This window comes from Lepidochelys kempii, chromosome 18, assembly GCF_965140285.1.
Source record: "Lepidochelys kempii isolate rLepKem1 chromosome 18, rLepKem1.hap1, whole genome shotgun sequence".
In the NCBI taxonomy this organism is placed as follows: Eukaryota; Metazoa; Chordata; order Testudines; family Cheloniidae; genus Lepidochelys; species Lepidochelys kempii.
Window position 1 is genome coordinate 5228583 of NC_136397.1, and position 144179 is coordinate 5372761.

Sequence of the window (144179 nt, forward strand, 5' to 3'; positions counted from 1 at the left end):
CTGCTGGCAGACTGTGCCCCCTTCTGCTCCCAGCGGGGAGATGGATAAGTGGAGCCATGATTCAGCGACACGGAATAATGACTGGGACAGAGACAGTGGCTGGGCAGGAACCGAGGCCATGCAAGCAACTGGGAAGGAGGATGGCAGGAAATCCTCATCCACACAATGGCCTGTTTCAGCGCTGGGGTATATACGATGAAGTGAGCTGTAGCTCACGAAAGCTTATGCTCAAATAAATTGGTTAGTCTCTAAGGTGCCACAAGTACTCCTTTTCTTTTTGCGAATACAGACTAACACGGCTGCTACTCTGAAACCTATAGTTAGTAGTACCCTAGCTCGTTCTGGGGACATCACTGCTTAATTTATCAGTTTGTTCCCAAACCTCTTCTACTGACACTTCAATCTGGGCCAGAACTTCCGATTTATTGCTCAGAAACAATAGATCTGATGTGGGTGTGTCCCCAACATCCTCTGCAGCGGAGACTGAAGTACTTGCTCCCTCTTTAATGCCAGCCCCAGTAAACAACACTCCTTAGTTCATAGATGGGTGCGTGTGACGGTTTATTGGGAACTGGCTACACAGCAGAGGGTCAATAGTTAATTACCCTCTCTGAGACTACAAAGACGATAGATAGACAGACAGATAGATAAATGGATCTATGTTGTATATAAAAGATAGCTAGATCTGTGTATATGGAGACAGTTCAAATAAAGAGTGCTATCTACAGGCTCGTATGACTGCAGACATGCCAAGTCTGATGAATTGCTTGTGAGAGTCACGATTTTTAGGTAAAGTTAGGCCTGTCTCATGGTAGAACTCTCAAAATGTTGGGATTTTTTTTCCAGACATGGCAAATTCTTAAAATGTGTTTCCAGTCAAACAGGGGTTACCCCACCCTAAACAAAGGAATGTGGTTTCTCCATAGGGCAGTGACTTCCAGAGACAATGAGAATTCATTTACATGTCAGATAAACAAAGCTATCAGGCTAACAAGTGGGGAGAGAGGCAGCATAGCTACACCCCAGCAGGGAAGAAAAACTTCATCGGAGAGGTAAAGAGGTGAGGGAAGGCCAAACCTTAAATAAGCAGTGGAATCAACTGATTGCATACAGTAATACTGTACCATGTAACATAAACAGTGAGTTATATGGGCCCATGGTGCTCGTGCTCCACCAATATTCAGGAATGTGGGCCCAGCTCCACCAATGTTTGGGCTTATATTTAATCAGAGCTGTCCTGTCCATAGGACAGACCGGGACAACTGCCCTGGGCCCCACGCTTCAGGGGGACACGGGGCCAGGGCAACCTGAGGGGTTAGTGGGGGGTCTGGCGCCGGCAGCAGCGAGCTACCCAGCCCCAGCCTGCCCCGCTCTGCTCCGCCGAACCCTGCCCTGCTTCTTCCCACCCCTGCTCGGCCCCCACCCCACCCCCACTCCACCCCCTTCCCCCAGTCCCCTCCCTGCCTCTTCCTGACCCTGCTCCACCCCCATTCCACCCCTTTCCCCAAGCCCCTGCCTGTCTCTTTTTGGCTTCCACCCCCTCCCCCAAGTGACACTGGGAGCCGGCGGGGTGGGATGGGGCTGGGTCTCTCACTGCTGCTGACGCCAGTGGGGCTGAAATGAGGAGGGTGAAGGCTGATGGGGTGGGGGGCTGTATTGATGGTGGGTTGTGAGCAGATGGGGCTGTGCTGGGAGGGTGAACTGAGGACGGTGGGAGTCGATGGGGTGGTGATGATGGGGGCTGGGGGACTGAACTGAGGGGCAGCTGAATTGAGGGGGGTTGGGTGGGGAGAGATGGGGACCTTGGGGGACAGGGTTAATTGCTGGGAAGGAGAGGACCACATATGGGGGTGAGAGTCCCTGCAGCAGGGGGCAAAATCACCTTACCCAGTACATGTGGGAGAGTGGGCAGCACCAAATGTAACTTGCCCACTCCAGGAGATGGGCAGGGGAAGTCCAAATATCAAACGACTGACCGAAAAAACACACTATGAACTTTTCACATGTTGTGAGTTTAGGGCCAGTCACATGATGGCTGGGGGAGGGGTCCGACTCCTGATTGTTGATCTCTTGAAGCTGGCAATCCTGTGACTGTGTAGCATTGTTCATAGATGTGTAGGTTCAATAAACTTGCTGTGTGTTGTAAGTGCAACTCTTAGCAATCTAGGGAGTGGGTTTTAAGTGCTGTCCTGGTCAGATGAACAACCCGCTCACTGGCCCATCCGGAGGGGTCCAATGCTCTGATCCCTTTCTACCCCTCCTTTGTCTGTCTCCCTCTGCATTCCCCAGTCCCATGCGTGCACAGGGGCTGGTGGTGCCTGAAGTATCAGCCCCGTGAGCCGGTGGGAGAAGTTGTTCCAGGGGCTGTGATTACCCAGGATAACACACACACCAGTCCAGGGCACACGGGGCAGGCCAGCCCAGAGGCACTAACACAGGCTGCTTACACAGCTGGGGGTGGGCAGTGGCGTGTATTCAGGGAATGCCCCTTTCACTGAGCGGTGAACTCAGCAGGCCAGGCAGAAACACTTTCCTTTCCTTTCAATGGGCTCCTGTGAGAGACGGACTCTTTCCAGGTCCCTGCCCAGAGAGACCCCAGAATAAATATCCCAGCGGCGTGGAACAGCTGCTGAGACACTGGCGGAGTGAGGAAGAGTTGCCAGGAGCCGGGCACTGGCTCACACGCGCCAGCCCCACACACAGGCCATTCACACAGATCCACACTGTTGACAGAGCCAAAAATAACTCAAGCAGCTCCATTGAAAAACCCTCCCTCGCTGAAAGGGGGAGCTTCCCTGAGGACAATATCAATATTGATAAACGCTGTGACTTCCGTGACCCAGTGATTTATACGGGAACTAGGCTGTCAGGCTAATTCCTGCAGCCTCCGCCCGGTAGCTATTAATAACCTCAGTCAGGCTTGCTGCCTCCAGGGGAGGTCTGCTGGGCATTGGTGGGGAATAGGGTTCTGCAAAGACTGACGCTCGGGTGTGGGGGCAGGAAGGGAGGGAGGGGAGTCACAAGCAAGCTGTGATTCTATACTGGGAAGGCAGGCAGGAGCTGCAGTCACACACTGGCCTCCTCAGCTTGCAGATGTCTTGCCCACTGGTCTCTGGGCACAGGCTGGAAAGAAGGCAGGACGAGGACGATGCCTGACTAATCTAATTGCCTTCTACGACGAGATAATTGGCTCTGTGGATGAGGGGAAAGCAGTGGACGTGTTGTTCCTTGACTTTAGCAAAGCTTTTGACACAGTCTCTCACAGTATTCTTGCCAGCAAGTTAAAGAAGTATGGCCTGGATGAATAGACTATAAGGTGGATAGAAAGCTGGCTAGATTGTCAGGCTCAACGGGTACTGATCAATGGCTCCATGTCTAGCTGGCAGCCGGTATCAAGTGAAGTGTCCCAAGGGTTGGTCCTCGGGCTGGTTTTGTTCAATATCTTCATTAATGATCTGGAGGATGGCGTGGATTGCACCCTCAGCAAGTTTGCAGATGACACTAAATTGGGAGGAGAGATAGATACGCTGGAGGGGAGGGATAGGATACAGAGGGCCCTAGACAGATTAGAGGATTGGGCCTAAAGAAATCTGATGAGGTTCAACAAGGACAAGTGCAGAGTCCTGCACTTGGGACGGAAGAATCCCATGCACCGCTACAGACTAGGGACCGAATGGCTCGACAGCAGTTCTGCAGAAAAGGACCTAGGGGTTACAGTGGACAAGAAGCTGGATGTGAATCAACAGTGTGCCCTTGTTGCCAAGAAGGCCAATGGCATTTTGGGATGTATAAGTAGGGGCATTGCCAGCAGATCGAGGAACGTGATCATTCCCCTCTATTCGACATTGGTGGGGCCTCAGCTGGAGTACTGTGTCCAGTTTTGGGCCCTACACTACAAGAAGGATGTGGAAAAATTGGAAAACGTCCAGCAGGGGGCAACAAAAATGATTAGGGGACTGGAACACATGACTTACGAGGAGAGGCTAAGGGAACTGGGATTGTTTAGTCTGCAGAAGAGAAGAATGAAGGGGGATTTGATAGCTGCTTTCAACTACCTGAAAGGGGGTTCCAAAGAGGATGGATCTAGACTGTTCTCAGTGGGAGCAGATAACAGAACGAGGAGTAATGGTCTCAAGTTGCAGTAGGGGAGGTTTAGGTTGGATATTAGGAAAAAACTTTTTCACTAGGAGGGTGGTGAAGCACTGGAATGTGTTACCTAGGGAGGTAGTGGAATCTTCTTCCTTAGCAGTTTTTAAGGTCAGGCTTGACAAAGCCCTGGCTGGGGTGATTTCGTTGGGGAATTGGTCCTGCTTTGAGCAGGGGGTTGGACTAGTTGACCTCCTGAGGTCCCTTCCAACGCTGAGATTCTATGATTCTATGATTGCTGGGTGCTCTGCCTCCTGTTCTGCTGGACCCAGCCTGCAAGATGGAGGTGTTGAGTGTGCTCCACTCCCATTGGGACTGGGCACTGTGCCGGGCCAGGAGGGCAGCTCCTCACATCCTCAGGTCTCCCTCCCACTCCTGAACTGTCTTCGAAGAAACTCACATCACAAACATGCGCACCATCCACAGCCAAGAACCTTGCTCTGTGTGGTGTTATTTCACAGAATTCTGGAGCCTTTGTGGGTACATTCTCGGAGCAATTGAACAGCCCATGGGACCTTTTCTGCACAGGGAGCTGTCTGTTGCTCAGCCCTGGTCGCTGAGTGTGGTTAGTTATTTGTCAGCTGGATCCTTGGCCCACCCTCTGGCTGCTCTGCACCAACAGGGCGGCTGGAACATCCCCAGCACAGAAAGGGTCAGGGCGGGGTGGGAGGTGACTGGGATAAAGACAGTTGCCCAGGTGTTCCTGACTGGTTGAGCAGCCTCTAGGGCAGTGTTCCCTGTACTTTTCACTATCCCTGTCTGCCCCCCTACCCCGGAGGCAGAAGCGTGATCGTGGCTTGGGGCGGGGGGGGAGTGGCTCCGACATGAGTAAGGCGGGGGAGGCTGGGGCCAGAGCTGTGGCTGGGTTGGGAGCCAGGGTGGGTGCGGGTCTGAGGCCAGGATGGGGGCTGGGGCAGGAGCGGAGCTGCAGTCAGGGGCCGAGGCTGGGCGCGGGTCTGAGGCCAGGATGGGGGCTGGGCCAGGAGCAGAGCTGCGGTCAGGGGCCGAGGCTGGGCGCGGGTCTGAGGCCAGGATGGGGGCTGGGCCAGGAGCGGAGCTGTGGTTAGGGGCTGAGGCTGGGGGGGTGCTGGGGCCGGGAGCAAAGCTACAGCCAGGCTGCGGTTGGGGCCAGCATCCATGGCCATAGTCAGGGGTCAGGGTCGAAGCAGTGCTGGGGACAGAGCAGGGATGGGTGGCGCTCCCTCTCCGCCCCTCATGGGGGCTGGCCTGGGCCCCCCCAGGCTCCACCGCATGTTCCTCCATGCCCCTATAGGAGGGCATGCCCCACAGTTTGGGGACCACTGCTCTAGTGGACTGTTCCTGACAATGTAATTTAGTTACACTTGAGGCCGGAATGGCCCTTGGCCAGGATTGGGAAAGAACAGCTAAGCCAGACTCAAGGATCTGGCCCCAAGGAAGCAAATGTTGGCTGTGACTATTCACTATTTTTAATGTGAAATTTCTCACCCAAGTCACATGATCTTGCTTCTACTCCCTCATTGGATGACTGAGGCATTTAAATGCTGAGTGGCGATAGCGAAGAACGCACGCATCATCAGTTAGACTCAAACACATGGATCTCTTGGGATCAGTGACAAATTTCATGCACACCCCCAGTATGAACAACAAACAACATGAGCCAGCAAGTACCGGGGAGAGAGCTTGCTATGTGGGCAGTCACAAAGCATGCTTCCTATTCACTGACTAGCTCTAGTTATACCCACACAGCAGTGCCTGCAGGGTGAGCTCTAAAGAGGTGACTTGGCTCAAGCCTTTGGCCTCTTGAGAGCTGGGATCCATGTAGCAACCTGCATGGAACTTGGAGGGAGGAGCACAGGTTGCAGGAGGGCAGAGTTTGGTGGAGGCCCCACGAAGTCAGCCTGTGTGCATGTGGCTGGAATGCTAGCTGCAGTTGCAGCATCTCTGTCAACAATTCTCTTAATAAAGAGCAAATTTAGTTTTAAAAACATGGAATTGTCTCATGTTATTACCCATCACATAGTACATGAAACATGGAAGCAGTAGCCAGTCAAGTCAGTAGTGTAGTCAAGGGTAAACTTTTTATTTGGGGAGTTAGGACTTTAGGTTAAGTTAATTTACCCATTTCTTTTTTTTTTTTTTTTTTACCTCTACAATCCTGAATCTAGTGAGACCCACAGCCAGGAAGAGAGCAGGATTAACAGGCAAAAAAGCAGCAGCTAGAAACAGAACAAACAGGCAGTAAGGATGACCCAGACCACCAGGAACAGACAAAAAAGCCCTGCCCAAGCATGGAAGCAAGAACTGTGTCTGGCTACAGAGCTGACAATGGGGGATAGAGATAAGAAAATGAAGATAATTTTCTTTTACTATCCATTGAGAGAAAAGGACAAGAAATGAGTGAGACGCAGTTGCCAGGAATAATGCCCCAAACCTGGAACAGCTAATAAACGTGTCTGATGAGAACTGTGACCCCAGAAACAATGAGATTGTAGAGACAGTCTGGTTTCTTCCCCGCCCAACCCAAGAAGCAGGTATTCTACCAGAAAAGAAGGACATACTTCAAGGAGATGGACAGCTGGAGGCCAAGCTGAAGTTAGAAACAGACCCCAGGTGCAGCCCAGGAGATGAGTGACACACAAATTCTACATTACATTAAAGAGATGAGAGCTCTGGCAACCACATGTAGCTTTGGAGACACTGAAGATTCTTTAGTAAGAGGCTCATTTGTGGGACCCAAGATTCCAGCTTACAAGTGAGATTGTTGAGAGAAACAGTTCTAACCCTAAAGAAATGCCTCCAAACGGCAACAGTCGCTGAACTGTCAAAAAAAAAAAAAAACCCAATGAGGAGTCACTACCCATCGGTCACTACAAAAAGTAATTTTCCCTCTGCTGATACTCACACCTTCTTGTCAACTGTTGGAAATGGGCCATCCTGATTGCATTGGCCTCATTAGCACTACAAAAGTAATTTTCCCTCCCTTGGTATTCACCCCTTCTTGTCAACTGTTGAGAATAGGCCACTTCCACCTTAACTGGATTGGCTTGTTAGCACTGACCCCCCCACTTGGTAAGGTAACTCCCTTCTTTTCATGTGCTATGATATATTCTGCTTACTGTATTTTTCACTCCATGCATCTGATTAAGTAGGTTTTAGCCTACGAAAACTTATGCCCAAATAAATATGTTAGTCTCTAGGGTGCCACAAGGACTCTTTGTTGTTTTTGCTGATACAGACTAACATGGGTACCACTCTGAAACCTGGCCAAGGAAAGAGCAAACCAATGACAACCATTGATGCCTACAAGTACACAGGGTACAACTAAAAAAACCCAGGTGGCAGGATAGAGACAGATTGACCGAGAATGCGGGCTTCATGGTCCAAGGTATGTACTGTGGGAAGTGACAGGAAAGATCGAAAAAAATGCCCAGCCTATGTGTGAGGGACGTGGGTAACAGAACCACTTTACGTCCCATTGCCATGACTACCTGGAAAGAAAAAAGGAGCAGAACATGCTGTGACTGAGGATGTAGAGACTTGCACTGAGGAGGAGGATATCTGCAGCTCCAAAGACTCTCTGTGTACACACACTGCAGACGAAGGCTGCCAGCCATTCAACTGCTGGTTTTGCAACTCTGTTATTAGATCAATTGCAGCTGCACTGTGGAACCAGCTCCAACGTAATCCCAGCAACACGGATAAGCAACAATGTTAGACTGGAGAAATGTGACCACATGCTGGTGATGTACAATAAAACCATTCTGAGGCCACTGGACAAATACAGAATATCGAAAAGAAATCCATGAAAAAAGAGATGTAATCACTTGGAGTTTAGAGCAGCTGACACACGGGAGAACCAACAACTGCTGAGTAGCTGCAGTGCAAGTCATAGATTTGATCACAGCTCAACACCAGAATATCCTCAACAAGAGAGAAGAGGGAGAAGAGTCACCGTGGGCCTAATCCAGCATTCTGCCAGAATAGAAGGACATACTGCAAAGAGATGGACACCTGGAGGCCAAGCTGAAGTTAGAAACAGACCCCCACATACAGCCCAGGAGACGAGTGACACACACAGTTCAATTAGCCCTGACGGAGCTGCTGAAGGAACTGGCAAGCGTGACATTGCAGGAGAAGGAGATGTCTCAGAAGAGGCAATGCAGGACTCAGAGACGTTAAGGACAGAAGGAACCATCATGATCATGCCAAGCTGCAGCAACTCTGAAACTGTTGCTGGGAGAGGAATATTAGGCTGAATGTAGACAAGCTGAAGCTGAGAAAGACCGTGGTCCCTTGCATTGGATATCTGTTGACTTCACAGGGACTCCAGCCAGATCCTGAGGCACAGAAAGGGGATATGCTCAGGCAAGAGCTCCTGGCTGGGCTCTTTGGAACAGAATGATGCCATTGGCTCTCTCTGGGCACCAGCTTGACGTGCATTCTGAACACAAGCCATTAGAAAACAGCATGAAGAAGTTGCTACTTTGGTGCACCCAGCAGCTACAACACATCCTTGCAGCTCTGGTGCAATGAGAGGAGGATAAGGCACAGCCCTGGAAAGTCACTGCTGGTGGCAGATACCCGGAGCAGGCCAGGCCTTCCTGAGTCCAACACAGAGGGCTCTGCAGGACCAGAGATAGAGTCAATCAACATCCTGCAATACCACTGCATCTCTGCTAGGAAGCTCCAGGAATCCAGCCAAGCCCCACACAGGATAGGGTGCCATGGACAGTGGACAATTCACACTGCAGGGCCAGCCAGATCACAAGAAGCAAGTGCTCCAGGAGGTTCCCCCTACTGCCAGGGGAGGGATGAAGTGTGTGCGCAAGATGGGGTTTTGTTTCAAGGGGACTGAGCAGTAAGGTGACTAGAAACGGATACATGCCTCACACCTGGGGACAGAGCCTGCCTGAGACCAGCCAGGGAGCATATCTACTGGCCAGACATGACAGCCCAATTGAGAGTGTATATGGAAGAGAGCGAGGGGTGCCAAGAGTGTAGGGATAGACAGAAAACTTTACAGCCCCATGAAATTCCAGCCTGATCTGGGAAAAGATCAGAACAGATCTATTCACTTTTAGTGTCAGGAACTATCTGGTCCCAATGCATCACTGCTCCAGCTTCCAAGTGGTGGACTATCTGGAGGACACTTAGGCAAGATCTGTGATCAGGAAACTGAAGGCACATTTTGCTGGCATACCTGACACACTCTGCTCAGATAATGGACGCAGTATATAGCAGCAGAATTCAATGATTCGATGGCACATGGGGATCTGAGGAAGTTGTCCCTGGGGAACTCACAAAGCAACAGGAAGTCAGAATCAGCAGTAGAGACAGCCAAGAAACCGATGGCAAAGTAGACAGGAAGAGATCCCTACCCAGCAATGTTGGACCATCAACAGTAGCCCAGCACAGGGACTGATGGACTTGAGAACCAAGACTCTGCTTCCCAGGAGGGGTAATCTACTGCAGCCCAGGTGAGGAACAACAGACAGCATACAGAAGGAGCTAAGAGAAGACCAGCTACTGCCTGCTACAACAAAGGAGGGAAGGACCTGAGGCCACTCTGCACAGGTAAGCAAGTCGGGTTCCAATCACCAAATAGTCACACAAAGCAATGGCAAAAAGCAACAGCCCCAGCTGCAGTGGGACACAGCTCAGAAGTGGTAGCGACAGACTCAGGACAGCAATGGAGATGAAACCAAATACAACTGTGGAATAGCGGCAGACAGCCGGCACTCCCGGACAGACGGGGCGATGGTCAGGACCAGAAGGACTTAGAAAGAGCTTCAGCATCAGCTGGCCCAATGTAGGACAGTCAAAGACACCAGGTATATGAGCAACACAAAGGGCCAACAGAACACCACCCAATAGAATGAAGGCAGCGACTGGGTGGAAGCAAGTCCCTCTCCACACAGCGATAACACAAACAAGAAGTGGGAGACGGGTTCGAAGTCAAGCACACTTAAAGGATTATAAGGCCTAACAGGACCCACTTGACGGGCAGCACAGGCCATGTCCCTAGGGTGGGCCTTAAACTAGTAACCTCTGGCCTGTCCTCCAGCAAATCAGCAAATGCTGGCACTGCATGGAACTTGGAGAGAGGAGCACAGATTGCAGAAGGGAATGTTTAGAGGAGGCACCTGGAAGTTGGTCTGTGTGCACATGGCTGGAATGTGAGCTGCAGTTGTAGCATCTCTGTAAATAGTTTTCTTAATAAAGAGCCAGTGGGGTTTTAGAAATGTGGCATCTTCACATATTATTACATAGCACATGGTACATGGAACAATCCAAACCAGTTAAGTTCACAAATGAAAATAAAGGTAATGGTCCCAGATCCCTTCGTATGAATGGTTTCAGAGTAGCAGCTGTGTTAGTCTGTATTCGCAAAAAGATAAATTGGTTAGTCTCTAAGGTGCCACAAGTACTCCTTTTCTGTCTTCTTATGAATATTTGTCCATCCCACAAACTACCTCATAGCTTAGCACTGATTGAAACCTTTGCTCAGCAGAATGCCAGCGCTGGACTAAATGGGCTGCTGTGGACCAAGACTGAGACCCGTAAGCACAGCTTGAGAGAGCGGTGGCAGGCAAGGGCAGAGCCAGGGATGCTGCAGGTTGGGTTTAAGGGGCATTGGCCAGATTTGAGAGTACAGGGAGGCAGAACTAGAGAAAAACAAGTGGTGATGCAGAATTATTACGCATAAGGCAAGCTGCCAAAGCAGGGGTAATATGGGCTAGAGCTGAGGTCCGTGATGCAATGTTCTCAACCCTCTGTTCTTAGGAATCACGCTTTGATTGTTTTGATCCTAAATCAGATCGCTGGGGCTGGAGATGAAAATGTCACAGACCTGGAAAGGGAGTCTGCTTCTAGTCCATTAGCAGAGGTGTGAGTGACTAAATCTGGATTTTGGTACATGGAGAAGCATGGAACATGCACTTTACTTGGCAACCCAGAGTGTCTCTTTGGATCCATTTGGAGGGCTTGTTCCTGGTGTTCCACTCCATTAGTAGTTGTGTTATGCCAGCGCATGTAAATAATTATTCTGGCACTGCTTCCCCAATGGAGTGTTGTGTGAGGATCTTTCTGCGCTGTTGCAGAACTGACCCTAGAGCAGCCTTCACTGCTCCTCTGCTTCAAGCGGAGTCTGTTCTCAGCGCTGCTGATGTACTAATTCCCCAGGGCTACTGGCTTTGCTGCCCCGTGGGAACTACACTGAGACAGATTGCTGGGTGTTCTCAGAAAAAGCACATTTCCAAGAGACCAAGCATGGGGCCTTTTCAGATCTGACCCCCAAGAAACTGATAGTGGGAAAAAAAATCTGAATCTCATGAAACTCCTCTTTTTTGTCTGAGAAATGGAGACACTTTAAAAACAAACAAACCAGTGTCACTGAGTTGAGATTTTCTTTGCAGGGATTCGCGTAAGAATGAATGCTCATGTCTGCGCCATAAACCCTTGGAAACAGAGAGGTTTACAGTGGAAAGCTGAACCATCAAAAGGCTGAATGTCCCCCAGAATATGGGGCTGCATAACCTGCGTGGTATAAATGAAACAGACCTCTCACAAAGTCATAGAAATACCCAATTTGTTCAAACTCCAACAGTGCCCTCCAGCGTTGCAAATGGGGTATTACAACCTAGTGATGGAAATTATGTGTGCGGGATGAGCTAGCTGGACCCAGCAGTCACCCAGATCCTCACTTAGCGTATGTATATGCTTTGAGCTGGGGGCACGACTCCCAACTGGAGGAGACATACCCTCGCTAGCTGAGGTCAAGCTACTGCACTAAAAATAGCAGTGCATCCACAGTGAAGCTAGGGGCTAACCGCCCCAAGTACAGACCTAGTGTGTTGAACAGAATCGTACTCAGGTGACTAGCCCTCCCATTTCTTGCTCTGAAACAGCGACACTATTTTCAGCACACTAGCTCGATCAGAGCTAGCTCGGGCATCTACTGAGATGTGAGCTTCTGTGTAGACAAATCCTTAGCGTGATGATCTGACAGAATGTTGCAGTGACCAAAGCCTCTGCTGGGTGAAATGTATATCCGTGCCAGCAGAGCAGTAGTCAAAACAGGAATGCTCTAAAGGCATGAATGTAGAAAGCTTGACACAACAGGGCCAGCTCCAGTCATTCACACATCCTGCGTCTGCCCCGCTAAAATCTTGAGATTGGCTTAATGTCATGAGAGTTCAACAAATCATGCATTTGAGGGGTTTTTTATTTTCCTTCTGGTTTCTGAGTCTTCAAGGTGTACTTGTGTCTTACCTGAAACCATAAGGGTACAAGGAAAGCTCAAATTCCCATACCACCATGTGAGTCCAGGAGCTGGGGCTTCAAGAAGATAAGCTTTCTGTGCTTATCAACACCTAGGAGATTATCTGAACCTGTAGGACCTGGATAATGGGGCAGGAATGATACAAGATCAGCTATGCCCCCCATGCCTGGCCGGACTCCAACAAAACAGGGGCAGGGGGCTAGGACGAGAGCAGGCTCAGATCCCCAGACCTACTTTCTGAGTCGCCCTGTGGCCTGTGTACATGCTAAGCTCTGCAGGCAAAGCCTGCCAGGGCCAGCAAGAAGGTGGGTAGGGTGTCAGTGGGGAAGGGCATTGCCTGCATCTGGATCTTGGGGGAGGAGGGAGATCCTGAGAGAATGGGGCGGGGATGGAGAAGGGGAGTCCCGGGGGAATGGGATAGATCATGAAGTGGTGGGGGGACAGGTAGTTCCCGAGGAAGGGTGGAGATGCTGAGCTCTCATGTCTGGCTGCACCAGGCCCCGTGGAGGGTGAGGGGGTGCGTCATGGGGAGGGCCCCTGCTGTGGTGAACAAGAGCCAATGGGTCACAGCAGGGAGCTGGGTCCAGCCCTGCAGGACAGGAGCCGCCACCAGAGGGTGATTGTGGGGCAGGCTCAGTGCCCCTAGGAATGTTTCACCAGCTGCCTGTGCCCAGCAGCGAGTGAAAAGTGTCCTGGTTAGAGTCGGGTAAGAGCTTGGGGCAAAGGGTCTGGTTTCAGCACAACCAGTTCAGACCAATCTCTGGGCCTGCTCCTGCTCCCAGGGACAGCAGCAGAATCAGGCTGGGGCAAGTGGTTTCCAGCTTGTCTATTTTGTGTGGTACAATAGTGACACCTAGTGGTCAATCTGCAAATACATCCTTATAAATGGCTACGCTGAAAACTGGTCCCATTTCCTTAGCTGGGTGGCCTGAAAGCTCCCAGCATGGAGCAGCAGGTGGGTCTCTGGCATTGCCAAACCTGCAAGTTCTAAACTCCTGTGACAGGTCCAAAGGCTCAAGAGAGTGACCTACACAACAGATGTATTTAAAATGTCGCGGCCCCTTGTGGGTCCATCTTCTGATGGTCTAACTCTCTGACCTAAGCCCCCACCCTTGTGCGTGTGTGTGTTTTCCCAGTGGATACACAGACTGAAATGCATGCACCATGCCCCTCTTCCCCCTGGTGGTGAGTGGGGGACCTCTTCCTCCTCCCTCAGCATCCTTCTAGGCACTGCAGGTTCCCTCAAAGCAGTGTCCCCTATCTTGCCTGGATATGTTCCCATCTGCTTCTTCCAACCACCATCCCCTGAACCCCTCCCCATGGGCCATTGCCCCTGGTGTTCACGGGAACTACCTTCGGCCCCCTATGCACAGTCCAGCAGTTGTAGGGGGCAAAGCGCATCTGGGCTGGCAGAGAGCTACTCCTCTAAAGTCTGGAGAAGCAGAGAGATTTAGGAATGATGGAGCTGGGAGACTGGATCTGGGAGCAGGGTGAGACTAAGACTTCCTGACCAAGGAGACTGGGAATAGACTGAGAAATCTGAGGAGTGGAAACTGGGACTGGCTAGGTGAGGAAAATGAGACTGGAACAAGGAACTAGAGTGGGGAAGAGTCAGGACTGGGGCAGGGACAGGTTGGAGCTAGTGCATGGGGTCCTGCTGACAAAACAGCCTGTGATCATGTAATTAAATACGGTATCATAATGCAGATATGCAAGGGGGCAGAATTAGGATCACACAGGCAACCTTAATTCTGGCATTTCCTAACTTTTCAGTGCTTGACTTTGCAACCTTAGTAATGTTCTTTTAACATTGTTTTATGCAAGAACATAAGAATGGCCATAATGACTTCCAGTGGTTCTCAAAATAATTTGATTGGGCCCCCTTTTTTGTGTCTGTAGTCATTTATGCCCCCACCCCCAAGTACCTACACTGCCGCCCAGCTCTGAAGGCAGAGCGTAGAGCAGCGACTGCTGGCTGGGCGCCCAGCTCTGAAGGCAGAGCGGAGAGCAGCGACTGCTGGCTGGGCGCCCAGCTCTGAAGGCAGAGCGGAGAGCAGCGACTGCTGGCTGGGCGCCCAGCTCTGAAGGCAGAGCGGAGAGCAGCGACTGCTGGCTGGGCGCCCAGCTCTGAAGGCAGAGCGGAGAGCAGCGACTGCTGGCTGGGCGCCCAGCTCTGAAGGCAGAGCGGAGAGCAGCGACTGCTGGCTGGGCGCCCAGCTCTGAAGGCAGCGCTGTGCCAACAGCAGTGCAGAAGTAAGGGTGGCAATGTGAAAAGTGATATTTGAGATGGCAGTGCTGCAATCCAAACCTCTTGTGGCAAAGATGGTGGCAGGGTGTTGGAAAGGAGGGGACTACGCTCAAAAGAAAGAAGATTAAATAAGGGGAAGTTCAGTAGAGAAATTTGTGCCAGCAGCACAGGATAAGTGTCTGTAAATAGATTTGGCATGAGCTGATGAGAGTGGAGAGAAGGCCAGCCAAAATAGATTTGTGGATGGTGCAGATGGATAAACTGTATGTGAAAGAAAGCATAGAGTCAAATATAGTAAACATCTTAAATGAATCACATGGTACTATAGAATCCGTATGGATAGAAATTCCACGCTTGACTAATAAGAGTCTAGCAGTAGGAATATGCTACCAACCACCTGACCAGGATGGTGACAATGACTGTGAAATGCTTAGGGAGATTAGAGAGGCTACAAAAAACTGAAAACCCAATAATAATAGGGGATCTCAACTATCCCCATATTGACCGGGACCATGTCACCTCAGGACGGGATGCATGGATAAAATTTCTAGAAACAATTAATAACTGCTTCTTGGAACAGCTAGTCCTGGAACCCACAACAGGAAAGGCAATTCTTGATTTAGTCCTAAGTGGCGCACAGGATCTGGTCCAAGAGGGGAATAGAGCTGAACTGCTCAGTAATAGCAACCAAAATGTAGTTAAATATTACATCCTTCTGGGGGGGAATACCAAAGAAACCAACCCAAGAAGCATTTAACTTAAAAAAAGGAACTATACAAAAATGAGGAGGCTAGTTCAATGGAAATTGAAAGGAACAGTCACAGAAGTGCAATGCCTGCAAGCTGCACGGAAACTATTTAAAATCCATAATAGAGGCTCAAATTAAATGCATACCCCGCCCCCCACAAAACAGTAAGAGGACCAAAAAGAAAAAATGCCACCATGGCTAAACCGCAGAGTAATAGAGGCTGTTAGAAACAAAAAGGCAAACTTTAAAAACTGGAAATCAGATCCTACTGTGGAATATAAACTCTGGCAAGTCAAGTGTAAAAGGATAATTAGTCAGGTCAAAAAAGAAGTTGAAGAGCACCAACTAGCAAAAGACACAAAAACTAACAGCATTTAAAAAAAAATACATCAGAAGCAAGAAGCTGCCTAACAATCAGCGGGGCCACTGGATGATTGAGGTGCTAAAGGAGCACTCAGGGAAAACAAGGCCATTACAGAGAAGCTAAATGAATTCTTTGCATCCGTTTTCACTGCAGAGGATGTGAGGAAGATTCCCATATCTAAGCCATTCTTTTTAGGTGACAAATCTGAGGAATTGTCCCAGATTGAGGTGTCAATAGAGGAGGTTTTGGAAAAATGGATAAATTAAACAGTAATAAAGCACCAGGACTTATTCACCCAAGAGCTCTGAAGGAACTCATATATGAAATTACAGAAATACTAACTGTGGTACATATACAGAGGCTGATTTAAGCGATAGGTTTAGATGGCTAACGGTAGCTAATGTGACACCAATTTTTAAAAAAGACTCCAGATGCGATCATGGTAATTACAAGCCAGGAACACATGCCTGGCTGTTACTTGTTGGGGTCACTATGTCTCAAACTCATTTTGAACCTGTTACATCCAAAAGGGGCTTCTGGGTATGAGACAAGAGATACACCTGTGTGACCACAACCAGAGCACGTCAGAGATGGCTCGACAAAGCCAAATCATTCCATGGAGATGGTCTGATTAAGTTTGAGGGGAAGACCGTCTCCTGCCCTATAGCTGGCTGGTCTGGGCCCAGGGTGGGGATGGAGGAGAACCAGGTACGTCCCTGCTCTGCTTGACTGTGAGTGACCTGGGATGAAAAACTCTGATCTGAATCAGGCAGAGCGAGGGACCAGGGTACCAAATGTATAGGCATGACACAGCAGGTTGTGCTAGCGGGGGCGTGGCACTATATGTGAAAGAAAGTATAGAGTCAAATATAGTAAAAATCTTAAATGAATCAAACTGCACCATAGAATATGGATGGAAATTCCATGTCTGAATAATAAGAGTATAGCAGTAGGAATATACTACTGACCACCTGGCCAGGATGGTGATTGTGAAAGGCTTAGGGAGATTACAGAGGCTACAAAAACAGAAAATCCATAATAATGGGGGATTTCAACTGTCCCCATATTGATACAGAGATAAAACTTCTAGACACCATTAATGACTGCTTCTTGGAGCAACTAGTCCTGGAACCCACAAGGGGAGAGGCAATTCTTGATTTAGTCCTAAGTGCTGCACAGGATCTGGTCTAAGAGGTGAATATAGCTGAAGTGCTCAGTAATAGTGACCATAATGTAATTAAATTTTACATACTTGTAGGGGGAAAAATACCAAAGACACTCACCACACTATCATTTATCTTCGAAAAGGGGAACTACACACAAATGAGGAGGCTAGTTAAACAGAAATTAAAAGGAACAGTCACAAGAGTGAAATGCCTGCAAGCAAGTTCTGGTTGCCACATTTCAGAAAAAGAGACCTTTTCTTTGGTGCTGATGATGAGACCTGCTTCTGCGCCTCGTTGTAGAGACACCTGCCCCAGAATGAGAGGAAACAGCACTTTCCGAGCCCGAGGACAATCTGCAGCCCAAGAAGGGCCTTAGTACCGAACAGGGGCCACTAACAGGGATTTTCGAGAGGGAGTTGGAAGGGGGGTGGGAAGGGGGAAAGGTACACTTGCCATTCTTTAAAACCTTTAAACTATACTATAATCAAAACTTCTTGATTTAAACAAAAACCCTATCATTAACCTAGGTAACGGTAGGAGAAAATGCAGGCAGAAGCCCAGCGGCAGAGTGGGGGATATCCTGTTTATTGCGTTCAGTGTAGCATGTATAATTACCTGCCCTGTGGATGGGTGGTGTATCTGTGCATTCGGTGCAAGGAGCTCCTGGCCCTCAGAGACTGTGTATGGGCTTTGGAGGCCAGGGTGGCAGAACTGGAGGAGCTAAAGGAGGCAGAGAGGTATGTTGATAAGACTTTATGGGACACTGTAGATTTGTCCCACCTCTGGTCAGACAGCCCCTGCGCTGTTAAGGAGGATGAAAGGCCCAGAGAAGGAGAGCAGTCAACGGGAATAGAGGGAAACCTTCCCAAAGTTGGCACCCTCCTTCCAGATGATGCTGGGGTATCCTCTTGCACTGAGGTTACCTCTCCGGGACAGGGAACTCCAGTCATTAGAAAAAGACAGGTGTTAGTAATGGGAGATTTGATCATTAGAAACATAGATAGCTGGGTTTGTGATGACTGGGAGAACCGTATGGTGACTTACCTGCCTGGTGCAAAGGTTGCGGATCTCTCAAGGAATCTAGATAGACTTATGCGTAGTGCTGGGGAGGAGCCGCCAGTGGTCCTGGTACATGTAGGTACCAGTGACGTAGGGAAGGGTAGGAGAGACGTCCTGGAAGCCAAATTTAGGCTACTAGGAAAGAGACTGAAATCCAGGACCTCTATGGTGGCATTCTCAGAAATGCTTCCAGTTTCAGGTGCAGGGCCATGTGGGCAGGCAGAGCTTCAGAGTCTCAACGTGTGGATGAGATGATGGTATAGGGAGGAGGGGTTTAGATTTATTAGGAACTGGGGAAACTTTGGGGATGGGGGAGCCTGTACAGGAAGGATGGGCTCCACCTAAACTGAAGTGGATCCAGGCTGCTGGCACTTAACATTAAAAAAGTTGCAGAGCAGTTTTTAAACTAAGAGATGGGGGAAGCCGATTGCTGCAGAGGCGCACATGGATCAGACAGAGACGTCTCTTAGAGGAGAGTCTAGTGAGAGAGATTCTCTAGAGTTTAGTCAGGAGGAGAGGATGGAAGAGGCTAAAGTATGGGCCAGATCAGATGAGAAATATTCACATAAAAAAGAATCTGACACATCAGAAAAGGGAAGACAAATAAACGGTGATAAGTTTTTGAAGTGCTTGTACACAAATGATAGAAGTCTAAATAATAAGAGGGGTGAACTGAAGTGCCTTGTGTTAAAGGAGGATATTGACATAATAGGCATCACAGAAACCTGGTGGAGTGAGGACAATCAATAGGGCACAATCATTCCAGGGTATAAAATATATCGGAAGGACAGAACAGTCGTTTTAGTGGCACTATATGTGAAAGAAAATGTAGAATCGAATGAAGTAAAAATCTTAAATGAATCCACATGTTCCATAGAATCTCTATGGATAGTAATTCCATGCTCTAATAAGAATCTAACAGTAGGGATCTATTATCGACCATCTGACCAGGACGGTGATAGTGACAATGAAATGCTAAGGGAGATTAGAGAGGTCATCAAAATAAAAAACTCAATAACAGTGAAAAGAAAAGGAGTACTTGTGGCACCTTACAGACTAACAAATTTATTTGAGCATAAGCTTTCGTGAGCTACCGATGAAGTGAGCTGTAGCTCACGAAAGCTTATGCTCAAATAATTTTGTTAGTCTCTAAGGTCCACAAGGACTCCTTTTCTTTTTGCGGATACAGACTAACACGGCTGCTACTCTGAAACCTGTCAATAATAGTGGGGGATTTCAATTATCCCCATATTGGTTGGGTACATGTCACCTCAGGACGAAATGCAGAGACAAAATTTTTCGATACTTTAAATGATTGCTTCTTGGAGCAGCTGGTTCAGGAACCCCCAAGGGGAGAGGCAACTCTCGATCTAGTCCTGAGCGGAGCGCAGGACCTGGTCCAAGAGGTAACTATAATGGGATCGCTTGGAAATAGTGACCAAAATATAATAACATTTAATATTCCTGTGGTGGGAAGAACACCTCAGCAGCCCAACACTGTGGCATTTAATTTCAGAAAGGGGAACTATGCAAAAATGAGGAGGTTAGTTAAACAGAAGTTAAAAGATACAGTGACTAGAGTGAAATCCCTGCAAGCTGCATGGACACTTTTCAAAGACACCATAATAGAGGCCCAACTTAAATGTATACCCCAAATTAAAAAACATAGTAAAAGAACTAAAAAAGAGCCACTGTGGCTTAACAACCATGTAAAAGAAGCAGTGAGAGATAAAAAGACATCTTTTAAAAAGTGGAAGTCAAATCCTAGTGAGGTAAATAGAAAGGAGCATAAACACTGTCAAATTAAGTGTAAAAATGTAATAAGAAAAGCCAAAAAGGAGTTTGAAGAACAGCTACCCAAAAACTCAAAAGGTAATACCAAAATGTGTTTTAAGTACATCAGAAGCAGGAAGCCTGCTGAACAACCAGTGGGGTCCCTGGACGATCGAGATACAAAAGGAGCACCTAAAGACGACAAAGTCATTGAGGAGAAACTAAATTAATTCTTTGCTTCAGTCTTCACAGCTGAGGATGTTAGGGAGATTCCCAAACCTGAGCCATCCTTTGTAGGTGACAAATCTGAGGAATTGTCACAGATTGATGTGTCATTAGAGGAGGTTTTGGAATTAATTGAGAAACTTAACAGTAGCAAGTCACCGGGACCAGATGGCATTCACCCAAGAGTTCTGAAAGAACTCAAATGTGAAATTGCGGAACTATTAACTATGATTTGTAACCTGTCCTTTAAATCAGCTTCTGTACCCAATGACTGGAAGATAGCTAATGTAACGCCAATATTTAAGAAGGGCTCTAGAGGTGATCCTGGCAATTACAGACCTGTAAGTCTAACGTCAGTATCGAGCAAATTAATTGAAACAATAGTAAAGAATAAAATTGTCAGACACACAGAAGAACATAAATTGTTGCGCAAAAGTCAACATGGTTTCTGTAAAGGGAAATCATGTCTTACTAATCTATTGGAGTTCTTTGAAAGGGTCAACAAACATGTGGACAAGGGGGATCCAGTGGACATAGTGTACTTAGATTTCCAGAAAGCCTTAGATAAGGTCCCTTACCAAAGGCTCTTACATAAATTAAGTTGTCATGGGATAAGAGGGAAGATCCTTTCATGGATTGAGAACTGGTTAAAAGACAGGGAACAAAGGGTAGGAATAAATGGTAAATTTTCAGAATGGAGAGGGGTAACTAGTGGTGTTCCCCAAGGGTCTGTCCTAGGACCAATCCTAGTCAACTTATTCATAAATGATCTGGAGAAAGGGGTAAACTGTGAGGTGGCAAAGTTTGCAGATGATACTAAACTGCTCAAGATAGTTAAGACCAAAGCAGACTGTGAAGAACTTCAAAAAGATCTCACAAAACTAAGTGATTGGGCAACAAAATGGCAAATGAAATTTAATGTGGATAAATGTAAAGTAATGCACATTGGAAAAAATAACCCCAACTATACATACAGTATGATGGGGGCTAATTTAGCTACAACTAATCAGGAAAGAGATCTTGGCATCATCGTGGATAGTTGTCTGAAGACATCCACACAGTGTTCAGCGGCAGTCAAAAAAGTGAATAGGATGTTAGGAATCATTAAAAAAGGGATAGAGAATAAGATGGAGAATATCTTCTTGCCCTTATATAAATCCATGGTACGCCCACATCTTGAATACTGCGTACAGATGTGGTCTCCTCATCTCAAAAAGGATATATTGGCATTAGAAAAGGTTCAGAGAAGGGCAACTAAAATGATTAGGGGTTTGGAATGGGTCCCATATGAGGAGAGATTAAAGAGAATAGGACTTTTCAGCTTGGAAAAGAGGAGACTAAGGGGGGATATGATAGAGGTCTATAAAATCATGAGTGGTGTGGAGAAAGTGAATAAGGAAAAGTTAAAAGAAAAGGAGTACTTGTGGCACCTTAGAGACTAACCAATTTATTTGAGCATGAGCTTTCGTGAGCTACAGCTCACTTCATCGGATGCATACCGTGGAAACTGCAGCAGACTTTATATATACACAGACATCATAATCAAAAAGGCTGACAAAGGAGGTGCTGTTGTCATCATGAATAGGTCGGAATATGAACAAGAGGCTGCTCGGCAGCTCTCCAACACGAGTTTCTACAAGCCATTACTCTATGATCCCACTGAGAGTTACCAAAAGCAACTACAGCATTTGCTCAAGAAACTTCCTGAAAAAGCACAAGATCAAATCCGCACAGACACACCCCTGGAACCCCGACCTGGGATATTCTATCTACTACCCAAGATCCATAAACCTGGAAATCCTGGGCGCCCCATCATCTCAGGCATTGGCACCCTGACAGCAGGATTGTCTGGCTATGTAGACTCCCTCCTCAGGCCCTACGCTACCAGCACTCCCAGCTACCTTCGAGACACCACTGACTTCCTAAGGAAACTTCAATCCATCGGTGATCTTACTGATAACACCATCCTGGCCACTATGGATGTAGAAGCCCTCTACACCAACATTCCACACAAAGATGGACTACAAGCCGTCAAGAACACTATCCCCGATAATGTCACGGCTAACCTGGTGGCTGAACTTTGTGACTTTGTCCTTACCCATAACTATTTCACATTTGGGGACAATGTATACCTTCAGATCAGCGGCACTGCTATGGGTACCCGCATGGCCCCACAGTATGCCAACATTTTTATGGCTGATTTAGAACAACGCTTCCTCAGCTCTCGTCCCCTAAAGCCCCTACTCTACTTGCGCTATATTGATGACATCTTCATCATCTGGACCCATGGAAAAGAAGCCCTTGAGGAATTCCACCATGATTTCAACAATTTCCATCCCACCACCAACCTCAGCCTGGTCCAGTCCACACAAGAGATCCACTTCCTGGACACTACAGTGCTAATAAACAATGGTCACATAAACACCACCCTATACCGGAAACCTACTGACCGCTATTCCTACCTGCATGCCTCCAGCTTTCACCCTGACCACACCACACGATCCATCGTCTACAGCCAAGCTCTGCGATACAACCGCATTTGCTCCAACCCCTCAGACAGAGACAAACACCTACAAGATCTCTGTCAAGCTTTCTTACAACTACAATACCCACCTGCAGAAGTAAAGAAACAGATTGATAGAGCCAGAAGAGTTCCCAGAAGTTACCTACTACAGGACAGGCCTAACAAAGAAAATAACAGAATGCCACTAGCCGTCACCTTCAGCCCCCAACTAAAACCCCTCCAACGCATTATTAAGGATCTACAACCTATCCTAAAGGATGACCCAACACTCTCACAAATCTTGGGAGACAGGCCAGTCCTTGCCTACAGACAGCCCCGCAACCTGAAGCAAATACTCACCAACAACCACATACCACACAACAGAACCACTAACCCAGGAATTTATCCTTGCAACAAAGCCCGTTGCCAATTGTGCCCACATATCTATTCAGGGGACACCATCACAGGGCCTAATAACATCAGCCACACTATCAGAGGCTCGTTCACCTGCACATCCACCAATGTGATATATGCCATCATGTGCCAGCAATGCCCCTCTGCCATTTACATTGGTCAAACTGGACAGTCTCTACGTAAAAGAATAAATGGACACAAATCAGATGTCAAGAGTTATAACATTCATAAACCAGTCGGAGAACACTTCAATCTCTCTGGTCACGCAATCACAGACATGAAGGTCGCTATCTTAAAACAAAAAAACTTTAAATCCAGACTCCAGCGAGAAACTGCTGAATTGGAATTCATTTGCAAATTGGATACTATTAATTTAGGCTTAAATAGAGACTGGGAGTGGCTAAGTCATTATGCAAGGTAGCCTGTTTCCTCTTGTTTTTTCCTACCCCACCCCCAGATGTTCTGGTTTAACTTGGATTTAAACTTGGAGAGTGGTCAGTTTGGATGAGCTATTACCAGCAGGAGAGTGAGTTTGTGTGTGTATGGGGGTGGGGGGGATGTGAGAAAACCTGGATTTGTGCAGGAAATGGCCCAACTTGATTATCATGCACATTGTGTAAAGAGTTGTCACTTTGGATGGGATATCACCATCAGGAGAGTGAATTTGTGTGGGGGGGTGGAGGGTGAGAAAACCTGGATTTGTGCTGGAAATGGCCCACCTGATGATCACTTTAGATAAGCTATTACCAGCAGGACAGTGGGGTGGGAGGAGGTATTGTTTCATATTCTCTGTGTATATATAAAGTCTGCTGCAGTTTCCACGGTATGCATCCGATGAAGTGAGCTGTAGCTCACGAAAGCTCATGCTCAAATAAATTGGTTAGTCTCTAAGGTGCCACAAGTACTCCTTTTCTTTTTGCGAATACAGACTAACACGGCTGTTACTCTGAAACAAGGAAAAGTTATTTACTGGTTCCCATAATATAAGAAGTAGGGGCCACCAAATGAAATTAATGGGTAGCAGGTTTAAAACAAATAAAAGGAAGGTCTTCTTCACATGGTGCACAGTCAACCTGTGGAACTCCTGGCCTGAGGAGTTTGTGAAGGCTAGGACTATAACAGGGTTTAAAAGAGAACTAGATAAATTCATGGAGGTTAAGTCCATAAATGACTATTAGCCAGGATGGGTAAGGAATGGTGTCCCTAGCCTGTTTGTCAGAGGGTGGAGATGGATGGCAGGAAAGAGATCTGTATCATAGAATATCAGGGGTGGAAGGGACCTCTTGATCTCTGTTAGGTTCACTCTGTCTGGGGCACCTGGCATTGGCCACTGTCAGTAGACAGGATACTGGGCTGGATGGACCTTTGGTCTGACCCATTATGGCCGTTCTTATGGCACTATAGAATATTTTGATTAAAAGACTAGAATGATATAAAGTCAACATTGCATACATTAAATGGATTAAAAACTGGTTAAATGACAGGTCTCAAAATGTAATTGTAAATGGGGAATCGTCACTAAGCAGATGTGTTTCTAGTGGGATCCTGCAGCAATCAGTTCTTGGCCCTACACTGTTTAACTGTATTTGCACTGTATTTTTATCAATGACCTGGAAATAAATATAAAATCATCACTGATAAAGTTTGCAGGTGACACATAGATTGGAGGAGTGGTACATAATGAAGAGGACAGGTCACTGATACAGAGCAATATGTATCATTTGATAAGATGGACTCAGGAAAACAATTTGTGTTTTAATACAACCAAATGTAAGGTCATACATCTAGAAACAAAGAATGTAGGCCATGCTCACAGGATAGGGACTCAAGGGTCACGATGGAGCTCCCAGTGTGACATGGAGGCCAAAGGGGCTCATGTGATCCTTGGATGTATTTGGCACTGGTGCAACTGCTGCTGGAATTCTGTGACCAGTTCTGGTTGACAAATTGGAGAGGATTCAGAGAAGAGCCACAAGAATGATTAAAAAACTGAAAAACATGCCTTATAGGGAAAGACTCAAGGATCTTAATCTAGTTATCTTATCAAAGAGAAGGTTAAGGGGTGACTTGACCACAGTCTATAAGTATCTACAGGGGGAACAGAAATTTGATGATAAAGGGCTCTTTAATCTAGCAGAGAAAGTTACACAATGAACTAATGGCTGGAAGTTGGAATTAGTCAAATTCAGACTAGAAATAAGGTATGCACTTTTAATGGCCAGGGTAACTAATCATGGGAAGAATTTACCAAGGGTTGTGGTGGATTCTCTATCACTGGCAATTTAAGATTGGATGTTTTTCTAAAAGATCTGCTCTGGTTTGATCCCAGCTATGCGACTTGAAGCAGGAATTAATTCAGGGAAGTTCCGTGGCCTGTGCTATGCAGGAGGTCCAACCAGACAATCAAAATAGTCCCTTCTGGCCTTAAAATTTATGAATTCTCATTCAAAGCCAACAGCCTGAGAGATTTCCCAACATCCTGGCCAGACTCCCTCACAGGGTCTTGCTTCCCACTCAGGCTGTCAAGAGAGCAGGTCATTTGGTGAGATGGGGGTGGGGGAGTGAGATCCAGGGTATAGCTCAGCTCCAGCAGTGGTAGTAGGGTAGACAGCATCATCCATTGGGAAGAGAGTGGAGAAATTGTAGGGAGATAAGGCTGCACCCAAGGCCAGATCATGACCTACATGAGGTGGGGATGGCATGACCCATTGGGAGGAACGTGAGGGATGCTGAGGCTCCATTCCTGTCCTGAGTGATCCGTTCAGATGCACATAAGATGGTGAAAGAGGCCAGAGGGTGCATTGGGAAGTTGGAATGGTACAAAGGAGGGAGGTTAAGCACTGGAATGGGTTACCTAGTGAGGTGGTGGAATCTCCATCTGTCAGGGTTCCCTCCCCACTCTGAACTCTAGGGTACAGATGTGGGGACCCGGATGAAAGACCCCCTAAGCCTACTTCTACCAGCTTAGGTTAAAAACTTCCCCAAGGCACAAATTATTCCTTGTCCTTGGACAATATCGCTGCCACCACCAAGTGAGTTAGACAAAGATTTAGGAAAAGGACCACTTGGAGTTCCTGTTTCCCCAAAATATCCCCCCAAGCCCCTTCACCCCCTTTCCTGGGGAGGCTTGAGAGTAAACAAGGTGAACACAGACCAGACCCTTGAGTTTTTAGGACACTAAAACCCCAATCAGATTCTTAAAAACAGAACTTTATTATAAAGAAAAAAAAAGTAAAAGAAGCACCTCTGTAAAATCAGGATGGAAGGTAATTTTACAGGGTAATAAGATTTAAAACACAGAAGATTCCCTTCTAGGCAAAACTTTAAAGTTACAAAAAAGAGGGCTAAATCTTCTTCTTAGCATAGGAAAAATTCACAAACTAAAATAAAAGATATTCGAACACATTTCCTTGCTATTACTTACTATTTCTGTAATTTTAGATGTATCATTCAGTAGGAGCTGGATTAGTTGCTTGGTCTCTCTCTTTGTCTTGGAGAGAACAACAAAGAGAGCACAAACAAAAACCTTCCCCCCCCCAGATTTGAAAGTATCTTCTTTCCCCATTGGTCCTTCTGGTCAGGTGCCAAGTAGCTTAATGGAACTGATTAATCCTTTACAGGTAAAGGAGGGATTTTATGCTACCCTTAGCTGTATGTTTATGACACCATCGTTAGAGGTTTTTAAGGTCTAGCTTGACAAAGCCCTGACTGGGATGATTTAGTTGGGGTTGATCCTGCTTTGAGCAGGAGGTTGGACTAGATGACCTCCTGAGGTCTCTTCCAACCCTAATCGTCTATGATTCTATGAAAGTGGCAGAGCCCTTCATACAGAGGGCCGTACAGAGACACTAGAGGTTGCATTGCTCAGCTGCATCTGAGGAACCAGCAGAGCCCTTGGGAAGAAGGGAGTCGGATGTTTGGGTGTGTAGGTTGAGGGACTTCATCAGAAAGCAGGAGTGTTTAAAACAGGTAGGGATGAGGGGAAGTTCATGGAGATGCCCAGGTAATGCAGGGCATGTGTGAGGCAGGAGATGTAAAAAGATGACATGTACAACCCCCAGAGGTAGTTTGGTGAGGGCATATGGGATGTTCCAGGTAGTGACAGCGTACTTGGCCTGTCAAGTGGTGTCCTCATGAGCCTAAACTGCAGGAATGAGGGGGTTTGAATTGCTTCCATAGTGTGGGGATGGATGTGGAAGAGCAGAGATGTAATTATAAATCATGTATACAGCATCAGAAATACACATGGTGCTTTACAGGACACAGGCACCTACAGGCTAAGAGCAGGCAAACAAACATTCAATAAAAAGGAGTACTTGTGGCACCTTAGAGACTAACAAATTTATTTGAGCATAAGCTTTCGTGAGCTACAGCTCACTTCATCGGATGAAGTAGCTCACTGTAGCTCATTACATCTCTGCTCTTCCACATCCATCCCCACACTATGGAAGCAATTAGTTCTTTTACTGAGCCATGGGGTTTACAGGTGGTCTCCATTCTCTCTCTGGGTGCACGTCACTATAGAGAATCACACCAGTATGAAGTGTGAGTAAAATGCTACCATTTCATGCTGCCTACTAGACAATATGTTTGATTGAAGTGTTTGGGAAATTTCACTTGAGACAAGAAGGCGGGTGCATAAACATTATTTTTTGCTTGAATGTCAGACTTCATATGAACTTGGGCTACACAGTGAAAAAACTAGGAAGTACAAGACACATATCTCTGGGGTAGAAATCTGGAACTAGAGAACTTGCTGGCATTGCTCTGCAGTTTAATTCTTGAGTATCTAGCGATAGCACTCAATACTGTATACTTGCGGGCAAATTACATGTGAGAGGCTGGGTGTGGGTGGAACCTGGAGGGGTGGCTGTTCACCAGCAAAGCACTATAAAAGGTGTCTCAGGCTGGAGAGCTGACAGGACACAGCTGTTTTGTACCCTGGGGAATGTCACAACCCTACCTACTTTTTTTTTATTCTATAAACATGAAGGTCTAATCTTCAACTGCAAACAAAAACTAATTTCTAGAAAGTTAAAGGGAAGTGATGAAAACATCAAGGTCTTTGTCACGCCTATTACTCCTCGCAGACAACAGTAAGCATAAGCTTTAGTTTTATTTTGGAAGTGTAGATTTAGTGCTGGTGAAAAATATTAACCTATTTGACTTTCCATGGGCTTAATTTGGCCCTTGAGCATATGACTTAATTTACAGTTTTTAAATCTGACTGTTATATGCAATGTTGTAGCTGTGTTGTTCCCAGAATATTAGAGAGACAAACTCCTTTATCCCAGATGGCCTGTCACCAGTGTGTGAACACAATCCCAAACCACTTCCACTTGGGCTAACCTAGTAACAGCAGGAGGCTGTCAGTCCATGGGCAGGTGGACTAACCCCTGGGGAAAATCTGACCCACACTTTGCCAGTGGGTTACACACATGTTGCTGGACCATAGCTCCAGCCTAAGCCATAGGCCTGGGCCCCGCGCCCCAGCTCCCGGAGTCAGGCGATCACACAAGAGTCCCAGCGCTCATTCACTGGACAGGAAGGGTCCAGTCCTCCCGACTGCAGGAACTCACTGAAAACGCGAACCAAGCAACACAGCTGCGAGCCAGGCTCGAGCCTGCAGCCGCCCAGGCCCCGCGCCCCGGGCTAGCAGCCCCGCCCAGGCCCCGCGCCCCGGGCTAGCAGCCCCGCCCCGCCCAGGCCCCGCGCCCCGGGCTAGCAGCCCCGCCCCGCCCAGGCCTCGGGGACAGGCCAACCCTCCACCCCACCTGCCCAGGCCCAACCCCGGGGGGTTTCTCGTGTACTCCCCTCGTCACGTGATATGGGAGCCTACTGGACATGCATCACGTGACCGGACCAGCCGCCAGACCCGCTCTCGCCACGTGACATAGGCGGCCGTGCGGGGGCGGGGGGGGGGGGGTAAGCTGTGGCTTCAAGATGGCGGCGCGCAGGCCGGGGCCCGGCACCGCCGGGGGGAGCCTGTTGTTGAAGCTTTATTGTTCCTGCTGCTGCCGCGCCGCTCCCAATAAAGGTAACCATGGAAACGGCCGGGCCGGGCAGTAACAGCCACAGGGAGCCGGGCGGGGCCTCAGGGGAACGGGGCATTCCCGCCGCCTTTCTGCCCGGCCGCGGCCTGAGGGCTCCACCCCACGAGCCGAGGGACCCCCCCACGCCCCTGCTCCTCGAGCCGCGGTGGGGGCGGGCTTGTCCCTTATCACCCTCCCGCGCCCCGCGTGCCGGCTGAGGAGAGCCCCGGCGGGTGTGGGGCCCTCTGGCAGACGATGTCCTGCTGCAGTGAGAGCGAGCCGGGCCTTGCCTTGGAGGGGCCGCAGTGCTCGGGGGCCTCTTTCCCCGCTCGCTCCTCCCCGCCCGCGCAGCGGCGTCCCCGGGGCCAGGCCGTGGCCCTCCGCCGTGAGGCGGGGCGCGCCGGAGGCTCGGCTTCCAACCCAGACGCCGTTCCATGCCCGGAGGCGCTTTTGCGCTGCCCCGGTGCGCTCTGGGCCTTGGTGCCGGGTCTGGACCGCCCAGGCCTCTGGGGGACTCTGTTGAGAAGGTCCCTAGCGATTTTTCACATTTTAACTGAGAAAAATGGGATGGACATAATTAGCAAGGATCAGATTTTGTCATGGTTGTTTCTAGTAAAAGTCAGGGACAGATCCCGGAAGCCATGACCTGTCTGTGACTTTTGCTGCTGTGGCTCCCTGGTTCCCCCACCACCGTGGTGGCTGGGAGCTGTGGGGTTCCCGCTCTGCCCATGGCAGCTGGAGCTGTAGGGTGACCATATTTCCCCAAGAGAAAATGGGACACCCCAACCGCTCCCCCTCTGCGAGCCTGTCACCGTCCCTGGAACCCTGAGGAGGCCCCCTCAGGAATCTGTCACATGTCCCAGGAACTTTGCAGGGGCCCCCTGTTGCTGCTTGTCACTCCCTGCCGGGGCCCCACTGGCTGTCAGTCCCAGAGTCCTGCAATCCCTGGGGCTGGAGCAGAGAATGTCAGGGAGGTCTCTGGAAGTCAGGGATTCAGTGACTTCCATGACCTCTGTGACATAAACATAGCCTTAATAATTAGGGACATTCCCAGATCTCTTACTCTGGGCCCACGGCCCTGTCTGCTCTTCTAAAATGTTGAAAACCAGATTGTTGTATTTGTCTCATCTGACAACATGAACTGGCTTAAAAATTGCTGCACTGGTTGCTGGGCTTATAAAAATATTTTAAAACTACTTAGTGGGGTAGGAATTAAAATCCCAGTTGCTGTATGTGTGGAGTTCTTCCAAGGATTTCACAATTGTGCTCCAATTCTTAGAATGCTGTTAGGGTTCAGAATTATGCTGTACACTTTATTATGATGATCTCCTCATTCTTGAACATATATAAGGCACACTTAAGAAAGCTGAAAAGCCTGTCCTGCGCAGTCAGGTGTGCCCAACTAATGAGTGTTACTCAGATTCTTTCTTTGCAAGGTGGGGAGAGAGGTCACTTTATTTAGGTTGTTAAATACAATGTTTATTTAAGCAAATAAATTAGAATGTAAATTTATGAAGAAAAAAACTAAATATCTTCTTTAGTTACTTTTCAAGTATAATTTAATTCATGATCAAGGACCCAACTTATACTTGCATTAGGATGATGTATTTTATTTTTAAAATGTTATAGATATTTTCTCCTTTCTTTATGCATTTCTTTCATAGATTCCCACCCTTGGGTTTCAGAGTAACAGCCGTGTTAGTCTGTATTCACAAAAAGAAAAGGAGTACTTGTGGCACCTTAGAGACTAACCAGTTTATTTGAGCATGAGCTTTCGTGAGCTACAGCTCACTTCATCGGATGCATACCGTGGAAACTGCAGCAGACATTATATACACACAGAGATCATGAAACAATACCTCCTCCCACCCCACTGTCCTGCTGGTAATAGCTTATCTAAAGTGATCATCAAGTTGGGCCATTTCCAGCACAAATCCAGGTTCTCTCACCCTCCGTTCCCCCCCCGCCCAAACTCACTCTCCTGCTGGTAATAGCCCATCCAAAGTGACCACTCTCTTCACAATGTGTATGATAATCAAGGTGGGCCATTTCCAGCACACATCCAGGTTCTCCGTGAGGGGGTGAGAGAACCTGGATGTGTGCTGGAAATGGCCCACCTTGATTATCATACACATTGTGAAGAGAGTGGTCACTTTGGATGGGCTATTACCAGCAGGAGAGTGAGTTGGGGAGGACGGAGGGTGAGAGAACCTGGATTTGTGCTGGAAATGGCCCAACTTGATATCACTTTAAATAAGCTATTACCAGCAGGACAGTGGGGTGGGAGGAGGTATTGTTTCATGATCTCTGTGTGTATATAATGTCTTCTGCAGTTTCCACGGTATGCATCCGATGAAGTGAGCTGTAGCTCACGAAAGCTCATGCTCAAATAAATTGGTTAGTCTCTAAGGTGCCACAAGTACTCCTTTTCTTTTCACCCTTGGGTTGTACATATCCCTCCCCATATAAGCTTGTGATCTGGAAAGCAGTAGCCAGTAGCGACTGCATTTATGCCTTCATATCTCTGGTGTTACAAAAATAAAAAATGAGGGTTTATAAAGAGCCATGGTCCTTAACCATCTCCCAGTTCTTTTTGCGTACCATAAAATCAGAACCCTTGCTAATCCCAATAATCTCTGCTTTGTTAGCCATCTTTAGTGCTGTTTTAGCTAGTGGGAGGAAGGAATGGGCTTACGTTTAAGGCACTAGACTGGGATGCCACAGGCTTCATGTGTGACTTTGGGGATGTCACATGGGGCAGATTTTGTGGGGAAAAAAAAAAAGTTCAGCATCCAAAAGCTTCCATTTGGACAATCAGATAAATGGCCAGATTTTCAGAAAGAGTTAATTTCCCATTTGGGCACTGTTCTCAAAGGGAGCTGATGAATATGAAGTATTTTTGGAAATTTGGCCCTTAATTGCTGTGTGCTTCAGCTTCCTATTTGTAAAATGGAAATAGTAGTATTTCCAACTACAGAGGGGAATTGTGAGGATACATTCATTAATGACTGTGATGGTGGCCTTATCAGTACCTAAAGAGAGAGATTTTAGGGTATAAAATCTTAGAAAATGTCTCCATGGCCAATGCAGAGAAGACAACCAGCTGTGAATCCTCTGAGGCCAAGATGCTTCTCTTGGGGATAAGTACTCCTGGGGGAATTCTGCAACAAAAAATTAAAAATTCTGCTCACAATATTTCAAAATTCCGCATATTTTTTTGTCAAAATAACACAATATAATCACACCACTTTCAATTATTTTGGTCATTTATTTCAAAATACCTGTCAGCAAGTATGTCTGTAACGATACAGACAACAACAAAGATTCAGGAAATGTTTTCTGACAAATAGATTCCTTACTAGACATATTAATACAGAACTCTCAGTAATAATTCATTTAAACTACAATACAGAATCGTATTTCCCGCACTCCTCAGAAGCAGTGTAAAGGCTTGGGGGAGTCAGGGGTAACAGAGGAGATGAGGGAGATGGAAGTAAATTGCTGGGAAGGAGCCTGAATGTGAACTTGGAGGGTTGCTGGGTATAGGTGGGAAAAGTATGGAACAGGTTTTTTGGGGGGTGGGGAGGGATTGTTAGGGAGTTCTGCCATGCGGACCCTGGGTGATCCCTAGCTTCTCTCATTCAGTCAAGAACATCTGCCCCCTGTCCAAATGTGTCCCTCCACCCCCTGTCCAAATGTGTCCCTGCACCCTCACTCAGACACCCACTTCCCCATCCCCATGTGGTCCTGCACCCCTCCCCCTGACCCTGTGTGGCTCTATACCCCTTCCCCCCATCACCATGTGTCTCTGTGCCCCCACCCAGACACTCCCCTGTCCCTATGTGTCCCTGTACCCCTCCTCCTGTTCCCATGTATCTCTGTGCCTCCACTCAGCCACCCCCATCCCTACATAGCTCTGCACCTTCCTCCCCACTGTGGACCTGTGCCTCCACTCCCATTCAGCTCCTGCCCCAGTCTTTCTTCCCCCACTAGCCCTTATGAGCCCCTGTCTGATCCCTCTCCCCCCCCCCCCCGCAGCCTAAGCTGTCTGTCTCCCCATAGCCCCTGTCTCCTGACGTGGCCTGACAGGCGCTGCAAAGAAGGCAGGTTCTTTCTCTTCCCTAGCTGGCCTGGAGCTGCTGCTTTGTTCTATCACCACAGCGCCCTCTGGTGGGTAAAAGGCAGAACTGAAGCAACATTTTGGGAGAAGCTTTTTTCTGCACAATAAATTAAAAATATGCATGTCTCAATAATTATGCACACGCACAGTAGCACAGAATTCCCCCAGGAGTAGATAAGGGAGTCTCACGTACTGATCCATCTGGTCCCATCCCACTTCTCTTCTATTAGCTGGACATGCTGGTTGTTGTGAAGTTGCTTATGAGAGCAGAGCAGCTGGTATTGCTTTTATAGAGCAGTACTGAGGGATTTGTTTTGGAATAGAATAATTCTATGGACTTTACAAACAAATTTGAGGAAAATAGGCACCATTTTGGGCTGACCATTCTTATACCATGTCCTTCCAAAAGGTTTTCCTTTAGAAGACTTTCAGTGAGGATCATTATGGACTGCTTCATGCCCTGTCTGATATCCGTCTCTGTCAAGGCTAATTCCCCACTCTGGCACTTGGAGTACAGAAGGTAGGGGGGCCTGCAAGGATTCTAAAAATTAATACTGGCCACTCCAGGCTTGTATTAAACTCCCAAGGTTACAGCTTTTCTCTGACCTTGGATTGGTAGATGCTGCCACCACCCAAGTGCAGAACCCCTTTGAGAACCAAGGAAGGCGCACTCGAGAATTCCTTCCAGTGGGGTACCCTAAAGCCCTTTCACACATACACCCCCCTCCAGGAAAGAGCTGAGAAAGAAAGAAAGAAAAAAGGAAATCAGCTGTTGCCACCAGCTAATTAAACAATGTGTACACAAACCTCTTAAGACACAAAAATCCAATTCTGTTCTTAAAAAAGGTAAATTTTATTAATAAGAAAGAAAATACAGCTGGAAACTTAAGTTACTGCTAGATTTTAAAAGAGCAACTACAAGAATTAAGCACCAAGAATCGCTTTTCTTGAGGTCCAGCTTAAAGGTTATAGGCAAAACAAAAACACTTGGGGTTAGCACAGAGTTGTCCACAAGCCATAACGAAATAAATAGGATAAACCAAATTGCGTCTTCCTAGACATTTCCTGACCTACTTACATATCTGGGGTTTTAAATGAGTAGTTTCTAGGTATGATACTGATGATTTTTTCATACCTGGCCCAAGCTTCTTATAGCATAGCTGTTGCCCTGTCTTTCTCTCCCCGGGGGAACAACAACAGACGGACAAAAGGGGAGTTTTTTTTCAATTTTAAAAAGTTCTAGTCTTCCCATTGGCTCTTTTGGCCAGGTGCCCACTCACTTCCTTTTACCTATCCATAGCAGTGAGACTTTTTAACCCTTTACAGGTAGAGCAATTAGAAAACAGCTACTAAGAGCGATTTTATAGCTACTAGCTGGCTGGGTGCCCATAAAAGAGAGCTACTCCCACCCCCTTTCATTTATCACAGTCTCACTGGAAGAGTATGTTCTGTGCTTTATTGAAAGCAGACTGGCACAAAGGAGCTGGTCAAAACAGTGTAAACACCACAGTGAATTACAGTGTGGAATCTATATGTGTGACGTAAACATGAACAGAAATTGAAATCTGCAACTGGCATCATGTATGTATTGCAGGTGTTACTGAAAACCTGTATAATCTCAGTATTTCTCTCAGCATTTTTGGGCACAATGAGGCATGCTAGGAACAGAGTTTCAAAGCAGACTTTCTTTCAGAGTAGCAGTCGTGTTAGTCTGTATCCGCAAAAAGAAAAGGAGTACTTGTGGCACCTTAAAGACTAACAAATTTATTTGAACATAAGCTTTCGTGAGCGACAGCTCCGATGAACTGAGCTGTAGCTCACGAAAGCTTATGCTCAAATAAATTTGTTAGTCTCTAAGGTGCCACAAGTACTCCTTTTCTTAAAGCAGACTTTGACTTTGTTTTTTGTTTTTTAGATTTCGACCGGACTTCCATGATTGTAATTTTGTACTTTGATTAGGGCTACAGTGTTCCAAGTAGGATAGATGGCAACCCTTGCTTCAAAGGATAATGGAAAACTCACTGTGAAGAGCTGGGACATACCAATTTGTTTTTCAATCTATTTTATTTCCATTCAAAGCATCAGTGCAGACAGATAGCCTAGGAAAACAAGCAATGCTTTGGCTGTATTCTGCCACGTTTAGAGATTGAGGAAGACTGAATATAGTCAAAGTGTTGCTTGTTTTCCTCTATCTGTCTGCACTGATGCTTTGAACTGAAATAAAAATAGATTGAAAAACAAATTGGTATGCTCTGGCTCATCATACTGAGTTTTGCATTATCCTCTGGGAGCATTGCCTGCTCCTGCACTTTGGATCACCCAAGAGGAAGGTAATGACCCCTCAGTTTCTTTCAACTCTTCAAAAGACTGTCACTTTTGGTGGGAGAGGAAAGATAATCCATTCATGTATGTGATGTTCTGGCTTTCCAATAACCCTTTTTCTAAGGTCATCATCTTGATAACAAGAAGACAGGAAACTGGTAACATGCACACAAAAAAGTATTTAAATTCTGAGTTAAGACAGTCACTCTGTCCTTAACTCTCACATTTACACAGCATTTGATATGGAGCCTCGCTCACTTTTCAGAGACTGCTGCAATGGCCAAGGGACAGCACAGTGAAAGAATGTGACGGAACGAACGTCGGCTTTATGTTCACTTGTGTTTATTGGTTTAGATGAGAACCTTTAAAAACATGATTTGAGCAGGTGCAACATGGGCATTGACAAGGCAAGCTCACCTCTCACGGAGAGCAGTCATCTTAGGAGAGAGAAGGACGTTTGCCCCAATGACCAATTCAGGGCTTAGCTACTGTAAGCAGAGTGCAAACAAGGGGCCCAACTAGTGACGACCGTGATAGGATATTTCATGATGCGGGCTTTAGACTCATCAGCTGTCAGACCGAAGTGACTTTTATTTATAGCTGGCAGGCTGGATTATTCTCTTTGCTGATCAGTAAACCTTCATTTTATGTACTTTGCATGCTTTGTAATTTCCTATAAGCTTGAATATAAAATATTTTCCCGTAATGTTCTTACACTCAGAGTGTTTAACAGCATTCCCTTGTTTAGCCCCTTATTAGGCAATATTATCTTCTTTTGCACATTGCTTTTATCACCAGTGTCTGCATTGTCCAGGTCTGGCAATAGCATTTGTTAGCAAAGTTCTGTCAGCGGGGGGAGCCCACAACTGTGAATCTGTAGATTGTTAGTCACTTTGGTTCTAATAATCTTTAAACACAATGTTTAAAGCAGGTTTTGGTATTTTTATCGGTATCAGCAGAGGTGTTGGTCAGAACTTTATATATGTTAGTTATGGCAGTGCCAAGGATATGAGATCTTCATGAGTACAATGGCACTGGCCCTCTGACAATCCCTGATGTTAACAGCTTTCTAATGGCATGAGAGCACTAGGTACTCCTGAGGGAATTCTGTGCCAAAAAATTAAAAATTCTGTGCACAATATTTTAAAATTATGCAAAATTCTGCAGATTTTATTGGTCAGTAAATGAACATGGAGGCTCCAGCAGTGGGGAGCACAGGCCATTGGCTGCATGGAGGTGGGAGATAACCCTGTAGTTCCCCCTCTCCACTCCAGAAGGATGGGGACTTGGCAATGAGGCCGTACCTGACCCTGACACAGCACAAGGTCCTGCCCATTCACGCCAGGTGTACCAGGTATGGGCAGGCAGGCTTAGCCCAGCAGGATCCAAATGTAGAGGGACGTAGTGGGGGGGATCCAGGTGTAGGGTGAGAGGGTTCTGTGTGGAGAAATCTGGGTGTGGAAGGCTTGGCGACAGGTCCAGGGGGGATCTGGATGCACAGGGGCTTGGTGAGAGGTTCCAGATGCAGGGGCAATGGGACTCTGCCAGGGGGTCTAGGTGAAGGTGGTTGGGGCTCAGCAGGAGGGGTTCAGGGTTTGGGGGGCTCTAGGTGTAGGGGTTCAGTGTAGGGAGGGGGTCCAGGTACTGGGGGAGTGGGGCTTGGTGGGGTGGGGAAGTTCTATATGCTTGTGTTATACAGAATGTCAGACTGGATGATTGCATTTGTCCCTTTTGGCCTTGGAATCTGTGAAAATGGTCCTCAGTTCCCCTCCAAGGCAGCAAGCTCCCTGGATGAGAAGGCATGAAATGGCCTGCTTTTCCTCATATGGTTCTTCCTCTCTTGATCCATGAAGAAAGATTATAATTGGGGGGCTAACTCAGTTCAGCAAGTGTCTTGGCCTTCTCTCCAGGAGACTCCCTCGCACAGCCCCTTCTTTTGTTTAGATTGCCATGGAGTAGCATTGAAAATGAACAGAGGCAGCTTTCTGATCAGAAGAGGAACAATGTTCAGATGGCTCCCATGCCCCAGAGGAACCAACAACTGCACAGCTAAGCTGTGCTGTACAGAGGGTTTGAAATCCCTAAAGAAGTGAGCTCTCAAATCCTTGAGCTTGGCTCAGAAGTGGCCTCAGCGATTCAGGCTGAAAAAACAATAAAATTGCCTTTTCCTTTCAAGCAGGGATGGCAAGAGGCACAAAGAGAACATGCTGTCAGTGCTTAGTAGATAAATAACAAGTAATAATGATGACCTGAAAATATTCCCTGTACAGCCCAGGCAGTAAGCCAGCTTTCCCAAAAGTCATCCATAAAGTGTCTAGAAGCTGAAACCAGACAAATTCAAATTAGGATGAAGACACACATTTTAACAGTGAGTGTAATAAACCATTGGAAAAAACTACCTAAGGAAGAGGTAGATTCTCCATCTCTTGATGTCCTTAAGTCAAAACTAGACACCTTTCTTGAAGATATGCTTTATCCAAACATAAGTTATTGGGCTCAATCCAGAGGTAGCTGAGTGAAATTTAATGGCCTGTGATATACAGGTCAGACTAGATGATATAATGGTCCCCTTTGGCCTTAAACGTTATGAATAAAAGATATGTAATCTGCCCAGGGAGCTTATGCATCTTGGACAACAGTCCTGAGGTTGAACATAGCAGTCACCTTTAGTGTAAAGAAAATGTCCATTCTCTTTGGGATCTCAGTGGCTCTTTAGGACTCTGCAAGTGGATGACTGCAAAAGGGGCTATGACTTAGTGGCTCAGAAGCACTGGCAGCCATGGTCTATGACCCTCTGCTTCAATGTTGTCTGTCTTGGAGAAGGGGCAGGGGCCTCTGAGGCTGGTCTTGGATTTCTTGTATAATGTCTTGACCCTGCAACCTTATCTTCACTACTCCTGACCATTAGCATGGTGGGAAGAAGACTCTGGCTTCAGCCTTGGCACTGTGACGTTGAAGCAAACAGGTGGAGGAGACTGACACTTTGGAAAAGATTTTGAGGATGGGGCTGAGTAGAGAACTCTTCTTCCAGGACATAGATGCTCCCTATTCTCCTTTCACAGGGAATATCCCTTCTTTTATTCCACACCAATCATGATCAAATCCCATTTCAGATACTAGAGATTCTTCAGCTCTAGGCAAGCAGCAGCTGGGGAAATGCTGCTGATACATTGAATCTGGGAAGAAAAATGCGCCTCCTTCTCCTCTCACATATGCCAGTGTAATTCCACTGGTGTGAGTTGTTACTCCTGATTTACAGTATTGTGGGAGGATAATTGAGCACATATGTTTAGTAAACCTGAGCCTAGGTAGCCGATCTGGCACTTCCCACGCAATGGAGAAGAGTTACAGACAACCAGTGGTAATAGTGACACACCTAAGCCATGTCTACCTTTGATCCAGGGAACCAGAAGGTTGAGCTGTTCAGTGTTCAGATTTATACATATTCAGGGAAAGGAGCCTCTATGCTGTACTCTGGGCATTCCTTGACGCATTTTGAAAATGCATTTATTTCCCCGGCCCTCCTGCATCTTGAGTAGCTCAAAAGCTTGTCTCTCTCACCAACCGAAGTTGGTCCAACAAAAGATATTACCTCCCCTACCCTGTCTCTCTACTATCCTGGGAGCAACACAGCTACAACAGAACTGCAGACAACTCTGTCAGTGAGTCATGCTGAACCCTAAAATGTCTGAGTCAATGTGAAGCGATGGAAACCACTACAAGCATGGTTGAGAGCTCTCCAATCATCACTACGATTCGGCGTCTGTTCTCATATGTACTGGTATTCTGAGGCACATGACATTATGAATTGCACCCGTTTGACAGAATGGGCGTTCATCACCAGGCAACTGAAGACATCGGTGTGGGGTCCACAATGGGAGTTAGGTGCCTAGAAAATCACAGGAACAACACTGCAATCCACAAAGCCTGAGTTCTCACTACAAAGAATGGGGAGAGCTGGGCGCTTAATAATGTGATCCACAAAAGCCAGCACACTAGGCAGGGAGCCACGTAAGCTAGCCAGTGGAAGATGATGAGCAGAGGAGTGTGTCCTAAGCCCTTCCCCAAGTCTGGGCTACAGAGATGTGCCTATTTCTGAGAGCAATATACAAATGGGAGCTCCTCTGCTGGAGTCAGGTGGCTTAGGCACCTAATGGGTTTCTTGTGGGAATGAGTTAGGTGCCTGACTTGCTCCACAGAAAACAGGGTGGGAGTGTAGCTGCTGCCCACCATATAACTTTTAGCCTAGTGATTAGAACACTTACCTGAGATATGGGAGATCCATGCTCAATTTCTCCTCTGCCAGAGGAGAAGAAAGGATTTGAATAGGGGACTTCCACCTCTCAGGAGTGTGTGTTAACCACTGAGATATAGGATATTCTGATATGGGGCTCCCTTGGTGCCTCCTGTTGAAGCTGCTCCACTGTGTATCAATAATTAAAGAATCATTGGGCCAAAAAGTAAGAGAGATATTGACTTTATAGTCAAATGGTAGGGCACTCACCTTGGAGGTGGGAGATCCAGGGTCTAATCCCTCTGCTTCAATAATGTTTTAATTATTTCTCCAAAATGGAATGCTTCTCTTCCCCAGTATGTGGATCGCTCTGGGGTTTAGGCAGGAAATAGGCATCTGGATGCCTACAATGAGGCAGTAGTGCACATGCTCACAGGCAGAAACATAGGCATCTAGGGAGCTTTTACAGTGGAAATTTAGGTGCTGAGACAGTTTAGGTGCCTGCAGTTGTTCAGTGGGAGTTTTGTGGACCACAGTGAAGCCTAAAATTGAGATTTGGGTGCTAAAGTACCTTTGTGAATCTGGGCCATAGTTTATATCTTTACAGTGTCAAAGATGCTGCACAACAGGCCTCCCACTTGCATTTCTTATCAAGGAGGCAGTAGCTAACACTAGACTCCTCACACCTTAATAATTCTGTGACTTCTGAGCCCCTTTACACTGTTGGTAAGTATTTCATAGGTGTGCTTTTCAGGAGTGAAATTCACCTGTGTGGAGTGGCCCAGCAAAAGTCATGTATGCCTTCAGGCTTGCTTGAGCTCCCAAGACAAGATTTAATGGGACTCGGGTGGTGCATAGGTTTTGTGTGGGCCCTCTGCATGTGGCTAACTTCACCCTATGAGAAGATCCCTGCAAGATGTCGTGTGTAATGTTCAGATGGTGGGCATAACCAGTTTTCACTAGAACTCTCTTCTCTGCACTTGTGCTATTTCTCTGCCAAATTTAAACTCTGAGCAGTTATGAGTTAAAAGCAGATTTAAAAAAGAAGTCACAAGACTGTTTTTATGTTGGGGAAAAATGTGATTTTGTTTGTATTGTCTGTTCATTCTCCCCATTCTTAAATATACCTTAATTATGGTGGCCATTCCTTAGAAAATTAATGAAAATTTTAAACAAAAACAGGAAGGTTTTTTAGCTGTTTCTTTACACCTTGCTATTGGCTGAGTAAAGTGCTAACAAGGTATTTTGTTTTATCTGTAGCTGGTTCGCATTAAAGCAGTGTTGCATCTGAAGGAGGAAGAGGCCAGTAGACCACTGGAGCAATGGAGCTTCCCAATTACAGCAGGCAGTTTCTACAGCAGCTTTACACGCTCTGCAAAGAGCAGCAGTTCTGTGACTGCACCATCTTCATTGGGACTGTGCACTTCAGAGCACACAAGCTTGTGCTGGCTGCTGCCAGTCTGCTCTTTAAGTCCTTGCTGGATAGCACAGACACCATCTCCATTGATGCTTCTGTGGTGGCTCCTGATGAGTTTGCTCTTCTGCTAGAAATGGTGTATACCGGCAAGCTACCACTTGGCAAACATAACTTTACCAAAGTTATCTCTGTGGCTGACAGTCTGCAGATGTTTGATGTGGCTGTTAGTTGCAAAAACCTTCTCAGTGACCTCATCAACTGCTCCACTCAGAATCAGGTAGTGAGGGACAGCTCCATTCAGACAGTAGATTCATCCAGAAATAATATTGACGCTAATGAGCTACCCCAGACTGAAAACCCTCCTGCTGAAGATGCTACAGATGCTCAGCTTCCTGAAAAGGCTTCAACTTCTGTTGGCTCTGAAGAACCTGAAATGGAGACAGTCACTTCCACCACAGCACAAGAAATTACTGTGACTCACGCCTTGGGCCATGAGGAGATTCTGGAGGAGGAAACCCCAATGGATTCAAAATCCCGCAACGAGGATTCAAATGCCCATGCTGACCACCATTCCCCTTCCAGGCAGGACAGCTGTGAGGAAGGGGAGGTTACTGAGCCCGTGAAGAAGAAAGGAAAAATTGGTGATCCAGGTGAGCAGTTGGGACTCCAGTCACAACCCTGTCTTTCAGCAATTTGCAACTGAGCTCCTTAATTGGTTCCTTGTGTCTGGGTGGGTGGGTGGGGTTAGTTTGGCATGTGTTCCCCTGCTAATGCCTAACTCTGAAACAAGGGTCCCCTTCTAAGAATTCAGTGGATGCCCTCTTCTCCTTTGAACCCAAACAGATCCCTTCTTGCCTTGGGCGTTACAAAGTCTGCTTCCTGATGTACTGTTGTTATTTCACCTGAGCTGCTGTGAGCAAAGCCTGTTCTGCCTATATGTGGACTTCTGCATCTGACATACAGTAGAATCCATTTTTGGTGCAGAGGAAGGGAGGTGGGTAAGGCAATCTGCAGAGCAATAGGTGACCACATAAGTCTGCTAATAGTACTTTTAGCCTTTAAACTTCTGTTCACCATGGGAGGAAATAAAGGTTGCATTTTAAGTAAATGGTTCTAACTAGTGTTAAACACTTTCTCCCCTGCAGGCTGGATGACCTGTAAAAGGAATCTGTGAGTCAGTTTTTCCCTATTATATCAGAGGTGATATAAACCCTGTGTAAAGTGCTAGTTATAAACTGATGACTGTCCATCGTCTTATACTTTCCATGAATCCTTTCAATAAATGAGTAACTCGGCTCACTTCTTACATGCAGAAGCAGAGAGCAAAACCTGTAAACTGGATTTCCTGCTTCAGTATGAAGGTGTTTTCTCAGAGGCCTTTTCTGATACCAAGACCGTGCTGAAGAGACTGGATGAGTGCAGGGGAATTGAAGGGTCTCAGAGAGAGGTAGGTGGTTTGCCGGACAAGCAAGAGGCTTTTCCCCTTCCCTCACCCTTTTAATGGTCTCTGTGTAGGAAATCCCTTCCTGAAGTTTGCCAGAAATTCTAGTAAGTCAGGTGTATGTGTCTGTGTTCCTGAAAATTTTTGACCGCTGGTAGGCATCAGCCATAAGCTTTTGATTCCAAGATCCTCTCTCAGTAAAGTATGCTTGTTCTTCAGATGGACAACACAAAGCAACAGATCTACAAAACCAAACAGCAGGGAGATTGGAGTGGGCCTTTTGGAAACAGATTCTTGTGTCATGTTGCTTGAAGGACAACGCCCTTGAGAGAACGATGCCTGTGAGAGAAGCATGTGTGAAAGCAAGCTTGCTGGGGCATGTAATCCAGAGATTTAAATTTATGCCTGAAGGCACTTTCGTTTGTACCAGCTCTGGCCCCCGGAAGGGGCGGGGTTAAGGGGGTCAGAGCCAGCCCCAGCCCACCCTGTGAGGTAGGTCCCCCCCCCCCCCGGGTAGCAGCAGCAGCCCGGGGCTCTGGGGGCTATTTAAAGGGCCCGGGGCTCCCCTCTTCTACCGCCCTGGTCCCTTAAATAGCCGCCGGAGCCCTGGGGAAGCGGCGGGGCTTCAAAGGCTATTTAAAGGACCGGGACGGTAGAAGCAGGGGAGCCGCGGGCCCTTTAAATAGCCCATGGAGCCCTGGGGTAGGGGGGGCTCCAGGGGCTATTTAAAGGGTCGGGGCTCCAGCTGCCTCTGCCGCCCCGGTCCTTTAAATAGCCACTGGAGCCCTGGAGTAGCGGCAGCGGGGCTCTAGCAGCTATTTAAAGGGCCCGGGCGGTAGAAGCAGGGGAACCCCAGGCCCTTTAAATAGGTGCCGGAGCCCTGCAGCCGCTACCCCAGGGCTCCAGCAGCGGGGCCCTGGAGGCAATTTAAAGGGCCTGGGGCTCCAGCCACTACTGGGAGCCCCAGGCCTTTTAAATTGCCCCCTGGGGAAGCTGGGCTGCCCTAGTACGGTGCACCGGCTCTTACCGGTACACCATACCGGGGCGAACCGGCTTACTTTCACCTCTGACTCTAGTCCTCACTAGTACTGGCTGCTTGCCTCCTGTTTGTGGTGTTCTCTTCAGGAACAGTATCAGTTTATTATTGTAAAGGACTGATATATGAAATGGGAAAATTAAACTTGGTATGATGGGGTATACAGACTCCTCACTTGCCAAGAAAGAGTTCATGAGAGCCTGTGGGCCCAGTCATCCTCACCCCTTTATACATGTGCAAGGTGTCAAGCCTGGAGGGAGGAGATAAAAGAGGAAAAGTCCAACTCAGTGGTGGGTGATTGGGAGAGGGAGTAGACCACTGGACAGGACTGGCAAGTCCCTGCAGAAACTAGTTTAGGACAGGACATTGGTAAATACTACTTTAAACTGGGGAAAATAAAATTGTTGTTTCAGTATACTAATGAAAATTACTGAAACATGTTTAGGATTTTGATAATAGTTTTGCAATAATGTGGGGTGTTTAATTTTATAAATAAAATAAAAAAGAGCCTTAACCTAAAGCTGTATGCTATTGCCTTGGCTACTTCAAACAGAAACAAAAACTTTTTAATCTAAGAATTCCTCTTCTTTGTTTAGCAATGAATATTACATGTTTGTTTAGCAAACAAAGAAGAGGAATTACCAGATTTAGAAGTTTCAGTTTCTGTTTGAAGTAAACTGCCAAACTAACTGTCTAGTCAAGGACTCCATGTCTTAATCTGGCTGGCTGGAGTTCAACTGCTCCCATTGGACTCAGTGAGTACGGTGACTCAAGTCAAAATATTTCAGCATGAGCAAAGATGGAAACCACTTTATAGAATCATAGAATATTAGCGTTGGAAGGGATCTCAGGAGATCATCTAGTCCAACCCCCTGCTCAAAGCAGGATCAATCCCCAATTAAATCATCCCAGCCAGGGCTTTGTCAAGCCTGACCTTAAAAACCTCAAAGGAAGGAGATTCCACCACCTCCCTAGGTAACGCATTCCAGTGCTTCATCACCCTCCTCGTAAAAAAGATTTTCCTAATATCCAACCTAAACCTCCCCCACCGCAACTTGAGACCATTACTCCTCGTTCTGTCATCTGCTACCACTGAGAACACTCTAGCTCCATCCTCTTTGGAACCCCCTTTCAGGTAGTTGAAAGCAGCTATCAAATCCCCCCTCATTCTTCTCTTCCGCAGACTAAACAATCCCAGTTCCCTCAGCCTCTCCTCAGAAGTCATGTGTTCCAGTCCCCTAATCATTTTTGTTGCCCTCCGCTGGACGCTTTCCAATTTTTCCACATCCTTCCTGTAGCGTGGGGTCCAAAACTGGACACAGTACTCCAGATGAGGCCTCACCAATGTCGAATAGAGGGGAATGATCACGTCCCTCGATCTGCTGGCAATGCCCCTACGTATACATCCCAAAATGACATTGGCCTTCTTGGCAACAAGGGCACACTGTTGACCCATATCCAACTTCTCATCCACTGTAACTCCTAGGTCCTTTTCTGCAGAACTGCTGCCAAGCCATTCGGTCCCTAGTCTGTAGCGGTGCATGGGATTCTTCCGTCCTAAGTGCAGGACTCTGCACTTGTCCTTGTTGAACCTCATCAGATTTCTTTTGTTCCAATCCTCTAATTTGTCTAGGGCGCTCTGTATCCTATCCCTACCCTCCAGCATATCTACCTCTCCTCCCAATTTAGTGTCAAATGCAAACTTGCTGAGGGTGCAATCCACGCCATCCTCCAGATCATTAATGAAGATATTGAACAAAACCGGCCCGAGGACCGATCCATGGGGCACTCCACTTGATACAGGCTGCCAACTAGACATGGAGCCATTGATCACTACCCGTTGAGCCTGATGATCTAGCCAGTTTTCTGTCCACCTTATAGTCCATTCATCCAGCCCATACTTCTTTAACTTGCTGGCAAGAATACTGTGTCAAAAGCTTTGCTAAAGTCAAGGAACAACACGTCCACTGCTTTCCCCTCATCCACAAAGCCAGTTATCTCGTCATAGAAGGCAATTAGATTAGTCAGGCATGACTTGCCCTTGGTGAATCCATGCGGACTGTTCCTGATCACTTTCCTCTCCTCTAAGTGCTTCAGAATTGATTCCTTGAGGATCTGCTCCATGATTTTTCCAGGGACTGAGGTGAGGCTGACTGGCCTGTAGTTCCCAGAATCCTCCTCTTTCCCTTTTTTAAAGATGGGCACTACATTAGCCTTTTTCCAGTCGTCCGGGACCTCCCCGATCGCCATGAGTTTTCAAAGATAATGGCCAATGGCTCTGCAATCACATCAGCCAACTCCTTTAGCACGCTCGGATTTAGCATCCGGCCCCATGGACTTGTGCTCATCCAGTTTTTCTAAATAGTCCTGACCACTTCTTTCTCCACAGAGGGCTGGTCACCTCCTCCCCATGCTGTGCTGTCCAGTGCTTGACCCAATTCAGGGCTATTCTGAGAAAGTTCACAAAGATAGCAAAGAGAGTCTTAGGTGCAGAAATTGCAAAGAAAAAGTGAGTGTAAAGGCAGACTGTATGAGGAAACATTTTGCAAAATGCAGTGGAAAGAACAAAGACACCAGAACTACTGACTTTGGCTAAACGTATGGGAGTTAGAATCAGACTCTGAGGATGAAAGTATTGATATTACTGCATTGTTATTGCCAAGAATATTAAAAAAAAAGCCAGGGCCAGGGCCATATCCAGGGCTATGTGTGGTTTGCTATCAGGGACCAGGAAAGCATTGAAGGACCTCCTGGCTGGTTGCTAGGACTGACTAGGGACCAAGCCTGGCGAGGGCTGCGGCAAGATAGTGTCTCCAGGGAGGAAGCCCTGGGGATACAGCCCCATACAAGGGCTGGACTACTTAAACACCACAGCCCAGGGAGGGCTAGAGAGACATGCCCAACCAGAAGGGGGCACTCATGAGAGGTGGGTGCCAACCCCGTTATGCCCCCTATGCATTGCCCAGCTGAGAGGGGGTGCGCCTGTGTGGAGCAGATTTTCATATTTCGCTGTGCTCAGTAAAGCCTCACAGTGGAACAGCTGCTCAGTTCTCTGCATCACGGATTTGTCCTGAGTCATGTTAGACTGTTATAGATGTGCATTACTCTGGCTCGTCGTTCCTGAGTACTTCTAACGAAGAAAGTTCCATTCTAAAAACAGTGGCTATTGGTGACTTTGCTCGATGCTCCTTTTGTGTGAAAGGACGTTTCATGTCCTGAACAGCGGCAGCCGAGCACCAGCCGCCATGTGAACTCAAAAAGCCACTGAACAAAGTGTGAGGTCAGTTCTAAAACAACAATACTATTATTTTCAAATCCTAGCGGATCTTAAACATAAAAAAGAAGCTTACAAGAAGTGGAAGGTTGGACATATGACCAGGGAAGAGTATAAAAATATTGCTCGGGCATGTAGGAATGTTATCAGGAGGGCCAAATCGCACCTGGAGCTGCAGCTAGCCAGAGATGTCAAGAGTAACAAGAAGGGTTTCTTCAGGTATGTTGGCAACAAGAAGAAAGCCAAGGAATGTGTGGGCCCCTTACTGAATGAGGGAGGCAACCTAGTGACAGAGGATGTGGAAAAAGCTAATGTACTCAATGCTTTTTTTGCCTCTGTTTTCACTAACAAGGTCAGCTCCCAGACTGCTGCGCTGGGCATCACAAAATGCGGAAGAGATGGCCAGCCCTCTGTGGAGATAGAGGCGGTTAGGGACTATTTAGAAAAGCTGGACGTGCACAAGTCCATGGGGCCGGACGAGTTGCATCCGAGAGTGCTGAAGGAATTGGCGGCTGTGATTGCAGAGCCACTGGCCATTATCTTTGAAAACTCGTGGCGAACCAGGGAAGTCCCGGATGACTGGAAAAAGGCTAATGTAGTGCCAATCTTTAAAAAAGGGAAGAAGGAAGATCCTGGGAACTACAGGCCAGTCAACCTCACCTCAGTCCCTGGAAAAATCATGGAGCAGGTCCTCAAAGAATCAATCCTGAAGCACTTGCATGAGAGGAAAGTGATCAGGAACAGCCAGCATGGATTCACCAAGGGAAGGTCATGCCTGACTAATCTAATCGCCTTTTATGATGAGATTACTGGTTCTGTGGATGAAGGGAAAGCAGTGGATGTATTGTTTCTTGACTTTAGCAAAGCTTTTGACACGGTCTCCCATAGTATTCTTGTCAGCAAGTTAAGGAAGTATGGGCTGGATGAATGCACTATAAGGTGGGTAGAAAGCTGGCTAGATTGTCGGGCTCAACGGCTAGTGATCAATGGCTCCATGTCTAGTTGGCAGCCGGTATCAAGTGGAGTGCCCCAAGGGTCGGTCCTGGGGCCGGTTTTATTCAATATCTTCATAAATGATCTGGAGGATGGTGTGGATTGCACTCTCAGCAAATTTACGGATGATACTAAACTGGGAGGAGTGGTAGATACGCTGGAGGGGAGGGATAGGATACAGAAGGACCTAGACCAATTGGAAGATTGGGCCAAAAGGAATCTGATGAGGTTCAATAAGGATAAGTGCAGGGTCCTGCACTTAGGACGGAAGAACCCAATGCACAGTTACAGACTAGGGACCGAATGGCTAGGCAGCAGTTCTGCGGAAAAGGACCTAGGGGTGACAGTGGACGAGAAGCTGGATATGAGTCAGCAGTGTGCTCTTGTTGCCAAGAAGGCCAATGGCATTTTGGGATGTATAAGTAGGGGCATAGCGAGCAGATCGAGGGACGTGATCGTTCCCCTCTATTCGACATTGGTGAGGCCTCATCTGGAGTACTGTGTCCAGTTTTGGGCCCCACACTTCAAGAAGGATGTGGATAAATTGGAGAGAGTCCAGCGAAGGGCAACAAAAATGATTAGGGGTCTGGAACACATGAGTTATGAGGAGAGGCTGAGGGAGCTGGGATTGTTTAGCCTGCAGAAGAGAAGAATGAGGGGGGATTTGATAGCTGCTTTCAACTACCTGAAAGGGGGTTCCAAAGAGGATGGCTCTAGACTGTTCTCAATGGTAGCAGATGACAGAACGAGGAGTAATGGTCTCAAGTTGCAGTGGGGGAGGTTTAGATTGGATATTAGGAAAAACTTTTTCACTAAGAGGGTGGTGAAACACTGGAATGCGTTACCTAGGGAGGTGGTAGAATCTCCTTCCTTAGAGGTTTTTAAGGTCAGGCTTGACAAAGCCCTGGCTGGGATGATTTAACTGGGAATTGGTCCTGCTTTGAGCAGGGGGTTGGACTAGATGACCTTCTGGGGTCCCTTCCAACCCTGATATTCTATGATTCTATGTATCTTTCTGTTTAGCTTTTCTTTCAAATTCATTTCCTTACTGTGGGCCCAGATGTGTTTCCGATGGAGCAGTTGCTAAGACAGTCTGTCCTGTTGCATAAAGTGTCCTCTTTACATTTTCCCATGTATGAGAGTAGGAGTCTTAACTATTTTTTAACAAGGATTACTTTTTCTGCTATGCATTCCACTGGCCTCAGTGGCATTCTGCCTTTCAATATGTGGCTACAGACCCACCCACCCATCCCAAATTTCCTGAGATGCTCCAGACTGCAATATTGTTCTCTTTCACATCCTGCAGGGTTGCTCTATGTAAACCTCCCTACTTCCCCCCACATATGATGGAATAAGGTATCACTATGACAGTATGACATGCTGTCCTGTGACAGTGTGACATAGCATCCTGTTATTAGGGCAGGTTTCCCCCTTTTTAAAACCCAAACCAACGTGTTTACTCATTGGAAAAATCTACATTACTGAGATACTAGGGAGAAGACCTTAACAGCTCAAAAGTCAGGATATTCAAAGTTCTTCTCCAAAGATCTCGGAGCGTTCTCAATCACAGGACTGTTGCCCTCAATGCCTCGAATTCTGGAGCTCTGTGAAAAGCAGTGCTTGTTGCAGCTGCACAAGTGCTATCTGGTGGCACTGAACATTCAGCATCCCAAGTTAGAGGAAGGAAGTGAAGCTCCCATTTCTTCTCTGCAGGAGAGAGCCCAGGAACCTGCCTGTTGCACCCCCTTAGGCCATGTCTGAGCACCTTCTCTCATGAAGTTTCTTGTACAGTTAGTTTCTATAGATTCGTTTGGTTTTCTAGATTCTTTCTGATTTTGGTCAGTTTTAGATTGTTTTACACACTCTGATGCCTTGCAGCTCGGCTCAGGGCCTGCACCGTGACTGAAGCTCTTTCAGACTTCTCTCTTAAGACAGGCTCTCCATTCTCTGTCCTGTTGCAGTTTGAATTCATTCTTTCATTCATCAGTTGGGATGCAGGACAAAGGGCTAAATATTGGGACAGTCCCAATTTTATCAAACTGCAGGGTCCCTCAAAGTGCAGAGCCTAGGGCGGTCGCCCCAAATCACCCTACCCAAGGGACAGCTCTGCCTACCAGAAAGAAGACTGAGAGGGGATCTGATCGTTTTTTATAAATACATTGGGGGAAGACACCAGTAAGGTAGAGACCTATTTAAGCTAAAGGAAGTTGTTCACACGAAAACAACTGGGGATAAACTGGCCATGAATAAATTTAGGCTGGACATCATAAGAAGATTTCCAACCATCAGAGGTGTGGGGCTCTGAAACAGCCTCCCAATAGAATCATAGCATTGTAGGACTGGAAGGGACCTCAAGAGGTCATCCAGTCCAATCCTCTACACTTGTAAGTATTTTCTTACTAAGTATTTTCTAGACCATCCCTGACAGGTGTTTGTCTAACCTGCTCTTAAAAATCTCCAGTGATGGAGATTCCTCAACCTCCTTAGGCAGCTTATTCCAGCGCTTAACTATCCTGACAGGCAGGAAGTTTTTCCTAATGTCCAACCTAAATCTCCCTTTCTGCAATTTAAGCCTATTGTTTCTTGTCCTATCTTCAGAGGTTAACGAGAGCAATTTACCTCTCCTTGTAATACCATTTTTTTTGTACTTGAAAACTTATGTCCTCCCTCAGTTTTCTCTTCAGACTAAACAAAGCCATTTTTTTCAGTTTTCTCTCATAGGTCATGTTTTCTAGACCTTTAATCATTTTTGTTGCTCTTCTCTGGACTCTCTCCACATCTTTGCTGAAATGTGGCACCCAGAACTGGACACGGTACTCCAGTTGAGGCCTAATCAGCTCAGAGTAGAGTGAAAGAATTACTTCTTGTGTCTTCGCAAAAAGAAAAGGAGTACTTGTGGCACCTTAGAGACTAGTACTCCTTTTCTTTTTGCGAATACAAACTAACATGGCTGCTACTCTGAAACCTGTTCTTGTGTCTTGCTTATAACACTCCTGCTAATACATCCCAGAATGATGTTTGCTTTTTTTTTTTTTGCAACAGCGTTACACTGTTGACTCATATTTAGCTTGTGATCCATTATGGCCCCAGATCCCTTTCTGTAGTACTCCTTCATAGAATCATAGAATATCAGGGTTGGAAGGGACCCCAGAAGGTCATCTAGTCCAACCCCCTGCTCAAAGCAGGACCAATTCCCAGTTAAATCAACCCAGCCAGGGCTTTGTCAAGCCTGACCTTAAAAACCTCTAAGGAAGGAGATTCTACCACCTCCCTAGGTAACGCATTCCAGTGTTTCACCACCCTCTTAGTGAAAAAGTTTTTCCTAATATCCAATCTAAACCTCCCCCACTGCAACTTGAGACCATTACTCCTCGTTCTGTCATCTGCTACCATTGAGAACAGTCTAGAGCCATCCTCTTTGGAACCCCCTTTCAGGTAGTTGAAAGCAGCTATCAAATCCCCCCTCATTCTTCTCTTCTGCAGGCTAAACAATCCCAGCTCCCTCAGCCTCTCCTCATAACTCATGTATTCCAGTCCCCTAATAATTTTTGTTGCCCTTCGCTGGACTCTCTCCAATTTATCCACATCCTTCTTGAAGTGTGGGGCCCAAAACTGGACACAGTACTCCAGATGAGGCCTCACCAATGTCGAAGTTTTCTCTCTTCCTAAGCAGTCGTTTCCCATTTGGTATGTGTGCAACTGATTGTTCTTTCCTAAGTGGAGTACTTTGTATTTGTCCTTATTGAACTTCATCCTATTTACTTCAGACCATTTCTCCAGTTTGTCCAGATCATTTTGAATTTTAATCTTATCCTCCAAAGTACGTGCAACCCCTCCCAGCTTGGTATCATTCACAAACTTTATAAATGTACTCTCTATGCCAAGTAGTGGTGACAAACAACCTAGTTAGTTTTAAGATAGTGTTTGATAAATTTATGAGTGGGATTGTTTAACATGGTTGCCTTCTATGATGCGGGGCGAAGGTTGGGGGCAAGGCTTGATGGCCCAAGGGATCCTTTCTGGCCCAGTCTCTTATGTCCTGAATCTCATGCTTCAGGCCTTCAGCTAGTTTCCCCTAATGGTCAGGAAGGAAACTTTTCCCTCCCTGAGATAGTCTTATTTTATTTTTCTCTTTTTCATCTGAAGGTTTAGAGATGGCTGTGGCTGGAGATGGGATGCTGTATGGTGTGGGCCAGTGCTCTGAATTGGTACAGAGTATTCTTTCTCAGCTGCATGGTGGTGGGTCTTGCTCACATGTTCAGGGTAAAACTGATTTCCATTCTGGGAGCTGGGAAGGAATTTTCTCCCAGGTCAGATTAGCAGGGACCTTTGAGCACAAGAAGTGGGGGTGTTTCTCCTTTCTCTGCAGCATGTAGTGCAGGTCATTTGCTAGGTTTACCTGGGTATATCTCACCAAATTAATTCCCTGCCAGTCCTGGGGCCTCAGTCATTGGTGCACTCTGGTCCCACCTGTTCTCTGCCTGTGGCATACAATAGTTTAGTCTCCAGAGGGCTGTAATAATTTGGTCCAGTCTGCATTGTTGGGCTTGGTGTGGGGATGGCTAGGTGGGATTTGATGACATGTGCCATGCAGGAGGTCAGACTACATGATCTTCTGGCCTTGAACTCTATGACTCTAAGGCCACTTCTACACTACCCGCCGAATCCGTGGGTAGTGATCGATCTATCGGGGATCGATTTATCACATCTAGTGTAGACGCGATAAATCAATACCTGATCGCTCTGCTGTCGACTCCGGAACTCCACCAGGGCGAGAGGTGGAAGCGGAGTCGATGGGGGAGTGGTGGCCGTCAATCCCGTGCTGTGAGGATGTGAAGTAAGTGATTCTAAGTCGATCTAAGATATGTCGACTTCAGCTACGCTATTCTCGTAGCTGAAGTTACGTATCTTAGATCGATTCCCCCCCCCCCATAGTGTAGACCAGGCTTAAGTGGCTGCAGAGGTCTGAGGGGAGACTGATTCAGAGGAGAAACCATGAGCTGGAGGTCCAAGAGAGGAGACTTGGAATCCTGGAAGGACTCTGTCCCACATAACAAAGACCACTCAAGAATGTTGAGGAAACTGAGGCAGGGAATGGCATACATATTTTGAATGGCTCTGTATATCTCTTGTACTGTCGAAAGTGAAGAGTGATTGTTTTAGATATCCTTCACAAAGACTGTCTCTTTACTTCAATTATCATGTGTCTTTGAAAGGGTAAACTTTAAACCAGAGCGCTCACAAGGGTGGAGTTCTGGGAAGGGTGAGAGAGGTGTGACGGGTTCAAAACTGGTCTTGGGTCCTACAGCAGCTTCCATGAAGAGTCTGTGCCCAGGGAGTAAGTCCGGAGGCTAAAGAAGAAGAGGGCCTGGAGCCTACTCAGACCAAAGGGGATCTTTAAAAAGCACCTGGGCCCAGCATGTGGGTCCTAAAACACCAGCTGGATGAGTGTCCAGCAAGGGAGCATGATCAGGGCAGTGATAGCAGGTAATAGCCATTTTGGAGCCACTGGAGCATACTCGGAGAAGAGCAGTAACCAGGTGTGCAGGGAGCGCCTCTTTCTGCTTCACACTGCTTCATGCTGGCTACTGCTGTTAAGTCCTCCGGTCTAGGGGAGCTTTCCAACTTTTCAGAGCCTCTTTTGTGAGTAACTCTTCTCTGCTGGCAAGTGAAATATGTGTATTTTTAATAACGTGTCAAGAGAGGGCAAGCAGACTCTGTACCATAGCTGGTAATTTTATGGCGATTTTGCAAGGATGCCCATTAAATCGTAGGCAACACTGGCTTTTCAGCTCCTCAGGTTTCAGCAGTGGTTTGCCTTGGACATGGCCGGCAATTTCTCTGTTCCTTAAGCATTTCGTATTCTTTAGCTTTTTGGACCTTTTCCTCATCCATGAAGGGGTACCTGGTTCTTTACAGTGGACACATGGCACTTCTAGGAAGGTGGCTACACTATGCTCACATTTTCCCTCTATGGTACCACTTCATTATTTCCTGGCACATCCAGTTAAGGTGTATAAAGTCACAGGGTTTCTTCCTTAAGTAATCTTTTGGCTCATGGCTCAGTGGACCCATTCTCTTAAATCCATGAGAAATCTTAGGCCAGGTCTACATTAATACTTATTTTGGTATAACTTACATTGCTCAGGGGTGTGAATAAGCCACCCCCAAGCTACATAAGTTACACTGACCTGAGAGTCAGCATAGAGTGTCTTCACTAGACACACTACAGTGTCTGCGCTGATGTAGCACTTCTAGTGTAGACTAGCCCTTAGTTTCTCCAGTTTTGACTCTACAGTCTCTGCTTCTGGGGATGGAAAATATAGACATGCCCTTGATGAGTTACTTTTCTCTTTAGGGCAGAGGTGGGCCAAGTTTTTGGCCTCAGGGCCACATCTGGGTATAAAAATTGTATGGCGGGCAATGAATGCTAACGAAATTGGGTGTCGGGGTGTGGGAGGGGGTGCGGGATCTGGGGTGGCACCAGAAAGGATGAGTTCAGGATGTGTGAGGGCGCTCTGAGGTGTGGGGGGTGGGGTGTGAGGGCTCTGGCTGGGGGTGTGGGCTCTGGGGTAGGGCTGGGGATGGGGGTTTTGGGGTGCAGGAGGGTGCTCCGGGCTGGGACTGAGGGGTTTGGAGGGCAGGAGTGGGCTCTGGGCTGCGGCGGGGAGGGCACGGGCTCTGCCTGGGGGTGCAGGCTCTGGGGTAGGGCTGGGGTTTGGGGTGCAGGAGGGTGCTTTGGGCTGGGACTGAGGGGTTCGGAGGGCAGGAGGGGGATTAGGGCTGGGGCAGGGGGTTGGGACACAGGGGGGTGGGGGCTCAAGAGTGCAGGCTCCTGGCAGCGCTTACCTCAAGCAGCTCCCAGAAGCAGCAGCATGTCCCTCCTCTGGCTCCTATGCCAATGGTTCCCAGCCAATGGGAAATGCGGGGTGCGGTGCTTGAGGGAGGGGCAGCATGCAGAGAGCCCCCTGGCTGGCCCTACATGTCGGAGCTGGAGGGGGGACATCATGCCGCTGCTTCTGGGAGCTGTGCAGCAAGCTTCCAATCCTGCTCCCCGGCTGGCGTGCCGGAGTGGGGCAAGCCCTTGACCCTGCTCCCCAGTGGGAGCTCAAGGGCCAGCTTAAAAGACCTGACAGGCTGGATGCAGTCTGTGGGCCGTAGTTTGTCCACCCTTGATTTAGTGAGATCTGAGGTTTTTTGGTTAGAATCTCTCTGTGTACCTCTCGTATAAACTATTCCTATATAATTTGGTTCTGGGCTCGCTGAAAACTGCTTGGAAATGAGAAGGAGACTAAAATTGCAGTAATTTGGGGAAGCATGGAAGAGCTTTGCTGGTGTCAAATCTTATCTTCCTGTGCTGTCTTAGAGAAACTCAATTCAAATTATTGCACAGCTCATTTGTTCCATTTATTGCTAGGTTCAGATGAAGCGAAAGGAGTGTTGATTTTTCCATGTAAAGTAAATGTCACTGTGCTTGTGGATCATTTCCATTATATATGAGCCTGCCCAATTATTGCTCTCCTTTTGCAAAAGCAGGAATTTTTGAACAAAGTTATGAGGGAGTAAACTCCTTTATCCTCTGCATCCTGAATATTGGGCAATTGGCTGAAACTTTACTTTCTTTACTAAAGGCAGTGCTAGAGAAATGCTCTCTGTTGCTGGAAAAAGGATCCTGAAGTTCTGGTCTATGACAAGGCCTTTGTCCCTGGTTTTAGTTTGTCAGTTAATTGACATTTTGTGGGCTGAGGTTGAGATGGGACTTCTCTAGCGACATCACCGTTGTTTAAGGATCCACTTGTCAGTTGTCCATGAGAATGCATGTTAGAAAAACAAAAAGACCTCTGGTATCTGAATTGGCAGCGTTGGAATCGGAGTGCACATTTTCTCTATGACTTCTGTGTGCATCATGACATTTTAATTAACTTTATAATTTGGTTATAACCTGCTTGTTTTTTCTATGGTTCAGATATGTAAAACTAGTTCCTGTGCCATCCATGCTGATAACAATTCTGTCTGTATTGAGAGGGGAAGGTTCTGTGAGTCTTTTACTTTTGCTTCAGTGTGTGCACTTCAAAAATTGTTCACTAAAAAAACAACTTCCTTTCACAGAGGATTGATCATTATGTCTCTGAATTTTCCCAGCAGAAACCTTCCTTTTATAGATGGTAAGCCTTGTGTTGCAGGAGACTTTACAGCAATGCTCAGCTAGAACTCTGTGTACAGCCTGTCTCTGAGAGAATATAAATGGGATTGAATTATGGAATCAGCAACTACCTTGTTTAGGGATGACTTTGTTAACCAAATATACCTTGGAGGGGGTGTGGTAGAGTGTAATGAGGGAAGTTCTACATTGAGCATGACCCTTATATCTTGTAGTTTTCCTGAGTTCCAAGGATCCATTCTGCTGTCCCTCAGATAATCACTTTCTCTGTGAAAGTGCTGTGCAGGAGCAAATCACGCAGTAATGGAGTCACGTGAGTTGCTCTGTAGCTAAGGTGTGCTCGGTATCCTGTTCTAAACTCTGGTGTGTGGTTTTTTGGGGTTTTTTGTTTTTATCACATCTCATCATAACTTTTGAGAAAATGCCCTTTTGACTTTCATTAGGTTAAGTAATCAAGCCATTTTGCAGATAGTGCAGCTGATTTTAGAGAGTACTGCTTACTGCCCCAGCTAACTCTCATAAATGTGTCAAGATTTGTCTTTCAGGAGAAGTACACGCAACCTGACTAATAACAAGACTCGGTTTAAAACCAAGGAAGTTATTAATGTTGATGCATGTTGTTGCTGTAGTACTAGTTACTAGCTGACCAAATTCAGATTTAAATAGGAATTCCAGCAGCACTTGTAAGGAATTCCTAGGGAATTTATAAGTTCTGCAGTTTCTCTTGCATGAGTTTCTGTTAAAACTCACTGGACCAACTGTTGTGTGCAGTGTTGTTTGTCATATTGGTCCCAGGAGAAGGGTTTTATGAGCATTCTAAACAATGCTGGAAAAGCACCAACTCTCTGATGCAGATGGGGTGTTTGGGAACTTAGTGTTTTATTCAGAAAAATTGGTTTGATGTGTTCAAGGCTCTTTACAATGAAAAGGGTTTAAAACATTAATTTATAATAAGTGAAAGCTTAGATTCCATCTAAATGTGATATTTCTTAAGCTTTTCCAGGACCTGAGGCATTTTTAAAGTTTCATAGCCAATAATTGTAAGATGCACTATTGAGTCTTCCCCCAAAATGCTGGAAGGTTCTAGTTCTCATGGAGGGCTGTGTCTGAGAGAGGCTGTTCTAGAAACACTGAGAACAGTGGGATTCTTCATCTTCAGAACACCCATCCTAACAAGTCCCAAACAAATTGGAAAAACATTCATCAATATAGAGACAAGGTGGGTGAGATAATATCTTTTATTGAACCAATTTCTGTTGGTGAGAGATAGAAGCTTTCAAGCCACACCTTGACCAGTTCCTTAGCATATGTGCTAACTACTTATGCTAAACAATATGTTGTATCTTGCATTTTTCTGTGATGCTTGGAGTACCTTTCCCAGATCTGTGACTCAAAATCTTGTCTCTCTCACCAACAGAAACTGGTCCAATAAAAGATATTACCTGGCCCACCTTGTCTGTCTGATATCCTGGGACCTACACAGCTACAAGTGCACTGCATTCTCCAAAGTAGTCCATTGAGAAAGACCTGCAATTGGGAGCTTGGGTTAGCTATTCTCTTTACCTTTTAAAAAAAAATTACGAACAATGCTACTTACTTTCTCATATAAGCAGTGAAAGTCTGATCCTGGGAAAGTGTTGAGCACTCTCAACTCCCATTCACTTAAGTGGAAGTTGAATGTGCTCTGCATCTCACAGCATCAGGCCCTTAAAGAAAGGGGCCGGGTGTGCAACACCAGAGAATTTACTAGGTCTGGTTATCAACTTTTTATTCCAAAATGCTCTTCACATTAAAGATCTTTAAGTCAATACTCCAAACATGTCTGCATCACCATTCTTCCCACAGGTCCTTTATAACGGAACCCTTGATGTCCATGTTCCTCTCTTTGGCAGTAAAAATGCCATTAGAAGGGTAAGAGCTGGGGCTCATGCAGCTCTCCCTCTGTGGCTCATGCAGCTCTCCCTCTTTGCAGTAGCTCATTGCATTGTCACACAGTACTAATACATGAGCATTTATACCTGTTACAAAAAGCAAGTACACCATCCCCGATGGGGCCTAAAGCAGTTATCTTCAGTCTTTTTACCATAGAAATGAAAGTGACTATGATAGCAGAAAATGGCCATTCTCCCTGGAGCTGGGCTATGCGCTCAACTTCAAAGGTACTTTTGTAACATCCCTGGAGTCTTTAATAAAGGATGCAAAAAGAAAAGGAGTACTTGTGGCACCTTAGAGACTAACCAAAGGATGCCTGCTCTGAAGGGATGCCTTCTCTCCTTGAGAGTGAGACAGCTTGTGTCTTAAGGGGCGGTATTTACAACATTAATGGGCTCTAAGGAATGGCCATGAGAGCTCCAGCTTATTTTTTTCCCCTGTTCTATCCCTGATTAATAGGTTCCCTAGCAGCACAAGCACATCCACCCTATTGTGCTGGTGTGGGACATAGTGATAGACTTTAGAACCCCACATTCTGATCTTACCACTACCAGCTGAAGCTCTGTGTGCTTGGCATTGCTGAACATCAGGCACCAAACCTTTTTCGGTGTGGTGTGCCTGGTTTTCTGACTTGAGGTCAAAGGTTCCCAGATAGTCTTGCTTAAAAAAAACTTCCCTCTCTCCATGCACACAAGTGACCTCCTTGTTTTGCAGTGAAACCTAGTATTCCCCACTCCGGCCTTGAGTTGTCAAAACTGCTTTGAATGTGTTTTATTAGGTACCTCAGCACTGTTGGAATCTGGCTCATGCACAGGCTCCTGAAGAGATGTATTCAGGCCTGAAATAGGGCCACTTGCCAGCTGCAATTTGTCAGACTGACAATAAATATAAAAGCTGGTCAAGTAGGCTTGTCGTTCTCCTTCCTGAAGGCTTATGGGTGAATTTAAAAGTGTTCTTGTAGCTGATACAGAATTTGATGTGGTTGGAGAGATGAATGTGCCCCTCCACTGGGCACCTCACCAGTCGGTGGGCTGAAGGACTCTGCTGAGCTAGGGGCTGTGGGTGGCTGACCTTTTGTGTACGTCCGCACAGGGCAGTTAACTGTGTTACTAACCCCGGCTAGCATTTTCCTGTTGTCTTACAGATGCTAGTAGCATGCTTGGAAGACACCAAAGAACAGTCAGCGTTCAAGAGCTTGCTCAGCAAAGTGAGGGATGAGCAGAGTCTGGATGCTGAGACTGTTGTGTCTGTACTGAAGCTGTTCCGAAACACACATCCCAAGATAAAAGCAGCACTGCTAGAGAGAGAGCAGGACAGTGGAGAGACCCTGCAGCAAACAGGTAGGAGGGCAGGCACACCCATGGGCATGAGAACAGCTCTTCACCGGGTCTTCCAAAACCCTTCTGCCGCTCTCCCAGCACTCTTTATTCAGGCATGCGGATTTCATTTCACTCAGGCCCTAGCTCTCTGTTGTGTGTGATATAGCCACAAATGCTAACCGAGATCTCCACGCTTTTCGGAGCAGGATTTTGCATTTCCACTCTGACTGCCTGCAGTGGAGCAATCTCAGAAATTTCTTTGCCCTTCACTCACTTTAGGTCTAAATCAATGGCTAGGTGGCCAGCGTGGGCCAGTTCTCTGACTGTGCCTCAGGATTGACTGTTCCTTTCTTATTTGTGTTTGACACAAAGCAGTGGCCTCGCAAACCTGTCATTAACCTCCAGTTTGCTTTGCGGCTTTGTGCTCTGTTAGATAAGTGAGACATTTTTCTTTCATAGAGTTTAAAGAGAATAGTGAAGTGTTTTTCTCTGCTACTTATGCTCAGGATAAGCTTTACTATTCACTTAGATCTTTCTCTCACTGGAAAATCTCTTGCTGTCACTTTTTTCAAACGTGACTTATTTTTTCTCTTGCATTTCCAAATCTTTCTTCCTCAGGGAGCACAGAAGAGGGAAAGACCCTGTCTGCTCTATTACTGGAATACAGGGAAGAGCTGATTCAGAGCGTAACACAGCTGAGCCCCATCACAGAGTTCCTAGAAACAGGAGAGGAGGGATTCCTGACTGGCTTGGAGAAGCGGGTAACAAATCTGAAATAAGGAAAGCTCTGTATGTGTGAGGTGTACATGTGGTTCCACAGCACTTATCACATGATTTGCCAGGTCACAGTTGCTTCCCTGGGCTGGTAACTACCTTATTTACCCTGCATAGCATGGAATAGAAATAGTTCAGGTCCTCCCATTAACTTTCTAATTGAACCATGTGAATATGAGAGCTGAATTGCAAAGGCTCGTCACTGAGATGAGCACTCCCAGTCCCAGGTCTATGTACCGAATGCCCCACTGGCCAAGCTGGGGGAGGGGAGGCAACTAGTGTTCTTTATAAGTTCTGTGAAAGTCCACTGTAGTGAACCCAGAGAGCAATGCACTACCACAGGGCTGTGAAGGTCAGGTCAGGAAATTAAAACACCAGTGCTGAATACCCACACCCCAGCCTAATTAGTAGGCATGTCATTCTGTATATGTTTGTCTCAGTTGTTAAGTTATCTTTCAGGTAACTCTCCAGAGCTTTTGGTTTACTTAAACTGGAAAAACAGTTGTTCATACGTGTAAAACATCGCCATATGCAGAACATCCTCTTCTCAATTTTTGATATTCAGTGTTAGGATATAGATATTCAGGCCTGTCTGCAAAGGCCTGTACTTTAAGAATTTAGGGGTATTCTTATCACTTGGCTAGTTCTAGAGGTATAAAAGAGAGAATCAAAATCACTGTCTGCTGGTGTAAGGGCCTTCTCTTACTGTGACAGTTTGAGGCCCTGTTCTTAGGCTAAGGCCTTTGGCTAAGCAGCAGAGGCAGCCATAAGCTAGGAAGCGAACAGTCACATCCTCACATTCCAAACTAGTCACATTGAAATAAGGTGCTATTGGGCTGTCAGGCACTATCAGGACAGGATTGTATTCCTATCACCTCCAGAGAAAGGGAAGTACCTAGAAAATGTAAAAGGAAACTTAGTTTGATAGCATCCTGTCTGGCAAGAACTCACTTATCAATAGCTAGGATGTGAAATCCTCACTTCTGTATTGTTTTGTCATTATAGTTCCCACTTTGCTATTGTTTATTGGCATGGTCTCTGTCTGGTTCTGTGATTGTTTCTGTCTGCTGTATAATTAATTTTGCTGGGTGTAAACTAATTAAGGTGGTGGGTATAATTGGTTAGCTAATCATGTTACAATATGTTAGGATTGGTTAGTTAAATTTCAGTAGAATGATTGGTTAAGGTATAGCTAAGAATATTACTATATAAATTAGGGGCAAACAGGAAGTAAGTTGGGATTCGAAAATAAGGAAAAAGGAACTTGTATTTTAGCTTGCTGGAAGTTCACCCCAATAAACATCGAATTGTTTGCACCTTCGGACTTCGGGTATTGTTGCTCTCTGTTCATGCGAGAAGGACCAGGGAAGTGGGAGAGTGAAGGAATAAGCTCTCTAACATTCAGCATAGTTGAAATTTACTAATTGCAACTCTTAGTATTTCCTGGTGGATTAGCAGTGCTCACCTGTGAGTGACTGCATTGTGCACACAGACTGGCCTAGCCTAAAGGACCTTCTGTTTTATACAGTTTAGCACTTTCTGCATTGTTTGGGGAAGGCTGTTTACAATCCATCTACGTACACCAAAACTCTGAATTCTCTTGTGTGTGACCTGTGATATATTTGGTAAAGGTGCCTGCAACCTCATTTCTGTTGCAGTTAGTTGGGCCTGTTTGTTGCCCTATGACACAGTATTGCAATGAATAGAGAGTATCCGTGAGGCCATTGGTGGGAATGAAGCCTGCTTTCTGTGTGAGTGGGTTTGACTTGAGGCCACAGCACCTGAGCTGAGAATCTCTGTTCTTACCTATGATAGTCTCTTAAATTACTGTTTGTTACAGGCTCCTTTTATTAACTGCTCCCAGCAAAATGTCTCTGAGCATGAACTGTGCTGCCAGCCATTCTAGAAGGCCAGAGAAGGTGCTATTATCAGAATCCCAAGTTTACCCCTCCTGGCTTTAGAGATTAGCCCAATGTTTGGTAAACTTCCTCCATTGAAGGAGACATGATTAAATGGGAGTGGGTACATGAGAAGGAAGGGTCACACAAAGCAGTGAGCATCCACCACAGGTATTACAAAGCCTGAGGCACAGATGCTCCAAGAGGTTGCATGGATCTGAGCTCTTGGTCCTTGATGCTGCATCAGGAGTGTAGATCTGTATGCATTAAGAGCAAGTGGAGCTAGCTGAAATTTTTCAATTTTTTTTTTTTGAAAAAACATCTTTTTTTGAAATCTTAAGTACTCCCCCAAAAATTCTGTTGTTTTTTTTTCTTTGTAGTGGTGTTTTATTTATGAAATTGTGAAATGTAATGCAGACTTCTTCGTTGAGTGATGTCCCTATGGGTGCCCCGAGCTATAATCGGAGATTTATGTTAGCAGTGCCTAGTTGGGTTGCACATATGCGGTCCCCGTCTTGTGCTGCTTTAGGCAGTTAACTGGCGTTGTGCGACCAACTGTCCTTAGTTCCTTCTTTACCGCCATTGGCTGTGAGTCAGTTCACTTAGCAGTGCCTCAGAGCTTATTTAGTGTAGAATAACCCCAGTTAGTTCTAATACTATTAGAAATAGTCAACCTGTTTTCATTTGTTTTGTCCCTGTTTATTCCCCCTCCCTCCCCAAAATCCTATTTCCTGACTAGAAGTAGGTTTTCGTTGAACCTTTACTCCCAGTTCTCCCTTCATGGGGGGGACGAAGCTCTCCTCTCAGGGGCATGCCCTGTTCCCCTGGCTTTAAACGCTGCCTCACCTGTAAGGCTATCGATACCAGTGTTGGACAGAACACATCCCTCAAAAGTGTTCGCACTGCCATAAGTTAACAACCAGGACCAGGAAAGCCAGGAACTTGTAACTAAAATTACTCCTAATGGAGAAGTCCCTCAGGCCAGCATCTGAGCTGGAAGCAAGGACACCCACCCCCTGCCTTCCCCCCACACACACACCCCAGACACAAATCACCTATGGCAACCTCTGACAGAGGCTCTTCTACTAAGGCTCAGACAACAGACCACTCAACTGTAAAGGCGACTAATAAGCATCCTGCGGCTTCGCCAACTCGGGAAACGGCCAAGAAAAGGCGTTCCCCGCACCAGCATGCTCAGACTGTACCTACCACACCATAAGCCTCTACAGCTGAGGTAGCAGCACCCTCCGGTTCCATGGGTACAGCGAGAGCTAAAGACTCTAAATGAGTCAGCTCTGACACAGTAGTAAGGAGAAAATGAAACCCCCATGCTTCTGCACCACCGAAGCCAACCTGGCACCCAGCAGTTCCCCGCTAATGCAAGCCATGCTGCTACCTACTGGTGATATACTGCAGCTGGCGTGCGTGCCCGTCCCGACACAATCAGCAGCACCAACCGCTACGGCCCCCGTGGCACCGCCACAGTCGGTACTGAATCAGTTCTAGCTACAAAAGGATTTGACGGTCTCTTCAATGCCTGAATTACCCATCTTCGGCACCAGCGGTCCCCCAGCCCGCTCAGTACCAAGTCACCTTTCCACTACGCCTCAGTCAGCTCCTCCCCCCTTTCAAGCGACGACGATGATGATGATAATGGAGAGATTTATTTCTCCCAACACTCTTTTCCCATTCACAATCCGGCAGGGCATGCCCCATCACACAGAGGATATCATGCCGAGGCCAAAGAACCTCAGTGGTACAAGTACCCATGGATGACACCCATGCCACCTCCACCACAATGGTCATATTGGACACCACGAATGACACATCCCTCTTACCACTGCAAACCTCCCAGTCCATGGTACCGGGACCATCTCAGCCCCCTGAGGAGGTGCCTGCAGAACAGGATGAACCCTGTGACTAGGATGTTGAACCTACCCTCCACTTTTCTTCATCTTCTCCTGATGACACCATCATCCCCTCCGCCTGCCTCTTCCCCCCCAAATAAAACATTGGGGACGACTTTAAACAATTTTGAAGACCTCTATAGGAGGGTTGCAAGCTCCTTGGACATCTCACTGGAAGAAATCCAAGAAACACAACACAAACTTCTTGACATTCTATTGACCTCATCTAAAATCTCCCTACCCATGAATGAATCTATCATGGAACCAGTTAGACTGATTTGGCAGACTCCTCCAGCAACCATTCCACCAACTTGTAAGAGCTCTGACAGAAAATATTATGTGCCATTGAAGGGCACAGAATTCCATTTTTCCCACCCCACATCAAATTCTTTGGTTGTTGATGCAGTCAACAAACAGGGCAGACAACCATTCCCCAAAAATACATCATATGACAAGGACTGGAAGAGGCTTGACCTCTTCGGCCGCAAGGCTTATTCTTTGGTGACTCTCCGTCTTCAAATTGCCAACTATGAAGCACTACTTAGAAAATATGACCACACAAATTATGTAAAATTAGCAGACTGTATTGAATTTCTCCCCAAGGAGAAAAAAGAACAATTTAGATCACTCACCTCTGAAGGACAGCTGATTGCCAGAATGGCTTTGCAGGCTGCTTTGGACTCTGCAGATATGGCAGCCCGGTCTACAGCTAAGGTGATAGTCAGGAGGAGAGCTTCTTGGTTGCATCTCTCTGGAGAAGCCAGAGAGGTGCAATTGACACTGAAGATTTTCCATTAATAGACCTAAATTCTTTGCAGCCAAAACTGATGAGTCTTTACATACTCTCAAGGGCAACTCTCAAATCCCTGGGTATTTATACCCCTAGGAACACGAGAAGACAGAGCAAATATTACAATCCACAAAAGTTCCAATCTACACCATATACACAATCAAACAGGCAGTACGAACCTCAGGGTTGTAAACAAAGGTCTTTAAGGAGACAACAGTCTCCACCACAAGCTGCCACGTCCACCAACCATCCTCTAGACAGCAAGTTCGATGTGTTGGTCGAGGGCCCGAGAACGCTACATCTTTCAACGCTGGAACCCTTTCCCATCTCAGACCTTCTCAGACCGTCTTATCCCATACTACCCAGACTTGCAGTCCATCACAACAGACGGATGTGTATTGGAGATAATCAAGATCAGATACTCCATCCCATTTACTTCCATCCACCCTCCCTCTCTATCCTCCTTAAGGGACTCCTCTCACAAACATCTACTGTAACAAGAGGCTGCCCATCTCTTGCATCTAGGAGCAGTAGAACTGGTACCATCAAAATAGCAAGGGAAGGGTTTCTATTCATGTTGTTTTCTCTCAGAAAAAAAAGAGGATGGAGACTCATTCTCGATCTCAGACTTCTCAACAATTTCGTAAAAACCCAACACTTCAAGATGGTCACGCTAGCCTCCATAATCCCGGCGTTAGAAAAGGGGGACTGGTCCTCTAGGATGTGTATTTTCATATAATCATCCATACCTCATGTCGGCAGTTTCTTTGGTTGGCAATAGGACAGGATCACTTCCAATACAAGTTCCTTCCTTTTGGCCTATCCACTGCCCCTCGAGTTTCTTCAAAGGACCTTGCTGTTGTGGCTGCCTGCCTATGCAGAAAAGGAATTATGATATTCCCATACTTGGACGATTGTCTGCTCAAAGCACCGACACAACAAGCGGCACTAGATGCCACAGCTGTAGCTCACGAAAGCTCATGCTCAAATAAATTGGTTAGTCTCTAAGGTGCCACAAGTACTCCTTTTCTTTTTGCGAATACAGACTAACACGGCTGTTACTCTGAGAACAGACACTCACGCTCTTTACGAGGTTAGGCCTCCAGATAAATGCACAAAAGTCTACACTGAAACCAGTGCAAGAAATTAAGTTCATTGGAGCGTACCTCAATTCTCCCGAGGCAATGGCCTCTCTACCACAACAACAATTCCTCACCTTAACCCACCTGATTTCCATGGTACAAATCAGTCCTCAAGTCACTGCCAAGACATGCCTGCAACTACTAGGCCACATGGCCTCCACAACGTATGTCGTCAGGCATGCAAGACTCCACATGAGGTGCCCACAAGCCTGGTTCCAATTGGCTTATGTCCTCCACAGATACAATATAAACAAGTGCCTCACAATATCAAACAAGGTAAAAGAGTCTCTACTCTGGTGGACTCAACCAGACAATGTCTGCCTAGGTATGCCATTCACACAAACTCCCCCAATGATGACCATCACGATAGATTCTTCACTTCTGGGCTGGGGAGCACATTTACACCCGCATTCTATCCAGGGCCACTGGTCCCCAATGCAAATTCTTCTGCACATAAATCTTCTAGAATGGAGAAGTGTTCGCAATGCTTGCTCCCAGTTCTTATTGATCATCAAAGGCAAGACCATACAGATCCTCACGGACAATGTGGCTTGCATGTTTTATATAAACAGACAAGGGGGAGCACAATCACACTCCCTCTGTGTAGAAGCCATAAGACTCTGGCAGTGGTGCATCAGACACAATATCCACATTACAGCACAATATCTACCTGGCTGCCAGAACACTATGGCAGATACATGAAGCAGGAATTTCTTCCAGGACCACAAGTGGGAACTGGACACACACGTTCTCCAGAACATCTTCAAGAATTGGGGATTCCCTATGATAGACCTGATTACAATGGCACAAAACACCAAATGCCCACTGTTCTGCTCCAGGGCAGGACTCGGTCACCGCTTTCTGGGTAACGCTTCCTTGTGAAGTGGAAAGCTCCTCTCCTTTACATAATTTGATAACATGATTTTGGCAATTAATTGATCTTTAACTATTCATGATAAATAGGACCAATGGCCTGTGATGGGATGTTAGAAGGGGTGGGATCTGAGTTACTACAGAGAATTCTTTCCTGGGTATCTGGCTGGTGAATCTTGCCCACATGCTCAGGGTTCAGCTGATCGCCATATTTGGGGTTGGGAAGGAATTTTCCTCCAGGGCAGATTGGAAGAGGCCCTGGGGGTTTTTCGCCTTCCTCTGCAGTATGGGGCACAGGTCACTTGCTGGAGGATTCTCTGCACCTTGAAGTCCTTAAACCATGATTTGAGGACTTCAATAGCTCAGACATAGGTGAGCGGTTTATTGCAGGAGTGGGTGGGTGGGATTTGGTGGCCTGCATTGTGGAGGAGGTCAGACTAGATTATCATAATTGTCCCTTCTGACCTTAATATCTATGAATCGACACGCGTTTCCCCCAGCCCTCCTCCTAACTCCGGTGAGCCACAAGATCAGACATGAAAACACCAGGGTAATTCTGATTAGCCCGCATATGGCCTTGCCAAACTTTCATAGAATATCAGGGTTGGAAGGGACCCCTGAAGGTCATCTAGTCCAACCCCCTGCTCGAAGCAGGACCAATTCCCAGTTAAATCATCCCAGCCAGGGCTTTGTCAAGCCTGACCTTAAAAACCTCTAAGGAAGGAGATTCTACCACCTCCCTAGGTAACGCATTCCAGTGTTTCACCACCCTCTTAGTGAAAAAGTTTTTCCTAATATCCAATCTAAACCTCCCCCACTGCAACTTGAACTTTGTACCCTTACCTTCTCAAACTCTTGGTATGCCCACCACAGACACTCCCGCTTCTGCCTCGTCTTCTGTCTCAGAACACAGGTCACATTCTTCATCCGGATCCCCAAAGACTCCATCTCAAAGCGTGGCTACTCAGTGGCTGAAGGGATCTGAAATAAGGTATTTGAATGAAGTACAAAACACTTCGCTACATAGCTGCAGAACAAACACCCGCACCACCTACCTATACAAATGGAAACAATTTGATGCATGGCGCCAACAAAAATGAACTGCAGCAATTTCAGCCCCTTTGCCACTAATACTGGACTACTTATTACAACTTAAAAAGTTGGTTCTTTCCATGAGCTTGATTGCAGTGCATCTCTCCGCTATCACAGCGTTTCACGACAAGGTAGACGAATTATCTATATTTGCTCACCCACTCACCAAAAGGTTCCTCAAAGGCCTCAACAACTTCTACCCTGAAGTGAGAAAAGTTACCCCACAATGGGACCTTAATCTAATCTAGTCCTTCAAATACTCACCTGCCCTCCATTTGAACGCAGGATGACATGCTTTTTGTTGCATCTTTTCTTATGGCGATTACATCTGCCAAATGGATGGGAGAATTGGGCACTCTCATGGCAGACCCACCATACACAGTCTTTTTCAAAGATAGTTTCCCTCGTGAGATTTTGCCTAAAATTGCCTCATCTTTTCACCTCAATCAACCTATCCACCTACCGATATTCTACCCCAAGCCCCACGAGGCTAGATGGCAGTCCAGACTACATACCTTGGATGTACGCAGGGCAATAGCCTTCTATGTAGACAAAACAAAAGCCTTTTGTAAGTCTCCAAAACTGTTTATTTCAATCACTGAACGATCGAAAGGGAATGCCATATCCACACAGAGGCTATCCAAATGGATTTCGAATTGCATAAAACTGTTACCATCAGCATGTCCAACAACCCCATTTGGGGATTCTCATTCGTTCCACCATGGCCTTATCAACCCCCAGAGCATTCCTTAACAATGTTCCCATTACAGAAATCTGTAAGACTACAACCTGGGCCTCAGTCCATGCATTTACTCAACATTATGCTTTAGAACAACATGCAACCTCCGCTACCCTGTTTGGACTCTCTGTACTCTCATCTGCTATGACTTCAACTCTGAAGCCCCTTCCACCTACCGGAGGGCAGAAGAAGAAAAAGAGAAAGTTACTCACCTTGTGCAGTAACATAAGTTCTTCGAGATGTGTCCCCCTGTGGGTGCTCCACTACCCTCCCTCTTCCCCTGTACTTCGGAGTTTCACACTAGTGCTCTGTAGTAGAGAAGGAACAGAGAGGGGGTTGGTCGCATGGCGCCAATTAGCCTTCTGAAGTGGTGTGAGATGGGGACCACGCATGTGTGACTCAACCGGGCACTGCTACCATAAATCTCCAATTATGAGGTCAGGGGCAGACAAACACCTAAAGTGGAGCACCCACACGGACACAGATCTCAAAGAACCTATGTTTATGCAAAAGGTGAGTAACTCTCTCTTCTTTTTTTTTTTTTTTTTTTCCCCCACAATGCTGATTCACCCCAAGAGCAGTTCCATCCTGTGCATTGAATGAGGCAGGGGTCCCATGGAAACAATAGTATGTGATCTTGTAATTAAAAGCTATCATAATGCATACAGACAAGGGGGCTGGATTAAGGTTGCATGTGCAACCTTAACTGTGGCATTTCCTAGCTTGTGAGAGCTTGACTTTTCAATCCTTATATTCTTTTAACGTAACTTTTTGATGCAGTTTCCTAATTTAAAAAACAGATTGAAAAAATGCAAATTCCATCATGTAGAACCATGCTGACCCCCAGGCTGTGTCATTAGCAGGGTCTGGACCCTTTACAGTCACAGCACAGATCTACAACTTGAGCTAACAGAGTAATTGGTAGCAGTAGCAGAAGGAGATGAAACACACTTTTCCAGTGGGTTTCACAACTATTTGCTGACAGCAGAGCAATGTAGAGTCTGCTGTTTGTAAAGGGTTTTCTTGCATAGTGTCCATGCTAGCCTGTGTTTGGAATGTGGTATCTGTTATTCCTTGTGAAAAGACCATCTCTTCTGCTACTGCCTGTATTCGAGAAGTGCAATCTTGTATTCAGAGTGTGTTTTTAATCTTGTGCTAAGTATTTGTTATACCATGCATAAGGGATGGTCCATGGCTGGGTCATATAAATAAATCACTGTTAACAAATAAGATATTTATTAAAATAATAAGTTTTTTCTCTCCCTTCCACCCATTTTCCAGGAGCAAAAAAAAGAAAAAAAACTGAAAAAACAAACAAAAAAACCTAAAAACCAAAAAAATTTTTAAAAGGAAATTTATTTTGAATAAATCAACAATCTTTTTGGAACCTGCAGAATGAAAATAACATTGAAATTCTTTGTCAAAAATGTTTTTTCCATTTTTTGACCAACTCTAAGTGCCAGGTTCAGTGGGAAAACATAATCCCACTGGGGGGAGGGATAGCTCAGTGGTTTGAGCATTGGCCTGCTAAACCTAGGGTTGTGAGTTCAATCCTTGAGGGGGGCCACTTAGGGATCTGGGGCAAAATTTGGTGATTGGTCCTGCTTTGAGCAGGGGGTTGGACTAGATGACCTCCTGAGGTCCCTTCCAACCCTGATATTTTATGATTCTATGATCTGACCTTGTGCATAGAGGGAGGTCAATAAACTACATATACCTATGTGACGGGTTCCCCGAGGTGCCATCTGGAACTGGGTGCCACTGAGCAGTCTGTGCCACCAACCGGGGCTCCCTCTCATACTGTGATGCTGTGACAAGCTGCAAACCTTTCCAGGTACTGCACTTACACAACAGCAGTAGAGAGACTCCAGCCAATTCCCCGCAGCTTCCCAGACTGACGCCCCAGGGCTGTACCATCTTGCCCTGGTCAGAAGCCTGAACAATGTAAGTTTATTACTCAATCTGCCACTTCCACAAAGGAAAGTGGACATCCACCAGCCCTTACAATCTGAGCGGATTTCCTAAGCTCTTCAACCAAAAAGTGCTGTTTTAGGTAATATATAAAACAGGTTTATTAACTATAGAAAGACAGATTGTAAGTGATTATAAATAATAAAGCATACAGATCAAAGTTGGTTACATAAGAAATAAAAGTAAAATTGCAATCTGAGTTCTATAAACTAGACAGGATTTGAATCAAGCAGTGTCTCATCCTGATAGATAATACAAACAGGTTACAGATCTTCCATACACAGGTTGGAAGTCTCTTTCAGCCAGAGACCACCTTCCCCAGTTCAGTCATTATCCTCCAGACGTGTTTCTTCACAACCTATTTTTCTGGTTGACAAATGTCAGTCACATATAGTGTGCTTATAAACCAAAGTTACAGGCACCTTATAAATACTTCAGAGTATGATGTGAAATACTGAAGCAATGGATACAGTAGGTGCAATACTAGAAAAAGTGTAAAAAGATTATACAAAACTAATAGAGCATTGTGTAATCTTATGCCATTTTAGGCCATCTTGAGTCATTCAGACATAAGTCATTAAGAATTTCTCATAACTGGTTGTTTGCTTGTTCCTTCAGGTGATTCTGGATTGCTGTGAAGGCAGCTCCCACAGGGAGGCAATGGAGAGTCTGCTCAGGAAGGTGGTGGAAGAGAAGACCCTGAAAGCTGAGAGCTTGGTAAAACTCCTTGGGGCTGTAAAAGCATCATTCCCTGATCTGCACCTTCTTCTAGACAATTTGGTGGCAGCAGCAGTTGTGTCTGATGGCACAGGTATTAATGGATTTAGCTCAACAAAGAAAAGCTAAGGGGTGACTTGATCACAGTCTATAAGCAGCTACCTGGGGAGCAAATATTTGATAATGGCTTCTGCAATCTGTCAGAGAAGGGTATAACACAATCCAGTGCCTGGAAGTTGAAGTTAGACAAAATGAGACTGGAAATAAGAGATGTAAATTTTTAACAGTGAGGGAATTAGCCACTGGAACAATTTACCAAGGCAAATTCTCATCACTGGCAATTTTTAACTCAAGATTGGATGTTATCCTAGAAGATCTGCTCTAGGAATTATTGTGGGGCAGTTCTGTGGCTTGTGTTACACAGGAGATCAGACTGGATGATCACAGTGACCCCTTCTTCCCTTAGAATCCATGAGTCTATGAAATCTTCAAAGTGTTCAGATAATGGCCAGAAAGTTTGGATGTTTGTCTGGACTTCAGTGCACTTCTGAAAGCTTACTTTTATAAAAGCAGAAATGGAGACTATTTTCACAAAACACCAAATGAGTGAAAGAACAATGGGATAAGAGGACCTTGCCAGTGACAATGGTCTGTCCCTCCCCAGGCCCATGTTATGATACAGAGCAAGTGTTACCATATGCAAGCCCATAACTGCTTCTTGGTGAAATTTAAATATAATGATTTAAAGCTAATCTGTTAAATACAAGAGTGTTTCTGTCCAGTATCTAATTACAAATAAGCTTTTTAGTTAATCACATGAACATAACAGCACTGGTATCTGCGACAAACCTAAGGTTGCATACAGTGTTCCTTTTATAGGCAAAATTGCCAAACTCCACTGTTCGATGCACTGATGTATTAGTGGCATATTTGGCTGCTCGTACAGGTGCCCCCTTATGTGAGAAAAGCAGATACCAAAATCTCGCAGATACCAAAGCATTCAAGCACAAACATCGCCTTTCATGCCCAGTATTTCATGTTAGCCAATCTCACTGCTGAGGAAAATGAGTCTCTCTCCAGAGCGCAGGATGTGACTAGCTTTCTTTCAGAAGGCTGGTTTTGAGTGCCTTTCCCCATGGCTTGGGACTCATGTGGAGATTGTGGGCTAGATTTTCAGTTTGTGTATATCCATTGAAATCAGATGCCAGCTGAGAATCTGACCCACTAAATTCCACAGGAGTCTCTTTGGTTCTGCAGAACATATAAGCCCTACAGTCTCCCAGAGCTGATGGGTGTCCCTGAGATCTCTCTCAGGATCTTACAAGGTTTTATCAGAGAGCTAGATATAATTTACAGGACTAAGGAGAGAACCAGAGCTGGAGAGTGGGCAAAGCTATAACCTCTGCAGCAGATGGGACACTTAAAACAGTTACACCTTCCACATCATGAATGACCATATGAAATATAGGTTCCCACACTGAATCCAGGCCCTCTCTTGGAGCTCTTTCCGTTAATGGCTGCAATCCTGCAGTGTTTAGTTGGCATTTATACAGTTTGTTTTGTAAATTTATAATGTAGCCCTATGAAAATCTAGCTCTAATAATCTAATCTAGAATTGGTGTTTGGCCTTACCCAGGAGGGTCCCACAGATGTGTCACAGAGCAAGTTAAAAGGGAGGGGCTTTCCTGTGTCACAGGTAAATGTCGATATAGTAACATGGGAGAGTCAGTAGTTCTTTCCCAGGGACAGGACCTAGGGCTGTCACATAGACTGGCACTGTTACTGTGTTTAAGCATAGTGTGTGGTAGTAATGAGACCTTTGAAGCAGTCCCTATGTGATGGCTGCTGCTGGAGTCCTTGAGTCTGCATTAATATCTGTTGAATGCAAAGTCCTTGAGTAATTGTGCTGCTGTGTTTTGCCACAGCTGCAGTTTGGAGTAGGTTGCTGGGCAGTGTCAAAGTGTAATTGCAGCTCGAGACCACGAAAGTATGGATCACCACAGCATTGGGGAGAAAAGAGTGTAACTCCCAAATAACCACTATTAATGCATTTATAGTCATTTCTGTGAAAGATTTCAGGCTCCAAGGCATTCAATCCCACACAGGAGACCCTGGCAGATGCCTACCTCCAGTGTGCCCAGTGCAGCCCCTATTCTGGCTCCTCTATAACCTCCAGCTGAGGTTCTGGTTGCACCTTCTCTATTTAGGCACTCCCTGTCCATGGCTGCACTGAGTCACCGCACCTCCTCCTCAGCAAAGTTCCATCTAATTTCTTAGATCCATGTGTGAAATGAATTTTTTGTTATGTGCACCAATATGGAGGAGATGTGTGGCGGGGTGGGGTCGAGGGGTTCAGAGTGTGGGAGGGGGCTCAAGGTGCGGCAGAGGGTTGGGGTACAGTGGGGTAGGGGAATTGGGGTACAGGAGGGGGCTCAAGGCTAGGGCAGAGGGTTGGGGTGTAGGGGGGGCAAGGGGTGTGGCTGGCGTTGAAGGCTCTGGGGGGGGCAGGGATGAGGGGTTTGGGATGCAGGTTGCAGCGGGGAGAGAGGACTTCCCCCAGTCCGCTCTCGCTGCAGCAGCTCAGGGCTGGGGGAAGGGTGCCTCTCCCTGGCCACAGCAGCTCTGTTTTTTGAGCTCTGAGGACCATCCCTCATTTGAGTGGGGTTGGACCTTCTATCCTGTGTGGGCCTAGGTCCTCCCTCCTGGACTTCAAATAGGCCAGCATCTTTCATCAGTGCTGAAGCCACTTAAAAATTAAAAACTAAATTGAAATGCAGTGAAATGTAAATGAAAGTTTAATAGAAAGCAAATTTGTGCTCATAATACCGAGAAATCCCTCTGTGACAAACATTCCAGGCAGACAGTTTGCCTCATCATTTGTTGAGCACCATTGCTTCCCTTGAAACATCAGACTACGAATATGGTTAATTATCTAATGGTAATACCCATTCCAGCAAGGAGCATTCCTTCATTACATGAGTTGCATATTCTGGAATTGAAATTGGAATAAATAGAAGCACAGTTCTTTACCATGGAAATAAAGAGTGTGGGAGAGTCCACTGATACCGTACTGCACTGTGTGTCAAATTGAACAGCTCTGGATTTGGTAGAGTATTACTGTGATGTGAAATGTACCTTATTGCTATGAACAGAGTTTAAGTGACTCATACTAAGTGTGCATGCATTTTCAGGGCTAGACATGATTACAAGATTTGGAATCAATTCTAAGAATTAATGTTTGTTTAATGAAATCTTAAACATTAAACATGAGAAAAAAACCTACTAGTTCTTAGCCCAGCTCCCTGCTCAGTGCAGGATTGTTCCTTACAGCTCCAGGATGCTACATTTAACGCTAGATTGGGCAATGAGGCTTTCACCGCTTCGCTTGGGAGACCAGGCCACTGTCTCATTTAATTCACTGGCAGGAAGTTTTTTCTGATGTTCACTCTGAATCTTCCTTTTCTTAATTTCATCCATTAATTCCCATTGCCCCCTTTCACCACCCTAAAGAGTTGTGCTCTCTCTTTACAGTGTGTACATTTCCAATTCTTTGAGACTCTCTATCTATTCCCCAAAAGCCCAATAGCTCTGTAATTGTAACTCATTCCTTCCTTCAGCATCTGAATCTCATTGGTGCTCTTTCCTGATTCACTCAAGTTTTCAACTACATTCTGGTGTTGCTGTGCCTACAGTGGAATGTGGCATTCTAGGTTCCTCATTTCTCAGGTCTTCAGAAGAGGCATTGGGGTTTTTTTGTTTGTTTGTTTTTTGGCTGCTGTTTTGCAATCCACAATTTGCTTTACTTTCCCCTAAATATTCTCATCAAAGATAACCCCGCCTACCCTGACCCAGATTATCTTGGCCATGTGGTTGTTTGGGAAATGGTGTAGTGTATTTAATATATTACTTGTACACACCTGAAGAGTTACTCACAGTCTGTGACTTATAGACCATAGGCGCCCTCAATGTAACGACAACTAAAAGTCAGCAATGGAACCTTCTAACTACAGGGGAATCGAAAGGAGAAACTGTGAAGGATCGTCTCACAATATTGTCTTCATATACTGGACTATAAGGTCTGTTTAAGAAGCTGAGCCTTTGATCTTCTGAACTAGGAGGACTGTGACTGATGCTTTGAATAGACTAGGAATATCTATCTATCCAGCCAGGAGACTTTTATGTGTATACACACACTGTACAGTTTATAATGTCTCCTTTTATATGGATAAGTTTAGAGCTCAGACAACTGAATGGCTAATAGCCTTTGGCTAGACCTCACTAAAGGGCAGGTGGACACTGCAAACTTCTGTTACACAGCTCAGCCAGTGCAGTGCACCTCACACCTGCTGCCATCCATTCCTTCTGATCCCCGGGGCTCTGCCAGTAACACTCCATCCTGACTGGAGTATCTAACTCTGATATTCATAGCACAGTACTACCAAGACACCTCAGACCTGTCCTGCAACCCCTTGGCCTCCAAGGCTCTTGTGAGGAGAATCTGTGCTTCCTTCAATTTTCAGTTTACAGATCCTTAGTGATTAGAACTGAAGCCTATTTTTACCTTGCATCCTGTGCTTGGATTTGGACCCAGGTCTTCCAAATGAAAGGCTACTGCAGTAACCTAGTGTTCCGGTGTGGTCCCCTGTCTGCTTTATCCCCTTAGCTCTGAGCATCAGAAAGGCACAACATATTGAACTGTTGTTTTCATTTGCATTCAGCCAGAAGGACCCCAGAGGATTATGGGACCCAGTTACTGAAACGATACCAAGAAAACTTTGCAGAGCTCTTCATGGACACACAGATGCTGCTGCGAGGGATCTCAGCTGCACAAAACTTAGCTCCTGGAGAAAGAGAGGTGAGAGGATTGTCTGTCTTCATATTTGACTAGAGTATGGTGTCCTAAACCCTGATTTGTATGTGGAAGGCTAAAGAGGACCTGATTATTTCATTCATCAGTGCAACACGATGTGGGTTTTTTTATTGCAGAAGTTGGGTTAATGTCTTGTTAGCTTTCACCAGGTGCAGCAAAACACAGCAAAAGATGGATTCATGGAGCTAAAAGTTGCCAAATAGCAACTACTCACTCCACAGCCAAGGGAATGGCTTCAGTTTCTCTTGGTGCTGGCATGTCTTATCGCACACTGGTACTCCTGTAAGTACCCAGTCTGGCTGCACATTAGCTGCTGCATGGCTCAAGCATTTTGGTCACATGACACATATTCCTGGTATAGGTCGCAGCAGGGCACTATCAAAATGCGCGTCCAGATCTCCAGCAGGCAGACGGCTAGTTGGCTAGTCTGTGGCAGATGCATAGAAGTTCCTCTTAGTGTCTTGGTGCCTGTTTCTTGAAGGTAATGGAACAGATTGTGAAGAGGGAGACTGACTCGAGTGGTTTCAGCTCACTCGTATCTGCAGCACTGGAAGAACAAACTGTGTCGGTGACTGCTGTTTGGCAGCTGCTACTGGCAGTGCGAGAGGCAGAGCTTCCTCTGAACCTGCTCATTGAGGAAATCCGGAAGGAACCCGATGCAGAGTTTTTCTTCCAAACAGGTAGTGATGTTGTATTCTGGACAAAGATGCTTTCCTTCTAGATCCCACCAGATCCTCCCTGAGGTGCCTTTCTCATTGTTCCCACCCATCCGTCTCCCCCTCATCCCCGCAGACATCAGAAATGGATTATCTACAGAGCCTCCCTCCCGCAGTCAACAACAAATCTCACTCAGTCTACTTTCCTCCTATGCTTTAGAGGTGCTTTCCTCTCAGATCCCACCAGATCTTCTCACTTCCTGCACTCCCCCCTGCTGCAGATGTAGAGATGTACAACAGTTCTCACCACAATCCTGTGAAGTGGTGACTAAATGCTTCAGAGTTCAGATAAGCATCTAGAGGTTTGGCTGTGTGTCTGAATCCCTTGGGTCACCCCCCAACGTGGCTGGAAAAATGGTGAAAGCCATCTTTCTTGTATGACTTCCAGCACCCACTCTTTATAGTTGGAGCCGGAAACACCAGAACAGCTTTTCATGTGGTGTTATGCATTGCTAGAATCGTGTAGCATATTGCTCATTGAAATGAGAAATAAGGGGACACAGCAGGACTGGAGAACTGATATTTACTAAACTCTTTCAAACAGCGCAGCATTTGTCTCTAGAAATCAGCAAAGCTTTTGGGGCCTGGGGAGGGTGTTTGTCTTTCCCTGACTCAGTTCCCTCTCCCTGGTGTCCTGCCAGGTAACGAAAATGCAAGTCTGTCACCTCTCTGCACCTGGTTAGCACCTTCAGTAAAAAACTGATTTGAAAGAATTCAAGAGGTACCATCAAACTGAAACCCTATCAGTTTGAAAACATAAGCTAATGGTAACTCCAAGGCCACAGCTGGTACAGGTCCACTGCCTGACCCTCTAGAACTTATTTCTGCCTCAGAGTTTCCCTGCCAACTATAATTACATTTTTCTACTTTAAAATGCTTTTCTTTCCCCACTTACTGAATAATAATCTCACACAAACAAGAGTGGCGCTCAGCTGGCTGACTCGCAATGTTGGGAAAGAGTGAAGCTGACTGTACACAAACTGCTGTTAAATGTACCAGGTAAACACACTGGAAAAACTAGAGAAAATATATTTATCCTCTAATTTGTTCCACTACAGCAATCTTAGGCACTGCTGGTTACAAAAGCAGGCAGGATGCACTCAAAGAGAAGTGTGATGATTGTTTAAGTTGACTGTGTTTCTTTAAAGAAATTCCTTCAAAAGAATCACGAAACCTGTTCTTCTCACCCCACGCTCCAAAGTGGACAAGCATTGAACACTGTTACTCCTGCTTTATTGCTAATTGGATTAGTTGTTGAATGGTGTTTTCACAGCCATAACTAATGCCACCAAAGTCTTCACCTTAGTCCTTGACCCTCCCCCAGCTCTCAAAGGGAAGCGTTCCCACTGAGGGGAGGTGCCCCTATCTGAAATGGGGTGAATAGAGATAAGAGCCTGCAGGAACCCCCTCCATTCTTAATATATTCTTTTCCTTCAGTGGCCACCAGTGAAAGTACAGCCATCGAGATAATACTGAGACACAGCAAGCTGATCACGGAGGCCATCAAGCAGAGAGCTGGACTGGAGGGCTTGGCTCCAGGAGAAGTGGGCCTCACAGAGGCAGTGAAAGAGGTACTGATGGGGTGGTAAGGTGGCCCACAGCTGTCCTCTGCTTTAATGCAATGTACATTCCATGATATTGACGGCTCCTAGCTTGAAATGTTCCATCCTGATTCAAGTTGAAACCACTTAGATCAGAGTAGAACATGGCATACTGGCATCTGTGTTCTCGGAGCTACCCTTCTCTGAGAATGAGGGGTTGACAGACATTTTATGCAAGGTATGCATGCAGCTCTGGCTCCTGGAAGTTACCAATAGGCCCTCATTTGAGCAAAATGTGGGTGCCCTGCCGTACAGTACCAGCTCATCTCTGCAAAGTGGCATAGATGCCTTAGGGAAGCACAGCTGTCAACTAGCATGGTGTGGACTGTCCTGTAGGTCAGCAGCCTCCAGACTGCCTGTCAAACAAGTGAAGTATTCATAGGGGACATGCTGAGAATGATATGGCTGTTGCTATGACTTGGTGGATTTTAGCTGTCTTGTAATGTTGGCAAGCCCACCTTGGCATTCACCTCTAGGAAAGGGAGACTAGGCCACATCGAGCCTGTAGAACTAAAAGAGGCAAAAGCATCTGCTGGGCTCCTCAGTGGCTGGCTGGTGGGTGAAATTTATTCACAGAGCAGCCTTCAGCTGGTCAGCTCTGCTCTTCTAATTGGTGTTGCAGCCTCTCTGAGGATTTGGTGTTATTTAGACTGACTGTAAATATTTGTTAAAATGGAAAGTTCTCTCAAGCCTTGACCTGTTGCAAACTCCCTAGTAACATCCTCAACTCTTCCCATGCTGTTGCTTATCTCATACACAGTTAATGCTTCTATGGCCAAGAAGAGCTACAGTGGGTATAGTGGCATGGGGTCAGAGTTGAAGGGGAGGGAAACACCCAAAGGCCATCGGAATGATGACTTTAATGTCCTATAAATCACAGCACATCAATGCTATCTCCCAATGAAAGGCTGGAGTTACCAGTTAGCTAACAATGTCATTACCCTCAAGGAAAGTGAGCTATTGGGGATTGAAATGGTCCCCACTTCCTTGGAGCAGCAGTGCTAGGTTGGCTCAGTCCAAAAGCAGCAAATTGAAATCATGTAACCTTTTCTTTTTTTAAATCCCCAGAAGCCCTTTCAGCTGGTGCAGAGTTATAAACTAAGTAAAACACAATATGTACCAAAGGAAAGTCAGCAATAGAGGAGGTTTTGGAACAAATTAATAAATTTAACAGTAATAAGTCACCAGGACCAGATGGTATTCACCCAAAAGTTTTGAAGGAACTCAAATACGAAATTGCAAAACTACTAACTGTGGTATGTAACCTATCATTGAAATCAGCCTCTGTTCCAGATGACTGGAGGATAGCTAATGTAACACCTATTTTTAAAAAAGGCTTCAGGGGCAATCCTGGCAATTACAGGCCAGGGAGCCTGACTTCTGTACCAGACAAATTGATTAAAACGATAGTAAAGAACAGAATTATTGGACGCGCCAATGAACACAATATGTGGGAAAGCGGGAACGTGGCTTTTGTAAAGGGAAATCATGCTTCATCAATCTATTAGAATTATTTGAGGGAGTCAACAAGCATGTACATAAGGCTGATACAGTGGATGTAGTGTAGTTTGATTTTCAGAAAGCCTTTGACAAGGACCCTCACCAAAGGCTCTTAAGCAAAGTAAGCCGTCATGCGATAAGAGGGAAGGTTTGGATCAGTAACTGGTTAAAAAATAGGAAGCCAAGAGTAGAAATAAATGGGCAGTTTTCACAATGAAGAGAGGTAAATAGCAGGGTACTCCAAGGATCATAGAATCATAGAATATCAGGGTTGGAAGGGATCTCAGGAGGTCATCTAGTCCCACCCCCTGCTCAAAGCAGGACCAATCCCCAACTAAATCATCCCAGCCAGGGCTTTGTCAAGCCTGACCTTAAAAACCTCAAAGGAAGGAGATTCCACCACCTCCCTATGTAACGCATTCCAGTGCTTCACCACCCTCCTAGTGAAAAAGTTTTTCGTAATATCCAGCCTAAACCTCCCCCACTGCAACTTGAGACCATTACTCCTCATTCTGTCATCTACTACCACTGAGAACAGTCTAGCTCCATCCTCTTTGGAACCCCCTTTCAGGTAGTTGAAAGCAGCTATCAGATCCCCCCTCATTCTTCTCTTCTGCAGACTAAACAATCCCAGTTCCCTCAGCCTCTCCTCAGAAGTCACGTGTTCCAGTCCCCTAATCATTTTTGTTGCCCTCCGCTGGACGCTTTCCAAATTCTTCACATCCTTCTTGTGGCGTGGGGCCCAAAACTGGATACAGTACTCCAGATGGGGCCTCACCAATGTCAAATAGAGGGGAACGATCATGTCCCTCGATCTGCTGGCAATGCCCCTACTTATACATCCCAAAATGCCATTGGCCTTCTTGGCAACAAGGATCTGTACTGACACATGCTATTCAGCATATTCATAAATGATGTGGGAAAAGGGCTGAACAAAATTTGCAGACAATACTAAACTACTGAAGATAGTTAAGTCCAAAGCTGACTGCAAAGAGTTACAAAGGGATCTCACTTGACTGGGTGACAAAATGGCAGATGAAATTCAGTGTTGGAAAGTGCAAAGTAATTGGAAAAAAATAATCCAAACTATACATACGAAATGATGGGGTCTAACTTAGCTGTTACCACTCAAGAAAGCAATCTTGGAGTCATCGTGGATAGTTCTCTGAAAACGTCTGCTCAATATGCAGTGACAGTCAAAAAAGCGAACACTGTTCGGAACCATTAGGAAAGAGACAGATAATAAGAAAGAAAACATAATAATGCCACTGTATAAATTCATGGTACACACGCATCTTGAATATTGTGTGCAGTTCTTGTTGTCTCGCCTCAAAAAAGATAAATTAGAATTGGAAAAGCAGAGAAGGGCTATGAAAACGATGAGGGGTGCGGAACAGCTTCCATAGGAGGAAAGATTAAAAAGACTGGGACTGCTCATTTTAGAAAAGAGACGACTGAGGGATCTGATAGAAGTCTATAAAATCATGAATGGTCTGGAGAAAGGGTTGTTATTTCACGTATTCTTTACCCCTTCACATAACACAACTTAGGGTCACTGAATGAAATGAATAGGCAGCAGGTTTAAAACAAACAAGAGAAGGTACTTCTTCACACAACTCACTGTCATGCTGTAGAACTTGTTGCCTGGAGATGATGTTATGAAGGCCAAAAGTATAACTGGGTTCAAAAAAGAATTACAGAAGTTCATGCATGATAGGTCTATTGATGGCTATTAGCCAAGATGGTCAGGGATGCAACCCCATGCTCTGTGCATCCCCAAATTTTCAGTTTCCCGAAGCTGGGACTGGATGACTGGATGGATCACTCAAAATTGGCCTGGCTTGTTCATTCCCTCTGAAGTATCTGGCGCTTGCTGCTGTCAGAAATGAGTTACTGGGCTAGATGGACCATTGGTCTGACCCAGTATGACTGTTCTTATGTTCTGAGCTCTGTGGCGAAAGGCATGTTCTTCTGTTTCTCATACAGGGGTCTAAACCAAGCTAAAGCAATTACAGGAATGAAAAAAACATAGTCTGCCATGTGACTACTTCTTCTCTCTTGTGTTTCTTTAGCTACTGAGTATTTCTTCTCAGAAGGAGAGTTCAGAGGCCTCCTTGAAAGCAGCTCTGAGCGCTGCACAGGAGAAGTCTGTACCTGCCATCAAGATCTGTCAGCTGTTATGCACTGTTCATGAGTCTTTCCCAGGCCTACAACCAGTGATGCAGGAGCTGGGGCATGTGGGTAAGAAACCTGCAGGTACCACTCCAGTTCGCTTACACCAGTCTCTGGTAATTGGAGCTGTGTGTGGTTTAATGTGAGATCACAGCATGGAATTGTTGCCTGCCCAACCCCTGTATTGTACTATTAGAATGGGGCATTCACTAAAGGTGTGCTTGGGATTCTAGTGGATTCATGCATGTCCCCTAGTACTAGGAAATGTACTGCAAGGTCATTCCTACATTAGCAGGGACATGGATTGGTTGGCTTAATAGGTGTCGACCATCTCTAACTTCAGTGATTCACCCACTACCTTTATATGTGATTTCATGGGCTAGGCTTTTGCTCAGGAAACACTCAGGCTGTTTGTTAGCTGCATTGCATGTTCACTGGTTTACTTTCATGTGGAGCTATCTCAGCCCTGGCTGTTCACATGATACTGGATCCATGTACGTTTCTGTGTTCATATTGTAAATATATTAGCCATCTCATAGGTTGACCTAAGAAAACGGTATTGTCCAGCACAAGTCTGTAGTGATATTACAACCCTATAGCACAAGGACTATGCAGTTTAGTGGTTGTTTGAACATTCAGGCTGTTTTTCCCAGTGTATTCTTAATTTGGCCCTATTGTACGTATGCTTACCCTCTAGTTCCATTGATTCAAAGTGAGCAGGCTGCATACAGCCAGAATGATCATGGTAGTGCCAGCATGGCTGAGGCTGTTCTGATTCTCAGACCCGTCCAAACTCCAATACAGATATGATATCTCAAACAGATGGACAGATCCTCCATCCAGATTCACATTCCCTGTCTGTCATAGCATGGATACTGGTTGGCATACTTCAGCACAGAGAATCTCTTCAGCTGAGATACAAAATGTTCTCCTCCACAGTAGAAAGGACTCTGAGACTTACTCTGCCAAGTGTAAAAGATTCACTATCTCGACACAATAATGCCAGTTATTGCCATCTCTGCTTCTGATACCAGGCATCCTGCAGTCCTACTGTCATTGATAAGCTCTCTGAGAGTCCACCTAGCAACCATCTCACCTTTCCACCCTACAGTTCAGGGGTATTCCACCTTTTCAGACCCTACGGTGACTAGGTGTTCCTAAAAGGCCGTATGAGGGTATAGCCTCCATACAGAAAACTTTCCCATGCTAGGGATCTAATTATTATACTGGCAGGGTTATGGGCCCACCTTCTGAGCCACCAGCTATATGTTTCCTGTTTCATCTTTCTACCAGAACAGATGTTCTAGTAGCAATAACATCAGAAGGTAAGGATGATAAAAGTACTAATGACAGGGCCCCCACATATGATTTTTAATAATGACAGGGTGTCCTCAAGACATCATCCAAAATTTATACCGAACATAGTTTCTGACTTCCGCCTAAACCAGGTTATACATGACCTGTGTTTTCCCCAAAACCACATTCAAACAAAGGCAAACCTAAGTGTCACACCCTAGCTGTTCGCAGAGTGCTCCTTTTACACTGATAAAACTAAGGCATTGAGGGTATTCCCCAGTCTGTTCATAGCTTATGCAGATGAAAGGTCAGGCCATTTCAACACAGAGACTTCCTAACTGGATTTCTACTTATTCTTAGCCCACATAGACCCACCAGTGAGAGTGACAGTGTGTTCTGCTAGAGCACACGCAGCTTCTGTTGCTTCTTTGAGCAGTGTTCTGATACTAGAAATATGTCTGGCAGCAACCAGCTTTACTCAATGGTGGAAGCACCAAGATCTGATGCTCGTTCTGGTTGGTCTATCCTGTAATCATTGTTGAGGTATCTGGGTGTGGGGTTGCTCAGAGCACCTCAGAAAACAGGGGGGTTTCCTGCTTAGCTTACAGCAATGGTGGTTCTTTGAGATGTGTTGTTCACATCTATTCCAGTGTTTGGTGCAATCGAATTCAGCACCTGTTGGCCAAAGGTGGCTGTTGGGGGACTAAGTGTCCAGGTGCTCCCAACCAAGGGCAAAAGGGCAGAGTGACCCCACCTGCCCCTCAGTTCCTTCACCAATACAGAGTCCAGGCTTAATCAGACCTCGCAGTAGCAGGAAGAAGGGCAGGTTAAGGAATATATTTGAACAACCAGTCTTGAGGAACTACAGTTCCTGTAATTTGAGTAATCATTTCTTCTTCATTGAGTGCTTGTCTATATACATTCAACTGCTGGTGTCTTACAAGCAGTGACCTAGATTACAGGAGGTGGGTTCTAAGAGTCTTCCTTACGCACCTGCCTCATATACACATCCTGTGCATTCTTTGGGTAGTTTATGTACTATAATAAGTATTGCAGCTCAATGGCAAGTTCAATTCAGGGGGTGAAATCCTGGTCACAGTGAAGTCAATGGCAAAACTCCCACTGACTTCAGTAGGGTCAGGATTTTCACCCAGGATGCCGTATCAGTCAGCCAGGGCCTGGGAACATCTTAAGTCCCAAGTTCCTTGCTGCTCATATCTTAGAGAATGTTCTCTGTAGCATATCCAAAAGAGTGTGTATTGTCTAATCACAAAAACCTATTTAAGATGATTTAAGGTGCTGAAGGCTACAGGGAGCCTCAATGCTGTGAGTGGGAAAAGCTTCCTGTGCTGGTGTCAGGGGAGTAGATTTGGTCTGTGGGAGGGGAGTAGAGTGGAACTTTAGTGGGGCTGAAATGGAAGAGGTGAGATATTGATGGTGCTGTCTTGGCAAGGGAGGGTGAACTGGAGGCTCATCTTAGAGTTTATTTTACACTCTCTACATTTTCAGTATGCCACAGAGTGACATCTTTAGGTTTCAGAGTTAATGATGCATTAAAATACATGGGTATTTAACATCCCTCAGCTGTTTTTCAGGCTGCCTACAAACTCAGGGTGACAACACTGCATTGGTTACACTCAGTTTACATTTGCAAGGCTCACTCCATAACCACAAAAGTTAGAAACATACTTTCAAAAATGCAGCCTGGAGTTCCTGAGAACCGTGCTGTGGCAAGGGCTGAATTCTGCACTAGTTTCCATGGCCACAGATTTGCAGAATTCTACCTATAATGAAGAAGCCAAATAACTGTTTATATTTGTATTGCCTCCCCCACACTGATTACCACGGGGGGGGGGGGTTCCTGTAGGCTGGAGTCTGGTGTACATTTTCCAGTTTGTGTCTTTTGGGATTGTGCTGATGCTGGGGCTTGAAAAATTGTTAGAACCTCTGAAAAGGGGGCACTAATGAGTGATTTTAAATCCAGTAGCGGTCTTCCCAGAAGAGCATGAAGCACCCCAGAGTGTTAGTGTGTCCTCTTAGAAACAGGCTATGATGGAGAGGGATTCCTGGGACTTACCCTGTTCAATTAAGGGATCTGTATTCACTTTAAATGGAAAATTCAATGCTGCCTTATCTCTGGTGCCACTAGGGTGCCATCATAACAAAGGCCTCAAACCTGCAAATCTTTACCCACACAGTAATTTCACTCATGTGAGTAGGAGGCAGTTTCAGAAGTGCTGAGTTCCCTGCAGCTCTGGTTATTCTCATTGGTGCTGAAATGAGAGCTGAGTTCTTTTGAAATTCTGCCCAGGTGCTCTGTCGCTTTATCCAACCCTCTGTAGATATTGGCATTTTTGACAGAGAAATTCAGGCCTGATGCTCCACTTCCTTGCACCTGATATTGTCATTGCGACCTTCACAAAGTGAATGTGAAGTGCTGCCATTCGGATGTGACCATGTTCTGTACACATTCAGGCATCCATTCACACCTCTTAGTAGGCATGGGGTGAGGAAGGCCAGAACCTGGAATTGTCAGTAAGCACTGAAATGGGAGTTGTGCACACAGGGTTCCTGACCGAGGGAAGTGGGGAGAAGGCTGGAATCAGGAAATGGAAGGTGAACAGTGAATCCCAGATTGAAGCTATGGACAAGGAGGAGGAGAAGGCTGGGGGTGCAAGCGCCAAGGAGCAGAAGGAGCCCCAAGAGAAAGCTCCCTCCAAGAAGAACTTTGTCTGCAAGGCCTGTGATAAGAGCTTCCATTTCTACTGCCGTCTGAAGGTGCACATAAAGCGGTGTCGTGTGGCCAAGGGGAAGCAAGTGCAGTGTAAAGAGTGCAGTGAGATCAAGACCTCCAAGAAGGAGCTGGAAAAGCATCAGCTGGAAGCCCACGGAGGGCCTGGAGCTGCAGGGACAGCCAAAAAGAAGAAGAAGCGGCTCCCAGTGACATGTGACATCTGTGGAAGAGAATTTGCTCATGCCTCAGGTAGGATTAGACCTGGGAGAGATTCCACAAGCAGCCGGGGAAGAGGTGCTTAGATACCAGGGTAATGGCCATAACGACAACACATTAGATAGCCTGAAATCAGAGCCCCTTCCCTCACTTATGCACTGGGGACTCTAGGGGAGATTGAGAAGCTCTGAACTGCACTGTGGAGAGGGAAATGCAGTTCAATTCATTTCACCTGCCCTGCTGATTGCCCCAGCTTCTTGCGTGATTGTTTTTTCCACCATTGCATGAAGCTTATGTCGGAAAAGTGGGGCTGCTGGCAATTTAAAAGGCCTCCAGAAATAATTGCACTGCAAGATGGCCTGTTCAGTTCTTCAGCTGGTGGTAAGAAAAGGGCCAAAGCTTCTCAGTGCTCTGGGTTCTTTTTCCCCTTACCCCAAGCCTCCCTGCTGTCAGCGTGGTGGATGGGGTAACACTGCTCTATGGGCAGAAGAAGTTCACTGCCATGTCATTCTTTCCTCTTATCAGCAAGTGGCAGCTAGGGAAGCAGTTTGGGACTGCTGGCTGCTAAGAAAATCAGCTCCTTGGATGTGAAGTTAGGCAGTCACCTGGTGTCACGGCTGGGATGGGGTATTGCTTTTGTACAAAATACCTTTGTGCCGGGCATTAACTGCTGCCCTTGGTCTCCTACCCCCAGGAATGCAGTACCATAAGCTAACGGAGCACTTTGACGAGAAGCCCTTCTCCTGTGAAGAGTGTGGTGCCAAGTTTGCGGCCAACTCCACCCTGAAGAACCATCTGCGGCTGCACACCGGAGACCGCCCCTTCATGTGCAAGCACTGCCTCATGACCTTTACGCAGGCCTCCGCCCTGGCCTATCACACGAAGAAGAAGCACTCTGAGGGTGAGCCTGCTGGAGTCATTGTGTCCCTGTTGTGCCCCAGGGCCTGTGTGCCTTTGTGTATGCTTAGAGGAGGAGCATGGCCTGGCAGTTAAAGCACAGGGCCGCACTATAGGTGCCCTGGCTGCAGAATGGGATATTAGTATTTACATATGTGAGGGGTCATGGCTTCATCCATCCACGCCTGGCTACCTCTACTGCTCCTGCCTTGCTGGTGGGTTGTTCCCTCAGCCTCCCTGGTAATGGCTCCTCTGCTTTTGTCCTTGGCTGGTGCCTGTCTCCCTGACTGCCTGCCTTTCTCTAACCTTATCTGCTGACAATGGTTTCAGTTACTCACATTAGCAGTTGATGCAGATCATTCCCCAGCTCCAGCTGCCTCTAACATCACCCTGTCACTGCCCAGCTGCCATCTCACTCTGTCTCTGAAACAGACCTTCCTGTGTTCCCTCTCTCTGCCTTTGTTCTCTGTGTCCACTGCCCTTCCTGTCTTCTGGGCCCACAGCTCCAGTGTCTATTGACTCCTCCCCTCAGCCCTACATTGAGTCCTTCGCTGAATCAATGCTTCTCCCTGTCTGGTAAACCTGCCCTTTCCTCTCCATCCCCACTGCTGAAACCCCAATCCCCACCTGGGTCATCTCTTGCCTTGATTATTGCTGGCTGTCCTGCTTCTCTAGTTTGTCCCAGCCACAGCTGTGAAACTCCTCTGACCTCAGTACCCACTCCTGGAATCCCTGGGTTGGCATTCTGACTTCTACAGTCTCCCATACAAGCTCCAAGACCTTGCCTGGAAGGCAGCACATACTGTTGTCCCCACCTAGTCCCTGTCTCTTTCTCCTCCTCCACTGCACCCCCCCCCCCCGCCCCCATTCTTGTCCCAGGCCTCTGCCCCTCTCTTCCCCTTTTGTCTCTTCCTCCTTTTCTGAGCTTTATACCTTCTAAGCACTTCCATCTCTGCCTGGAACAGCCCTGCTGTCCTTGCCTGCCTGTTGCCCTCTCTGCCTCCAATCTCACTGTTTCAAACACGATTGAATTCATGGAAGTTCTATGGCCCATGCTTTGCAGGAGGTCAGACTAGTATAGTTATCTCTTCTGGCCTCATCTATGAAAGCAGCCTGCCTTCCCCTCTTCTCTGCAATAGATTTTCCCATGGTACATTTTGATAACAAATCCAAACACGACACGTTTCCATTTTGGTTTTCGAAAACTGAAAAAGTTCCTGCTTTTTAAAAAAATATATATATATATATATTCCTTTTTTCTCTGTCTCTCTTTTTAAAAAAAACAAACAAAAAGCTTCCTTCCTCTTTTTCCCTTCTGGAAAAAAGGTACAAAAAGTAGGAAATGGGGAGAAGGTGAGGGGAACCCCCAAAATCAAAACCCATTTTTGGAAGGTTTTGAAAAATTAAATTAAATGAAAAAATTTTGCTTCATTTTAATTTTTGTCACTGAAAAATATAAAAATCAAACTGTTTTTCCAAAACATTTAAATTTCAAGGAAATTGCACGTTAGACTGGAAAATGTTTCAGTAGAAATATTCCACCTCACTCTACTCATCAATGCTTCCTACATCCTCCCTCACAGAATCATAGAATCATAGGACTGGAAGGGACCTCGAGCAGTCATCTAATCCAGTCCCCTGCATTCATGGCAGGACTAAGTATTTTCTAGACCATCCCTGACAGACTGCTGCCTTGGGTGTGTTTCCTTGTGTCGTGGAAGCTTGTAAGCTCCTCTGAGCAGAGAACGTGTTGCTATGTTTGTAAAGCACATGGCAAACTTGTGGCATAGCATAGATGTTTTACAATAATAAAACTGTGTCTATAGAACAGCTAGTAGTTAAATGGTCTGCATTGTAGCTGCATGTATGATATTGTCTGTGTTTATAGTCAGAGAGAGCTCACCTTTTGCACACAAGGTTTTGTGGTTCTGATGCCAGCGTCTTTGGGAAGGACTGCTTTTGTCTGGAAGTTTGTCTTGGAACCGACACCTTGCTCACATGAGAGCTTTTGTGTTCCGTAACCTCCGGCCTCCTTTCCTGAGAAGTGAGCTTATGATGTCCAGAAATCCTGTCCCCCTTGTCAGGGCCAGCTGGAGAAGTTCCAGCCTCTGATCTTGGCTCTCACTGCAGGGAAGATGTATGCCTGCCAGTACTGTGATGCAGTATTCGCCCAGTCCATTGAGCTGTCTCGTCATGTGAGGACTCACACCGGAGATAAGCCATATGTCTGCAGGGAGTGTGGGAAAGGATTCAGGCAGGCTAATGGGCTCTCCATCCATCTGCGCACCTTCCACAGTGAGTATCTGAGCCCTGCCATGCCTCAAATAGAGTCCTTCCCATAAGGCAGAACAGAGCTGTTGGAGCTCCTTAAACAAATGGCCATCAGAATGTGACTGAGAGGCAGAGATGAAGGGGCGATGCCATGTTCAAGTGTTTGATGTTCCAGACCACAGCAGTCCTTGCTCTGCCAGGCAATGCAAGGGGCAGTCCTGGTGTCCTGGAGCTTCATGGGCGCTATGAAGGACTGCAGTCTGGTCTTTCACTGGTGCTTCCATGATGGTACTTTCCCTCCTGGAAAGGAAAAGGCTGTTAAGCTTTACATGGTGGAGGTAGGGGTGGGATCTTCTCAAGGAAACAACAGCACCGTCTAACAACACAGGCCAAGGGAAAGTGGGGCTCCAAAGAACCAACTGGGAATCTTCATCACTGTAAGTGACGGGGGAAGAAAGAGGGGAATAGTACTTACCTGCAAAGATCCTAAAACTCAAATGTTTGCTATTGCCTGGAAATAACTAGCATTTCTTTTCCTCTCTTGCTCCCCTCTTTCTTCTGCCTCTTCTCATTTCTTTTCTTCTTGATCTGTCTGTCTTCCTCTCTCCTCTCCCCCCCCCGCTTTTCACCACCTCTTTGTGGGAGCAGATATTGAGGATCCGTATGATTGTAAGAAATGTCGGATGAGCTTCCCCACCCTTCAGGAGCATCGCAAGCACATTCATGAGGCCCACTCCAGAGAGTACCATCCCTGCACTACCTGTGGGAAAGTCTTCAGTGCTCCATCCCTCCTGGAGCGCCACATGGTGACCCATGTTGGAGGGAAGCCATTCAGCTGTGAGATTTGTGACAAAGCCTATCAGGTGGGCTGGGCTCAGTGCACATGTTACCCCAACATCCCAAGTACCCTAATGCACGTGTTATCCCACCCCTCCAGCATACCCCATTGCATGTTGCTTTTCAGAGAAACCACTCACTGACAGTGTGCAATTAGACACTCACACAGGGCAATGCCTCCATTGCAAAAGGAACAAGACGACTCGTTGTTCAGAGCAGGGGTAGTCTTGTGACCAGTAGAAAGAAGGGAGGCGTACAAACAAGGACAATAGAAATCTGTAGGCTTTGAAAATGTGCCAGTTGCAAAGATCTAGATAAATTCCTGCCCTGGACTCCCCAGAATCTGAGCTTTGGCTTCAATATAAAGTTTCTAGCCTTCTTGGCTGCTAAGATCCGTTAGAATAGAATTCCCCATTTTGCAAATGGCTCCCTAGTGAAGCAGCAGGTATGAAAATTTAGCGCCAAATGGGCCTGTAGTGAGGAGGATGGGAGAGAATGAGTAGTGCTGGGCTTTTCAGAGGCTGTGGGATGAATTTTGTTAGTAGAGCTCACATGCTTTCTAAGCCCCACTCAGGATGCTGTACTGCTGATGTAAATGAGTTACAGTAACACAAGCAAAGTATCAACTGTACTGAGTGGCACAGGGTGGGTTGGGATCAGATCAGATGAGCAGTACAGTTTGCTGTGTGTCTTCCCATGGCGCACAGCTGCTGTATCCATGTGGCCTTATGACCACAGCCTGTTGCTGTCACATTACCCTGTGGAACAGCTTTGCCATTGTAACATGGTTTGCTTTATGTCTTTACAGCAATTGTCAGGGTTATGGTATCACAACCGGACCCATCACCCTGATGTCTTTGCAGCTCAGAATCACCGCTCTTCCAAGTTCTCCTCACTGCAGTGCAGCTCCTGTGACAAAACCTTCTCCAGCACTACTGCTCACAAGAAGCACGTCAAGGCAGAACATGCAGGTAAGAATCCAGCACTGTGTGCTCTGGGGAGCCAGTGCTGTGGAGTTCGAAGTGAGCTGCATGAACAGCCCTAACCTGGCAGGATTGTGCACAGCAGTCTCCTGAGACAGCACTAAAATTCACTATATCCCATCAAACCAGTCTCCTCCAGTGAGTCCCCTCTCTAGGAATGTCTACACTATAATTAAACACCCGCAGCTGGCCCGTGTTAGGTAATTCAGCCTTGCAGGGCTCGGGTTACGGGACTGTTTAATTGCAGGGTAGACATTCGGGCTTGGGCTGGAGCTAGGGCCTCATGAGCAGGGAGGGTCCCAGAGCCTGGGCTCCAGATCAGGTCTGTACATCTACACCACAGTTAAACAGCTCCACAGCCCGAGCCCAAGTCAGCTGACACAGGCAAGCCGTGGATGTTTAATTGCAGTGTAGACATGCCCTCTGTGTGATTAACTCATTCTGTAACAACTTCCCTTTGCTAAGTCATCTCTCCTAAGATGCTTCTTGTTACTGTAGTGAGATGGGCTCTTGCTGCCATGGCCCCTTGAGAAATGGCGACTGTCTAGGTCGGGAGCCCTGGTCCACAGTGACTGTCTGATTTGGAAGGAACTTTGAGCCCACACCTCTCCCCATGCTCTTCTTTTCAGATGTGAAGTTCCATGAGTGTGAGAAGTGTAATGAGCTTTTCCCCACGCTGGCTCTGCTGCAGGTCCATGTCAAGTGCAGGCACTCAGGTCTTTTTTTATTGTTATTTGTATTCCCATAGCACCTAGGGAACCTGTGTCATGGACCAGGCCCCCATTGTGCTAGGTACTGTACAAACCCAGAACAAATAGCCCTTGCCCCAGAGCACTTGCAATCTAAATATAAGACAACAGATGGCTACTGAACAGAAGGGGGAGTACAAGGAAACAGTCAGACACTACTGGTCAGCACCAGCGGACTCAGCTCACCAGCAGCCTAACTGTTGTCTTTTGTAGGCATCATGGCAAAGGAGAGTTTGAAGGAGGGATGTGAAGAAGGCTAATGAAGTGGCTTTGTTGGTGTTTATGGGGAGCGCCTCCCAGACATGAGGGGCAGTGTAGGAGAAAGCACAAAGGTTCTTGTTTGAAAATTTAACAAGTGGGTGATGGAGGCTGGCATCACGAGCCAATTAGAGGTGGGAGTCAACATCTCAATAGTGAATGAGAGATGATAGGTAGAGTGGGGATAGGCTGTGAAGGGTCTCGAAAGTGAATACAAATAGCTTATGTATGGTACGCTAGAGAAGAGGGAGCCCGTGGAGGGACGCAAAAGGCAGGGGGGATGTCATGGTCCGTGCAGCGAGCTAAGAGAATGATCCTTGCAGCAGCATTCTGAATGGATAGGAGTGAGGCAAGGTTGCCTTTGTCAAGGCCCAAGAGAGAAGCATCTTGCAGTAATCAAGACATGAGATGAGAGCCCGGAGGAGAGATGTAGCTGTGTGGATGGATAGGAAAGGCCGTATCTTAAGGATGTGATGGAAGAAGAATCTGCAAGATTTAGACATAGCTTGGATGTGAGGCCCTAGAGTGCATTCCAAGTCACAGATGATGCCCAAGTTATGGGCCTGTGTGACAAGCTTGGTTGGATAGTTGTCCACAGTAATCAAGAAAGGAGGTAGGGGAAAGGTTTGGAGGGCTGGGGAGATTAAGAGCTCTGTTTGAGCCTCAGTTAATGGCTAGACATCCATAAGGGGATGTAAGAGAGGCAGGCCAAGATTTTAGTTAGGACAGAAGGAGACCGGTCTGGAGTAGCGAAGTAGATCTGTGAGCCCTCAACATAGAGATGGTAGTTGAATTTGTGTTTGCAGATGAGATTATCACAGATGAGTTGTAAAGGGAGAGGAGAAGGGGATAAAGACAGAGCCTTGTGATAGCACCACAAGACAGCTGGGGTGGGGTATGAGGAGGATCCTCCTAGGACATGCTGAAGGAGGAATTAGAGAAGTACAAGGAGAACCAGGAGAGGACAGTCAGGGAAGCCAAGGGAGAAGATGATTTCAAGAAGAATAGCATGGTCAGTGGTGTCAGAGGTGACTAGCAGGTCAGGGAGGATGAGGATAGAGGACTGGTTCTGAGATTTGGCTAAAAGGGGGACACTGGAGACTTTGATGAGAGCAGTTTCAGTAGAGCTGAAGGGGAGGAAGCTACTGTGGAGAGGTTCTGGAATGGAGTTCCACTTTTCCAGTTCCATACAGTGATTGTAGAGAGCAAGGAGGGAGATGGGGCACTAGTTTGTGAGGTAGGTGGGGTCAAGGGTGTGTTTTTAAGATGGGAGAAACTAAAGCATGTTTGTCTTGTGAGGGGAATGAGAGAGGAGAATGAGAGTTTAAGGAGAAGAATAAGGGAGGGTGTGAGGGAGATCAGGAAATGGGATGGAGTCAGTGGGGCAAGTCAAGGGGTTGGAGGAGGAGAGCAGATGAGAAACTTCTGTGTCTGTGAGCAGAGGAGGAGAATGTTGTAGGTGGGGAGGCGGGAAGGGAAGGCAAGCTGAGGGGAGGGGGAAGGTCACTGTCATATTTTGTCAATTTTCTCATGGAAGAAATCAGCAAGTTCCCATGTAGAAACAGAAGTGGAAGCAGGACAAGGAGGGAGGAATGAGTCAAAGGTGACAGAAAACGCGGCTGGGATAGAGGACATGGTGTTCAGTTAGGTTGGAGAAGGAATGTGTTTAGCTAGGAAGATGGCGGAATTGACGGAGGAGAGAACAAATATGTAGTGGAGGAAGTCACTTTGGTTCCAGAAATTTGGCCCAAGACACGCTGGAGCAGAAGTGGAGGAAGCAGATGTTGGGGGTGAGCTGGGGCTGAGCGTTGTGAGGGCAGATCTTGCAATGGTCTTTTAAAATCAAAATTGGAAGTTTTTTCTAAGTGATCTGCTCTAGTTCAAACAGGAATTAATTCAGGGCAGTCCTATGGCCCGTGTTGTGCAGGAGGTCAGACTACCTGATCACAGTGGTCCCTTCTGGCCCTATGTTCTATGAATGTATGAGTTGAGATTGGAGAGGAAGGCTGGTGGATCATGGATGACAGCAGCGTGGCAGGGGAGAGGAGAGAAGGGTCAGATGCAGGACTGCTCAAATGAGGAGAAGGAGTGAGGAGGGAGAGGTTGGCAGCAGTAGTAATGGGAGAGAAGAAGCCCAACAGCCCCACCACAGTCTGATACAGGGCAAGGAGTATGAGAGAAAGAGGGCAGCTGTAGAGGCAGTATCAAGTTGAAGGGATCCAGGTCTGTGTGAGAGCCAGGAGCTGGAGAGAGCGAGGTAAAAAGAGGTCGTGGATGGCTGAGATCTTGGTGGAGATGGAGTGGGTGTTCCAGAGACAGCAAGAGAAGGGGGAAGGCGAGAGATGGGTATGAGGGGTGGAGGTGGTGGCAGGGATGGGGTTGGCAGGTAGAGAGGTTGGGGGATGGAGGGAGGTCCAAGTTTGGGGCAAATATCTCCCGAGGTGAGAAGGGGAGTGTGGATATAGGATCTGGATTTGAACTGGTGGAAGGAGATGGGAAGAGAAGGCGGGAGCTGGTGGGAGCTGTAGAGGGGTGAGGGTAACAGGAAGAGGCAATTGAATCAATGCAGGGAAGAGAGGGATGGAGGCTGTGATGCAGAAGGGGGGTGGAGAGAGCTATGGGTGAGAGGCAGATGGGCAAGATAAAACCAAACCCCCACAACAATCCACGCCATAGTGCATCACAAAGTGCAGGCAGGATCCCTCACCATCGTATTCAGTGTCCCACCCCTGCACACACCACTGTGCGGCTCATTGCAGAGCCTCTCACACACTGCTCCTCATTGTCTCCAGCATCACACTCCTTCCTCCCATGCCTACCCCAGCCCTGGCTCTCTGCTCTTCCAGTATGTTCCACTCAGAGTGATGCTTTCTCCATGTCTCTTACACAGGGACCCAGCCATTTCGCTGCTTGTACTGCATGGCCTCCTTCCGCTTCCCGGGGGCCCTGCAGCACCATATCACCACAGAGCACTTTAAGCAGATAGAGAGCACCTTCACTTGTGGGCTGTGTGGGGAGCTTTTCACTACTCGGGAGCAGCTGCAGAGTCATTACAGCGCTGAGCACCCAAAGGTGACGTTCACGGAATGCCAGGCCACCACTGCCCAGCTTGTGCAGGTAACTGATTCCTCCAGTCACTGGCAGGCACCATGAGTGCCAGGCAAACCTCATGTAGGGGAGGCTGGAATAAGCTCCCAAAGTTGAAATGCCTCTGTTGATAGAATCATAGAATATCAGGGTTCGAAGGGACCTCGGGAGGTCATCTAGTCCAACCCCCTGCTCAAAGCAGGATCAATCCCCAACTAAATCATCCCAGCCAGGGCTTTGTCAAGCCTGACCTTAAAAATATCTAAGGAAGGAGATTCCACCACCTCCCTAGATAACGCATTCCAGTGTTTCACCATCCTTCTAGTGAAAAAGTTTTTCCCAATATCCAACCTAAACCTCCCCCACTGCAATTTGAGACCATTACTCCTTGTTCTGTCATCTGCTACCACTGAGAACAGTCTAGATCCATCCTCTTTGGAACCCCCTTTCAGGTAGTTGAAAGCAGCTATCAAATCCCCCCTCATTCTTCTCTTCTGCAGACTAAACAATCCCAGTTCCCTCAGCCTCTCCTCAGAAGTCATGTGTTCCAGTCCCCTAATCATTTTTGTTGTCCTCCGCTGGACTCTTTCCAATTTTTCCACATCCTTCTTGTAGTGTGGGACCCAAAACTGGACACAGTACTCCAGATGTAGCCTCACCAATGTCGAATACAGGGGAACGATCACGTCCCTCAATCTGCTGGCAATGCCCCTACATATACATCCCAAAATGCCATTGGCCTTCTTGGCAACAAGGGCGCACTGTTGACTCATATCCAGCTTCTCATCCACTGTCACCCCTAGGTCCTTTTCTGCAGAACAGCTGCCGAGCCATTCGGTCCTTAGTTTGTAGCGGTGCATGGGATTCTTCCATCCTAAGTGCAGGACTCTGCGCTTGTCCTTGTTGAACCTCATCAGATTTCCTTTGGCCCAATCCCCCAGTTTGTCTAGGTCCCTCTGTATCCTATCCCTACCCGCCAGCGTATCTACCTCTCCTCCCAGTTTAGGGTCATCTGAAAACTTGCTGAGAGTGCAATCCACACCATCCTCCAGATCATTTATGAAGATATTGAACAAAACCAGCCCCAGGACCGACCCCTGGGGCACTCCACTTGATACTGGCTGCCAACTAAACATGGAGCCATTGATCACTACCCGTTGAGCCTGACAATCTAGCCAGCTTTCTATCCACCTTATAGTCCATTCATCCAGCCCATACTTCTTTAACTTGCTGGTAAGAATACTGTGGGAGACCGTGTCAAAAGCTTTGCTAAAGTCAAGGAACAACATGTCCACCGCTTTCCCCTCATCCACAGAGCCAATTATCTCGTCATAGAAGGCAATTAGATTAGTCAGGCATGACTTGCCCTTGGTGAATCCATGCTGACTGTTCCTGATGACTTTCCTCTCCTCTAAGTGCTTCAGGATTGATTCCTTGAGGACCTGCTCCATGATTTTTCCAGGGATTGAGGTGAGGCTGACTGGCTTGTAGTTCCCAGGATCCTCCTCCTTCCCTTTTTTAAAGATGGGCACTACATTAGCCTTTTTCCAGTCGTCCGGGACTTCCCCCGATCGCCATGAGTTTTCAAAGGTAATGGCCAATGGCTCTGCAATCACATCCGCCAACTCCCTCAGCACCCTCGGATGCAGCGCATCCAGCCCCATGGACTTGTGCTCATCCAGCTTTTCTAAATAGTCCCGAACCACTTCTTTCTCCACAGAGGGCTGGTCACCTACTCCCCATGCTGTGTTGCCCAGCGCAGCAGTCTGGGAGCTGACCTTGTTCATGAAGACAGAGGCAAAAAAAGCATTGAATACATTAGCTTTTTCCACATCCTATGTCACTAGGTTGCCTCCCTCATTCATCAAGGGCCCACACTTTCCTTGACTTTCTTCTTGTTGCTAACATACCTGAAGAAACCCTTCTTGTTACTCTTAACATCTCTTACTAGCTGCAACTTCAGGTGTGATTTGGCCTTCCTAATTTCACTCCTGCATCCCCGAGCAATATCTTTATACTCTTCCCTGGTCATTTGTCCAATCTTCCACTTCTTGTAATCTTTTTCTGTGTTCAAGATCAGCAAGGATTTCACTGTTAAGCCAAGCTGGTCGCCTGCCATATTTACTATTCTTTTGACACATCGGGATGGTTTGTCCCTGTAACCTCAATATGGCTTCTTTAAAATACAGCCAGCTCTCCTGGACTCCTTTCCCCCTCCTGTTATTCTCCCAGGGGATCCTGCCCATCAGTTCCCTGAGGGAGTCAAAGTCTGCTTTTCTGAAGTCCAGGGTCCATATTCTGCTGCTCTCCTTTCTTCCCTGTGTCAGGATCCTGAACTCGACCATCTCCTGGTCACTGCCTCCCAGGTTCCCATCCACTTCAGCTTCCCCTACTAAGGGTTGAGGGGTCCATCCCTCTCCTTCCTCCCCTGCCTCCTCCCACCCCCATTATTCTCTGCATTGGTGGGCATCCCCAGCTCCCCTACTTCCACTCCTGCTCCACAGCTCCCCTGCAAAAAAGCGTGACTCCAGTGAGCCCCATGTCTGATAGGTCCTTAGGCTGCTTGGAGCTCCCTGGGCTCTGGTATGCAAAACACAGGGGTGTGACTGGTTTGGTGGGGAGGAAGGAGGGAGCCCTGTCAGTATGTTAATACTTTAACATCAGTCAGGGTTTGGGTAAGCAGGAAGTGCTGAGGCTTTGTTCAAACTGAATTGGTTCCCCATCATGAACAGCCCTTTACCTCCACGCTTTCCATTCCACAGACCCAGACTCCCATTCTCACCCATGCTCTCGGGGAACTCAGACAGAGGTGTTGGCGAGATGTGTGGAGCAGACTGATTACTCAAAGGAAGAGTCTGTTGGAATCCAGATGACATTCCCCATTAGATTATAACTATTTTGTAGAAGGCCAAATTAGGCCTGGAACCCCATACTGTCCCTTTAATATTGACAGGTTTGAGAGTAACAGCCGTGTCAGTCTGTATTCGCAAAAAGAAAAGGAGTACTTGTGGCACCTTAGAGACTAACCAATTTATTTGAGCATGAGCTTTCGTGAGCTACAGCTCACTTCATCGGATGCATGCCGTGGAAACTGCAGCAGGCTTTATTTATACACAGAGAATATGAAACAATACCTCCTCCCACCCCACTGTCCTGCTGGTAATAGCTTATCTAAAGTGATCATCAGGTGGGCCATTTCCAGCACAAATCCAGGTTTTCTCACCCTCCACCCCCCCACACAAATTCACTCTCCTGCTGGTGATAGCCCATCCAAAGTGACAACTCTTTACACAATGTGCATGATAATAAAGTTGGGCCATTTCCTGCACAAATCCAGGTTCTCTCACCCCCTCACCCCCCTCCCAAAAACCACACACACAAACTCACTCTCCTGCTGGTAATACCTCATCCAAACTGACCACTCTCCAAGTTTAAATCCAAGTTAAACCAGAACATCTGGGGGGGGGGGGGGGGGAGGGTAGGAAAAAACAAGAGGAAATAGGCTACCTTGCATAATGACTTAGCCACTCCCAGTCTCTATTTAAGCCTAAATTAATAGTATCCAATTTGCAAATGAATTCCAATTCAGCAGTTTCTCGCTGGAGTCTGGATTTGAAGTTTTTTTGTTTTAAGATAGCGACCTTCATGTCTGTGATTGCGTGACCAGAGAGATTGAAGTGTTCTCCGACTGGTTTATGAATGTTATAATTCTTGACATCTGATTTGTGTCCATTTATTCTTTTACGTAGAGACTGTCCAGTTTGACCAATGTACATGGCAGAGGGGCATTGCTGGCACATGATGGCATATATCACATTGGTGGATGTGCAGGTATACGAGCCTCTGATAGTGTGGCTGATGTTGTTAGGCCCTGTGATGGTGTCCCCTGAATAGATATGTGGGCACAATTGGCAACGGGCTTTGTTGCAAGGAAAGATTAAGAATGAGCTCTCAAAAATGGATACTCTCATAAAAAACCAACCTTCCACACAAACTTCCTCGTGGCTGGATTTTACTAAAACTAGACAAGCCATTTACAACGCACACTTTGCTTCTCTACAAAAGAAAAAGGACACTAAACTTTCTAAACTACTATATGCTACAAGGGGCCACAGCAATGGTTCCCTCAACCCACCTAGCAATATTGTTAACCTATCCAACTATAATCTCAGCCCAGCAGAACCAGCTGTTCTATCTCGGGGCCTTTCCTTCTGCCCCTCCATCCCCACGAACATGATACAGTTCTGTGGTGACGTAGAATCCTATTTTCGACGTCTCCGACTCAAGGAATATTTCCAAAATACCTCTGAACAACATACTAATCCGCAGAGACCTCCCTACCAACACTACAGAAAGAGGGATGCTAGGTGGACTCCTCCTGAAGGTCGAAACAGCAGACTGGACTTCTACATAGAGTGCTTCCGCCGACGTGCACGGGCTGAAATTGTGGAAAAGCAGCATCACTTGCCCCATAACCTCAGCCATGCAGAACACAATGCCATCCACAGCCTCAGAAACAACTCTGACATCATAATCAAAAAGGCTGACAAAGGAGGTGCTGTTGTCATCATGAATAGGTCGGAATATGAACAAGAGGCTGCTCGGCAGCTCTCCAACACGAGTTTCTACAAGCCATTACCCTATGATCCCACTGAGAGTTACCAAAAGCAACTACAGCATTTGCTCAAGAAACTTCCTGAAAAAGCACAAGATCAAATCCGCACAGACACACCCCTGGAACCCCGACCTGGGATATTCTATCTACTACCCAAGATCCATAAACCTGGAAATCCTGGGCGCCCCATCATCTCAGGCATTGGCACCCTGACAGCAGGATTGTCTGGCTATGTAGACTCCCTCCTCAGGCCCTACGCTACCAGCACTCCCAGCTACCTTCGAGACACCACTGACTTCCTAAGGAAACTTCAATCCATCGGTGATCTTCCTGATAACACCATCCTGGCCACTATGGATGTAGAAGCCCTCTACACCAACATTCCACACAAAGATGGACTACAAGCCGTCAAGAACACTATCCCCGATAATGTCACGGCTAACCTGGTGGCTGAACTTTGTGACTTTGTGCTTACCCATAACTGTTTCACATTTGGGGACAATGTATACCTTCAGATCAGCGGCACTGCTATGGGTACCCGCATGGCCCCACAGTATGCCAACATTTTTATGGCTGATTTAGAACAACACTTCCTCAGCTCTCGTCCCCTAAAGCCCCTACTCTACTTGCGCTATATTGATGACATCTTCATCATCTGGACCCATGGAAAAGAAGCCCTTGAGGAATTCCACCATGATTTCAACAATTTCCATCCCACCACCAACCTCAGCCTGGTCCAGTCCACACAAGAGATCCACTTCCTGGACACTACAGTGCTAATAAACAATGGTCACATAAACACCACCCTATACCGGAAACCTACTGACCGCTATTCCTACCTGCATGCCTCCAGCTTTCACCCTGACCACACCACATGATCCATCGTCTACAGCCAAGCTCTGCGATACAACCGCATTTGCTCCAACCCCTCAGACAGAGACAAACACCTACAAGATCTCTGTCAAGCTTTCTTACAACTACAATACCCATCTGCGGAAGTAAAGAAACAGATTGATAGAGCCAGAAGAGTTCCCAGAAGTTACCTACTACAGGACAGGCCTAACAAAGAAAATAACAGAACGCCACTAGCCGTCACCTTCAGCCCCCAACTAAAACCCCTCCAACGCATTATTAAGGATCTACAACCTATCCTAAAGGATGACCCAACACTCTCACAAATCTTGGGAGACAGGCCAGTCCTTGCCTACAGACAGCCCCACAACCTGAAGCAAATACTCACCAACAACCACATACCACACAACAGAACCACTAACCCAGGAACTTATCCTTGCAACAAAGCCCGTTGCCAATTGTGCCCACATATCTATTCAGGGGACACCATCACAGGGCCTAACAACATCAGCCACACTATCAGAGGCTCGTATACCTGCACATCCACCAATGTGATATATGCCATCATGTGCCAGCAATGCCCCTCTGCCATGTACATTGGTCAAACTGGACAGTCTCTACGTAAAAGAATAAATGGACACAAATCAGATGTCAAGAATTATAACATTCATAAACCAGTCGGAGAACACTTCAATCTCTCTGGTCACGCAATCACAGACATGAAGGTCGCTATCTTAAAACAAAAAAACTTCAAATCCAGACTCCAGCGAGAAACTGCTGAATTGGAATTCATTTGCAAATTGGATACTATTAATTTAGGCTTAAATAGAGACTGGGAGTGGCTAAGTCATTATGCAAGGTAGCCTATTTCCTCTTGTTTTTTCCTACCCTCCCCCCCCCCCCCCAGATGTTCTGGTTTAACTTGGATTTAAACTTGGAGAGTGGTCAGTTTGGATGAGGTATTACCAGCAGGAGAGTGAGTTTGTGTGTGTATGGGGGTGGGGAGGATGTGAGAAAACCTGGATTTGTGCTGGAAATGGCCCACCTTAATTATGCACATTGTAGGGAGAATGGTCACTTTGGATGAGCTATTACCAGCAGGAGAGTGAGTTTGTGTGTGTGGTTTTTGGGAGGGGGGTGAGGGGGTGAGAGAACCTGGATTTGTGCAGGAAATGGCCCAACTTTATTATCATGCACATTGTGTAAAGAGTGGTCACTTTGGATGGGCTATCACCAGCAGGAGAGTGAATTTGTGTGGGGGGGTGGAGGGTGAGAAAACCTGGATTTGTGCTGGAAATGGCCCACCTGATGATCACTTTAGATAAGCTATTACCAGCAGGACAGTGGGGTGGGAGGAGGTATTGTTTCATATTCTCTGTGTATAAATAAAGCCTGCTGCAGTTTCCATGGTATGCATCCGATGAAGTGAGCTGTAGCTCACGAAAGCTCATGCTCAAATAAATTGGTTAGTCTCTAAGGTACCACAAGTACTCCTTTTTTTTTTAATATTGACGCTATCAGTAGAGAATAACTCTTTGGATGTGGGAGCCCGGTGTGTGAGATTCCCTGGGATGGTGTTCCACTCGTGTGTTATCATAGAATCTTTATGATCCAAGACTGCATATGGTGCTAAATTATAGCAGCTTTGTGAAGAGAAATATTAAAATTGCTTGCCTGACTTCTCTTTTTCATCACTGGTGCGTGCAGCTTGGAGTTTCCCATTAGGCTCATGCGTATTGTAATTGCAGTCCTCTGGCGTGAAAGTAAATGTTATCATTAGAGCTTGGGCCGAGAATGAATGATGCAGACGTTGGAGCAATTTAGAGGAAAGCATGCTCTAAGTATCTCCTTGACTCTCTCATTCAGGTGATTCAGACATCGGAGCAAGGAGAAGCAGCTGAGCAGATGATCACCTTGGACGAAGCCCAGCTTGCTGACTCCCAACTCTTTGTGACATTGCCAGATCCCCAAACTAACCAAGCTGGCTCGGAGCTAGTGGCAGTGACTATGGAGGACTTGTTTGATGACAAAGTAACTCTGATTTGTGAAGAGGCTAAGTGAGGCATGGCTGAGAGCACTTGGAGGGGAAACCACCAAGCTGGCTTATCGGCTGTACGTACCGAGGTGTGCTGCTCTGGCAGTGAAAAAAACTGGGATATATGAGACTGGCAAAAGAAGTGACACACACTGCAGGCCCAGCACATGTGAGAATGTGAGAGATTGGCAGTACTCACCCTGCTTGGAAGTCATGGATCCAGGATGGCGTCCTTCCCTAGCAGGGGCGGTGGGCAGCAGCTTTTGGTTCTGAGGGAGCGGGCCACATGTCCCTTCCAGCCCAGGTTTGAGTAATAGGAAAAGAGAGATGGAGCACAGCTAAGCAAAGGCTCTGCACAAGCATGTGTGGGGAGCAGAAGAGGGAGATGGAGGGAATTTCATTCAGTCATAGAAAGAGTTAGGGGCTGCCCGTTCAATAATCAAGAACCAGACTAAGCGCTGCTCTCAGCTATGTTGGGGTGCTGGTGACAGATGCTTATGGAGAAATCAGAGAGTATAAAGGCTGTACATGGACACACACAATATTTGCGAGAGCATAGATCTGTGTGGATAAGGCAGCTTCTGGTACACTGCTTCATTTCTTCTCTTGCCCCCTCTCACATGCTACACTGCTCTTGAGGCCTCTGATGTGTCTATACTGCATTTTAAACCCCTGGCAGCAAGTCTTAGAGCCTGGGTCTACAGGCTCAAGGTCACAGGGTTCACTCTACAGCACTAAGAACAACCATGTACATGATTGGGCTTGAGCTCTGACGCCCAGACATACCCATAGAAAATTTGGCTGCAGCTGGGCCCTCCCCTTGGATCTCTGCTCAAGCTGAAGTTTCAGGGGCATTGCCCTAAGTGTCTGTCTTAACCTGACAAAGGGAAATCCAAAGCTTAGTCATGGGAATGAAAATAAGGTGTCTGGGGCTGGCAGCTGTAGGGTCTCAGGATCAAGCACGTGTGGGACAAACCATTGTGCATAGTTACAGGATGTTGGGTTACCTCTCTCAGCAGATGTAGCATATCTAATTAGCTGTCTGTTATTCAGAAAGTGGCTGCTAAGCAGGTGGGAATGGCCCAGCCTCATTCTCTCCTTTAGTCAGGACCGTTAAGCACCAATCTTGCTAACTTGGGGACTACTTGGAGCCTTGTAGGATTTCAGCAAGTGGCCCTTGCCTTTCTCAGGCCGAGTCCTCCTGGGAAAGCTGGCTGTCCATCCATCCCACATCTTGCATCCCCCTCAGCATTGCACAACTTTTAAAATGGTATACAGGAAGCTCTAACCCAAAGTCAAAAAACACTAGCCTCCGATAGCCCCTAATATCTGCAGCTGGCTCCGTTAACCTGTCTCCAGCAAGGGTTAGCAATGCCTTGTGTAGGCAGAGCCTAATCCTGGCCAAATCACTTCCAAGGCTATCAGAACAGTTCATGCCCTACACTAAGTAGTAGGGTCAGACCCACAGCTGGACAGCTACAGCTTGTAGCCTCTTTGTAAGATGACAAAGCCGCAAGATCTCCCTGCCTCCTCTAGTGCAGCTGAAGCTGCAGTGTTTGAAGAGAGAAGCAGCTAATCTGAGTGCTGTGGTCCATCATTTCTCAGGCGTTTAATACTATTACTGATGAATTGGCGCTCATGCAAATATTTCTCTTTGAGCACATAATGGTTGCCAGAATTGTACACAGCCATTCCCCTGCAGCACACAATACATGGCTTTGTGAAACGCTTTCAGATACCTTGCATAAAGCTCGCTGTCTGTGCCAGCACAATGCAAAACCTTCATTGCTGTGTAATGGCCCCTTTAAGAATAAATTTCACAAAGCATTCTTATCTGCAGTTTCCTAAAATATAATCTGATAATTAATGGTTTGCTGAACCCATTACGAAGTGCGAGTAGATGGATGCGGGGTTCCTGCAGCTCAGAGGGAAGTAGTAGCATTTATCTTCCTTTTCCTCATGCCAGAAGGTTGAACTCTGCCACTGCACCATTTACATGCTGAACAGTGATCCTCATGGGCAGAGCCCCCACGGTGAGCTATACCCATGTAATCATACTGCCCAGAGCCACACAAGAGCAGAAGATGAACAGATCCTGGCTTTTCAACAGCATCCTGAGCTGGTTCCTTGCAACCACTAGCCTGAGACTGTTGTTAAATAGTCCAAGCTTTCCTTGCCAATCACCTTGCTTGATGCCCCTATTTCAACTTGAAGGATGTGAGCAAATGGCCAAGGTGCCATTTTCCTTGCTGAGAGCAAAGGCCCAGAGAAGCAGACATTCTGCAGCATGAGTTTGTGGGTGACGGATGATGATGTCGCTGAAATGCTGCACAGTGTGTAGTGATGTGCTCCTACCTCTGAATCTCTCCCTCAGGCACGCACATGCTCAGGCTGTCTGTCCCTGCGGATTTTAAGTCAGAAGCAAATCGAAGACCCTTAAATTAACCCTGAATCCAAGCAAATCGAAGACACTTAAATTAACCCTGAATCCAAGAATGGCCAGGAGATGGTGCTCAAGGTCTTGGGAGGTCATTGCAGTGGAAAGGCCTCTGCTAACTTTTGCTGAAGCTCTCCTTGGACATTTCCAAACCTTCTCTCGCTGCTGGGCTCTTGGGCCTCTTGAGAATTTGACCTAGCACCCCAAGAGTTAAAGCACCACTCTGTTAACACAGCATGAAACTGGTTTGATGAGGCTTAGGGCCAACCCCCTCTCCCTAGGGAGGGTAAAAATGCTTCTGCTTACTGCTAGCAGCAATGAAATGGTCCAGGAACAATTCCTCCTTCGAACAAGAACAGTGAAGAAAATAGCATTGATACTTATCATATCTAAATATAATCGTCTTTCCTTTGCAGGATGCACATGAAATTGGGAGTAGGGAGGTGGGAGGGGGTGCGGGCTCTGGGGTGGGGTCAGAAATGAGTGCAGGGTGTGGGAGGGGGCTCCAGGTTGGAGTGTGGGGGCGGATGAGGGCTCGGGTGGGACTGGGGATGAGGGGTTTGAGGTGCAGGAGGGGGCTTCAGGCTGGGACCAAGGGGTTCAGAGGGCAGGAGTGGGATCAGGGATGGGGCAGGCTGATGGGGGAGGGCTCTGGCTAGGGGTGCAGGTTCTGGGGTGGGGCTGAGGATGAGGGGCTTGGGATACAAGCGGGGCTCTGGGCTGGGATTGAGGGGTTTGGAAGGCAGGATTGGGATCAGGGCTGTGGCAGGGGATTGAGGCACGGTGGGGGCTTGAGTGCAGGCTCTGGGCGGCACTTACTGTAAGCAGCTCCCGGAAGTATGTCCCCCTCCGGCTCCAAGGCGTGGCCAGGCAGCTCTGCACGCTGCCCCGACTGCAGGTACCACCCCTGCAGCTCCCATTGGCCGCAATTCCTGGCCAATAGGCGCTGTGGGGGCGGCGCCTACAGACGGGGCGCCGCACAGAGCCGCCTGGCCACCCCTCTGTGTACTATGTAGGAGCTGGAGGCTGGGTCATGCCAGCTGCTTACTGAGAGCAGGGCAAGCCCCCGACCCCACTCCCTGGCTGGAGCGCCGGAACAGGGCAAACCCACCACCCCACTCCCCGGCGGGAGCTGAGTCCGGATTAAATGGTTTGACTGGCCGGATGTGGCTCGCGGGCCATAGTTTGCCTACCCCTGATCTAGTTAGTAGTACCCTTCATGTTAGAGAAGTGTTCGTTGTAGTAGTTTGTTTCCCTCGGTGGTGTCCTCACTAGGGTTTAAACATAGGTCTGTCATGTGGGAGAGCAATCCCAACACACGATGCTTGCTCAATCTCAGCAAGGCCCACATCAAAGAGCATTGTACGTGTGATGAGTCCCCCGCGTCGTCTTCCCCCCCCGGGGTGCAACCTGGAACAGTGATACCACTGAGACCTCTGATTCACCAGCCTGGGTTTCCTCTCACACTGTGTTGCTGTGACAAGCTGTAGACTGCTCCTGGTCCTACACTTCCACCAGCATTCACACAGGCAGGACTACACCCAGCTGCAGTTACATGTAGGCTCTAGCCAGCCACTGCATGAACCAACAATAGAGAGGCTACAGCCAAAATACCCCCCACTTCCCAGCCTAGGACCCCAGAACTGTACTGTCCTGCTCTGGTCAAAAACCCGATCGGTATGAATTTATTACCCAGTTCACTTGTCCCTTGATGTGGAGAGGTCAATGCATACCAGCCCTTGTTAACTGAGCTGAGATTTTCCCAGATACTTCACTCAAAACCACACTGGTTAAGATAAAACAAGTTTACTAACTACAGAAAGACAGATTTTAAGTGATTATAAGTGATAACAAACAGATCAAAGCTGGTTACCTAGGAAATTAAACAAAAATGCAAACTAAGCCTAATATTCTAATAGGATTTGAATCAGCAATATCTCACCCTGACTGATGATACAAGCAGTCCACCAAGTTTCCATATACAGGCTAGAAATCCCTTTAACCCAAGACCAGCACTTCCCCCAGTTTAGTCTTTGTTCCTCAGGCATTTCCAGGTGTTCTCTTGTGTGGGGAATGAGGCCCCAAAACATAAACGCTGACTGCATGGGTGCTCCAGGGCTGGAGCACCTATGGGGAAAAATTAGCGGGTGCTCCAAACACACCGGCAGCCAAGCTCCCTCTTCCTCACCTCCTTTCCCCCGCCCCCCGCGAGCATGCCACATCCCCACTCTCTCCCTTGCAGCACTTCCCAACCTCCTGCCACTTAACAGCTGTTTGGCAGAGCTTAGGACTTTCCGGGAGGGAGGGGAAGGAGCAGGGACGTGGCGCACTCAGGGGAGGAGGTGGAGAAGAGGCAGGGCAGGGGTGGGGATTTGGGGGAAAGGGGTGGGAAGGGGGGCATGGCTGGAGTGGGAAAAGGCGGGGTGGGGCAGGGACTTTGGGAAAAGGTGGAATGGGGGTGGGGTGAGGGTGGTGCAGGGGTGGGAAGAAGCAGGGCAGGGGTGGGGCCAGGTATGGGGGGGTGTCGAGCATTCACTGGGCAGAGAGGAAGTTGGCGCCTATGCCCCGAAAAGATGTCACTCCCTATCTTTTATAGTCTCTCCATAGGGCTGGAACCCCTTTGTCCTAAGCCAAGTTCCCAGCCCAGTTTGTGGAAAAATACATGTACCAAAATGGAATTCAGTATCATGTGGTCTGGTTGCATGCTTTGCTGACTCATAGCAGCCATTAATCATAGGCTGGCTGAAGCATTCCCAGATGAGGACAAGCCTTTTCCATAGTCCATTGTCTTTGTTGATGGGCCATTAGCACTGTCTCTAGCTTCTTCTTCTTGTACCTGAAAGGCTAGTTGTGGGTGTTACCCAGAGGAAGCACATTTGAAATACAGATGCATAGTCAATATTCATAATTTCAGATACAAAAATGATACATGCACACATAGGATAATCATAGTCAGCAAATCATAACTTTTCAATAGACACCTCACTTGATACACTTTGTACAAGGTGCATCATAATTGTCATGATCATAACATAATTATACCACTATGAGGAATATGGGATGCAGTGTAACAGTACAATCTGCAGATTGTTTAGATCACCCTTGGGTACCAAGAGCGCTGCCGCCTCACATTCTGGAGCAGGTGCCTCTCTGAAAAAACAGAGGAGCTATTCCCTGTTGACTGCACTCCACAGCATCTCCCCACTCTCACTCCCCACCCCTCTTCAGGGATCCCTCTCATGAAATACCACTCTTCAAGCATGTCTGTCTTTTGCTGGCTTTTGGAGCGGTGGAGGAGATTCCACTGGAACACCAGGGTCATGGCTTCTACTCCCAGTACTTCCCGATACCCAAATCCAAAGAAGGGGTAAGACACATCCTTGACCTTCGCAGCCTCAACAATTATATCAGGTACATGAGGTTCTGAATGGTCACTCTATCAACTATTTTCCCTATGTTGTCTCAGAATGATTGGTTTGATGCTCTGGACCTTCAAGATGTCCACTTTCATGTGGCAATTTTGCTGAGCCACAGAAAGTTCCTTCAATTTATTGTGACAGAACACCACCTTGAGTACACAGTGCTTCCATCCAGCCTCTCCTCTGCCCCCTGGGTTTTTCCCAAATGTGTGGTCGTTGTATCTCAAGAAGAAGGGAATTCACATCTTCCCTTATCTGGAATACTGGTTACTGAGGAGAAGATTCAGAGAAGTTCTTGCTGGTGTCAGCACAACACTGCATTTGTTTAACAGTCTGGGTCTCGTTCTAAACACTGGAAAGTCAACCTTGGCTCTCACTCAAAAAATCGAGGTCACTGGAACCCTGTTATATTCCCTGACATTGAGAGTGTTTCTGCCAACCAACCGTTTTCAGATAACTAGCCATCTTTGCCTCAGTCTGCAATCTCAGTCCTCCATGATAGTTCAGACATGTCTGAGGCTCTTGGACCACATGTCTGCATGTGCATTGGTAGTCCATTTTGCAAAGATGTGCCTTCACCCCCTTCAAATGTGTCTCAGGATGATCTACCATCCTACTCTTCATTCTCTAGACCAGCGTTTCTCAAATGTGGCCTCCAACAGCCACCAGCGGCTGTTTTTGCGGCCACGACCACTTCCTGAGCTGTGATTGGGGGACAAAGCAGCAGCCCCTCCCCTCCCTGTTGCTCCTGGATGCTCCAACTTTGTGTTTGCTGGCGCCGCCAGCATGGAGCGGTGCCTTGCAGCACCTCTGGAGCCACTCGGGGCACAGTGCCAGGGGAGCCTTGGACTCTGCAGGCAGCTGGTGAGTTCCCAACCCACCTTCCTAGGGGCAGCAGGGCTTGGGCTCCGGCATGGCAGGGCTTCAGGCTTGGGCCCCAGGGCTCCGGCAGCGGTGCTTTGGGCAGTGGCAGATTACTGCATGGGCCGACAGGGCCCGTGCCTAGGGGCCCCGGACAATTTGCTCCTTTCCCTGCCCCGGGCTCCTCCTCACTGCTCCTCCTCTTCCCCCTGAGGCCCTGCCCCCTGGCCTGGCTGGAAGATGGAACCTGTGGTAAGGTGAGCCTATTCCCCCTGCCCCCACACAGAGCTGGCTGAGCTGCACACCAGAGCCCCTCTCCCTTTGTCCCCCATGCAGAGCAGAGCTGGCCCGAGGGTCATCCCTCCTCCATGCTGAGCTGAGCTGGCCCTGGCCCCTCCATACCTCTGTGCAGAGCTGGCCTGAGCCACTTGTCCAAGTCTCCCTCCTCTCCCACGCAGGGAGTCCAAAGACCTGCCATCCCGGGGCCAGAGCCTGAGCCCAAGCCCTGCTGCCCTGGTGATCAGTTGCCAAGAGCAAACTGGACAAATGCCCAGTTTTACCAAAAAAGTTGGGACATCTGGGGCCAAAATGGGACATATGGTCACCCTAGGCTGGGGTCCCCAAACTTTTTTTGGTTATGCCCCTCCCCCCTTACCCAGTCCGTGCCACCCTGGGAGCTGGGCCAGGAGCAGGGCTGGATTTGGGGGCCAGGAGTGGGGCCGCAGCTGGGAACAGGATTGGAGCTGCAGCTGGGGCTGCAGCCAGGAGCAGAGTCACAGCAGGGGCAGGTCAGGGCCCCACCGTGCCCCCCCGAACATTTCTCTGTGCCCGCCTAGGAGGCGTGCCCTACAGTTTTAGGGACCCACTGCCCTAGGCTGTGGTCAGAGCTGCCCAGGGAGCCTGGGCTGCTGTGGGGAGCCCTGGACCCACCACCTGCCCTGGGCAGCATGCCTTGGGGGTCAGGGACATGTGCCAGGGGCTGCTCTTGGGGAGGAGCAGGGGGCAGGGCCCATCGTGGGGGAAAGGGAATGTGGGGGGCCCAAATGTTTGTGCCCAGGGCCCCAATAAATCTTAATCCACCTCTGGCTTTGGGCTCAGGCTCCAGCCCCAGGGTGGCAGGACTCACCACTTACCCACCCCCACATCGTCCCTGACCCCCAACTTCCTCCCTGGGCTTCTCTCCCATCCCATCATTCATGTCCCCCGCTGCCTCTCCAGTGTCCCCACCCCTCCCATTGCCCCTGGCCCCCACTGCCTCCCCGGACTCCCCCCAGCCAATCGCTCACAGGCCTGGCTGCCTCCCTCTCTCCCCCATTGCCATGGACTCTCTTCTGCTGCCTCACAACCCAGTCCCCACCCGCCCCTGCTCCTCACCTCTTGACCACGGCCCCCCATCTGGCAGTGGCACCCTGGGAGGTCACCCACATCTCCCTCCTGAAAGACCAGCCCTGGTTAAATCTGCCATGCCTGCCCCCACCTATTCCCCAATACAGACATCAAACCATGGTGTTTAGGTCCACTAAAGAACAGAGACAACTGTGCATTATTTTTATTACTGAGTCTGCAAAAAAATAAACCTACATAAATACATTGCAATGATTTGGGTGTGTATATGTGCATAGTTATTTGTTTTGTCTAAAATTAATTAATTTATTTTATGAAAAAGTGTCAGAGCAGCCACCAGCAGGAACTCTGAGCACGACAAATTTTGTTGTGCGAACCCCTGCTCTAGACAGACCAGTTCATCTTCCTACAGGGTTCCTGGACTCCTTGTAGTAGTGGATGTGTCCAGAGAACATTTGCCAAGGTGTTCCCTTTGTCCATCCCTTGCCAACCAGGTTGGTTGTTACCAATCCCTCCCTGATGGCTTGGGGGGCGCACCTGGGTGCTGAAAGTAGGGGGATTGTGGTCAGAGCAGGAGGCCTCACAACATGGTGGAGATTTAGAGCGTCTACAGTGCATGTCACACTTTTTGGGATCGTATCAGAGACTCGTAGTTCATATGCTTATCAACAATACCACTGTGATATATTATGTGAACAAACAAGGGGGAGCATGCTCCAGGTTGCTCTGCCTGTGGAAGCAACAGGCTGTGGAAGTTCTTCCTTTGGCTGTGGAAGTTTTGCCCTGAGGAGAACATTACTCCAATAAGTGTTCACTTGCCTGGGGTTTGGAATCATCTTGCGGACCATCTCAGCAGGTATTTTTCCCTGAGTCACGGATGGTCCCTAAAGACAAGTGTTCTCCAGGTCATCTTCAAAGCTTGGGGCATCCCAACAATCAACCAGTTTGCTGGAAGGGACAACAGGAAATGTCGTTTCTGCTGTTGGGGGGGCCTCAGTCCAAACTCCCTGTCTGATGCTTTTCACCTCAGCTGGCAGTCGGCTCTCCTATATACCTTTCTCCTGATCATCCCTCAGGTCATCCTCAAGCTTAAGGTGGATTGGGCCTAGCTTATTCTCGTTGCCCCAGCATGGCCCAGTAAGTTCTGGTTCTCCAACCTTCTCACACTGTCTATTCAACTTCCCATACCGCTTCCTCTCCATCCTGACTTACTCACTCTGAACCAAAGCTGCACCTTTCATCCTGCGCTTAGCTCCCTGCATCTCATGGCATGGCTGCTGCTTGGCTAAATCTTCGGTGGCTATCCAGCAGGTGCTCCTCAACAGTAGAAAACCTTCCACCAGATGGCCTGTTCAGCTAAATGGAAGCGATTTTCAGTGTGGTCATTAGCTCACGGAATCCAACTAACACTGGCCTCTATCCAGGACATTTTGGAGTAGCTACTGCACCGTCAGTCATTGGGGCTTGTGTTTAGTTCGTTAGAATGGTATCTGGCAGCGATATTAGCATTTCATCCCCCCATTCAAGGAAGATCAGTCTTCTCCAATGCCATGGCAGCAAGATTCTTAAAAGGTCTCTGTCTACATCCTTGAATCCGAAAGCCAGTTCCTCTGTGGACCATTAACTCAGTCCTAGCGGTCTTAATGGGACCTCCATTTGAGCCCCTGTCATCTTGTCCCTTTCTGTTTTTGTGTCAGAAAACTGCATTCCTGGTAGCAATAGCATCCACCAGGAGAGTGTATGCATTGCAGGTTCTGATGGCTGGGCCTCTTTATGCACAACTCTCGAAAGACAAAGTGGCTTTACAACAGCATCCAAAATGTTTGTCTGAAGTGGTTTCTCGGTTTCAATTGAACCAGGTGATAGATTTGCCTTTGTGTTTTCCTAAGCTGCATCCATCTCAGGAGGGGCAGTGTGTCCACACCCTAGATGTCAGGCGATGTCCTGGACAGGACTAAACCATTTCATGCTTCGCCTCGTTTGTTTGGGTCATGTGCAGATCGCATGAAGGGCCGAGTGGTCTCTTCGCAGATGATCTCAAAATGGATAACATCCTGCATCAAGACTGCTTATGAAATAGCCTTGGCTACCCCTTCTCAGCAGATGCGAGCTCATTCTCCAAGGGCAGAAGCAATGCCTGTAGCATCCCTCAGTGACGTTTCCATATTGGACATTTGCAGGACTGCTACATGGTTGTCAGTACCTACGTTCATGGACCATTATGCCATAACCGTGTCTTCCACGGCAGATGCAAGCTTTGGTAGAGCAGTCCTGCAGTCCTTGTTTAGTTGGATTCCAAGCCCTGCTTCCTGGGGTGAGGGTACTGCTTGTGAGTTGCCTAGGTGGAATACATAGCTGCATCTACTCGAAGAAGAAGAAGAAATGGTCACTGGTTCTTCAAGATGTGAAGCAGACGTGTATTCCTTGACTTACTCTCCATCCCATCTGCATCAGAGTACTGCCCCTCTGTGAGTACTGCTAGGCAAATTTCTCTGGCTCTGGTGCTCGGGACATGCACGGACATCCAAGTCACATCTTGAAGGACCGCAGTTAGTGAATAACTCTTTCTGACTGCCATGGATTAGGCCTCAGGCCCCCAGTACTATGTGCTGTCATCAGCATCTCAGCTGCTAGTTGAGCACTCTTGTTTAATGCCTCAAGCTTCCCTCTACAGTGTGTGAAATTAGGGGCTGGGGCTGGAGCCATGCCTGAGAAATTTGTTACTGCAGTGACTGCTCCTGAGAGGTGGAAACTTATGATAGGCCTGGCCTTTCCAGCCCTGTGCTCGGTGCAGTCACTCACCAGCAGGACAGCCCCAGGCAGCGCTGTTTCCGCTCTTGGTGTTCTCACCCAATCTAACACAAGGTCTGATTTAACCAACAGACTAGCCCACCCATTTAGGGTGTCGGCTTCTTGCATTTGTACATGGGCTGTTGGAAACAAAATACCCTCCCCTCTGGGGATCCAAACCCCCAGGAGTGTCCATCCTGCAGGATCTGCGATGCTGTGGGTATCTTGAAGGACTCCCATGGCATCTGTTTAATCTACTCAAATTCCCTGTACATTGGGCAGTTATTCAGGAGGAGGTTTGTACCAATAAGCTCTGCTGCTCTCTGCAAACTGTGGCCTGAGGTGTTTAAGCTCCCCACTCCCCCGCTCTCCCACTCCCCCTCAAGATCCAAAGGTTCCCACTCCCAACATGTTCTTCCCCTATGGAAATCCCTTCCATTGTGCTTTCCTCCCGCCAAGGTCCAGGTCCTGTCCTTGGATCCTTGTGCTGCATGGCAGACTCCTGCTCCCTACAGCAGCAGGCCGAACCTGGTTTTCATAGGAATCCTTGCTGGTGTTCAGAATGGGCAGTGTGATAGCAGAGCCAGTTGTGCTGCTGCAGTCCCCAGAGTAGTGATGTGCCTGCAGGCGTTCCCCGGAGACGGGAAAACAGGTTTGTGCCCAAGGGACAATGTTATCTCAATTCTGTAGGTGTCCTCTGCACTAAGTGGCCCAGAGCCTGACCCTAGAGCTGACATCCCAGATCAGGCCCAGACAGTGCAAGGGGTGAAGAGCTAGCCTTTGGGTCAATGCAGCAGGATGTCTTCACTTCTGAAAGTCTCTGGAGAAGCCAGGGCGGGTGTTAGATGGGAATTCACTAGTGAGCAAGCCTCAGCTAATGGAGCTGGGTCTTTCAGCTGACAATAAAGCCTCCTGCTTTTAGATTTGAAGATCCTGGGTTCAATCCCCACTGCTGACGATTCTACCAGAGGTGTCCTACTATGCTTGCAGTGGATCAGAGTGAAAGTGGTCCTAGTAATGGGTAGAAATAAGCAGATTTATCATGGTGAAAAGCTGGGAACTAAGGGCCCTACACATAGAGTTTGGGTCCATTTGTAATAAGTTGCTTCTTTAGACTATTCATGGCTAGAGGTAGAGAAGATACCAACAATGGAGGGAGGGTGTGGCTGGGTAAGGATGTCCTTATCGAATGTGAGCAAATCATTTTGGGAAGGGGAGTAGCTCTTTGCACGGTTCTGGTTCTGAGCTCCTCCATCACCCTCAGCCAGGAGCCATTCCACTGAAGCAGTGGGGTTGCAACAGCATAAACCCCGTGGAAGACCTGAACGGGGCCCTATGCATGTCTTCCTGGGCACAGCCACATCTCCCTTCCAGACTCCTGCATTGTGCCACTGTGTGCTGCAGCAAGGCCTACCCCAGAAAGGAGATAGAGGATGGCACCAGCACTGTGAACTGTTAGCCAGAGTATTGCCATTGTACAAAGTCCATCAAGCATCTCCTGCATCATTGCGAGAATAATACTTCAACCCCCCACTTCCAGCTCTTTCTGCAGTGAATATGTCAGAGCAAATGGCAACATTAATGGCACCTGCATTCTATCTAGAAAGAAAGTGTATTTTTCAGAGCATATACTAGCATGGAGTATGTACAATGTAAGGTATTGATTGCTAATTTCTTACTTTATGCTGCATTTGTTTTTCTTCTATAAAAATAAAATGTGAAAGATGAAATATGTAACTGCACTGCAAAATGTAAATGAATTGATTGATTGGGAGGAAAATGCGGTTTTAGAAATTGCCTGTATCTGTGATTTTCAACTGCTCTCCCAGCTGTGGGGTAGAAAGTGGGCACCTGGACTTGTGGAGTTCTGTTGTGTCTCTAAAACATTGCGCCATCCTGAAGGCAGCCAGGCGCTGGGCCTAAGTCACGTGCAGCATAGGCTGTGTTGCATAGGAACTGCCAGACCTGAGCAGAACTGGGCCCATCTAGCCCTTTACACGGTCTCCAACAGTGCCCAGTATCAGATGCTTCCAAGAAAGAACCTGCAAAAGAACCTTGTAATGGACAGTCGGGGAATAACGTGGCCATTGGGGAAATTTCTTCCTGACCAGGATCAATTAATGGTTGTTGGCTTATGCCCTGAAGCAGGAAAGTTTATAGCCCTTATTGTGGGGTTGTTTTTTTTAATCTGTTAAAATGATGATGTTTACATTTTAAAGTTGAGTATCTGAAAGTTAGGAAACAACTGTTGCCCATCCCGTTCATGTGTCCATTGTGTGCACTGTGTGAGGCAGGATCCTGTTGAAAAAACAGTCTGTAATCATCTAATTAAAGATTATCTCATAAAGTAGATACCCAAGGGGCCCATAATAAGGTTGCACAGTAATGGTAAAGTGGCATTTCTTAACTTTTGAGTGCTTGACTTTACATTCTAAATAACATTCTTTAGTCTTTTCTAGGAAATTTCCTGTTTTGGGTTGCGTTTTTGTTTTCCTTTTCTTTTCAGGAAGTTTAAAAACTGAATTCTAGTACGTACAGAATACCCATCAGGCATCTCAGCAGAGTTAGAACCTGAACATTCAACATTACAGCACCAACTTAGACCACGTGAGCTTCAGGACTAACTACGTTAGTGGGCAGCAAGAGAACTCTGTGAGCCTGGAGGGTTGGGGGTGGACTCAGTCCTCAGGATGGGCTTGGGGGAGAGCTCAGTCCAGCCTTACTCTCTCTTTTCACCTCCTCCCTGAAGTTGGAGGAGTTCTTGTCCCTTCTGTTGCCTCAAGAGGGGGGGATGTGATGCTGGGTCCGTATGGTGGTACCAATGGTGGTAGGAGGGAACCTGGCCTGCTGTGAGGGCTCTCTCTCCACCCTCCTTGGGAGTAGGGGGAGCTTTAGTCACATGTTCAATATCTTCATAAACGATTTGGAGGATGGTGTGGATTGCACCCTCAGCAAGTTTGCAGATGACACTAAACTGGGAGGGGTGGTAGATATGCTGGAGGGTAGGGATAGGATACAGAGGGAACTAGACAAATTGGAGGATCAGGCCAAAAGAAATCTGATGAGGTTCAACAAGGACAAGTGCAGAGTCCTGCACTTAGGACGGAAGAATCCAATGCACCACTACAGACTAGGGACCGAATGGCTCGGCAGCAGTTCTGCAGAAAAGGACCTAGGGGTTACCGTGGACGAGAAGCTGGATATGAGTCAACAGTGTGCCCTTGTTGCCAAGAAGGCCAATGGCATTTTGGGAGGTATGAGTAGGGGCATTGCCAGCAGATCGAGGGATGTGATCATTCCCCTCTATTCGACATTGGTGAGGCCTCATCTGGAGTACTGTGTCCAGTTTTGGACCCCACATTACAAGAAGGATGTGGAAAAATTGGAAAGAGTCCAGCGGAGGGCAACAAAAATGATTAGGGGACTGGAACACATGACTTCTGAGGAGAGGCTGAGGGAACTGGGAATGTTTAGTCTTCAGAAGAGAAGAATGAGGGGGGATTTGATAGCTGCTTTCAACTACCTGAAAGGGGGTTCCAAAGAGGATGGCTCTAGACTGTTCTCAGTGGTAGCAGATGACAGAACAAGGAGTAATGGTGTCAAGTTGCAGTGTGGGAGATTTCGGTTGGATATTAGGAAAATCTTTTTCACTAGGAGGGTGGTGAAACACTGGAATACGTTACCTAGGGAGATGGTGGAATCTCCTTCCCTAGAAGTTTTTAAGGTCAGGCTTGACAAAGCCCTGGCTGGGATGATTTAGTCGGGGATCGGTCCTGCTTTGAGCAGGGGGTTGGACTAGATGATCTCCTGAGGCCCCTTCCAACCCTGATATTCTATGATTCTATGTGGTGGCCCCAAGAGTGAGGGGAGGAAGAAAGGGCCGCTAGGACTCTGTGCCAGCTCGGGAGAACCTCATCCTGGTTCTCTTCCTTTATACCAACTTCCTTTATACCACCCAAAGCTGCTCTAGGAGCTCCCCGATGTTCCTTGTATAGTGGCTGCTGCTGCTTTGGCATATTTACTTATTATTCTGCCAGACTGCCAAAAGTATAAAGAATGCAAGCCAGAGAAAGGAAATGGAGATTTTTAGCAGATTGTCTTAACAGAATTTCATGGGACAAAGAAAAGGCACTTCTGTAGTCCAAGGGCATTCACCTTCCTGAATATCAAATGTCTGCTTCTAACAATGAAGGTGTGAGAGCTTCTCAAAGAAACAGTTGAGTGTTAGAATAAATACAGGGGTCACTACCTGCTGTCCCTAGAATATTTTTTTTACCCTAACTAATGTTTCCATTATCCAAATAAATGGCTAATCCTAATATGCCCCTGACTGCAGTGATACCTTATGGCAATGAGTTCCACAAGTTAATTATGTATTATGTCAAAAAGTGCAAACGGGAGCCCTCGCTTTACCTTCTCTAGATGATTTTTTTGGTCTAAAGCTTTGCCCTGTCCCCTCTTTTCTGTGTCCTCTCTAAATTGTCCTAATGTTATCCATCTCCCCACACATAGAAATCTGATTTAAAATGTGCCAGTTTTTAATCCATTTATGATGTGCCATGTTGATTTTGTGTAGCGTTCACTGATAGATTTTAAAATATAATTGTTAACGGGGACTCATCATCAAACGGGGGTCTTTTGGTGGAGCCCTGCCAGGAGCTGGTTCTCAGCCCAGTGTTTTGTCAGTGATCTGAAAGAAAATATAAAGTCATTGCAGATAATATTTGCTCATGATGCAGAGATCAGCTGAGTTATAACAAAGTGATCTAGATTTCTGGGTAAGCCTGGTGCCATTAAACAATGTATATGTTAGTATGGCCAGATGTAAGGTTATAGAGGTTATATGACTAGAAACAAAGTACATCAGCCACTTACATTTACAGAGATATCCTACAAAGCAGTTATGTTGGAAAGGACTTGGCCAAATGAATGTGAACTCCGAGTGATGCTATGGCTAAGACCATACTTGGATACTTTAACAGGGAAATATCAAGTTGGAGTAGGAAAATTGTATTACCTCTGCACGCATCGTAGATTTGATCATTTGTGAAACTGGAATATTATGCACAATGCTGGTGTCCACATTTTAAAGGGATGTTGGAGAGGGTATAGAGAACAGCTACCAGTATGGTTCAAGATCTGGAAATCTGCCTTACAGTGAGAGACTTAGGGAACTCAATCCATTTAGCGCATCAAAAAGAAGATTAAGGGGTGATTTGATCACAATCTGCAATTCATAGAATCATAGAATATCAGGGTTGGAAGGGACCTCAAGAGGTCATCTAGTCCAACCCCCTGCTCAAAGCAGGACCAATCCCCAATTAAATCATCCCAGCCTGGGCTTTGTCAAGCCTGACCTTAAAAACTTCTAAGGAAGGAGATTCTACCACCTCCCTAGGTAACGCATTCCAGTGTTTCACCACCCTCCGAGTGAAAAAGTTTTTCCTAATATCCAACCTAAACCTCCCCCACTGCAACTTGAGACCATTACTCCTTGTCCTGTCCTCTTCTACCACTGAGCATAGTCTAGAACCATCCTCTCTGGAACCACCTCTCAGGTAGTTGAAAGCAGCTATCAAATCCCCCCTCATTCTTCTCTTCTGCAGACTAAACAATCCCAGTTCCCTCAGCCTCTCCTCATAACTCATGTGTTCCAGACCCCTAATCATTTTTGTTGCCCTTTGCTGGACTCTTTCCAATTTATCCACATCCTTCTTGTAGCGTGGGGCCCAAAACTGGGCACAGTACTCCAGATGAGGCCTCACCAATGTCGAATAGAGGGGGACGATCACGTCCCTCGATCTGCTCGCTATGCCCCTACTTATACCTCCCAAAATGCCATTGGCCTTCTTGGCAACAAGGGCACACTGCTGACTCATATCCAGCTTCTCGCCTACACAGGGAGAATATTTCTGATACTAGAAAGTATTTTCATCTAATAGCCAAAGGCAGAACAAGATCCAATGGCTGAAAATTGAAACTAGAAAAATTCAAACTGGAAATAAGGTGCAATTTTTAAATAGGGTAATTAAGCAGAGGAACTATTTAGAGGGGTGGCAGATTCTCTATTGTTTGAAGTCTTTTAATGGAGATGGGCTGTCTTAAAATCTACAACCTGTGAATTGTTTCAGAGGAGCAGTCGTGTTAGTCTGTATTCGCAAAAAGAAAAGGAGTACTTGTGGCACCTTAGAGACTAACCAATTTATTTTGTGAGCTACAGCTCACTTCATCAGATCCGATGAAGTGAGCTGTAGCTCACAAAAGCTTATGCTCAAATAAATTGGTTAGTCTCTAAGGTGCCACAAGTACTCCTTTTCTTTTTACGAACCTATGAATTGTTCCCCATCACTGATCCTTATCTAGTTCTGCTTTTTTCTGACATAGAGTGGTGTGACGGGGTAACATCTGGCCTTTGCTGCTCCCCACAGGTGGCGAGGCAGTCCTACTACACCCTGCCCCAGGAAGCAGCAAAGTGAAGGGGAAGGATTCCTCTAAGTCTGCCTAGAGAAGCCTCACAGAAGCAGCCAATCAGAGCCCAGCAGGCTCAGATCAAAGGCACTGCCAGGCCTTAGCAGGTCAGTTCATGGCTGGGACCTGAGGGGGAACGAATGGTGCTCCTCTCTAGCTATGAAAACTTGAGGGCTAGCCAGAGTCTATTTTCTGGCTGCATTTTGCAAAACTGGATTTGCAAGAAGAGAGAGGATATAAGAACCATACCACAGTATAAGGGTGAAGCTAAAGGGGCCAGGTAGGAAGAGGCTCAGGGAAGAAGCAGCAGCAATGAATTGGATCGAGCTGTTCGTGGCTGCTGTTTATAGAATCTCTGGGTTGGAACCTGGAGTTCCCACACTGGCCACGTTTAAAGTGGTATAAACCCCAAGAAGAGGAGCAGGCTTAGTTGGAAGCCAGGACAAAGGGCTGAGTTTGAAGGGCCCAGATCTAGGGCTGAAGATCTTAGTGAAGGCAAATAGACTGTCTACTTATTGGACTCCTTCTACCCCAGAGGGGGTTCATTCAGGCAGGAAGGCCAAGTCACTGAAGACCCATCAAAGTTGGCCGGTAGCCTGCAGGGAGCACCAGAGGTGAGAAAAGGACTGCGGTACTCCAGTTAGCTGCTTCCAGGAACTCCGGAGGTGAGTGCCCCGTTGTAAGTGGCCACAACTGAAAACAATATCGAAAGTCAGATCATGGCATCAATTTATATTTAACAGCATGGCCATATTCTCATTGTTATTTTCTACTGTCCCATTCTACATACTGCTTTTTTTATTGTCTCTGTGCACTGAGAAGTTAATTTCATTGAACGGCCCACAATAACATCTAGGTCTTTTTCCTGAATGATTACAGTACATTTCAAATTTAGCAGTATGCAAGATCAATTCAAATTGTTCCTTCCAATGTGCATTACCTAGCATTTGTCAACATTACATTTAATCTGCTGTTGTGTTGCCCCCTTTCCTAGCTTTGTTAGCTCCCTCTGAGGTTCCTCACAGATCTTTCTAGTCTCAATTAACCTAAATAATTTTGTGTCATCTGCAAATTTAGCCACCTCACTGTTCCCTTCTCTTGCCAGATAATTAGTCATTCTGTTAAATACACACAAGTCTAGTGCAGTTCCTGGGGGAACCTCACTGTTCATCTTTTGCCATGAAGAGCCAGTTTGTGATCCATGACAAACTTCACCTCCCACCCTGTGATTTCTTGGTTTTTTTAACAATCTCTACTGAGGCTTTTGGAAAGCCCAAATCAATTAAATAAACTAGTTCTTCTTCATCCATTGCTTTATTGACACAAATAATTCTAGTAGCAGATGCATGATTTTCCTTTATGGAAACTATACTACTTGGTTCCTCTGTGTTTTACAATTCTCTTTTTAAATATTGTTTCAACCCTGGTACAGCTGAGTCTGCTGAGTCATAGAATCTTCTTTGCTTATTTGGAATTGCACTTTTTGTTATTGAAGAGGCATGGGGCGTGCAGTACTTGGATGGTGTGTGCATAGTGATTTACGTTTTTATAATGCCTTTAATTCTGAAGAAACCCAGACTGTCTTACCTGCTATATATCCAAAATCTCTTAACCCATATTTCTCTGATTTATGACGCAAACAGTTGTTTAACTGCACAGGGCAATGCTGAATGACAGCGTAGCAGAAGAATGCTGAGGACAGCTGAAAATACAGGAGCAATATAGAATCATAGAATCATAGAATATCAGGGTTGGAAGGGACCCCTGAAGGTCATCTAGTCCAACCCCCTGCTCGAAGCAGGACCAATTCCCAGTTAAATCATCCCAGCCAGGGCTTTGTCAAGCCTGACCTTAAAAACTTCTAAGGAAGGAGATTCTACCACCTCCCTAGGTAACGCATTCCAGTGTTTCACCACCCTCTTAGTGAAAAAGTTTTTCCTAATATCCAATCTAAACCTCCCCCACTGCAACTTGAGACCATTACTCCTTGTTCTGTCATCTGCTACCATTGAGAACAGTCTAGAGCCATCCTCTTTGGAACCCCCTTTCAGGTAGTTGAAAGCAGCTATCAAATCCCCCCTCATTCTTCTCTTCTGCAGGCTAAACAATCCCAGCTCCCTCAGCCTCTCCTCATAACTCATGTGTTCCAGACCCCTAATCATTTTTGTTGCTCTTCGCTGGACTCTCTCCAATTTATCCACATCCTTCTTGAAGTGTGGGGCCCAAAACTGGACACAGTACTCCAGATGAGGCCTCACCAATGTCGAATAGAGGGGAACGATCACGCCCCTCGATCTGCTCGCTATGCCCCTACTTATACATCCCAAAATGCCATTGGCCTTCTTGCCAACAAGGGCACACTGCTGACTCATATCCAGCTTCTCGTCCACTGTCACCCCTAGGTCCTTTTCCGCAGAACTGCTGCCTAGCCATTCGGTCCCTAGTCTGTAGCTGTGCATTGGGTTCTTCCGTCCTAAGTGCAGGACCCTGCACTTATCCTTATTGAACCTCATCAGATTTCTTTTGGCCCATATAGGGAGAATGTAATCACCCAAAGCGGGATGTGTAAGCTCAAAAACTTGTCTGTGTCACCATCAGAACTTGGTCCAGTAAAAGATATTCCCTCACCTATCTTGTCTCTGCCCTGGTCTACACGAGGACTTTGGGTCGAATTTAGCAGCGTTAAATCGATGTAAACCTGCACCTGTCCACACGATGAAGCCCTTTATTTCGACTTAAAGGGCTCTTAAAATCGATTTCCTTACTCCACCCCTGACAAGTGGATTAGCGCTTAAATCGGCCTTGCCGGGTCAAATTTGGGGTACTGTGGACACAATTCGATGGTATTGGCCTCCGGGAGCTATCCCAGAGTGCTCCATTGTGACCACTCTGGACAGCACTCTCAACTCAGATGCACTGTCCAGGTAGACAGGAAAAGAACCGCGAACTTTTGAATCTCATTTCCTGTTTGGCCAGTGTGGCAAGCTGCAGGTGACCATGCAGAGCTCATCAGCAGAGGTGACCATGATGGAGTCCCAGAATCGCAAAAGAGCTCCAGCATGGACTGAACGGGAGTTACAGGATCTGATCGCTGTATGGGGAGAGGAATCCATGCTATCAGAACTCCGTTCCAGTTTTCGAAATGCCAAAACCTTTGTCAAAATCTCCCAGGGCATGAAGGACAGAGGCCATAACAGGGACCCGAAGCAGTGCTGCATGAAACTTAAGGAGCTGAGGCAAGCCTACCAGAAAACCAGAGAGGCGAACGGCCGCTCCAGGTCAGAGCCCCAAACATGCTGCTTCTATGATGAGCTGCATGCCATTTTAGGGGGTTCAGCCACCACTACCCCAGCTGTGTTGTTTGACTCCTTCAATGGAGATGGAGGCAACACGGAAGCAGTTTTTGGGGACGAAGAAGATGATGATGAGGTTGTAGATAGCTCACAGCAAGCAAGCAGAGAAACCGGTTTTCCCAACAGCCAGGAACTGTTTCTCACCCTGGACCTGGAGCCATTACCCCCCGAACCCACCCAAGGCTGCCTCCTGGACCTGGCAGGCAGAGAAGGGACCTCCGGTGAGTGTACCTTTTAAAATACTATACATGATTTAAAAGCAAGCATGTGAAAGGATTAATTTGCCCTGGCATTCGCGGCTCTCCTGGATGTACTCCCAATGCCTTTGCAAAAGGTTTCTGGGGAGGGCAGCCTTATTGCGTCCTCCGTGGTAGGACACTTTACCACTCCAGGCCAATAACACGTACTCAGGAATCATTATACAACAAAGCATTGCAGCGTATGTTTGCTGTTAGCCACAGGGAGGGGGGAGGGTTGAGGGGGTAGCCACGCGGTGGGGGGAGGCAAAATGCGACCTTGTAACGAAAGCACATGTGCTATGTATGTAATGTTAACAGCAAGGTTTACCCTGAAAGAGTGTAGCCACTGTTTTATAAAATGTGTCTTTTTAAATACCGCTGTCCCTTTATTTTTTCTCCACCAGCTGCATGTGTTTCAATGATCACAGGATCTTCTCCTTCCCAGAGGCTAGTGAAGATTAGAAAGAAAAAAAAACGCACTCGTAATGAAATGTTCTCCGAGCTCATGCTGTCCTCCCACACTGACAGAGCACAGACGAATGCGTGGAGGCAAATAATGTCAGAGTGTAGGAAAGCACAAAATGACCGGGAGGAGAGGTGGCGGGCTGAAGAGAGTAAGTGGCGGGCTGAAGACAGGGCTGAAGCTCAAATGTGGCGGCAGCGTGATGAGAGGAGTCAGGATTCAATGCTGAGGCTGCTGGAGGATCAAACCAGTATGCTCCAGTGTATGGGTGAGCTGCAGCAAAGGCAGCTGGAGCACAGACTGCCACTACAGCCCCTGTGTAACCTACCGCCCTCCTCCTCAAGTTCCATAGCCTCCTCACCCAGACACCCAAGAACGCGGTGGGGGGGCCTCTGGCCAACCAGCCACTCCACCACAGAGGACTGCCCAAAAAACAGAAGGCTGGCATTCAATAAATTTTAAAGTTTTAAACTTTTAAAGTGCTGTGTGGCATTTTCCTTCCCTCCTCCACCACCCCTCCTGGGCTACCTTGGTAGTCATCCCCCTATTTGTGTTATGAATGAATAAAGAATGCGTGAATGTGAAGCAACAATGACTTTATTGCTTCTGCAAGCGGTGATCGAAGGGAGGAGGGGAAGGTGGTTAGCTTACAGGGAAGTAGAGTGAACCAAGGGGTGGGGGGTTTCATCAAGGAGAAACAAACTGAACTTTCACACTGTAGCCTGGCCAGTCATGAAACTGGTTTTCAAAGCTTCTCTGATGTGTACCACGCCCTCCTGTGCTCTTCTAACCGCCCTGGTGTCTGGCTGCGTGTAACCAGCAGCCAGGCGATTTGCCTCAACCTCCCACCCCGCCATAAACGTCTCCCCCTTACTCTCTCAGATATTGTGGAGCACACAGCAAGCAGTAATAACAGTGGGAATACTGGTGTAAGCAGTGTCAGGATGAGCTCCACCCTGCCATCTGGTGGTGAGGTGTGGCAAGTTGTGGAAAAGAACTTCAGGGGCTGATCTCATTTGCATAGGCACACCCACCCCGCCTAGAATGAGGCCATAGCTGCCCAAATGGTCACTTTGGCTGCTGTGGGATCCCCAGTGTCTCTGTTATTGGGGCAGGAAGAATAAATTGTTATTACCCTGATTATGGGAACTGTGCTTGGAACTGTACGTGGCCTTTTGTTATGATGGAGGGACTCACCATCAACTAAGTAGCACTCGCTAGGCAAGGGTCATGGGTTCCAAAACTCTGTAAATTGAGAGAGGTTGGGGACAAGTATTAATACTAGGTGGCATGGGCCCCTTGGTGGGGGCCTTACATGCTAATTGCACTTCCTCCTTTCTTCACTGTGGAATATCAGAGCTAATTTTGATTCCATTAGGAGTCTAGTTACAGGCTGCTAAGTCCACTTTGGGCTAATGGTGCACCAGCACTGAGGCTCCCCTACTACAAGCTGAATTCACCTAAGAGCTGAAATCCCTGAGCATTGTGTTAAGTAGTGGGGGAGCCTGAAGATATATTGTGGAGAAGTTTGTGGGATGGCTGAAGTGCCTTGTGGGCAGGCTGGTGGAGCAGTTCATGGGACGGCGGGAGCTGCTGGTGGGATGCGGAGCGGAGCGGAGCTGAGCAAAGCAGTTTGTGGGGCGGCTGGTGGAGCGGAGCGAAGGCTTATGGAGCTGTGGGGCAGTCAGCTTCAGATCATCAGATCAGATCAAAAAAGGTGCCTTTTACCCCCACCCCCATCTCCACCAGGTTGGGAGGTAAAGCTCTGCAGATAAACTTTTGAAATCTGGGGCTGCCCTGACCAGGGACAGAGACTTTTGGGTCATTGGACTTTTGGGACTTTGGGTGATTTGGGGTTGCTGGACTCAAGAACCAAAGGGAAAGGGCATGCCCCAATTTGCTTGGGGTGAGTTTTTTTGCTCATGGGTTGTGTTATGAATCCTGTTGGTGGTGTTTCCCCAACATAATGCCACATTGTTTCTCTCTGTTATTAAAAGGCTTTTTGCTACACTCAGACTAGGTGCTTGCAAGAGAGGAAGTATTGCCTCTGGGAGGCGCCCAGCGGGGGTGGTTTATATATTTGTCCCAGGTCACTGGGTGGGGGCTCGAACCGGTTTGCATTGTGTTATTGGAATGGATCTTCTAGATATTGAACCCGGCCCTTGTTGCTGCCAACTCTGATGGGCAGAAGGGTTACACTGGTTTCGCTGAGGTCTAAGCGAGTCAGTAAACTGCGCCAGCGCGCCTTTAAACATCCAAATGCACATTCTACCACCATTCTGCACTTGCTCAGCCTGTAGTTGAACAGCTCCTGACTACTGTCCAGGCTGCCTGTGTACGGCTTCATGAGCTATGGCATTAAGGTGTAGGCTGCATCCCCAAGGATAACTATAGGCATTTCAACATCCCCAACGGTTATTTTCTGGTCTGGGAATAAAGTCCCTTCCTGCAGCTTTTGATACAGACCAGAGTTCCTGAAGATGTGAGCGTCATGTACCTTTCCCGGCCATCCCACGTTGATGTTGGTGAAACGTTCCTTGTGATCCACCAGAGCTTGCAGCACTATTGAAAAGTACCCCTTGTGGTTTACGTACTCGCCGGCTTGGTGCTCTGGTGCCAAGATACGGATATGGGTTCCGTCTATGGCCCCAACACATTTAGGGAATCCCATTGCAGCAAAGCCATCCACTATGACCTACACATTTCCCAGGGTCAGTACCCTTGATATCAGCAGATCTTTGATTGCGTGGGCTACTTGCATCACAGCAGCCCCAACAGTAGATTTGCTCACTCCAAAGTGATTCCCAGCTGACCAGTAGCTGTCTGGCATTGCAAGCTTCCACAGGGCTATCGCCACTCGCTTCTCAACTGTGAGGGCTGCTCTCATCTTGGTATTCATGCGCTTCAGGGCAGGGGAAAGCAAGTCACAAAGTTCCATGAAAGTGCCCTTCGCAGCCACTGGGAATTGTCCCAGACCTGCAACACTATGCAGTCCCACCAGTCTGTGCTTGTTTCCCGAGCACAGAATCAGCGTTCCACAGCATGAACGTGCCCCATTAGCACCATGATGCATGCATTGGCAGGGCCCATGCTTTCAGAGAAATCTGTGTCCATGTCCTGATCACTCACGTGACCGCGCTGACGTCGCCTCCTCGCCCGGTATCGCTCTGCCAGGTTCTGGTGCTGCATATACTGCTGGATAATGCGTGTGGTGTTTAATGTGCTCCTAATTTCCAAAGTGAGCTGAGCGGCCTCCATGCTTGCCTTGGTATGGCGTCCGCACAGAAAAAATGAGTACAAAACAAATCTGGTCTATTTCTTGTTTTGATCCACTCCATCTATCTTTTACATCTTTGGCTGGCAGCAGACGGTGCAGTAGGACTGCTAGCCGTCCTCATCTCTTACCTGCCTGGCAGAAGATGGTACAGTAGGACTGCTAGCAATCTGTATCGCCTGCCTGCTCACCATAAGATAGTTCAATAGGACTGACTGCAGGACTAAAGAGAATGACCTGGTCAAGTCACTCCAAATTTAGTCCCTGCGCCCATGTCTGGCCAGGAGCACCTCAGACATAACGATGATGGCTACCAGTCCTACTGCACCGTCTGCTGCCACAAGGCAATGGGTTGATGCTGCTGTGTAGTAGTGCAGTACCACGTCTGCCAGCACCCAGGAGACATACGGTGACGGTTACCTGAGCGGGCTCCATGCTTGCCGTGGTATGGCGTCTGCACAGGTAACTCAAGAAAAAAGGCGCGAAACGATCGTCTGCTGCTGCTTTCACGGAGGGAGGGAGGGAACGGGGGCCTGACAATATGTACCCAGAACCACCCGGGACAATGTTTTAGCCCCATCAGGCATTGGGATCTCAACCCAGAATTCCAATGGGCAGCGGAGACTGCAGGAACTGTGGGATAGCTACCCACAGTGCAACGCTCCGGAAGTCGACTCTAGCCTCGGTACTGTGGAAGCACTCTGCCGAGTTAATGCACTTAATGCGCTTAGAGCATTTTCTGTGGGGACACACACACTCAAATATATAAAACCGATTTCTAAAAAACCGACTTCTATAAATTCGACCTAATTCCGTAGTGTAGACATACCCTCTGAGTGGAATGTGACAAAACAGTGGGGCTAATGTTTCCTACTCTTGCAGAAAGTGCCATGGCATCCATCACCAGGACTGTGGTTATACATCACATCAGACACGACATCTCCAGCAGCACAGCACCCCCTAGCACCCTAGTGGAGCACTGGCTCAGTGCTGACTCAGGGGATTGTACCACCTACTGAATTGTCAAAACCACTTTCACTGGCACCTAGGCTTTCTCTGGAGCAGTGGTTCTCAACCTTTTTGGGCTCAGGACCTATTTGTAAAAATGAATGGCCTGTCGTGACCCAGTAAATAACCTGGGGACGGAGGCCCTGGGGTGGTTTCGGTTGCATCCCGCTCCCCGGAGGGTTGGGTCCTGCCCAGAAGTCACCCCACAGTGATGGCTCCTTCAGCTCTGTGCTGTGGGGCTGGCTGGGTGAGGCTCTCTGCTCCCGGTGCTGCAGGCTTCAAGGTAGCAGTGCCGCTCAGATTTGGCCCCGTCCTCCTAAGTGGACCAAATTTGTGTGAGTGGAATTGTGACCTGGCTTGTGGGGTTGCAGTGCCACTCACTCAAATTTGGCCTACTCGGACTCCCATTGTCATGACGGCTGGCCCAAATCTGAGTGGCGCAGAGACCCCAGAAGTTGCCGTGTCTGGAGCAGGGAGGCGAGCCCAGCCAGCCCCATGGAGCAGAAGCCACCATGCAACCCTTTGAAACATTCTGACGACCCAATTTTGGGTCCCAACCCATGGGTTGAGAAACCCTGGAATAGAGACCTCTCATCCAAGTATTAGCCAGTCCCAGCTTTGTGTTGCTTATGGGATTTGACTTGGGAACTTAGCCCGGGCTGGCAGCAAGCTCCCAGCCCCTCGTACACACTGGAATTAGCAGAAATGATGGCATAATAGAGAATGCAGCTGGAGCCTCATTGCTAGTATCTGTCTTGTTCCCCTCATATTGTTACCTGTTGTTTTCCTCTACTCCGGTTCTTCTGGCTGCAAAAGGCTCTACTGCTCTCGCATACCTAATGCTAGACATTGCAGAAAGATGGCCTTGCATTTGACAGGGAATCAGGCGTTGCTGAGTGATCATTCTGAACTTGTCGGAGCAACTCGGTGCAGAAGCAGCAGAGAAGGGTCCCTTGACAGTGTCAGTGCTGTCAGCACCTTTCCTCCAGACTGCCATGTGCCACAACGAATACAGGCTGGAGCCCTGCCGCTTCCCTTGGCAACTTCAGACTCATCTGTCAGACAACCTGGCACGACAAATTGCTTTCTTTACCTGGTGTGTCAGCTGCTTGTCTCTTCCCCTATTACACCTTGGCTGTGAGCGTGAAGGGTTTAGCCAGAAGGCTCTGGGCAGAGCTGCCGTGCTTCCTCCGTGACCCACACGGTGCTGGGCACTCACCTCACTGCACCGATCGAACCCAATTTCCTTTCCCATGTAACAAGCCTGTAAGCAGCTGGAGAGAACAGAACCAGGGCTGGCAGGTGCTGGCTGAGAGTTTGATTAGACGCATCGGGACAATTGTATACCAAGGAGCAGTCATTTCCCTTCAGGGGAGGTGTACACAGATACGTAATGAGGGGCTAACCTAGGGGTCGTCAGCCTTTCAGAAGTGGTGTGCCGAGTCTTCATTTAATCACTCTAATTTAAGGTTTTGCGTGCCAGTCATACATTTTAACGTTTTTAGAAGGTCTCTTTCTATAAGTCTATAATATATAACTAAACTATTGTTGTATGTAAAGTAAATAAGGTTTTTAAAATGTTTAAGAAGCTTCATTTAAAATTAAATTAAATTAAATTGCAGAGCCCCCCGGAGCGGTGGCCAGGATCCAGGCAGTGTGAGTGCCACTGAAAATCAGCTCGCATGCCGCCTTTGGCACGCGGGTCATGGGTTGCCCACCCCTGGGCTAACCAGTGTCCGTAAAAGCAGCCTGACTTGTTTGCGCTCTGGAGAGCACAAAGGTTCTACCAGCAGCAAAGCCCCCTGCCCAGAGACCAGATCCCGCTGTCGAGTCACAGAGGTCACCCCAGTGTGCTGGTGAGTTCTCAGGGGAATGAGCATCATGCCTGGGTGCTTTAGCAACAGATCCCACATGTGAATGGCTGCGCTTGGCCTGGGGAAGATGGAGAGGATGGTGGGTTCAGGGATTCATAGAATATCAGGGTTGGAAGGGACCTCAGGAGGTCATCTAGTCCAACCCCCTGCTCAAAGCAGGACCAATCCCCAACTAATTCATAGAATTGCAGGCCAGAAGGGGCCATTGTGATCACCTAGTCCGGCCTCCTGTGTAAGCCAGGCCTGGGAAATTCCCCATAATGCCTAGAGCAGCACTTTTACAAAAACATCCAGTCTTGATTTTAAAATTGTCAACGATGGAGATTCCACCATGACCCTGGGTACATTGTTCCAGTGATTAATTACCCTTACTGTCAAAAACGTACCTGTTATTTCCAGTCTGAATTTGTCTAGCCTCCACTTCCAGCCAGTGGATCATGTTAGACCTGTCTCTGCTAGACTGAAGAGCCTGTTATTAGATATTTATTCTCCATATTGGTATTTACAGACTATGGTCAAGTCACCCCTTCACCTTCTCTTTGTTAAGCAAAATAGATGGATCTCCTTGAGTCTATCACTATAAGGCAAGTTTTCTAATCCTTTAATTGTTCTCATGGCTCTTTGAACCCGCTACAATTCATCAACATCCTTGAACTGCGGGCACCAGAACATGGCACAGTATTCCAGCATTGGTCACACCAGGGCCAATGCAAAGTTCTGCTGCTGGATTTGCCAGCTGGCAGGGAGGAAATAGCAGGCTTGTCACATGGGCTAGGGCTGATGGCGGGATGTTTCTGGGCTTGTTTCTAGGGAGGGGAGGGGAGGAGTGGGTAGAGGGAGCAGGTTGGCAGGGCTGCAGTGGGGTGGGCTTGTCATACACAGGAAAACAACAGCTTTCTATCACAACTTTACCCCATAGGCGCTTCACCAATGGGTCATTGAGCACTGCAGGGGGAGAGCCTGGCCCCTACCCCTCTCCATAGCAGAGACTGCTTCTACCTGGGGCCTCCACCTACCCCAAGCGTGTGAACTCTGCAGGGCCCCCCCCATCTCAGGGCGGATTGGTACCTTCTGCTCCCTGGTGCCTACCTGGAATTCCCATGAAGATCCTAGAGTGTCCATCCCAGCTCTGGGGATTTGGCCCATCCAGCCTCGTCACAGGTACATGCTCTAGCCTCTTTGTTAGGGCAGCAGTGCTATTGGATCCAGGCTGCCTGAGGACTTTATTCTGAACCTACACTGGCCAGTAGGGGAGGTTTCCCTCATTAGTGAGTCTCCAGCGATGTGCAGGGAAGCATCTGGGAATTAGGGGATAGCTTAATGGCCAGTCAGCCTTCAGGTCCCTTGTCCCCAAGGGAGGCTGACAAGATCTCTTTATTCCCCAGTGAATTGCTTTTCCAGATTAGCCTCAGGATGTGGATCAATAGAAATGGATGCAGATGGCGCAGCTGCCTTCTCTGCCTCCACCGAACCCTATTTGCACATGTCCAAGATCCCCCCCTTCCCTACCAATTCAAACGGGGCCTTTAGCTAAGTGCTCTTGTAGCACAACCTTTCCCTGTCTTTATGAGACCCACATTGAACATGAGCCTAACTGTGCCGCATCCCTGGATTCGCCCCTAGAGTTGCGGGGCCACTCTTAGGTCCAAGCTGCCCTCCTGCCGCAACCCTTGCAATGACAAGGTGGAAACTGAAGGTACAGGTACATAGCTAGGTGGCGGGGAGGGGGCTGCTCCACATAGCTAGATGGTGGGGAGGGGGCTGCTCCTCATAGCAGGATGCCACCAGTTAGGAAAGCTGCTCGCTGTGACGTGCATTCCTGCTGCCTCTAGTATGTCCCTTGCTTTTCTTCTGGCTGGTTTCAAGATGGCTGACAGAGAAACCTGGCCCCAGGCCCTCCCCAGCCATCTCAGTGACTTGCACTCCCAACAAAGGTGGAGAACTTGGCTCTTATCCCGACGTGCAGAGATCTAAGCATTGACCAATGGGCCTCTGGGGAAACCTTATCTCTGGTGTCCCAGGTGCTCCTGGAATCCTCTTCAAACCTTTAGGGGATGTAGCCTGAGACTGTATCCCCTCAGGTAGGTGGAAACCACTTTCTCTGAAAGCAGCATGTTCTGTGCCAGTGGCATTAGCCTGCAGAGCGAAAGCATTACACCCACTGAGTTTGTTCTGAATGAGGAGTTGTGTGTTAATGAACCAATTGCTTTACCTCGCTGCTGATCTCTCCTTGTTGTCCCTCTCCCTGAGTCAGATGAGTTCTACTTGCAGGTTTACCTTTCCTGTATTCAGAGATTCATAGAGTTTGAGGCCAGCGGGGACCATTAGACCTCGTGTGTAACACAGGCCAGGGAATTTCACCCTGCAACGAGCGCATTGAGCCTAGTAACTTGGGTCTGGCTAACGCCTCTGCCAGAAAAGCAACCAGTCTGGTTATGAAGACATCAAGAGATGGAGAATCCACCACTTCCCCTGGCAGTTTAACCACTGGCACAATCACCTTCACTGGGAAAAGTGTGTGCCTAATTCCTCATTTTAATTTGTCCGGCTTTAACCTCCAGCCATTGGCTCCTTGTTCTGCCTTTCCACAGCAGCTGCAGGGAACGTAGCAGCTTATTCATTTTAAAGAGTGAAACAAGAATGAGAAGCCTCCCTCCACAGTGGCTCTGTGGACTGTGCCCCACTGGTATAGGACCAGGTTGGTATTATTGAGTGGCTCTTGGTAAGAGGTAGGGCAGCCCCCTGGGCTCAGAGGGAAGCAGCAGTTGCCTCTCCAATAAGAGGCAGGCACCTCGTCATGGGGGGAGGGATAGCTCAGTTGTTTCTGCATTAACCTGCTAAACTGTGGGTTGTGAGTTCAATCCCTGAGGGGGCCATTTAGGGATCTGGGGCAAAATTGGGGATTAGTCTTGCTTTGAGCAGGGGGTTGGACTAGACGACCTTCTGAGGTCCCTTCCAACCCTGATAGTCTATGATTCTATGTCATCTCATGCCTGGGCCTGGCATTACCCATGGGGGTCTCTTGGCACGGAGTGGCTGGTGGGGGTTCCAAGCATCCTTGAAATGCAATCCCACTTGCGTTGGCTCACAGCCTGGGGCACTCTGCAATTGCAGCTGCTGGGTCAGCTGGGAGGAGAGGAACACCCGACACACTGGCTATTCTGGTAAACAGAGTCCCCTCTTCTCCATTGGGCATGTGTGGGAGGGTGTTTGGTTGGAGCGTCTCTTCCCTTCTTCCTTGATCTTTCCAGCTATGACGTTGCTCTGGACATTGCTAACGGGAAAGGAAGTGGGCCAACGGATGCTCATGTACTGGCTCCTCTGCGTCCCTGCATCCGCTAGTGGGGCCGCACGGCTGTCGCTGGAGGAGGAGGAGGAGGGTTACAACGAATGGAATTACCAGGGAGTGACGTATGTATTTATGCCCCCTGGTTTTAAACTCTGGTAAAACAGAGCATGTCCAGAGATCTCCTTCCCAGTTCCCCCCAACCTTTTGCTCCAGGACGAAGCATAAGACATTTCAGCACAAAGAATTCGTTCTCAAAGTTGTTAGTGACTGCAAAGAGGGGTTTAGAAGAGAATGACCTTCAGTACAGGCTATAATCTCACTCCCTGATGCTCTAATATGCCCCACTCACACAAATACATATATCCGGCGTCCTCCAGCGAGCATCCCTTCGAGAAAATCAATGAGGAAATGGGATTTGCCAAACCTGATCAGACCACTGGGCCTGCTCCTCCAGTGTCCTGCCTCTGGCCAGGACCAATAGTATACATGTCTCAGGAAAGGGAAACACCCCCCGTTTACCCAGGCACTTACGCTATAATCTAGATGGATAAAATCCTTTCTGGGCTCTGCATGTGACCAGCTCCTGCTTTTAAGTACGAGCTTAAGTTACCCTTGTCTCAGGCCCAATCCTGTTCCCATTTTCTCCTGTGCAAATCCCATGTCACTCCACTGGTTTCAGATGAGTTACACTCACAGAACTGAGCAGTTCTGCAGGCTAACAGCTCCTATTAGAGACTAGAGGGGCACGTGCTTTGTTGCTCATGTGGGCCCATGCTATGTGTTCCTCAGCTTTTTAAGTGCAAATGCTTTTCCAGGTTTAGGGACCACTGGAGAAGGTGTCTGGGGGAAGGATCCTAGCTGGGAGAGCTGAAGCCAGAAGAGTTGTAACAATGAAATTGGGCAGGGAGAGGAAAACTCCCAGGAGATTTGGATGGGAATAAAATAAAGTGTGACAGCAACATGAAAAGGTCCTGACAGAAAAGCATGGACGCTTCCTAGCTTGTGTAGGCTGAGTGTATTGCACCCTGCAGGGGCCCCTTGTATCCCTCCTTCTATTCCTCCACGCCTCCCTCCAATCCCCCTCTATTGAGGGACTCCCTGTACCCTCCCTCATTCCAGGGGCTCTGTGTGCTACCCATCCCCCTCCCTCACCCACCAGGGGTTCTGTGTGCATACAGCTGGTGGCAGGAGACAGGAATTGCCAGTGTGGTTCCTCATTCCTCCTTTTCCCCTGTGTCCCCCTTCTCCACAGTGCCAGGGACTCTGTGTCCCCCCATTTCTTCCCCATTCCTCCCCCATCAGGGTCCCTTATTCCTCCTCCCACAGGGCTGCAGTGTGCAACTCCTTCTCCACATTCTTTCCCCCACTCCATTCTCATGTATTTTCTTTCCGTCTGGGAGAGACGTATTTCCGGGTGTCCCCAGGCAGACTCCTTTGGGATGACAGGGTGGAGCTGGGAAGGATGCTGGACGGGGTCGATGACAGATGGGCCATTACAGAGCTGGTTAAAGTTGCTGGCCAGCTGCCAGGGACTCCATGTGTATCTCCCACTTCCCCCTTTTGGTTTTTCCAATTTTCACCCAAATCCACTGGCCCGTGGATTTGGGCCTGTGGCCCATTCTGGCCCGTGCTGCCGAGACCATTCCTGACCGTCTGGAATTGCTCAGGTGGGTGGGTTACAGTCAGAGAAATACCACCAAGTTAAACATAGACCTTGACTTCACTCCGCCACACCACTGACAAACCGCAGTGTCCCCTGGCCTCCCCCCACCCCAGCCCTGTAGTTACCAGTGCCCTTGGCAGACTGGGTGATCTGCACCTGTCCCTGGCACTCCCTCCATCTCCGCTCTTCTCGGCCCTGGCCAACCAACAAGTTTGCTGAGCCACGTTTCAGCTCCGTTGCCTGGTCCAGAAATTGGTTTCTAAGTTACTAGCATCACTAAGTGCCTAGCATCACTGAGAGCCCCCTCCCTTACCCTTTAACCCTCGACTCTGCTCAGGAGGCACCTTCTTTTAGCTGCTCGCCTCCTGAAGCCCAGAGCCTTACCTCTGCCCCTGCCCCCACCCCGTCCCTGCCCAATTCCCCTCCTCCTGCAATGCTATTGCTGCCCCTGAGGTTATTTCTTTCCCGCCTTCCACAGATCCCCCACAGGGAGCAGCCTTTGCACTTTCTAGCTGCGACCCATTAGGAGTTGCAATTTTTCCCCCGCCATCCCCTTCCACCCCAAGGCGTGAAATGGATTTAATAACTCCAGCCTGTCAGACGCCCCGCCGGTGGTCTGCACCCTGCCTACCCACCTTAGCGGACCACGAGGCTGCATTAAGAGCCCCACCAGGGAACACCCCGGAAGTCGTAACCCCACCCCCCCATGAGCTGCGGCATGCACTACGGAAGTTCCTAGAACACACCCATGGCGCCCGCAACAGGGTACAGCTGGCTCTTCAGCTATGGGGGGACTTTGATCAAATTCTTCAGGCCACAAGGGCCCTTATAAAGGAGGGCAGGGGGCAAGGAAAGTGCGGTGCTGCGGCCTACAAGCGGGCCCGCAGCTTCCGAAAAGATTTACTCGTCCACGGGATGGGTCACGAGTTGCTGCGCAACCCGCCGGGGGCCACGAACACCCCCACCAATAAGGAACCCCCACCCCCGCAGCCCTCCGCATGACGCCTCTCATTATTGCAACCTTGAACACCAGGGGCTGTAGGACGGCTCTCCGCAGGTCCCAGGTGCTCTCTTACCTTCGGGAAGGGGGGTACTCTGTAGCTTTCCTGCAGGAGACCCATACGGACCCGACCGTCGAGGACAGGTGGCGGCTGGAGTGGGGTATACTTTAGCCACTTCACGACTTGGCAAGCTGGAGTGGCGACCATGTTCTCCCCCACCCTACGGCCCGAGGTGCTAGGAGTCACTGAGGCCGTGCCAGGTCACCTGCTGCACCTTCGAGTCCGTATGGAGGGGCTCGTGGTCAACCTTGTTAAAATCTATGCCCCACAAACGAGCCCAAAGCGGCCACAATTCTATCAGCGGGTGTCCGACTTTCTCGGCACCCTAGATTCGCACGAGTGCCTGGTCCTGGGAGGGGACTTTAACACCACCCTCGAGGAACAGGACCGTTCAGGGGCCGAGCCGAGCCCAGCCGCCGCGAAAATTCTCCGAGGAATAGTCGAACATCACTCCCTAGTGGACGTCTGGCGTGACCATCACCCAGATGACACTTCCACGTTCACTTTTGTCCAGGTGGAGGCCCATCGGTCACACCACTCTCGGTTGGACCGTATTTACTTATCCCGTTTCCATTTTTCACAGGCCCACTCCTCCACCATTCGGCCGGCCCCATTCTCCAACCATCATTTAGCCACCATAACGGTCTCCCTCCGTGCAGAGAGGCCGGGGCCGGCCTATTGGCACTTTAACAACAGCCTGTTGGAGGATGAGGGCTTCGTGACGTCCTTCCGGGAGTTTTGGCTGGCCTGGCAAGAGCAGTGGCGTGCCTTTCCCTCGGCGCGGCGATGGTGGGACCTGGGGAAGGTGCGCGCCCGGCTCTTCTGCCGTGACTGCACCCGGGGCACCAGCCGACGGAGAAATGCGGCGATAGAGCAGTTGGAACGGGAGGTCTTAGAGATGGAGAGGTGCCTGGCCGCCAACCCCGAGGACCCGTCCCTCTGCGGAGTACGCCGGGAGAAGCGGGAGGAGCTCCAGGCCCTCGAGGACCACTGGGCCCGAGGTGCCTTCGTTTGGTCCCGCATCTGCCTCCTTCGGGAGATGGACCGCGGCTCCCGCTTCTTCTATGCCCTGGAGAAAATGACGGGGGCCAAGAAATACGTCACCTGCCTTCTAGCGGAAGACGGCACCCTCCTCACGGATCCGGAGGAGATGTGTGGGAGGGCCCGTGACTTCTACACAAGCCTTTTCTCCCCGGATCCGACCAATCCTGGCGCTTGCAGGGTGCTCTGGGAGGAACTCCCCACAGTCAGCGTGGGCGACTGAGACCGGCTAGAGCTGCCTCTCACCCTGGCCGAGTTCTTGGAAGCCCTCCATTACATGCCCACCAATAAATCTCCAGGCATGGATGGGCTGACCATGGAGTTTTACCTCGCGTTCTGGGACATCCTCGGCCCAGACTTAGTCACTGTCTGGGCTGAGTCCTTGCAGAGCGGGGTCCTCCCTCTGTCATGCAAGCGAGCGGTGCTCGCCTTGTTGCCGAAGAAGGGGGACCGCCGCGATTTACGAAACTGGCGTCCCGTCTCACTCCTTAGCATGGATTACAAAATCGTAGCAAAAGCAATCTCACTGCGGCTAGGGTCTGTGATGGCGGACGTGATCCACCCAGACCAGACCTATACTGTCCCGGGTCGCAGCATTTTTGACAACCTATTTCTAGTCCGAGACCTTTTGGAACTCGGGCGGAGAGATGGTCTGTCGTTCCTCCCTTCTTGATCAGGAGAAGGCGTTCAATAGAGTAGACCATGGGTACCTCCTGAGCACTCTGCAGGCGTTTGGATTCAGACCTCAGTTTGTGAGTTTTCTCCGGGTGCTGTATGCCTCTGCAGAGTGTTTGGTTAGGCTCAACTGGACCCTGACCAAACCGGTCAGCTTTGGGTGAGAGGTGCGGCAGGGGTGCCCCCTCTCGGGCCAGCTGTATGCTCTGGTGATTGAGCCTTTCCTCTGTCTCCTCCGCAGGAGGATGACAGGGTTGGTGCTGCGGGAGCCGGAGCTGCGGCTGGTCCTGTCGGCGTACGCCGCTGACGTGCTCCTCGTGATCCAGGACCTGGGCGACTTGGCGCGAGTGGAGGCATGCCAGGCCATCTATTCGGCAGCCTCCTCCGCCCGAGTCAACTGGGTCAAGAGTTCTGGGTTGGCGGTGGGGGACTGGCGTCAGGTAAGCTCCCTCCCACCCGCGCTTCAGACCATCCGGTGGAGTGCGGGTCCACTGCTCTATCTCGGCGTTTACCTTTCCGCCATGCACCCTTCCCCGCCAGAGAACTGGCAAAATTTAGAGGGCGGGGTGATAGAGCGGATTCGGAAATGGATGAGGCTACTTCGATGTCTCTCCCTCCGTGGGAGAGCACTGGTGCTTAACCAACTAGTCCTGTCCACTCTCTGGTACCGGCTCAACACCCTGGCCCCAGCCCCGGGTTTCCTGACCCACCTCCGGAGATTGATTCTAGAGTTCTTTTGGTCAGGAATGCACTGGGCCCCTGTTGGGGTTCTTCATTTATCCCTGAAGGAAGGAGGGCAGGGCCTGAAGTGTCTGTACACTCAGGTCCGCGTTTTCCGCCTCCAGGCCCTGCAGAGGCTCCTTTATAGTGCAGGTAGTTCAACGTGGAGCATATTGGCGCACGCCTTCCTGCGACGCTTCCAAGGGCTCCGATACGACCGGCAGCTCTTTTATCTTTGTCCAAGAGGTTTTCCGCGAGACCTCTCCGGGCTGCCGGTCTTCTACCAGGACCTCCTCCGGACCTGGAAACTGTTTCTAACGACCAGGTCCATGGCGGCCACCGTGGGAGCAGATCTCCTCACGGAGCCCCTGCTACACAATCCCCAACTCCGTGTGCAGGTGGTGGAGTCCCACTCGGTGCGCCAGAGGTTGGTCCTGGCGGAAGTCACGAGGGTCGGAGACCTCCTGGATTACGACCGGAGAGACTGGCTGGATCCCCTGATGCTTACTCGGCACATGGGGCTCTCCAGCCCTTGTACCCCCCGGCGTGTACTTCAGGAGGTGAAGGCCGCCTTGACCCCCGCTGCTCGGGCTTATGTCAACCGAGCCTTGCGCGAGAGCGCACCCTGGCCATCCTCTACCCCAGGCCCGCCGGACCTTTCCATTGGGCACCTACCCTGCCGATCCCAACAAACCCCTCACCCTTTCACTGCAAGCCGGCTGCATGAACTGCAGCCGGTCAGTTTTCAAATCGCACCACGGAAATATTTATACACACTCACTCACTCAATATTTATACACACTCACGCTTCACACCCTTCACGCCCACACCCTGGTGTCCCGCCCTGATACAAAGGGATACCCGGGACCTCCTGCCATCTTTGGGGGGTGAGCAACCTCAGTGGGCCAGCCTGTATTCCACCTTGGTCCCGAGGCCCATCGGGGACATCAGTTGGTGGCTCCTTCATGGAGCTGTGAGCACGGGCGTCTTTCTGACACGGTTTACCCCCATCCCGGATACTTGCCCTTTTTGTAATGTGAGGGAAACCCTGGCGCACGTATATCTAGAGTGTGCCAGATTGCAGCCCCTTTTCCGGCTCCTCACAAATATTCTATTGCGCTTTTGGCTTCATTTCTCCCCTCACCTTTTTATCTATACACTCCCCATCTGTGGCCCCACAAAATCACAAGATCTCCTGGTTAACCAACAAGATGACCGTTTGGAACATCTCTCCTACTCCTACTCCTAACCAGTAGGACCGTTTGGAACAACTCTCTGCTCCCTTTCATCCACAAACTTTTAGATTGACTGCGTTCTGCTCAAAAGTAGACCTGTGCGGAGCCTATAACCTGGTGCGCATGCAAGAGGGAGATGTATGGTTCTGATTCTGTCTCTTTTGGCTCTGGCATTTGGACTCTGATCTCTGTTGCAGGATCTATGGATTGTTTGTTGATTAGATGATTGATTTTAAAAAAGAAAAGGAGGACTTGTGGCACCTTAGAGACTAACCAATTTATTTGAGCATAAGCTTTCGTGAGCTACAGCTCACTTCATCGGATGCATCGGATGCTTTGTGTGTATATAATAAGATCTTCTAAACTTTCCACAGTATGCATCCGATGAAGTAAGCTGTAGCTCACGAAAGCTTATGCTCAAATAAATTGGTTAGTCTCTAAGGTGCCACAAGTATGCCTTTTCTTTTTGCGAATACAGACTAACACGGCTGTTACTCTGAAACCTGTCATGATTGATTTTAGTTTTCCCAGTTAGGACACTGTAATTTGGTAGGTTCTTGTCCCAAGAGCAGACCCAGTATTGTCAGAATTGCTGCTTTGGGAGCCATGCAGGGCACAGCAGTGACAAACACACTGACACTCAGGGAAGATCTTCTGTAACTGTAACAGTTTTATTATTACAATCATTAGTCCAATAAATAAAACAATCCAAATAAGTCTAAGCAAGATTTGAACGAGCTCTCCCCTGACAGCTAGTGATGAGCTGCGGGGGGGAAAGGCTTCAGGGCCAGACTTTATTTACATGACACACCCACTCCGCTTAGGTGTGAGCCAGACAGATCTGTGTTGGCAAAGTGATCAACTTTGGCTGGTGCTGGGTTACAAATCACTGTAGTACTGAGTGCAGGGGTAATGAAATGTTGTAGGAGTAAAGGGCAGCAGAATTGTGCTTGGCCTGTCCTGATTGAGGGGGTCACCCTCAACTGAACTGAATTCGCTAAGCAGGGGGCTCAGATGCCAGAGGCCTGGGAAGGGTTCGAGGGGGTGGGGACAGGTGTTCCTGCTGGGAGGTGTGGGCTCTGCCTGAGTCCTAGGCATGGTTTAACGTGCCCCTCCCCACTGGTCAAAGATACAGATAATTAAGGTTCTATTCGGAGTTTTTTTGTTTTATTAAGTGATTACTAGAGCTGAAATCATCAGTTGTGGGACAGCATTTGTGTCCAGCCTGCTTCAGCAATGAGGTTCCCCCACTAAGAGCTGACAATGACTGAGAGTCGGGTGGAACCTCAAGAAACCAACCTGCAGAGGTTATAGTAGAGAGGCAGGTGGCAGCAGAAGGTGACAGTGTGCATCGCTGATGACCACAGGGCAGTTGGCGGAGCAGAGCGGCCGATGGTGGAGTGGCGGGTGGTGAGCAGAGCGGCAAGTCACCAGTCACCCAGCAGGGCAGCTGACACCAGAGCAAGCACCCAGACAATGGAGCGAGCAAGGTGCCTCCCGCTTCAGCCGGGATGGGAGGTGAATTCACACAGCAGCACCTCTGAACTCTGGGTCTTCACTGACTAAGGACAACAACTGTGAGTGGGGTGTGGTGGAGGGATGAGGGAGGGACACGTTAAAGGAACTTTTGGTTGTTGGAGGCAAAAGACACTGGCCAACATATTCTGGAGGGGAGGGAGGTTGGCTCATGGTTTTATGTTTATGAATCCTGCTTGCGGTATTTTCCCAAATTAATTCCGGGTAACTTCCCTCCTTTTTATTAAACTTTTCTTTGCTATACACATGCTCTGTGCTTGTGAGAGGGAAGTATTGCCTTGTGGAGGTGCCAAGGGGTGGTGTTTCATTTTCTCAGGTTACTGAGAAACCTGAGGGGGCTTGAGGGGGCTTGAGCCGGTTCTGTGTTGTATTGTTAAGATGGATCCCTGACTATTGAACCCAGCCCTTGTTGCTGCCGACTCCACCTGGCAGAAGGGTTACACAACTATGATGATGTAATATAACACTGTCAGTGACCAGCACCTTTACAGGTATATACTTGCTCTGTCCTTGGGGAGAGCTCTAGAGGTTGAGACAGATGCTCTGGCATGGTGATGAAGAACTCCAACAGCTGTACCTAAGACCAGGCATTTTATAGACCTTGATGATCCTCATGCATATGTATGCATAGCTCTTCCTTCCTTGACCATATCTTAACTTTCTCAACCTCATTACATTGGGGTGTCCTTACTCTATAGCTTAGTATATTAATGAAATTAAGTGTATTAATATATACATCAACTGGATTACTGTGGTTATCTGCGGTGGAGAATCTGCTGATATTCCTCACCAAAAGTACTCTACTGTACTACAACCTGCCTTCTTGCATTTACCGACCAGCAGTTTGCAACACTTGTGATTATTACAAAACCATAAACAAAGTCTTATGCCATCTTGAGGCTTTAGGTCACTGTTAGTTTACTTACTTATGCTGAGTTATTGAGCATCTACTCCTACTCAGGCTAGAAGGCCATATACTCATACTAACTGCTTAAGCTGTTCTGACAGGTCTACATCTATGGGTCTCTTGCATTCCTGCTATCAATTCCTTACCCCCTTTATCTTCTGACTACTGCTATGATTACTACATGGCTACACCTCCTGCTCCAACCAGTAGGCCTGACTCCTGCTCTGACCACTATGCCAGACCGCTTACGACCTGGTCCCCTGACAATCCCCCACTGTAGACACTGTAAAGACACCAAATGCTTTTCCAGGGAGGCCATTGCAGTGCATCATCCCATCACGACGGAGGAGCTGGCCTGCACCTTTGTCAATGGGAGGCCAGGTGGGCCCCTCACTGGCCTATCCCTAACGCACGGGATCTCAGACTGGGAGTCGGGACTCCTCAGGGGGTCACAAGGCTATTACATGGGGGATCGCAAACTGTCAGCCTCTACCCCAAACCCACTTTGCCTTCAGCATTTATAAGGGTGTGAAATATATAAAAACATGTTTTTAATTTATAAGGGGGGTCGCACTCAGAGGCTTCCTATGTGAAAGGGGTCACCAGTACAAAAGTTTGAGAACTGCTGCCCTAACCCATCCTCCTATGGGGGACGGCCTGCAGAGGGACTTTCTGAGTGCTGATCTTCTTGGGGAGGTGGGGCTCCTTGCTAGGGGGGTGGCTTTCTGAGGCTTCCAATAGCATCACAGGAGTGCAGTGAACTTGGGGTGGTGAACACAAATGTGCACAGCTGTGGGGAGGGGCAGGGGAGGAGGGCTGCTCCCCAGAACTGCCCAGCCACTTGGAGAGCCCAGCTCCCGCAGCAGCAGTGCTGATACAAGCCCCGGTCTGGGGCAGGGGCAGCGTGCAGAGGGGGTCACTCAAGTAGGGTCCGTGGTGATGTATGTGGGAAATCCCTGCAGGGTCTGATGGGGTAACACTGTGGGAAGGAGCCATCTCCCACCCCCCCAGAGGGAGGGGCATATGCAGCTCTCACCACTGTGGGGTGGAGGATGCAATTTCACCCTCTTCTCTCAGCAGGTGTGTCCCCAGCCCTGGAGGGAGGCTGCCAGCTCAGGGATGCTGAGACTCTCCTTTGGCTCCATGTTAGTGGCCCCAGAGGAGCTGCTGTTGCTGAGGCTGTTGCTTTCCTCATCCACATCTCTGCTATTTCACCCCTGGGGACAAGCTGGCCTCAGGCCTCTCGAGGGGCCTAGTTCCTTGGCTTCCTCTTCAGAGCCAGCTCTGCTCCAGGCACGCCTATTTCCTGGGGACTGTGCATTTGGGACCAGGCCTGTCCCTCTCTTTTCTACAGGGCAGGCTGAAGCCAAAAAATGCCCTGCTGTTTCCCATCCTCTGTGATGACCCTGTCTGGGCTGGGGCCCCACACGGACCTGTGCAGCCTCCCTACTTCTCCTTGGCGAGGGAATGGTGCTGGGGTCATTCATGGGTCTGTGTCTCTCTCCTGTATGCCAGGCTTGCACCCTAGCCAGGACTGTTTAGGCTCCCGTCCAGTTCTTCCCTCCCAAGTGGGATGCACTTTCCCCCAAATGAGTGCCCTTCTCTGACTTCCCTCCCCATAGTGCAATAGCTGCTGCTTGTAGGCACATGCTCCATCTGTGCCTGGAACATGGAGTCTCTCTTTGCCTGCAGACTCATTCCACGCTTTGACAAGTTGTTTTAACTTAGCCCTTCTGCCAT

General features: G+C 47.8%; 1 protein-coding gene across 5 annotated transcripts; it reads left to right on the forward strand.

The window, feature by feature from the left end:
* The first annotated feature begins 28829 nt into the window (after positions 1-28829).
* Positions 28830-105584, forward strand: ZBTB40 (zinc finger and BTB domain containing 40). Of its 5 annotated transcripts, none has more exons than XM_073317231.2 (18): positions 28830-28946; positions 40878-41684; positions 42348-42481; positions 58995-59211; positions 59809-59951; positions 70995-71187; positions 75812-75948; positions 76445-76643; positions 78117-78250; positions 81853-82021; positions 85815-86231; positions 86893-87099; positions 89226-89390; positions 90015-90229; positions 91012-91174; positions 91816-91902; positions 95084-95310; positions 102614-105584. In XM_073317231.2, exons 2-18 carry the CDS (start codon positions 40940-40942, stop codon positions 102806-102808), a joined length of 3747 nt encoding a protein of 1248 aa, XP_073173332.1. In that variant the 5' UTR covers positions 28830-28946; positions 40878-40939; the 3' UTR covers positions 102809-105584. The 5 variants fall into 5 exon arrangements, with proteins under 5 accessions (XP_073173332.1, XP_073173333.1, XP_073173335.1 ...); XM_073317232.2 differs by having other exon boundaries at positions 59016-59211; XM_073317234.2 differs by lacking the exon at positions 91816-91902.
* Positions 105585-144179: the final 38595 nt, after the last annotated feature.

Excerpts from the sequence above, each read along its gene's own strand:
- ZBTB40 (XM_073317231.2), top strand. The coding sequence starts at position 40,940 with ATGGAGCTTCCCAATTACAGCAGGCAGTTTCTACAGCAGCTTTACACG. Across the intron at positions 82,022-85,814 it reads GCAGGAGCTGGGGCATGTGG|GGTTCCTGACCGAGGGAAGT; the intron begins GTAAGAAACCTG and ends TTGTGCACACAG. Across the intron at positions 87,100-89,225 it reads GAAGAAGAAGCACTCTGAGG|GGAAGATGTATGCCTGCCAG; the intron begins GTGAGCCTGCTG and ends CTCTCACTGCAG.